Source organism: Anopheles coluzzii, chromosome 3 (genome assembly GCF_943734685.1).
Source record: "Anopheles coluzzii chromosome 3, AcolN3, whole genome shotgun sequence".
Lineage (NCBI taxonomy): Eukaryota > Metazoa > Arthropoda > Insecta > Diptera > Culicidae > Anopheles > Anopheles coluzzii.
In genome coordinates, this window is record NC_064671.1 from 56,463,947 (window position 1) to 56,570,608 (window position 106,662).

At 39.8% G+C, this 106,662-nt stretch overlaps 4 protein-coding genes and 2 long non-coding RNA genes across 9 annotated transcripts; 4 read left to right on the forward strand and 2 right to left on the reverse strand.

Moving 5' to 3' along the window:
* Nucleotides 1-6,749: 6,749 nt before the first annotated feature.
* On the forward strand, nucleotides 6,750-30,790 carry LOC120959428 (uncharacterized). 4 transcript variants are annotated; one of them, XM_040382804.2, is made up of 7 exons: nucleotides 6,750-7,909; nucleotides 19,706-20,505; nucleotides 20,616-20,742; nucleotides 24,020-24,140; nucleotides 24,609-24,685; nucleotides 25,670-26,051; nucleotides 26,328-30,790. In XM_040382804.2, exons 2-7 carry the CDS (start codon nucleotides 19,927-19,929, stop codon nucleotides 27,817-27,819), a joined length of 2,778 nt encoding a protein of 925 aa, XP_040238738.2. In that variant the 5' UTR covers nucleotides 6,750-7,909; nucleotides 19,706-19,926; the 3' UTR covers nucleotides 27,820-30,790. The 4 variants fall into 4 exon arrangements, with proteins under 4 accessions (XP_040238738.2, XP_040238742.2, XP_040238741.2 ...); XM_040382808.2 differs by having other exon boundaries at nucleotides 6,750-7,107; XM_040382807.2 differs by lacking the exon at nucleotides 6,750-7,909 and adding an exon at nucleotides 18,044-18,879.
* LOC120959429 (sodium- and chloride-dependent glycine transporter 1-like) lies at nucleotides 30,731-34,377 on the reverse strand. The gene is made up of 7 exons (XM_040382810.2): nucleotides 33,468-34,377; nucleotides 33,093-33,327; nucleotides 32,594-33,017; nucleotides 31,611-32,349; nucleotides 31,315-31,524; nucleotides 31,067-31,237; nucleotides 30,731-30,984 (listed from the first exon to the last, which is right to left on the reverse strand). Exons 1-7 carry the CDS (start codon nucleotides 33,495-33,497, stop codon nucleotides 30,883-30,885), a joined length of 1,911 nt encoding a protein of 636 aa, XP_040238744.2. The 5' UTR covers nucleotides 33,498-34,377; the 3' UTR covers nucleotides 30,731-30,882.
* Nucleotides 34,378-36,578: 2,201 nt separating this feature from the next.
* Nucleotides 36,579-39,760, forward strand: LOC125907264 (uncharacterized). The gene is made up of 2 exons (XR_007452537.1): nucleotides 36,579-37,062; nucleotides 37,127-39,760. It is a non-coding gene; the product is annotated as an uncharacterized LOC125907264 (long non-coding RNA).
* A 10,160-nt stretch (nucleotides 39,761-49,920) lies between these two features.
* Nucleotides 49,921-54,045, forward strand: LOC125907262 (uncharacterized). The gene is made up of 3 exons (XR_007452535.1): nucleotides 49,921-52,923; nucleotides 52,989-53,079; nucleotides 53,169-54,045. It is a non-coding gene; the product is annotated as an uncharacterized LOC125907262 (long non-coding RNA).
* Nucleotides 54,046-58,251: 4,206 nt separating this feature from the next.
* LOC120959430 (ankyrin repeat, SAM and basic leucine zipper domain-containing protein 1) lies at nucleotides 58,252-60,169 on the forward strand. Its single transcript, XM_040382811.2, has 4 exons — nucleotides 58,252-58,563; nucleotides 58,625-59,092; nucleotides 59,171-59,658; nucleotides 59,733-60,169. Exons 1-4 carry the CDS (start codon nucleotides 58,477-58,479, stop codon nucleotides 60,070-60,072), a joined length of 1,383 nt encoding a protein of 460 aa, XP_040238745.2. The 5' UTR covers nucleotides 58,252-58,476; the 3' UTR covers nucleotides 60,073-60,169.
* A 29-nt stretch (nucleotides 60,170-60,198) lies between these two features.
* Nucleotides 60,199-61,421, reverse strand: LOC120959431 (exosome complex component RRP42). Its single transcript, XM_040382812.2, has 2 exons — nucleotides 61,160-61,421; nucleotides 60,199-61,090 (listed from the first exon to the last, which is right to left on the reverse strand). The coding sequence occupies exons 1-2, from the start codon at nucleotides 61,214-61,216 to the stop codon at nucleotides 60,236-60,238; spliced, it is 912 nt and encodes a 303-aa protein (XP_040238746.2). The 5' UTR covers nucleotides 61,217-61,421; the 3' UTR covers nucleotides 60,199-60,235.
* Between the last annotated feature and the right edge of the window lie 45,241 nt (nucleotides 61,422-106,662).

Genomic DNA, 106,662 nt, shown 5'->3' on the forward strand with positions numbered 1-106,662 from the left:
AGGATAATTTGCGATAGAGGATCTGCTTTTACCTCTAGTTTATTTACAAAATTTTGCGAAGAAGCCAATATAGAATTGCATCACATTGTTACAGGAGTCCCACGAGGGAATGGCCAAGTAGAGCGTGTACACCGCATAATTATCCCTACATTAGCGAAGTTGTCGTATGAAAATCCCGAAAATTGGTTTAAGTTTGTAAATAATGTTCAAAAGGCGATAAATAATAGTTGGCAGCGATCGATTAGGATGACACCTTTTGAATTGATGATCGGAGTGAAAATGAAAGAGAAGGAAGATATTCGAATTAACGATATTTTGCAAGAAGAAATCCAAAAGATGTTTACAGATGATCGTAATGAAATAAGGAAAATAGCATGCAAAGGAATTGCCAGAATCCAAGATGAAAATCGTAGGACGTACAATTTGCGGCGTAAATCGATTCAAAAGTATAAGATAGGAGATATCGTAGCGATTCCAGTAACTCAGTTCGGAATAGGACGAAAAATTAAGAGGAAATTCTTTGGGCCGTATAAGATTGTCAAAACATTTTCAAATGAGCGTTGTGAGGTACTGAAGCTAGATGAGCAAACTGAGGGACCAATGAGAACGACAACTGCATTCGATCAAATAAAAATATGGGCAGATTCAGGAGAATCATGATGTCAGGAAAGGCCGTGTAGGAAATAGGAGACAGTTGACAGTTGTCAGACAAGGGATGTAAGGCGAATGTCAAGGAATGAATTTAGGATCACCCTGTGCTGGTGTCAATCGAACTGACGACGCAGTAGGTTTAGCTAGAGCGAAACATTCACGCGGGAGAAGCCAAGCGAACCAGACGAAAGTGAATAAAGTGGATTGTAAAACCATCGCTTTCCGCGTATCCTCTTTTCTTCATCGTTCTACATATATATATATATATATATATATATATATATATATATATATATATATATATATATATATATATATATATATATATATATATATAACCCTCTCTTATTTGAACATTTTGCACAGTCCCTTGATTTCCAGTACATTTTTGTTCCTTTAATTTGGAAAACTGTGTCCCTCTTATTTGTGTATGGTGTTGCCATGGTTATTGAAAGATGTGTGCTCAAATTGGCGATTCTGTTCGCAGTTTCCTATAGCAACAGTTAAGGCTGCATACTAAATGTTCTGTCTCTTTCTTGTTTGGATGGACCTTTCATTCACTTTTCACCTCTGTAATTTGAAAACCCCTCTTATTCGACAGTCCCATCGCCTCTCAAATAAGAGAGGGTTCACTGTATATATATATATATATATATAGTGTTTCCAGATATGAGCGTGAGATTCGATAGCACGATTTACGTGTTATGTTCTCTTGTGTTAAGCTCTGAGCTATTTCACTTAATAAAAGATGGTCTGCATTATTCGGTTGTTAAAGACCAACTCATTGAAAGGTGTTAATATATCAAACTCATTTCGATAACTCTAATAAAAGGAAAAATGAGATACATATTTCTCGCTCATATATAACACAAGAGAACATAACACGTAAATCGTGCTATCGAATCTCACGCTCATATCTGGGAACACTACAACAGTGCAGTGCTGAAGACGCTTGTAAGGTTTTCTTTTGACAGTTGCAATTTAAAATTTCAAATTGAAGTCGAAATTTTTCATTGACATATTTCAAAGGCATTTAATTACTGCTAAATGCAATGCTGATCGCCTTCAATTCGCCGGCGATTACAAGGCGATGAGAAGGCATTTAACGGAAATTTACGGGTAGGGGTGTATTATACACAAATATATTCTACGTACTTTTGATAACCTTTAATTTCCATATATTAAGCTTTGTATCTTAGTTTTAGTTCATGTCCCAAGCGCCACATTTTAAGCTTAAACGACTGGAAAATCAAATATCCATAAAAAAACAAAGCTCCACAGCTTCATTACTTTGCTCAATAGATGGCATTTTATAACTCATCATCATATAGCTAGCTATCCTTTTCTTACAATGTGCTTCGTCTAGCTTCATCTAATCATGATCTATATAGCCTTCTAACTTTCTAAGTAAAAATCTATATGATTCATCGTGTGGTCAGATACGTGGGTATCCACACCAACGTCCATTATTCAAATATCACTTGCTTCAGTGCTTGTGGTATATATTGGAGTTTAGTATTTAAAAAATCGTATCGCCGTTCTAGGTCTAGCGATGCATAACTTTAATGCGAAACCATACAACAGTACAGAGGGAATGGAAAAGCTCCGCCTCCAAGCGAGGTAAGCGTTCCACTGGTATCCCGCAAACAGATCGAGCCACCAGCTTTTTGCTATTTTTAGAATGCATGAGTCGTTTGCCGTCTACAAGCGAAAGGCCATGGGAGTGACAAAATGCTAACAAATTTTTCAAAATGTGAGCTTTTCTCACTTTTTTGAGCTTTTGTCAAAATTTTGTGACCTGGAGCAGCCAGGAAAAAAAGTTGACAAAAGTTGACAAAGTTTGACGTTCGTGAAAAAGCGTAAACAAACAGCTATTTGGCGCAGTTGTGACCCATTGTTATGATAATAATGCTAAAATGCATGATTCTAATTGATGTATGTACCTATTTAGTACTTCTTAAACAAAATATCGATGATATTCAGATGTTGGAGCTTTTTTTCGCTCTTGTGTATGTTTTTGGTGCGGCCATGAGAAAATCTCTATTTTGCAGTTGACAAGCAATTTTGACGAAGTTGAAAAATTTTTCAACATTTTTTCAGCTCCGTGGCCACGCGCTATACTAAACGACTGTGACGCTTGGGATCACTCCCTTTCTTTACTTCACAACCCTACCAGCATTAAACGGCTTTGAAGGCATTCTGAAGGCATTTAAGGCCTTAATCACCTTAGAAGGCGAATAAAGATTTCAACCGAAACTTTCACGGCTATAACGTTCTCTTCGAAATCTTTCAACTTTTTGTTCCAACGAGAACAGATAGCTTGCCGCCATCTTAGCTTGTTTATATACTGGTTTTGCACCCTTACTAATGTAACTGCCAAATAGAGCAGTGACAATGCTTTTGGTTCCGAACAGAGAAAGCGTGTGTTCAAATCCTGATTTTTATGATATTTTTTCTGTGTTTCTTTCTTTTTAAATTAATATTTTCTTGCTATAATAAATATAAAAAAAATATGTGAAGCAAAATTCAAATAATACCTTTAAAAAAAACATAATAGTTACACTATGTTCACTCTTCATTATCAGGTTGGGTGAAATATGTAGCTCATTTCTGCTTTTATTAGAGTTATCGAAATGAGTTTGATATACAGTGGAGCGCCGTTTATCCGGGTACCTTTTATCCGGCTATCCGTTAATCCGTGCTGTTGAGAAATGACAGTTCAATACAAAGGTGACATTGCGTTATGAGGAGGGTATTTGAAAAAGCGGTTATAAGAACACATTGTCATCACAAAAAACGCTATAATTCATGGTAAATTTCAAATTTTCTCATTGGAAAAACATGAAGTTAATGAAAACTGGGTTATTTGTATTAAAAAATAAGATAATTTTCCAAAGATTAATCAGGAATTGGTGATAAAATATATCATTTGACTCATTATCCGTGTTATACGCATAACCGGGCCAGGTCACGTCCCGAGGAGCCCGGATAAACGGCGCTCCACTGTATTAACACCTTTCAACGGGTTGGTCTTTAACAACCGAATAATAATGCAAACCATCTTTAATAAAGTGATATAGCTCAGAGCTTAACGCAAGAGAACATAACACGTAAATCGTGCTATCGCATCTCACGCTCATATCTGGGAAGACTACAACAGTGCAGTGCTGAAGACGCTTGTGAGGTTTTCTTTTGACAGTTGCAATTTCAAAATTCAAATTAAAAGCAAAATTTTTCATTGACATATTTCAAAAGCATTTAATTACTGTTAAATGCACTGCTGATCGCATTCAATTCGCCGGCGATTACAAGGCGATTAGAAGGCATTTAACGGAAATTTACAGGTAGGGAATCCAAGCCTCTCTCGATTCCTTTCCTTAAGACCGATCAATAATGTAAGGCAGTGGTATGTAAGTTAACCTCAATGTTTGTTTAACCCAAATTAACCCACTAAACAAATAAACAAAAAACAAACAAATTTCATAAATGTAATATAAAGATTATCGAAAATTTTAACAATATTCGCCCGCTGTGCAAAGCGACGGAAGGCGTTATGGCGTTCTGAGAATTTTATCATGCCTTCCTTTTCTCTCCAACGGCAAATTTGTCGAGCAGCGTTTCGAGCTACCCGTCCCTGGCTCCGCCTCATACCAAGGATAATGTATTTAGAAGGTTGATTTTTATCGCTTTTGCTGGGCGACATTGTGGGGGACATCTGTCACTCTCTGCATACAAATTTCAATACCCCACACCAGCCCTCCCCGATTTTTATACCAGAGCCCCCGGAAGAGAAATGTCAAGTCGAGAAATGTCATTTTGCTCTGAACAACTTCACCTTGTCATTTATAACACCTTGATCCATTCATCCAAATTGCCGGCGGGGGGGAGGGGGGGTTGGCGATGGAATCCCTACGATCATCGGTCACAGGTCCTAAGATTGTTGCCGGCGGGGGGGGGGGGGGGGAGTGCAGAAGGTTCTCCAGCGACGGGGCCCCAACGACCATCTTTCCGGCGGCCCTTGTCGCTAATACTCTGTCCACTTGTGGACATACGGCATACTACAGCGTATGCATCGGGAAGGAGACAATGTGGCAGTATGCAAGTTACCCGCTGGATAGGAGCGGTACCGCGGCACCGCCGTCATTCCTCACATCTGCATGCCCGTCGTGGGTTCTAACCGCGTATGAACCGTCCGCCGTAGCAAGACCGGCATGATCGCGTAGGCCATTACGCCAATAATAAGATAATAATAAGAAGAAGAAGAACTTAGCATAGCAGTCCACACTCGGGGAATGTTTTTGTTTTGACTTTGGTGCTGCCGGGCTACCGCTGTGACGAGACAAATACACGGAATGCACTCGACCAAAACATGAACCTACCGATCCGAACCCATTCCAAGGCATTGCCGGTCAATCGACGTCATGATAACTACTCCAAACCAACAAGCCACCAGATTCTGGACGGACAGGTGCAGCACCATACGCTCACCGTAATAAACAAATTCAGAATCCTCTTTTCTATGGATTCAATTCATAATGTTGTTTCCACTTGCGTCCGCTAGCTGAATTGGAAATAAATGTGCAATATATCACACAGCGCAAGCAAACGTGCGCTTCGATCGTGTGTCTTTTTGATACCCCCAACAGCAGAGCCGATCGCAAAGCTACCAATGCCAATGGTGGTGTTGTCTCTCAGGTAGCGAGATCGAAAATGCGTGGTATTTTGTAGACGCAGTGGATGAAAATGTACGCATCAGAATCAAATAGTTTTGGGGTTTCCAAACGCACGTACATACACAAACACACAAACACGCGCGCGCAAACTCACACACAAACACGCACGCGCAAACTCTCTCTCACACACACACACACACACACACACACACACACACACACACACATGCATGAACGCGCGCACGCCAGCACGCACGCACGCACACACAGACGCACGTACGCGCGCCCGCGAGCATGAAAGCGCGCACGCCAGCACGCACCCACGAAAGCGCGCTCGCGAGCACGCACCCCCGAAGTCACGCAAGCACGCATTACCCCCCCCCCCACTAGACCCCCCCGCCCACACCACGCATGATCGATTACGGCTACCTTATCGGTAGAACGGTTGGTGCAGCTTTCTTGTAGCATCCTCATCCTTAGCGCCGGGTGGGGTGGGGGATCGCGACATGATAGAGTGAACGGCCACTTTCCCCGCGCTGTGTGTGTGTGTGTGACGAGACCCAAAAACTCGAGACAGATTTCGGCACATTAAAAAAAAAAATTTATAGCCACTATACATTGTGCTACATGATGCTTAGAAGGTCGTTGAAGCATCAAACATGTTCAAATAAAAAAATATTAGATTAGTGTTAGACGTTCTCCTACGCTTGTTTTAAATAGGCTTCTTCACCCTTAACTGGCAGGGGCATCGAATGGTCTCATCAGCAGCGGCACGAAATAAAATAAACCATCACTACACCGATAACACTTTGAATCCCAATCCAGCTTCTCCCACAGCGTCTCAAGGTCACACACAAATTAATAAATGCTAACACCCACCAATAACAATACACAACCGCAATGCACATATATGAATCAACGCATACACCGCAACAGCCAATCAGCTGGCGGCGGAAGGCACGGGTAGAAGCGCAAGTAAGGCAAGGCAGGGTGAGGGAGGGAGAAGAAGCGGACGAAAAAATGGGCGCCAATATTTTTAAATTTTTTTGACCGTTTTTTTTGCTCCGCCGCCATAAATAGTTCGTCCATTTCGCCAACAGATGGCGCTAAACTTGCTCGACCCAGCGCAGGAATCGCTGTAGTCCAGCGCGGGGAACGGGCCAAAATCTGCGCTGGCCAGCGCAGATTTTGGTGCATTTTCTGCGCTGGAAACTGCTCGAATTTGCGCAGCGGGCGATTACAAGATACTACTCGAAACATCGCAATGTTTAGCGGGGAGCTCGCAGACTGCTCGAATTTATTTTTGCTAAATGGGCTGTTAATCCGTGCCACTGGGCATTATAAACCAAATGACAATGTAACACGGATTTGATAAGTAATGTCAAAAAGTGCTAAATGGAGTTGCCTTGCATTTTATCCATCTGGATGACATACCTCAATTTTTTTCTAGAAGCCTTGGCAGACGGATGTGTGCCGAACTTTCTTCACAAATTACAAAAGAAATCTATAAATTACACCAGCAAAACTGTTCCCCGAATTACTGTAAACCTTTCATAGTGCGTTCGAAACCCTTCGAAATTGTTATCCTGAGTGGCACCATCCGCACGGACAGGGTCCGATTTGCATTGATCCATTTTTCACAGACAGCCATTGTGAAAAAGTGAAGCTGGAAGGCTGGTGACGACGAGCAGCATCGATTAGCAGGGCACATAACACACCAGCTGCGATCGGGCTGTGTGGACTGCGGCCGAGTGAGATACAATCAACTGATGTGTGGATTTAGGTAATAATAATTTCGCTTGCTAAGTGTTTAAACTACCCCGACAAGGCTCGTAATCAATCGTCGTGTGGACTGAAAAGTGCAAAAGTGTAAGTGTGTGCGTGTGTGCATGTGTGAATCGCATTTGGCTGGTATAGTGGTAGTGGTGTAAAGAAGGGCCGTGCTGCCAGTATTCTACTATGTGACGTTTGAGCGATCGATTAGCGTTTCCAGCAGTGTGATTTTTGTTTTCATTTTTGCTATCATCCTCAACCAAAAATAACAACTAGTTTCCCCCAACACGGGCATACATTTAACAGTGGAAAGTGTGAGAATTGTGTGCACCATTTGTCGTATGCAAATATATATATTTATATATATATTATGTTGAATACATTCACACAGTTTGGCTTTGAGCTCTGATATTCCCATGTACCAATTTGGTAAAATGTTTGCCGTACAATGTTTAGTTCGCTAACGGAGTGAGCGAGAAAAAATATGGTTCGTCCAGTAGCTGCTAGTTGTGGTTTAAGTTTAACTTCGACGATACTATCGGCAACTGTTACCCGAGCCTGAAGAGAGGGTTATAGGCGTGTGAAAGAGTTACAGTGCTAGTGTGGTGGAGTAAATCTAGCACGAAGGTGCAAAGAAGCAATACACTGACGCGAGACAAGAAACGTTTATTTATATATTTATAAATGAGATAGAAGTGCTTGGGAAGCAACCAGCTGATCGGCACTTAAGTTGCGCTTGGAGTTACAGTTCGGCGGTTTTCGTTACGTGCACCGTCAGAGTCAAAACCGGATGTTGATTGCATCTATAGAAGGTTAGTTCGATCATCTTGCTTTTTGAACTTCTTTCGACAGCATTTTCGTTTTATATTAAAATCGTTCTATTATACTTTGCTCTTTCCAATTTAATCAGCATGGAAAGAAATCCATGTTAATTGTCAAAAAAAAATGTAGCAAAAAAAAAGTTTAATCGAAAGTAAAACATTGGCCTGTTCAAATGAGAGTGTTGAACTTAGGTCATGATTTTGACCGCAGCTTCAAAACATTCCGTCACAGCAGTACAACTCAAATATTTTCATCGATCACTCTATTCCGTGTTGGTATTGGTACTACAATTGGCATTGGTAATACATGCTAGTGCAATATCTATGGGCATGCGCAGCAGCAGTATTGTAAAGAGTTTCCATTCTTTGATATTGCTGCAGAACATAGCTGAACGGCTCGGTAGCAATGATAATCTATGAAACAGCCACAACGTATGCACAAAAGAGACTACTTCTCCTTACCTTCACTGTTCGTCCACACTGACCAAAACTTCCCAATCCCCAGACACAGTAGAGTTTTCACTTTCGCACTGCAAAGCATAAGGTCGCCTAGCATTATGTGATTGGCACTGGGGGAAAACCGACATTTAATAGCGGGGATCTCCTCGTGTCTGTATTATTTGCCATATTGTTTTCCCACCATTTGCGCGATATAGTGATTCTAGTCTACCAACAAACGATGATTCATGATCCGGAAGTGAGAAATTGTGTGACAGAGTCATTTTGATAAGTGAAAAAGTGAATTATCCTTTATTCTTTCTAGAATCGTATCGAATGATTAAGTATGTACATACAAACAGATTGTCCAGTTTTTCTACATTTCGGTACAGTTTCTACGATGAACAACGTTATTTTTGTGCATTAAAAAGCAAACTGAAATGTTCTGTAATTCTCAAGGAAATGTAAATTCTCAAGGAACAAATATCACATAATTTTCATTGTAACCCCTCAAACATGTTATCTATTACTATTTGCAATTATCATTGACGTTAAAGAGATAGAAAATATGTTTTAATTTTTTTAGTCCATCTTTGGCGTATAAAAAAAACCCACCATTTTACAAAATTACTTCCCGCATAAGGATTTGGTTGCTCGAATGAACTGAATAAATGTGTTGCATATTATTTCTGGCGTAAAATAAACTCAATCAACAACATCAAATGTGTTTCAAAGAAAACGGCCAATAGGGCCACCTTCTGAGAAAATAAATAAATAAAAGGTCTATTGTCATATCATATTGTCTTTCGGTCCTTTGATAGTATGCATGTTCGAGAAGTCAGATCGTATGCCTTAAATTCCAGCCGAATCAAGAAATCGGTGGTGTACGCCGGCCGAGTGATAAGCTCCTCCGCCGAGTGTCCGAAGCGACCGAATCACATTATAAGGCATGCGTTATCTTTTGCTATGTGTCGCTTCGTCTTGTTGGGCGCACAATAATATTAGCTTTTTTATACCAACCAACGGTGACGTCACTACGACTACTGCCTTTGTCTGTTTTTGCCCGGTGCGCTGAATTATCAGTGCATGGTAACAGATCTTGCCTTGATATCGTTTCAAATGATAGTTGTTTGGAGCAATAGCAGCAGCACCAAGAGATTGGAATGTATTTTTCATTGAGGAAAGATATTCGACTTGAATTTACTTCCTACAAAAAACTATTCATGTTTTTAGACCTCATGATGCTAGCTTTCAATTCTCGCCAGAAATGATAGCATATTATGCAAAATTATAATGAATAAAGCAATTTATGTAGCAATGGATTAGAAGCATACATAAAGTTAAAGAGCATTAGCCAGCGGCACGATGCATATTCTAATCATGTATGCGGAACTATACCGACTTTCACACGCAACGCACATGTGGCCAACCAATATTGTTGCATAACTGTTGTTTTGCATCGTGTGTATAAATAAAGGTCGTATGTTTTCTTCCCAAGTTTGAACTATGACGAAAGCGTCAAACAGTTACACCCTCCCATAAACAGAGCTAGTATGTGTGTTTAGGAATCGACCCGTGAAGTTTTTTTAGTTTGTTTTGGTTTCGCTTTTAAAGACGCCAGATTTTAAATTTTGCGTCCGAAGTCTAAGACGAAGTGAATTTACTTTCGTCATACACACAGACGAAGTTATATGTATGCGTGAGCTTTGTTCTATATAAATGCTGGTAATTTGGACGAATGGTATTGAAGGAGTAAAAATAAATTACCTCCTATTTTTAAAATACATACGCAAAGGTGGCAACATATACTGTGCCATCTTTTAAAAAATGAGCACCAATCAATCCAGAATTTTAATAGTAGTGTGGTTAACATAAAAATCTTGATGTTAGTTTCATTTGTTGCAGCACATCTCATTGTATAAATCAAAACAATAATGTAATATTTGAGATTCCTTTTTAGATACATCTATAAATAGATTATCTTTTTTCACTCTCCGAAATATCAAAACCATATAATTCTTGATGTGTAATGATAAAAAATCAAGGATTTTAAACTAGCTAGTCTCATAAATTAGCAGAAGATCCCTTTATTTATTTTACACTAATATTGATGTTTGTTTATATGGCACGAGAATAACGTATCTTTAAGTGACCTTTACCCTCCGCACCTATTTGTGTAACGGTTATTCTTTTTTATGATATAGCTCGTTCATTGCAGGACACCATGTAGCATGAAGCCATACATTCATGTCTTTGCTATGACATAAACACATTGCCATTATAAAAGTATATAAATCAGTATTTAAATAAGTATATCAACGATGGAAGATAAACAGAGAAATTTTGTACATAATGTATTTATATAGTATTAAAAGTAATTTGCAATTAATTTGAATTACCTTGTTCAAGTACAGAATATTAAATATGTGACCGCTGACTAATTCTCAATGATATTAACGTGTTTTCACTTTATTTGAATTGGAATAACAAAAAAAGAGAAATTGGGAATGTGTTCTCAATAAACAAATAATGCCGCAACATATCCACGGACACAAGCATAAGCGAGGCCTAAACTGATTACAGTTGTTGCAAAAACTAAGAACTAAATGAAGTTCGTGATTGTCTAAGTGATAAGACAACATGCCAAACAGTAGAAATAGCTTGTTTTTTGTTTTGGTGATAGCAAGAGTAGATAAAAGGACCAGCCCATTCCTACTGTTAATATGTATGTGAACTGATATGTATGTGTTTTGATGAGTTTGTGTTTGTGGACTTTTTTACCGTATGGTGTGTTAATAAAACACGATTGTTTGTTGTGTAATTGTTAAATAGAATGTTAATAGAATGTGTCTTTCAATTGTTAAAATAGAATGCATTATCCAGAAAAATACTGCTTGCTTAATTAGTTAGCCAGCGCTACAACCGCTATACGAATATAATTAGCCATAATTATGCCCCGATACAGGGTTTTACGAGTCGGAATATAATGTCAGCAAAACAATTTCAGAAGCTCAAGATTCACTTTAGCTGTCAAACGTTGTTGTTTCACCGCACCGATGCTATTTTCAATAGCGCAATTTGATTTTTAAATCGCTCAAGTTGTTTTTTTAGAGGCCTTTCGCATCGTTTTGCAAATTCAAACACGAATTTTTAGATTATATGATTGAGATCAATGCTTTTATTCATTTAAGCATTATATTTATGAAATATTACGTATTTATGGTAAAAATGGCGATTTTCTGTGCAAAAAGCTACATAAACATTGTACATGTTTACATACGCAAGTGCTCGTAGCTTTTTGCACAGAAACACTCATTTTTTACAATAAATACGTAATGTTTCATAAATATAACGCTAGAAATGCACTAAATAATTGATTTGTATACAAATAATCTCAAAATTCGTGTTTGAATTTGCAAAACGATGCGAAAGGCCTAAAAAAAAAAACAACTTGAGCGATTTAAAAATCAAATTGCGCTATTGAAAATAGCATCGGTGCGGTGAAACAACAACGTTTGACAGCTAAAGTGAATCTTGAGCTTCTGAAATTGTTTTGCTGACATTCTATTCTGACTTGTAAAACCCTGTAATCGACATTCTATTCAACTTGAAAATAAATATTACACAGTGTCTGGAGTTGCTTTATATAAAAAAGATATAAATGGTATAATTAAAATACTCATTTTTACTATTTACATAACTTACATATACAACTACATACTTAGTTTTATAATGATAATGAAATGAATTAAAGGCTTTTTTCGTCTACTTAAGAAATGCAAGACCACCTAGTTTAGACCTTGATGAAGCATAGATTACAAGACACGATTCTATTGTCTAAAATAAAAATATCAGTTCAATATTCATTTATTGCCATTCGATTTATTGTAAGAACATGCTGTTATATTGAACACTACCTCATAATCCCAAATCTACCAAAACCACTTACAGAACATACAGCATTTTAATGTCGTAGTAGGATTTTTTTTATGTAGACCTGTATTCTGTGTGTATGTGTTTAGGCCAAGTCATTCAGCATATCAGCTGATTATTGTCCTACTTTCATGGTTCCATTCATATATCTTCCGTGTGCTAATCTTTTCCGAAGGTTTTTTTTTATTTGCTGCTAGATAAGCATAAAAAAAGGTTATTATTGCATAAACGCCTTGTATAGTACAGACAACGAGACCGAAAAAGATCGTAAACTTAATAAGAAAGTTTTTTTTTGTGTTTTGGTCAACCTTGTTCCAATAACATCATAAGAATTAAAATATCTATTAGGAGGATTTTTACCACAAACAATTGTTATGAATAAAGTGTGCCTTTTTAATTCAAAGACTACCACAATTATTGTTCAGAAACGTTGCCGTACCGTTTTTTGAACTGTTTGTTTAGCTTGGCAAACAGCTGTAAACAGTATGTGCGATGAATGTTTGTGGCATTGCGTCAAATGGATCAATTTATATCCTATATCACACTAAGTGTTGATAATTTGATTTGATTTTGATTTAGTTATGATTTAGAAATTTCCACCAGCGTGGAAATTTTATTGCAAGATTAGTATTCCACAAACATTGATTGTACAGGTAGAGGATAAAGCTGGTTCTCTAGATATGTTCGACAAACTATGCCGTAATAAAATCCGGTGCGCAATTGGGCCGAAATCGTGCGTAAATCAGCATGAATCACATAAATGTTGAACGGTACATCGATCAAAAAATAGCGAAATTGTCATGAATATCACATGCTTTGTACAAATATTGTTATGCCTTTCAGTCGAAGTCGAGTCCACCCAAATCAGTTCGATTGAAGTGTCACTTATGAAGGCATACATACTTCAAGGTGAAGAGAAGTATTTTTGAGCATGTGGAAGAATATAGAATTTTTATTTGTATGAATCAGTTGTGTGTACTTCATACCACGTTAAATTACATGCAAAGAAACAATCAGCTACAGTTATTCTAATACTAATGCTCCGAAGTGATACTACTGATGAATAATTTAGATATTCGGTAATTATATAACCGAAAGTCAATACAAACTTTGCGCGATCTCGCAAAATGTCCATTGCGGATTCAAATTTCCAATGAACTGAATCACCCAATGAAAGGACATACTCCCCCAATGATTGACTACAACACCAATATTCTTCTTTTTCTTTGGCACAACAACCGTCGTGGGTTGAGGCCTGTCTGTACCACCAGTAGGCTTGGCTTTGGTCAGTCCTACGTATGGGGGTACGGTCCATTTTAGGCTTGAACCCACCACGGGCATGTTGTTAAGTCGTGTGAGTTGACGACTGTACCAATATATGAAGGCAAAAATAAGAAAACAGAACAAGATAAAAATAACTCAGAAACCAGCGATGAATGACTTCGAAATAAAAGGGTAATCTGATCTAAGGCGATTTTGACACGCACTAACACAGTTGTTGTTTGTTATCTTCCAACTCAGCAATAATAACATCATCACTAAACCTCACTAAACATGCCGAGTTCTGTTTACTGTAACCCCTAGGTACTTTAAACAATAAGATGACTAGGTCCACAGAAACGATTACGTTGGTGGCCGGTTGTTGTTTTCCGCGTGTTTCTAAGTAAGTCTCTAAACTAATGTTGACAGTAATATGTATCCTGTTTTCCCGGTCATTGCCCATAATCTAATTACGCTTAGTTTGCACGGAAGGCCATATTTCCGCAAAGAACTTGACATTGAACGGGTTCAAGAACTCACAATAGACGCGAAGAGGTTTACGACACTAAATACGCAACAAATGGGAATAACAATGTAAATTTAGTAATTTTAGCAAGTTACTATAAGCGTAGTACAAAAACATTACGTCATGAAATATACATGACATATACAATGATCGTAATTTTATACCCACCCCATAGAACAGTGCTGTCCAACCCTTTTAGGATCGCGGATCATTTGGCTTTGAAAATACATTTGCCGCGGCCTATATCTATTGAGGGATTACATTTTACAGACTCAGTTTAATGTTTTTAATCAAAAATATATTTAAATCTTGTTCTATACGTGCCTGTTGAAAATGTAATCTTGATTGTGGGGAGAAATTGCATGATAGTATAATAAGATTTTTATTTTTTAAAGTAAATTCTTTTGCGGGCCACATCTGTTAGAGCCAGGGACCACAGGTTGGAGACCACTGCCCTAGAACACCGAATAGACGATCTGAATCCATAACGATCCGAATAGGAATCGGCTCACTTACCCGGCTTATCGAATATACAGTAATGTATATCTTATAAATTCAGCGTTCTTATTCTTCTTCTTCTTTACAAAACAACCGTTGTCGGTCAAGGCCTGCCTGTACCCAGTACTGGTGAAGTGAGCTTGACTTTCTTTGACTTATTGTTACCATAGCAGGTTAGTCAGTCCATTTCATTGCGGTAATACAAAAGACCTTATGTAAAAATGTTTTTTTTACATTTCACCTTATTCCGCAATAACATTTTGGTAAGATGATCGTGGCTATTTTATATTAAAATAGTTTCTGATCCTGAATCAGCTGTTCATGTCGCACCATTTTTAAAGTTTTTATCCAAGGGAAGGCAGCCTGCAGTAGACCTGTTTTGGATATGTACCAAAATTAAAATCTACGGTTAGTATTTTAATAAAATTACATGCAGTTAGTCCCGGGCCGGGTAGATATCATCCAATGAATAAAAAAGATCTTGGCTGTTTGAAATGCCTATAAATGAATGGTTGGATAGCTGCCAAGTGCAATTATGTCGCCAAAATTTCTGATAGGTATTCATTCGTATCTTTTTTGTTTGTCCCTCCCTTGATTCGTGTGGGTGTGACGTCAAGCTCGAAGGAAAAGAACAAGTTTGATTAAGCATCCTAAATAAAACAATTTTAGTTAACACAATTTTAAAAACACTTTAATCATATACATTAGTAACTAAAACTCCGTATGTGAGCAGTTTTGTTCTATAAGTATATATAACTAATATAAGGATAAAATGTTAGGAGTGTAAATGATTATTCGATTTATGAGTTCATGGAATTGCATGCATTTTTCGCATGTGATTTTTTTTTGTTTTGTTTTTATATAGCCCTTCAAATCAACCTTTTCAAATAAAAAAAGAAAAATGTTAAGCTCACTTTAAACACCTCGTATCAATTCTCAAGTTTTAGTTTAAACTGGGTGTTCATGGTGGCTTAAAAAGGTCTTAAGGTTTATTATTCCGTGGATCTTTATCGTTATGGTATTGCTGAAGTTGTTACAAATGATCATTTTATAGCCGTACTTAATCCTGACTCCTATACACTCTTACATGATACACTCTTCCAACTATGCTTGAAACTATGTTTGCTACTATGAACTCATGAAAATGTATTTAAAATTCGTTCTATTAATGAATGGACGCGGCACCATCTGCAATGCTTGGCATAAACGTGAAACTTTAAAGTTAAACGCAGTATGAGGATCTCAATGAACGGTTTCCTGAATTTATTGTGGTAATTATGAATATACGACAAAAATGCAATAAAAATGTAGCAAGGTTAAAAAAGACTGATCACAAAAACGATTTGAGAAGAGCGACTAAGTACAATATTCTTTTCAATTTAATAATTAAGAAAAATTTAATAAGGATACAAATAAAATCCTTAAATCGGAAACAAAAAGAATAATGTTGGTAAAATAACTTTGCAAACTTAGATAGAGTATGTAAAGTTTTATTCACTTTAGATTTAGGCATTCACAATAAACGTTATATGTAGTACTCAAATTTCTGTTATTGTGTGAAATATAAACAATTTTAGTGTATTCTTAAAAAGGATTGTGTAGCTAGACAGACACATTTACTGTATTCTCCAACAATACAGGATGCTAACAAAGTGTCACATTCGATCGAAGAATAACGTCCTGGGATTTCCTTGGTAACTAAGAACAACAGTGTGTGTCATTTGAAAACCGTGGGGACTGCTTTGTCAGAAGCGTTCTATTTTAATTTATTTTTCTTCTTATGTTTAGTGCACGAACACGAATTGTGCTCGAACAATATGCGTGCTCGAGAAACCTTTAATCGGTTCAATCCGACCAAGCTCGCTGCCACATCGAGAGGATTTAATATTGCTTTAATGAATCACACTTCTTGATGACCGGGTTTAACTATTGTTGAATAGTTTAAAAATAAATCGCCAAGTATTAAATTATCTGATACGTCATAATAGTGATTACGTGACTAATAACTCAATATTCCAAATTTCACTAACAATATTATTGTTGTTTTTATAATTTCGATTTTAATCATTGTGTAAAACTTGTGATGCGTCTATTTCTACATTCATGTGATGTTCAATTTAGTTGTCAATTTCAGACAATTTTTCCGAATTCCAATTAAACTTTACTTACTTAAACTTTAGTGTTATGTTTAGTAATATGTTTTACTAATTGTATCATTTATTGTATGTATACATTTGTTCAGACTCGAATGTAAAAGAGGAAAAAACCATTGCCTCTTGAAACAGCACTCTAACGGTTGTTAGTTTTACAAGTTCTTTTCTGCATCAGCACTCCTGCCTCAGAATCCCCACTTCATCTTTGAATTATTATCAGTGCTAACCACCTAATAACGTCGCATTATAAGGAAGCTAGCCGCTTACATGCAAGTGTTCGCGCACGATTGAGTTGTGCGGTGTGATTCGCACGCGGTACCTCGTGCGCACATTTACTACCTTTCCGGTCGCGCCAATCATGATGACGATTAGCTGGCGGGTCGTACTGTGTGCCCGATCCGGTTCTCCCACCCAATTCCCACCACCTTGTCGTGTCATGCAAACGTCTCGTGTTCGTACTGTTGGTCTGACGGGTCTTCTGGGCAGTGGCGCATTGCTGTCTATGTTTGTTTTGATCGCTTACCTTCGTTGTAATGATGAACATAGACTGACTAGCTGATGGTGTGTTTTTACTGTGAACGCAACCGTAGGTGGCTCGACCGATCAGCTGATTTAAGTCGAACGGTGGGCATATGGTGCGATACAATGAGAACTTTTGTACGCTTATGGCTGTGTATGTATGGGTGCCGCACAGTGGTAGTGGAATTGAGACACGCATATGCGGTGGAAGATAATTCAACAAAGGAGAGTGGAGAATGAAGTTTCAAAACATAGCATGTAGCTATGGCATGGCGGACCTTCTTATCGGTAAAAACCAATACAGTGTACTGTCTAGATGTAGTTTTGGACACAGCTTTTACTGTATTGAGACTCGGTAATTGAATTTCTGGTGGGACCAGACGGTGGTAACGTCTTCGTTTTACATTTATATGCCATCTAACGGTTCAAAGCGACACCCCGAATCATCCTTGAACCTCCCGCGAGTGAGTAACAATCAACTTCCGCAACCAACGTCTAGGAGCCGGTTTCTTTGTTAATCTAGCGATTGAAACCGTCTCGCGACACGTGTTGCTGTCTCGAACGACTTGAACATTAAATTTGTAACCCAAACTGTTGGCTTTGCTCCGTGTGCTCTGGACTCTACCGTGCTGTGCTCAGTCCTCTGTATTTGCAACGTATTCAACCTCGTGCTGTTTGACATTAGTCTCCCACAGATCTGATTCGTCAAATGAGAGTCTTCGACGCTATTTCACTTTCGTACAGTCCCGAGACGCGCTGTCGTTGACATCGATGACACTTTCGTTGACTTGGTGTTGATGTTGATGAAGGTGGCGGCTGCTGTTGAAACGCGGCGTGTGTGTCCTCAGGTCTCTAAAAGGACGTGCGCGTGCATTGAGAGTCTTGTGGCGGTGGCAAATGTTTGATCACCGGCCTCTCTTGCTCAGCCCATTGGCGGCGTGTCGTGGAGAAATCCCAAAATAGTACCGTGTACGATGCTAGGGATTCACTACGTTGTGCACAGCTGTGACACAAATGTGTATATGTGTGTGTGTGTTTTGTGATCCAATTTTAATCATCAACCACCAAACCTAAACCAAATCACAACCCTCACGGTGGTGATCTACTCCCGCTCTCAGTGCCCTGGCGGTGAGATAGATTTCATGTCGGATAAAGAAAACTGTACCAGCATGGCAGGAGCGAGTAGAGAGATTTAACAAAGCCACGCTCCCTCAGATCGAGACGGCGCATGTGATCGACCCTAGGGTGCAGCAAGTCGAGTCTCCCGACCAGTCCGTATCAGCATGTTAGTATGATGAGTTCGGTGATGTTGTCTGAGGTTAAGTTGCAAAGCGCTTAACGCTACCCGATCCTGAATTAAAACGATCGTGTTTGGAGCAAAACTTCTTACTGTGGATTCTTGAACAAAGGTGTAACGAAGCGGTGGACATTTAGAACACGGGTCATCGGCATCTTGGAAGCGCTCCCAGCTAAACGAATTTAGTGTCGTCCGCGTGTGGTGCATTGCGTTTTCGATAGTGTCGGCTGTGTGCGTGCCAGTGAGTGTAATGTCAAAGGGTAGGGTCGTTCGTCGCCATCGCTGTAGTTTGAACGGGTTCGGATTACGAATCGAATGCAACATACGACAAACTTACGTAAGTGTTGACTGATGTACGTAAATGCATTGGGGGATGCTTTTATCACGCCGTTTGCAAGTGTGTCGTGTTGGTTTAAAATTCGTTGCTGCCGGGTCCGGGTTCATCGAAAGCTAAATAGTGGCCAAAAGTTGCTCGCAGCCATCTAATTCCTGGTGGTAGCTAAATGTGCTGTGCAGGCACATAAGCGAGGCTTATGTTTCAAGTGTCGATTGTACCATTTGCCTTGCCTGCCACCTGCACCGTATTTATAGGACGTTCTGTGATGATTCAAACGTCCTCAAAGTTTATATTGTTGTGACAGTGAGACATTCTTCGTTTTGTTTTCATTGTCAAAAGCGATCGTCATTAATTACCCAGCCGCTTGTTCTTATCTATCTATTTATTGTTTGGATCATCCACGTGTGAAACGTTGGGGATGAAAGAGGTTGTTGCATTCTGTTTTGTCCTCGGTGTCAGTAATAAGGGAATAGTTGTGGAGCGTGGATAGATTGCAATAGGAGATAGTTAGCTGTTTATTGGCCAAAGGCCAGACAATCGATCAGAGACGGTACACAGAATTTGTTAAACATCGTGGCGGTGTGCCATAAAGGTGAAGATAATTATATAAACCGTTATTCCAGAGCGTTTATTACAATCAATTTAAGATTATGCTACGTGCTGCAGAAACTTTGCTGAAACATTCGCAAATAATGCTAGTACTATAATTTGAGTTAAAAATTCAAAGGATCAAAGGATTTATTTTGCACAATAATTCGTATGTTTTGACACATTAAATTTAATGTGAAAAATAGCTAATTGTTTGTCCATTTGTTTTCTTTCGCAGCTTTTGGTCCAAACAGTATCAATAACAATAACAAACACACAACATAGTAATCCTTTATAGCTGAAATAAAATTGATCAAGTTGGCTGTTCAAGTAAACTATCTAGTTGATAGTAGGCTGAGCGTTGTTACTTGCATCCCTCGCAAAATCGATCCACCTGTTAGAAATACGGCGGCGGTAATAGCATCCACCGACCAAGAATACGATTTGCGATATAGGGGTATGGTATATTTTCTGGGTGATTGGGGCATGGGAGATATTGAACGTACTACGGCGCAACATGTCCCTACAAATTTGCAGCAACTCAATTTCCACAACCATACCAGTAGCCAGCAGCATCAGCAGCAGCAGCAGCAGCAGCAGCAGCAGCAGCAGCAACAGCAAACACAGCAGCAACATGAACAACATCTTCAGCAGTCGCGATCTGTACAGTACAACAATGTTACCCAACATCTTCAACAGCAGCATTTGCAGTCGCCGCAGCACCAGTCCCATCGCTATGAACGATCGAGTGCTGGCGGTAGTTTCAATGTAACGAAGAGTGAGAATATCTCTACCTACTTGAAAGAAGTCCAGCAGCAGCAACGCGCTCAGCAGGTTGATGTTCGACAAAACAACGTCAAGGTCGCCAACGGTGGCTTCCAACAACAACTACTGCGCACCGGATCTGGACATCATCATGAGCAGGAACAGCTGCCGAAACAGCATACCTTGCACTTTCATCACCAGCAGCAACAACACACGCACCACGATGTCGAAAGCGATGAGGACGAAATCGCATTATATCCTCTCAATAATCAGGTAAGTAAAAGATTAGTAAAAGACGGAGATCATGTTAAATGGAAAGCGACATATTTCGACCTATTTGGGTGCAAACATCTCACAATGCATTTATCATTCATTTTTTGCAGGTTGGCGGTCACACGAGGCTTTTGTTGCTAAACCAGAGCACTGTGATTAAACCCCTTAACCTTCGCGAACTTGAGTTCTATCAAAACATTCCCAGCGATATACAGCAGTTCGTTCCAAAGTACAGAGGTGAGTGTATGATTCATTTTTGATTGGTGATCAGGATCATCTTTCTGATTTTTCTTTGCTTCGTGGAATGCTCGCTTGTTGAGGAGCGACGTGCTATTTTTATAATCGTTAATATTCACTTGTGTCCACTGGCTGGCGCCGTCCCGGAATGTGAAAGTCGACATCGCGTGTCTTTCATAACAAAAATAAAGTAAAGTGAAGAAGGCTACCAGCAGAAAATGTAAAGAATTGATCAGTTTTTCACTCTGCTCGTAGATCCTTGCTTTAGCTTGAAATTTGAAACGTGTTTTCATTCCTTGTGAGAGATTGTTTTCCTTACATGTATGTGGCCTCTATGGAGTACAGCGTTCAGCGCTAGACCAGCTTGTGCAGTGCACCTGAAAGGTTAATGGAAAAGAAAAAGAGTGATCATTTTTACATCTTTTGTTTTGTTGTTGTTTAATTTTCAATAACATTCAAAGAATTGATTTGGACATGATAGCCTTTTTTAGGATAGTGACGATGAACATGCTACAACACACTGTATCCCCTATTTTTATAATCATTATTATCTTCACTAATTTTTATGTGAGTTTAATTTTGTATGTGTGTAAGTGTGAGTTAATATTTGACTTGCATTCATAGGTTCTTCGATGATACTTTTATGATCCTATGGGAAGCAAAATAGTTGACTATAAGATAACTTTGGTGAAATAAACTTCTTATCGGTCTTATTTGATTTTCTTCTACACTTAATATTTACCTAACGAATGCGAAGCTCTTGAGATGCGATGGAAGGTATAGATACAGAATGAATCTTTTCCATTTCGTTTGCCGTTCAGTGGAATTTTCCTACAATGTACGATCGGTTGACAACAGAAACATATTGACCGTGCATCTCGAACACTCAGAAGTGTGCCCTCACTGGTGTGCTTCATTAGTGTGGCTATTAGTAATGGTTAAGGCGTCACAGTCGCCGACAAATGAGCAGTCCGTTACTTTCGAAGCAGTCTCTCACTCTCCAGCCATCCAGCACCAGCTCTCGTGTCGTTAATTTTTGGTGGGATAGAAAATTATTGCTTTTCTCCTGGTAACAGCCGACGTGCAATAGCATTGGTCATTCTACCAAATTCTTTTCGTTTTATAGTTTTAAATCATCGGATTAAAACTTAATTGACATATCTTGTCAGCGATGTACATGTTTTTGTTTGAATATACACATAACATTCATGCATCCTGTTTACATGATGTCGTTCTTCTAAATATAATAACACCACAAACATCTTGTTTCTTGCTTAATTACTTTGGTAGTATTTTTATTATTTTTAATTATTTTATTAAACATATCTGGTAATAAATTGGCCCTATTGCTGAAAAAAAAAACAGATGGGATAGAGCACGCTCGAAGAAGATCAGATTCGATAAAAATACTTTAAATTCCATAGCTAAACCAACTCAAATCGTTAGCACTGGGGTACGCATCGCCTCTGAATGGAAGAGAATTTCATTGGCACAGTTTTTATCCGAGTCCATCCATCAGTTTGGACCCGACATAGCTAAGAGCTGTGGAGGACGTAGCGTGCTGTGGCAAAAAATATTCTTATTATAGCGTCGATAGTTGATTTTTTGTGAGTGTGTGTTTGCGCATTAGCAAGTCTTCTGCACTTGACAAGGTTTAGGGAACGTTGGAGTGTTTTCTCTTTAGCGCAGCGTAGGGTTTGTAAATCGATAGAGCATCTTAAACGTCTACGCATACTGACAGCAAACGAAACACACAATCTTTTTGCCCATGTGTCACTGGACCTTAAAACATGACTATGTTCGTGAATTATAATACAGCAGGCATGGCTTATGGATATTATATTATTATTGCAAATCAAGTCATTTTTGATCGACTTGGAACACTATCTGTTTCCTGCTTTATTTTAAGGCGGATGTAAATTGATGTTGCTCTTAAGGCTGGACAAAAATGCTTTTACCATTCTGATGGTTCGTCACTTATCGTTCGTGCTCTATAGCATATGTTATTATTTCGATAACCGGATCGTTTTATTACCAGATATGTTCAATTAAAATAACCCAAAATACTATCAAAGTAAGCAACAAGCGTGTTTTCGAAGTTAATATAAGTATAAGAACAACTTATAATTAATTAAATTCGACTTTAAAAGACGAAAAACATTAGAAATAACTTAAAATTATTTTAAATAAAAAATCACCAAAAACGCGTTAAACGCGCAACTAAGTATTAGAAAATAATGTGTGCGAGTAAATGGCGTTGTAGCGAAACTCCTTCCGCTGTCCACAACAACAGTATAGATACAGAATGAGGTCATAAGAATGGTAATACGCATCAACCCTCACACGCAGATCTCATTGCTACTGTTGTGCTTCTTACGATTTCATGTTGCAACATCATAAAATATTGCGTTTCCAGTAAAGAAAACTCATGCGCATACGTAACTTTATTTGTACTACGTAACTATTTATTTTATCATGTCACTAGTGTTGTCCTTGCTATTGGATAGGATGGGAATCGAACGCCAGACGAGTTCTTGCAAAAGGTAGCGCGACTGTACAATAGAGCTCTGGTCCATCAACTGCTATTATTGATTACTGTCTTAATTAATCTTAAATCCGTGAAGAGATGGAGGGAAAATAACCATTCATTTTATAGTTTTATTTAAATTACATTTCATAGCGATGGTATTTTGTTTGTTTTTTTTACAAAAGTAAGTTACACAAAATTACATGTTTCGGTCGATACCCTCAGTATTGTATACAGTACATAATACGTATGTATGTATTACATACAAAAATACCTTTATCGTACAATTCAATTACAATTACATTTACACTTATAATATACTTGTTCTACATGCAAAAAGCTACATTGTTTTAGTGTTATCTAGTGTCAAAACTCACTTGCATAAAAAATGTACCGGAAACGCATTTGTTGTTGCTCACTATTTAAATTTTTTGGCAAATGGTTAAAAATGGTTCTCGTTATGAGGGGTGCAATGTATAGTTTTCAATATTTGTAATACATCACCGGGCGTCTCCATGTCATGCTTTGGTTGAAATTTTAAATGCAGTCAGATATCATTGATATTTTTAATTGTGTTACTTTAAAAAAACGTCTCAATTGTTACGAAACATATAAAACAATAAATACAATGTTTTTTTTTGTTCCAAACATAAACGTTTCGATCTGCTGCAAACAATTTAAATTTTCCATTGCTTTTTTTCAATGGTAAGCTTAATGAATGATTATTTTGTGTTTTATTTGTCTTTACAGGTGTGATGCAAGCAACTACTATGGGTGGTTCTAAACTGGAGAAACGTTATTCACCCAGCTTCCGTGACGACCCTATTCGAAAGACTGCAGCATCAAAAAGGAAGCGCGAAGAAGTGTTACGGTTAGTAGAGAAAGGAATTAATTTAGTCAAACTCTCCTCATTTGAATGCTTTTTAGCTAGAGCCTTGCTTTCAGATAGCGAATTCTGCGTATGATGCTGTCATATTGAAAGCGGCAATTACGGCTATGTTATGGTTCTACCTCGCATTTACACTCTAATGGGTACGAAAAAGGTCTGTGCGATCCAATAGATCCGAGGTTTTTACCTATCTTTATAGTTCATTTGCTGCCAATTAGTTGATTGGTGTGCTTCAGAACATGTTTTCTATCCAGCCTTGTTTGGGGGTTTTGGATATCCGAAGAGTCAAACCTTCCATGCGACGGCCGTTGGTAAAAGTGTAGTAATGCGTCTGTACGATTGCTTAAGAACATGAAAAGCAGAGGTTCATTCGCCAATCATACCCTAATTGTACGTCTCAAGTAATGTCCAGTTCTAATCACGGTTTTTTCTCTACTTCTCTACTTGCAGGATGAAAATACATAAAAATGGAATACCTTCCGAAGTGTTAAAAAGTATTGCACAGATAGACAACTCTAATAAACAATGTTAGTATAGCATTCGCCCAAAAGTGCATCAAAATCAAGCATAGAAGATTTTTAATCGCGTAAAGCGATGTGGGGAAGATGCAGTGCATCTTACCATGTACTTGGTTTTTATTGCTTTTTGCCCTTTTACATTAAAACGCAAATCATCATTTTACGTCGAAATCATTGCGACATTTTGTGTTTTCTTTATGATGAATTGCCATACGTATTAGAAACAAGGCATCAATACAAAGGTCATCCATTCATTTAGATTTTATACATATGGTTTTGCATAGTAATTCCTCATAACCGTATATCAAAACCTTTTCTGGAGCTTTTTAAGTTAAACATTATGCAGATAAGATCATGTCAATCTATTTGATGTGAAACTGATAATGTTATTTACTTCAGTTGTGCTTTTTGTTTAATCATGTCTGCGGTGTGCAGAAATACAGATCATTGCAACAGCACATTAAAACACGGTAGAGAATTTAACGTCTACGTTCAAGCGAGAACTATCAAACCCATCTCATGATTTTATTTCCATGGTAAAATATGTTTATTACAAAACGTTATTTTACTTAGGTTGTCACCAATCCACGTTGTAACAATCCACAAAACCATTAGAGAATTGTGTGTTTGCGATAAGGAATTCAAAGACGTGTTTTTGTTTGTTTCGTCGACCATCAATTGTTTCGTAGAGATATGGTGCATTTCCTTTGAATAAAATTCGATCAAACAACGGAGAGAATCGTCCCATTGTTCAAATTTTTCAGGAAGCACGAGTCATCAACAAGAACACTGTCATCATCACCGTCAACGTCATGAAAATCTCACTTCGATTTTATTTAGCTTTGCTGTCATCGTTGCCTGCCATCGTTGCCTTCTACGACCGGCTCTGTGTGCCCTGTGGCGCTGTTTTGCAGCAATAAATCGGTCTAATCGCAACGTTATGCTTTTTTCTCTTTTTCTTTTCATTTGCTATCATGATTCCAATGGGAACAGATTTTCTAATGCTGGAAAACATAACTTCCGCTTACCGGAACCCATGTATACTGGATCTCAAAATGGGCACACGACAACATGGTGATGACGCATCGGCGGAAAAACGAAGCAAGCAGATGGCCAAATGTGCGGCTAGCACATCCGCCTCACTTGGCGTCAGGCTGTGCGGTATGCAGGTTTACCAGGCAAATCTTGATCATTACATGAAACGAGACAAGTACTGGGGCCGTGAACTTACTGAAGACGGTTTCAAAGGAGCGCTTCATAACTTTTTCCACAACGGATACCGGTTACGGACGAAGGTCATTGCAAAGGTGCTTGGCAAGTTGGAGCAGTTGCGTCGTGTTATCGAGAAACAATCGAGCTATCGCTTCTACTCGTGGTAAGTATATACGCGTGCGTTCTTTTGTTCAGAATAGGAATAAAAAAAGTTGAATTTATTTATTGTACACTATAGACATAAACCCAAAAATGTTCAAAAAAATTGGATAAGAATTTTGATTCATCATTAGCTAAAAGAGTGTTAACATTTTAAATTGTAGTACTTTTAATAACAACTTGTTAAATTGTGATTGTAGTTGAACGTCAACAACAATTTTAAATACGCAGACGAATAATACAAGTAAAAATGTGTATTTTTTCGACTTTTTCTTCGCAGCTCCCTTCTAATCGTTTACGAAGGATACGAAGAGGTTCCGGTGCCAAATGCCGGTGACTATCATTTGCTTGAAACGGAATCAAACTCATGCTGCTATGATGCGGACGCTTCAAACAGCTCGATTGAGCAGTACCTGTTGTCCTCTTCTAACGAGGAATCTCCGATACCGTCAAACATCACCTCATCTGTAAATACACGCCGTACATCAACGTCCATGGCCACCGCAATAGCAGCAATGGCCGCGGCAACCAAGGCTACCACACTCACCACTGCAGCAACCTCCAACCCGATGCGGCCACCACCGGCGATAGCTGCTCGTGATGATGATAGCACACAAAGGAGCATTTTCACCGAGCATCATTTCCGCAGCGTTGTAACGGACGATGATAACAACCGGGAAAGGCGAATCGATAGTACCGCCTGTTCGCGAGAAGCTCATGCATCCGAAACTAAAATCGTGCCCTTTGTTCCGATATCGGAAGAAACGATCTATCCCGGTGGACCAACGGACGATGGTTCGACCTCGCCAAGCGATGCCATTCCAATGCCGTCAGGGGTTGCGGGCGCGGCACAAACTCTCACCAGTTCCAGTCCACACTCTATGGATTCGTGGATGAACTACAGCAGCAATAGTAATAGCAGCAGCGATGATTATGCTTCGTCGTTTGTGGTACCGAACCATCTGCAAAGTTCCTCTGCAGTTCAACCAGAAGCTGGGTCCGAATTTGAAGATAGCTTCGGTGGCGATGGTGTATGCGACCGAATTGAGGGAAGGCACCACAGTACGGCAAGTTCCGGAGTTGTGGACTTTAGTACCAGTATTAAGTTCGGCCACAGCAAACTCGTTGAGCAGAGCAGCAATATTAGCAATAATAACAGCGCACCGATTGGAAACAAGACGAGAGAAAACAACGGTGCAAGGATCGATAGGACTGATGATGGGAGCAGCGTTGTAGATATTGGAAGCAATTTCGAGGAAGGACAGCATGACAACTCTGACGCCGGATATCACGAAGATGAAGAGGTGGACGATGACGATGAGGAGGAGGGCGAAGTGGACGATGAGGAGGAACGTCAACTGATGAGACAGAAACTGCTGGCAGGGAACAGTTCCAAACGATTGCGTGGTAAGGATAGTTGCTGCTCCGCCGGATCTGTTGGTGCCGTTGGTGCTAATAGCATTATCGCTAGCAGTAGGCCCAGCGACGGCCCAAGTTTAGTTCCATTGCGCCGGAAACTAAGCTCTAAATCTAAGTCTGGTTCATTGGGAGGAGTTGCAGGCAGCAGTACGGGTCCGGGTTCCTCAGGAGGAACGTTGGCGGATGTACGAATGATTGATTTCGCGCACACGACGTTCGAAATTAAGAACGGCGGTGCATCGTTATGTAGCAGTGCAAATGTTAAGGTGCACCACGGTCCGGACAGTGGGTTCCTCCGTGGGCTCGACAGCCTCAAACGTATACTATCGGAAATATGTGAGGAATACTATTGAAGCGAAGCAACTCGGAGAGACGTGAAGTGGAAGGCACATAGTGCTGGAATGACTGTGTATAGATAGTGTAGTGAAAGAAGGCGGTGAGACGCACGAGCTGCGACTCAATGTTATGTACGTGCAATTTGCAATTGAAAATCGCCAGGATCGTGCGTCGTCGGTCGCGAATTCCGGACTCACAATAGTGTGATGTTTTAGCTTACTTAGCTTATTTTCGATTTGTTTTACATTTGAATTTCTTAAAGTCCTCAATGCCCGGGTTCGAGTGTTATTTGCTCCTTCCTATCTATTGTTTACGATTCGTTCTTGGGTATTCTTTCATTTAGGTGAAGAATTAAATCTCATTGTCCTTGTTTCACACCTCACAGTGTAGTGCAGGATGAAAAATTAGCTGTTTCGTCGAATTCACCCGAACGAAATCGGTTGGTTAGGTTAGGGCTAGGGCGATTTTCATAGTTTCAGCCCCAAAGCTCGGACGAAGTGAACAGAACAGAATTTACAACAAGCAATTATAGCTAGAAGGAACGATTGATGACACCGGCAAGCTATACGATAACGTCACGGTTTGACGAACCTACATATTCGTTGCGATTACAGTAGAAAGGAACAAAACAATGGTGATTTTGAAAAGGGATAATTGTGATACTAAAAGCATTTGTCGGTCCCACTCAACAAAGCCATCCCCTTTTTAGTTAACGTTCGTTCCAAAACGCTCAACATCTTTCGTATGTTTTAAATGTTATGTATCGTACGTCTCGTAGGCATAGTCGTGTGTGTATTTAAGTGAAGATAAAGGTGGTTCAAAAATATGAAAGTACAATTTTTTTATTTTTTTTTTATTTCTCACTTTCCTTACTTTTGTTTACCGCTTTGCATCGCACGCTCGTTTCATTTGCTTTAGATCTGACTTTTTAACTTTTTAAACAATTTACCACGCGATTGGGTTACCAACAATCGAGCCCATGCTTGCTAGCGCATTCAGTTTCATTTTGTTGTATTAACACTTATGTAGATGGACGTAAACATAACGTATGTTAATAATTGACTTCAGTTTGAATTGAATAACTCCTGGACCACATGCATAACCTGTAGTTGAACGTTAGACTGTTTTATATTGAAAGAACGTGCTTTTTTATTACACAATATATAACATCTGTGGTACAATCACCAATGATTGATTTTGATTCTCCGGCATCAATTCATTCATCCAACGGTCGACGATGGGTTATGTTAATGTCCGACGGGAAAAGTAATGATCCCTTAAATTGTAGAAAGAGTTTGATCAACGTACAACAACAAAAGGAAAAGAATAGTTGTATAAAACGCAACATAAATTGTTGTTTAATTTGTCCCGATGCTGAGGACTGTCCGACATAACAACTCGTCACGCTATCTATGTCACAATTAGCCATCCTTTTGCCCATTAGTCAGTATTACAATATCTGCTGAGCATATGGTAGGCCGCAATGAACAAATATCGTACACGACACGCTCTAACATGGAATTTGATAAAACTGTCTTTGTTATGAAGCAGCATAACAATAGATTTGCACAAATTAAATTGCGCACTTGCAATAACGGAGCGAGAAGAAACGGGTAGACGTTTGAAGAAAATAATACAAATATTAGCTATTCTTATATTCGCTATACCTGTACCAATACACTTCCATTGTACGGTTTAATGTGCGTATGAAGAATGCAATGGGTAATTTTTAATTTACATCTTTTGCTCTCGCATACCAGATACTTAAAAAAAACAGTGATGCAAATCTTCGCCTCAGTCATTCTTAGGATGCTGACAGTTGTACACAACCTAAAATGCATTTGTTGCCACTAGTTGGTATCTACTTTGTATCATTGGTATTTGTCTCTTCACCCGTCGATACTCTTCTCCGCCCTTCGTAATTTGGAAAGAATGTGTAATTAGATGTCTCATAGCCAAGAATAATTAAATAATCGGTCATTTTAATCACACTTGTACATTAAAAGGAAAAGAAAAAAAACAAACAAACAAACGCAGAACGTTACAACAGAAGGAAAGCTATCAACAGTTGCTGCACAACCAGAAAACAGGAACAAAAACGCCTAAATGAAAAAGTTTGTAAGGATGGAATATTAGGCGCCGAGAAGAGCCGTTTTAGAGTATCCATGTTGCTGCTGTTCTTGTATTTGGATAATTGTTACCATCTCGACAAAATATTAGCAATTGGTACTAGATCTTAGCTGGAACCGATCTCTTAGAATTCCATTGCGCAGAGTTATTGCTGCTTTCGGTTATGGCGTAGATTGAGAACGTTTCCGAAAAGATTTGTAAAACAAATAAATCAAAACAATTTAATCAAATCGAACATTTTACAGTTGAAAAGAATTGGAATATCAGAAAGTGTACATGACACTTATGGCTCTTCAACGGACAATTTTAATCTTTGCCGTTTTTCACCCATTGGTATAATATAACTCCTTTGAGTTTATGTAGCGTATTACTTTTGCCACGAGCGTTAAATAGCCAGCATTTTAGCAGTTTGAAGTGTTGTTTCCTCCATAGCATACGATAAAAGCTTTGAAAATTAGTGAAGAAACAAAAAAGCAACACGTCTGCACATATTTATTGAAAAAAATAACGACGAAAACAAAAACAACTGCAACAAGTGTGTGATCATTTAATGTTAATTTACTGCTAAAAGTGGAGTATTGCTGAGAATGAAGCGAAGACGTAAGTAACGTATTTATTTCTAACAAAAATGAACGACGATAAGCAAAAAGAAAACAAAAAAAAGAAGCGAAACAAGAATCAGTGGAGAAGGAAGAGTGTGTTGTGTAAACGAATTAGAAAAGAATACCCGTGTCCCAGGGTAGCAGGGAAATGAAATTGAGAGCATAAAATAAAAAAATAATAAAAAAACAAAACAAATATGTAGCGTGTACCATATATTAATTTGAAAGACCTGAATAAAGATTTAAATTTTTGAAATTCTTCTGTCGTGTACATCTACGAACATGATGATGTGACCACAAACACTATAAAAAATCAACTGCAATGTGTTGTTTGAAACAGTTACGTTTTTACAACTCTATTCCATTACTATTTTCATACGCCATTTCCGAGGCTAACCGGGGCTGTGAAGGTTTCCATTCGGAAGAGGGTTGTAGCAGCTTTCGAATAGTCTGAAACGATATGCAACAACTTCAATGCTCTGGGGCTACATAGAACATACGGTGCAAACGGGTGCAGAGGTGTCAAGTTTACCTGCCATGCAAACGGTGACGAACTGGTGGACATATTTTTAACAGCTACAATAACTGCAATTCCAAAAGGAGCCAGTGCAATGATCCATCCAAACACGTCAGCCCAGTTCGGGTAGATGTACCGGCCGTACGCTACGGGTTTGTATTGTAGCCAGTTAAAGCAAAGAATGAACTGAATGAAGAAAAAAACACCATCGTTTATACAATATTTTGCGATTGATGCAAAGTGACAGTAATGCGTATTATTACCAGCAACATTGCTGGTGTGATGTACTTCCAAACCGTCACCCAAAACCGGTGGAACCATTTTGATCGTTTCCCCAGCATTTCTTCGATGTTGGAGATGAACCGTTCACAGCCGTAAACCCATCCGACCAAAATGCATTCAGCGATGGCTATTAGCAACACGGACCAGTTTGCCGCGTACTTGTCGAACAGCTGGAACCAGTACATTCCACTCTAGTGCGAAAAAGAATAAAATCAAACGTGAGTAGATCGTTCACGGTGCATCTCACAGCGCCCAACCGTTGGCGCTTGGGTATTACATTTGTCACAAATATTAATCCTCCAAGATACCCAACGATGCTGACTCCGGCCACTACGGCTATTTTTCTTCGGCGCAGGGCAGGAAAGGTGTCCAACACGGCCGTCACCACCGTTTCCATCAGCGTGAACTGTGAGTCAAGTCCTAGCGTTAGCAGCATGAAAAAGAATAACACGGACCACAGTCTAGGCATCTGCAGCTTTCCGACGAGCTCCGGAAACACAACAAACGCCAAACCGGCACCCTGATCGATGACACTGTCCACGCTAGTGTCCAGCTCGTGCGCTAGGAAGCCTATTATGGCGAATATGACAAAGCCGGCAAAGAATGAGGTGAGTATGTTGGAAATGGCTACTACGATCGCGTCCCGATAGCAATTGTTGTCGAAGCGGTTGTACGACGCCAACGTCAGCAGTCCGCCCCAGGCTGGGCTGAGGGCGAAGAAAATCTGCACCGCAGCGTCTCCCCAGATCTGGGCGGTGCGTAGCTTGTCCCAGTCCGGGCGAACGTAATACAGGATGCCATCGTACGCACCGGGCAGGGTAAGGCCGCGAATGAAAAGTGCCGCCAGCACGACGTACGGGAAGAGGGCCGTGAAATATACTACCTTTCCGGAACTTTTGACACCTCGCGATAAGCAAAGGAACACTATGGCCCAGGCTACTAGCAGGCAGATGGCTAACCGTTGGTTGATCTTCCCAGTCTCCTCGATGCCGGCAGATATTTGAAGAAAGTAATTCCTTGAATCAGTGAGTAGAGAATCAATTATTGTCCACGGTTAGCACCTGGTTGTCCAACAATGTCCATCAGGTGTGAAATGAAAGATAAGCCATTGACTAACAACAGCGGTAATAACGTATTAAATACATCTACATACCATATACCTTATAGACGGCAGTTAAAAAGGCGATTGAAAGGCGAATGACAGTGTTAAGTCGGCTTAATGAAGCAGATGTAATAAAAACACTGTATCGAATCACTTACTTGAAAAATTCTTCCGCCGGAGGTTTGCGTGGCGTCCGAAGCGTTACATTAAGCAACCGATACTGTTCTCTCGACATACAGTTGGCCATATAGTACGATCGATTCGTAGCTAAGCAGTTGTCCTCCTCCTCGTACGAGAAGCAATTCACCGTGGCCCACTCGTGCTGGCATCCTCGCCACGGTAGTGGATCTTCGAACGACACCACCATGTAGAAAACGGTCCAGGCGATAATTACATTGTAGTACAGCATCACCATTCCCGATACCAGTATCATGCCATACCCAATGCCTTCCGAAATAGGGGCGAGTCGCTTGAAAAGTATGGCCGGACCCAAACCCACGTACTGTGCTAGCGATAACTCCATGAACATAAGCGGCAGCCCAGCAATCACTAGCATCACGGTGAACGGTATCAGAAAGGCCCCTGGAAGCAGCAGCAGTAAGCAGAGCGTAAGTATCAACGAACACACGTTACAACGAAACTACACGTAACACTTACCTCCTCCATTGCTGTAGCAAAGGTATGGAAATCGCCATACATTTCCCAAACCGACTGAGTAGCCCAGTAGGGACAGGAGGAAATCGTACCGCCCTGTCCAGGAGCCACGTTTTGCGAGCGCCTCATCATTCATCGGTTGATCGCTGCAGAAATCGTATTCGGATGCGTACGCGAGCTGTCTACGACGTTCAACGCGCTTTAACCACACGTCCACGGTGAGCTTTGTACTACAGTCCTTGGACACAGATAAGCGACGCAACGGAGTAACAGTATCATTAATTATGGTAATTAAGAATTGCTCTCATATCAGCCACCTGTCTGCACCTAGTTACAGTGTGACCATAAACAAGATATTCATCTGATAAATGTTCTTACTTCAATATCATCTGGGCTGCTAGTATCCATTGGACCGTAGTACCGTAGCACCGATTTCAACGACACTGCAATTTCCTCACTGAAGCTCAACTGGGAAATGGTTCTTGGCTATGGAAGTAATATCTAACCCACCGGTCAGTAGTCAACATTGTTACCATACGTCGCGAAGTCATGAGAATTTTTGCAAATTAACTTACTGCGAAGGTCGAACAGTGCGACACGGTGCAATGTCGGACGATTTGCTTTACGATCGAGGTTGATCACACGTAATAACTGTGTAGTGAATATTTAGTTTACCTTTTTAAAACTTCGAATCAAGCCTCTGTCCAATACTAAGTAAGACAGTATTTATTTTTTACTTCGTATGTGACAATGGCAACTTTTAAAAATGTAAACTCAAAACTCACTATATAGTTATTACGAATCATCAAGCTCGATCAGTTTGATAAAAAGCGTTTATTGAAATTTCCAACGACATGAAAAGATAATTTAACACGATTAAATATTCAGCAAACACAATACGGCCTTTTTGGACCGTTACTTCAGAATAAAAAAAAATTCAGCAACAATTTGTACGATCAAATAAATTTTCACGATAGTCTCCACTATGTATGGATCCATTTTTTTTAATTTGTAAGAGGCGGTCTATTCGATAGTCGAATTTTATAAGACTGGATTCGATCGATTCTCTTTGACTTGATCTTTCTGTTCTTTTCAAGGTGAGGGATTGTCTTGAATGTTGTCTTAACTCTCTACAGGCCGACATAACTGCGTTGTTTGTTACGCCAAAAGAAAGCAAAACATGTGTAATACTAGGTAATTTCCCGTGCTATAGGGCTACCCAATATGATATGAATGTAGTAAAATGACTATGATTATGTTTGGAGCTGAGAGAAAACACACGTCTTATTCGTTTGAATGCAGTAACGGAAGAGAGATTTTCTTTATTCCTAATTTGACAATATAATTTTATTTCCATTCATTCCATTATAAAATTCGTTCTACGTTTTCATCATTAAGTCTAGTTCTCATGATGATCATCTTGCCAACAACACAAGTTCCCTTGCCTATCTTTCTATATCTTTCATAGTGAAGCACTTAATCCTATTAACATTATTAGCTTATTTATTCTAATTCTAGGCGACGGTCCCGTGGTACAGACGTCAACTTGAACGACTCAATAGCATGTCCGTCATGGGTTCAAGCCTAGAATGGTCCGTCCCCCCGTGGCAAGGATTTAACTATCCGGCTGCGTGGTAATGAACTCAGTCTCGAAAGCCTGTATAGACCGGCATGTCCGCGTAGGACGTTACGCCAAATAGAAGAATATTCTAATTCTAGCTAATGGTGTTTTGTTAATAGATCCACGATCATTTCCTCTGTTGAACAATAGACGCAGCTTATTTTTCCTTTCTTAATTTGATCCTTTGTGAAATGATAGCGCGTTGCAATATGCTTTAGGCTAAGAGTACATAGTTTGTTCATCAATACGCACTTTTCGCGGCTGTATTACTTCGCCTTTTACCCAATCTCACGTCTCAATGGATTTTGGAATTGTGTAAAACCTGCACATATTTTTTAATTTGATTGGTTTTAATCATTAACCACTGAAAAAATCAAATTACTTCTACTTCTTAATGTACCAATTATGGCACACTAGTTCCTAATCTGGTTATAAGATGGTTCCTATTATGGCCATATATATTAAACCATATATTATGTATGAAAAAAAATCATTTCATGTTATTGAATTAAAACAAATCAAATAAAACTACGTGTATAACAAAATCCGTTTTAAAAATTAGCATCTATATTAAATTATGTAAAGGGAACGTCTTATTTTGTAATATAATTAATGTCGTTTAAACGCTGTTTCATTGTTCTAGTTTCTTGAGATATTGTGATACATTGTACACCAGTTATTTATTTTATTCAGTCCATGTATTGCATTTAATTCACCTATACATTAGTTCATAACATCCTTCATAACTTGTACATTTTAATACAAGGAACTGTTGATGAATTTGTTAGCTTATAAATGAGTATAGGATCATAGGATAAATAGGATCAATAGGATCAAATTGTTTAGCCCTAGAAGCCATTTAAATTGCGCATTCTGGTGTTTTTGTCCGCTAATTTAGCCTTTGGTGTAGATGTCTTCGATTTTCCTTTAATTTTATTTTTTTTAATTTTATTACGCTCTCCCTTCCTAGCACGTTTTTCATTTTCCCGATTTGCTTTGGCCTCTTGGCGTTGTAGGCTCCATCATTTCGGGTAGTTCTGAAGAATCCGTACTAGTAGTTTGTGGTTCAGTGGAAGATTTCGAAGACAATACATTGCATAATACACTAGAGCCTCCAGCTCCAACTTCTTCGTAATCTGTCATATCTATTGATATATAAGTATCCAGAGGTGCTACGATATCCATCGATTTTGATGAAGAAGCCGATGTAAAATCGTATTTTGTTTCGTTAATTCCATCGAGTCCGTCTGAGCATTTCACTCCATTGGCTTCTACTGAAGATTTTAAGGCACAGAAGCCAATATGCGGACGAACAAATTCACGATAAAAATAACGAATCACATGTTTTTCATGGGACAACTTCAACTATTCTATCCATACTATTGGTAACGCTATACACTACCGTGTTGTGTGGTATCTGATGTGCGTTGTATTTGAATACAAGCAGATTAGTATAATGCCAAGAGATTGGCATAGATTTGCCACATTCAATGCAATGTGCGATGCATGTCCATCAACGAACAAAATTACTGGAAATGTTGCGTCTTTCCTCACAAGAAAGGGGTGAAATATTTTCTCAATATATCCCAAAAAGTTTGGAGTATCCTTCAAACCACGTTCACTTTGACCGATACCCCATTCTTCCGGAAAGATTTGCACCAAATCCTGCCGAAGACGTTTACCAGGGAGGATAACGTGTGGATTTAACAGGTTGGCTGATAAGTCCCCGGTGATTGGGCTTCGAACTGCTTCCCCACCCACCGTATTCTCCAGATCTGGCCCCCAGCGACTTTTTCTTGTTCTCAGACCTCAAAAGGATGCCCAATTCATGAATTTTTACCATCGTTCTCAATGACTTGTGGCACCCCGCAGTGCAAGTGACAGCGATTTGCGAGGGCGCGCGAGGGCTCGCACGCCATACAAGTTCACTGCTCCAGAGCCCTCGCATTAAAGAGCTTGCGAGCCAAGGTGGATTTAAGAAGATCAGGTGGTGGATTGGCGGTTTTAGGGGGTCGCCATCTTGGAGAGACCTTATGTCATTTTACACATGAATGTAAACAACGCTCGTGCCGGCTGCAAAAATCATCGTCCATAAACAGTGATAGATACACGAGCTGCGTTCATATTATTTTACGTATATATATACATATATATATTATGTATTTGTCTTTATGTGTGTTATTTAAAAGCATTAACATTTGTTCTGTTGTGGCACAGTGCTCATTTTCGGCCAGAATCAAAATGGATTCTTGTTTATTATGTAGGATATATGACCTTCAGTTGCCGGCTGCAATCAAAATGGACATCCCCATTGTTCAACAAAACACCATTGAAGCGCTGTATTTCCTAACCGTATTTCATTTCATAGATGAGCACATTATTATCATCTAATAATCTTTTTGCATTTCTCCTCTAGATTTCTGTATTTTTTAGGATAGTTCATACGTATACAGGCTGTGTTTTCGTCATGCATACTGTAGTGAAAACGACGGATACTTCCGTAACCTGATTCTACTCCTGCACTTCAACATTATTTCCCATCCGGGAAAGCAATGAACTTCGCACACAGATGAAAAGAAAAATGAATCTTTTACTGATAGATTTGCGATCGGCTACAAGCTTTTTTTTGTATTTTTAGGTTAGAACAGTGTATTGTAGCCCTGAGAAATGTTCGCGAACTATGTTCATACATTACGTATTTGGAATTGTAATGGGTTGCCAGAATTGCATTCACGGCCGCTTCCAAACATTCCTACTCTGACTTCGATTCCAGCTATATAAAACCAACGATAGCCGGTGCCGACTCTGGACGGCTGGAACTTTTCGACGATTCCGACGGCTCCCCTCGGCCCCAGAAGATTTCGAGCAAGTAGTTGTGCAACTACCCTCGATATGAAAAAATGACCAAAAGAGAGATATGAAATGACGAATGAAGTTGCTAATAGCGTGTTGGATCGTATACTTGCGCTGATGTAATGCAAAAAAACAGATGAGAATAGCGGTAGTATCATAATAGAACATACAATCAAAGTGCCAAGGATAAGAGCATTAAGGGCATCAATGAGGATAGCGGAGCCAATGGAGTATTGTGCACAGTAGTGATGGGTAAAACGGCTCCGAAGTCGGAGACGGCTCAGGTCGGCTCCAAACAATTTCTGAGCAGGCTCTGCACCAACGGCCCCGCTTCAACGGCTCCGGAGCTGGCTCGTCACCAATAGCTCCGGAACCGGCTCCTCACCTAAGGCTCAGGCCTTGAAGCGAAGCCGTGGATGTGGAGCCGGCTCCGGAGCCGTTAGTGCGCTCCGAAACACCCATCACTAGGGCACAGGGTCGTCTAAAAGCCAATCCAAGACATACCAAGCATACAAAATAATAAGATAAATCCGCAGACCTATTGCTAGAAAGACTAGTTAGAAAGAAACGACAGGCGGAACCGGACATTATATAACCATTTCTACGAACCTGAGGTGGAGGCCATCTTAACCGGGTGAACGAGGCTTGGATGATATTCAAGCCAGCTCAGTATGATTGATTTAATATTGGTAAATTGATTGCTAACAATTAACAATTACATTTGGGCAGTATGTTTTGCCATTAATTGTTGAACATGTTTGGTATAATTTTATTAATTAGAATATTCAATAACAATAGAGAGCATTATGTTTATGTTTAGGAACATGTAGCATCGAACGTATTGTTTTACTTTCGGACATAATATGTTCATTGAGGGTCGCTTGTCGCTTGGTCCAGCCGTTTTCGCTTGTGTTTACTCTAGGTTGATTTATTTTAAAATGTTTTTTTTTTTTTAATATCCTACTATGATCGTTTAAGTCGTTTGTCCAAGAACATATGTTATAATCAGTGCAGTTGCATTTCACTTGATTGAATTTGACAATGTAGTGAACAAAATTAGTGGAAAAGAGTGTTAAATCTCAACATAGATTGGCGATATCTTTGATTATAATTATTGATATTCCATATTGCAAACTTTTTGACCCGCATACTGGGATTTTTTTCGTTTATATTAAGTTTTAGGGATTTTTATTACGTTTGAAAAACATGTTTAATTGGCAATAGATATAATTAAATTTGATTTAAAAATTCGGTCGAACGCCAGGCTTATTTACAAATTGCACTATATGATTAACATAAATACCCTAATTTACAATTTTCCTCATTTTTTTAGCTCCCTTTCTATTCTCATCGTGTGCTTTCCTTTTCAATGCCTGCCTTTTGTTTAACTCCTCTTTATTTTTTAAATTAATGTAGCGCATACGTATAATAATTCGCTGTTTTGAGAAGGCTTTTACAATTTCTAATGGCAGTTCAGGCAATTTCCTACTTATCTTATTGGTTAATATTCTTACTATACTTTTTTTGTTTGAAAACTGTCCATTCTTATGCGTTTTTAAAAAAATGGTTTCCATTTCACGGCATACATCCAAAAATGTTATAGATGGTTGGAATAAACCTCCAACAGACAGATGCTGAACAAAAGAAGGAGGATTAGAATAACTATGCTCGGTATCGTTTTCAAATGTATAACATCCTAAGTATAGATCTGGAAAATTATCTTTAAATTTTCTACCAAGGAATCCAACAACATACTCAAATCCATCTTCCTCTTGTTCATTAAACTCTGTTATTGTGCTGCTATCGGTACTACTATTATCATTCATATCATAAAACAAATTTGTATCCTTTTCTACAACGTTCATGTCTGGCAAAGATGGTTCAATATTTGCTCTTGAATACATGATAGCAGACACGAAGTGTTCATTGCGGTGGTCATTTCTGTGAGTATGTGAGTCTGTTTCAGGTATCTGTTGCTCATCGTCATTGTCTTTGGTTGCTATGTGAGTTTGGTTTAATAGGACGGATGGAGACTTGCCTAATATAATATTTCTTATTCTATATAGGCAAGCCAATGGTGAAGGATGGTCATAGACACCCCCACGTTGTCTTAATTGAGAAAAAAAGTTTTCTAATACATCTTGGTTTAGCTGAAAGAGAAAAATAAATATAACAGTAAAACATTGATACCATTTAACATTTTTGACGATAATATTACCTTGTTCGTTGAAATGTACTTGATTGAATGCTTCTGTACCATATCTCCGAATATTTTTTTCATTGAAGTTATTTGCATGAGGATTGATTTTTGAAATGTTTGATGGTTATTTTTACCTATCACTCTCATGTTATCGACCATTTCAAACATATCATCTAATGCTTTCACCTGATCTTCAGAACAAATAAAGGATTTCTTATAATCCAAACTAGCTTTTGGCGAATATGAGTTTGAAACACTAAACCAAAGGTCTACTTTTTCTATAAACTCAGCTAAATGTTTCGCATCATCGTTAATTGAATAACGCCTTAAAGTTGTTGCTGTAGTCCTCGATAATAATTGCGCTGCTAAGCTTACATTCTGCCGTTCGTGACTAGACATATTCAAGTGTTTAGAACTTAGTTTAAATAATGGAGTATATTCTGATCCTAGCCTAGAATCTACTAAGAGGCGCAATGGTTCAATCGTAATATTTTTATCTTTATATCTGAAACCATGATCAATCAACCAGTTTCTTATTAATTTTAAGAGATGTGGAGCATCAGGTATTATATAAACATTTTTTTTCGTTATTGGATGCTCGAAATGGGGATTGAAATAGTCATGGGCGCCCAGCTGTTTCCAACAACCAATATTCGCAGAACAGTTATCACTAACAATCGCTGCGACATTTACTCCTTTCTCGTTAAGTTTTTGAATTAAATCTACCATTATTTCTTTAGTCATTTTCGTGTCGAATCCGATGAAAACAGGCTGTTTCCACTGTCTAAATAAGCCTCTGGCCATTACCACTTGTATATAATCATGTGGTCCTAAAATTTCATCCGTTGATTGATCATATTCTAAAACCCTTTGCACCTTCATTTCATCAAAACTTAGAATACATTCACGATCTTGTCTGGGCAATCCACTTGAAAAATTGCCAATAAAAACAAGAACATCGACCAATACGCCTTGCTTGAGGTTTATTTTTCTGGCATATTTTTGAAGTGTGGATAAAGCTGGCAAGGGATAGTGTAAGTCTATTGCTATGTACCGATAGGCTCGTTTTCCGAAATAACGCAACGTCAGTGCAGAGCTTATTTCTTCAATTGTCCATTGCACACGCTTCTTTTCCTTCATGATCAGGTCTATTTGATTGCTGGAAAGAGTCCCTTTGAAAATATTTTTTATTTTGGCAACGAACTCTACCGGTTCTATACTCCTTCTTTTGTTTTTTTCAAGCTCCTTCTTTAATGTTTTGTTTTCGATTTTCAACGCATTGAGTTCTTTATAACAATCGTTCAGTTTTTCTTTCAGTACATGGTTTGCCTTACGCAACTCCTGTAATGATTCCTGCGATTTTCCTGCATCTACTAAATCGCTCGATCTAACAACTATCATGGGACTTTCTACATTATTCACTGGTTCTATTTGGGTAACATTTTCATTCCTACTTTCTTCAACACAAACATCTGTATTTTGTTCATTTTCCCCTAATTCTCTTTCAGTAGTTGAAATGCCTGTTTTGGACGGAACCACTGAAATATAAGTTTAAATAAATCAAACATGTTTTTGTTATTTTAGCGGTATCACAATTAATGAAAAAATTGTTTAGAACAATCAACGTCCTTTTTTCATTGCGGTATCCTCCGACGCCTTCGTGCCGTCCAGATTCGTTAAAGTTGATTACATTTTAGACTACAAATAAAACATTTACTATTTTGAACAGGCCAAACCATATGTTTCGTTTTGTTCAGTTCTTTTTCCCCAAAACATACATTTATTACCGACAAAGAACATATTTTAACTCAGCTCTACAACAGTAATACAATCGATTACACAGGAAACACATTGCGAATCGAATGTTATGTCAATTATAATATGTGTAGTACATTTATTGTTTAATCAAACTAAACCTACTACTATTACTACTCTGAACCTACCATGTGGATAAAGTCTATAAGGGTTTGTTTCTGTAGAATTGCGAGGTAACATTTGGTAATCTTCCTCATTAAAATGAAGCGAACAAATCACAGCTCGGTTACAAGGTTCCCAATCCGATTCGCGTCCGCAAAACTGTATCCACTTTGTTCTTAAATCTCCGCCGGGAGGAAATTTATGAAATTTGATATTCAATCCAAGCTTTTTGGCCTTAGATGGGCCATTATTGCAATAAATCACTGAACAGCTACAAGGCATGACGAAAACACTTTTAACTTCCTGCTTCCTGCGATGAAAACTGGAACAACTGCAAAATCAAATGTAAACAAACCCCAACGTAAACAAACCCCAAATCTGGGGACCTTACGTCAACTCGCAAAACGTCAAAATGCTCTATATTCCACCACCTGATCTTCTTAAATCCACCTTGCTTGCGAGCCTTGGAAATGTCATATGAGCGAGACAGCTGTATGTCAAGTGTATGGCTATCTCTTTCTGGCAAGAAAAAAGCTCCGAAATGCAAGGGTGTTGGTGGACAAAATTTAAATGGCCAAAAATTTTGACCACACACACTCTCTCTCCCGGTGCCTTCCCCTGTCCTCTCTTCCTTCAGGCCCCTTCCTCTTATTTGCGCGCGCCGCTCGCTTGTGTGCGATCCCGCAGTGCAAGTGACAGCGATTTGCGAGGGCGCGCGAGGGCTCGCACGCCATACAAGTTCACTGCTCCAGAGCCCTCGCATTAAAGAGCTTGCGAGCCTTGGAAATGTCATATGAGCGAGACAGCTGTATGTCAAGTGTATGGCTATCTCTTTCTGGCAAGAAAAAAGCTCCGAAATGCAAGGGTGTTGGTGGACAAAATTTAAATGGCCAAAAATTTTGACCACACACACTCTCTCTCCCGGTGCCTTCCCCTGTCCTCTCTTCCTTCAGGCCCCTTCCTCTTATTTGCGCGCGCCGCTCGCTTGTGTGCGATAGCTCATCAGCTGGTACTGGTATATGGTAGGGTTGTAGTTGTATCTTGAATTGGCGATTGGTACATATATATGTAGTGTATTTGGTTTTACCTGTGACCTTGACGATGCGAAAGCCGGTCAATTCTGGTGTTGAAGCAATATTTGTGCTATGCTGGTGGTTGCCGTTCCGTGCCGTTTCTGATGTGGCCATGTGATCGCCATGAGGATCAACGGTTATGAAGCCAATTTCAAACGAGCGAAAGTGAAGGAATAATTCCGTACCGGAAATTTGATTTTTTATCAAGTGTTGATCTCCAATGTTGATCTCAACCCGATGTAAGCTGGTTTTAACGGCCATATGAGATAATGTACTCATGTGTTAAAAAATGTCGCATTTTTTTTCTTTCCTGATTTTCCTGAAAATTGACCCACAATTCAATACGATTTGACTATTTTCATTGATTCCTCATACAACGCATGGAAAGAGGTAAACTGGCTTCGCCAATTCTTTTATCTCCGCTCCCAACCATTCATCACCCGAACCACCCACAACCTCATCATTCCATCCACATGCAACGACATTTCCCTCTTCTTTAACAGCAAAGGTCCCAACCGAAGCTTCTACAGACTGCTGCTTTCCATTTTTCTGTTTCTTCTTCTTCTATTTGTCGTATACCTGGTCAAGCCAGCCAATGCAAGCTTTAGCGTCTTTTTAGTACCACACACCCGGCTGGCCAGTCCTTACTACGAGGGGACGGTCTATATGAGGCTTGAACCAATGACGGGCATCATATTATCATCCTTTATGTATCCACATTAATACAAAATGTGCGACAAAACAACACATAAACGTCGTTCAACAGCTCTTTGGTTTATTTCTTTAACACATGATTATAAAGCCACATACATAAGGAAGAAGAAGAAGAAAGCCACATACAAAAACACATGCGGAGGGGGGGGGGGGGGGGGGCGGGGGGTGGAGGGGGGAGAATGGCCACTCTCGGTTCCGTGTCAAGATCCTCATTGAGGACATCACACGCTGACAGCGCCCTTTTCAACGGTGAGCCCCCAGGATCGGGCCGTGATCTGCGCACATCCATTTGAACGTGTCACCAACTGATAATAAAACGTTAGAAACGGACTCTCTCACCCGCAGGTACCCATCTTACAGGGTTTTCGAGGATTATATAGACATGTTCAGCGAGTTGTAGATTCGTTCAGGCATATAATAGACTCTTTCAGCGAGATATAGAATTGTTCGGAAGTATGCGTAGACATGTTCAGCGATTCTGTAGAGCTGTCATTTGTTTTGTTTACACACTGTGCCGCAGGGTTCAATTTTTCATTCTTAAAAGTCCTAAAAGTAGCTAATAAACATTCCCCAAGCTGTTTAATACATAAATTAGTTGAAAAAAGCTTATTTTTTCGAAAACTGTTTGTTTACCTTCTGATGAGAATGATCCAACTTGCAGTCCAAGGGGTACGAAAGTGACAGCTCTACAGTATAACCGAACATGTCTACACCTACATCCGAACAATTCTATATCTCGCTGAAAGAGTCTATTATATGCCTGAACGAATCTACAACTCGCTGAACATGTCTATATAATCCTCGAAAACCCTGTATACCATCTGCTACACATTATTTGACACACCATGCACAGCTTCCTTTTGTCTGTCCTTGCGAACGACTAAGGGCTGGATCGTTCAGTACCAGGGGTATGACATGGCCTACCCATCGCGGACAGGCGAGTATGGTGCGCTACAAGCTACCAGATCCACCAGGTTAAACCAATGTAATCGAAATGCAGTCCGTAAATATCCAAACAAAATCCTCTAGTGAACGTGCATAGAAACCTTCTAACAAACTAACTATATGTCATCATGTTTATTCCCCCTTTAAAAATGCGTAGTGTTTTATGAGAATATAAACTAGATTTATTTATCTTAAATGTTGTATAAAACCCGCACATACGAGTGGAGGCAGTCTCATAAATGTAGGTTTACAAGCACAAATGTAAATTTTACTAGCGAGCGAGGGGTGGGTTCCATTTTTGGGGCCCCTCAAGACCACGGGGCCCTACGCGGCCGCTTAGTTTGCTTAGCGCTCATTTCGACCCTTCGCACACACGCGCATTTCAAAACACTTAACCTAAAATTAAGCATATCAATGTATGCCTTAAAGCGCACTTAAGATTAATCTTAACTCATTAACGTAATTTTTTTTTACAATTAACACAATAACACTATTAACGCGATGTCGTGTAGATGGGCGGAAGTGGGTTCACGTTAACAATTTGCCGCTGGATGAGTGCTTGTCGTCTTTCCGGGGTTATTCAGTGGCATGTTGGTGCCGTCAGCGAGCGGCCGTCGATGAAATCGATACACCTGAGGGAATATAAAACATTTGCTTTAGAGGGAAGATAAAACAACAGATCTAGATGTAGCGATAGTGCATCTAGAAGGAACTCACTCGTGGGGTTTTTCTCCTGCCAGGAAATTTGACCGCAATCAGTAGTGCGGTCGGTCCTGTTGCTGCTGCAGCTATTGTGGGGCAGAGGATAATGAGGTTCCGAAGGGTTGAATTCCTGCCCCGAACGTTGTGAACGAGCACGCTCGACAACGTCTGACGGCGCAATCGGGGCACCCGGTGCCGGCTGGGCCTCTAGCGTGTGGTGCTGGTAGAGTCCGACTCGTCGCCGTACAGCTTCCGAAGGATCCTCTTGAACGGTTCCTCGTCACCCCACGTTACAGGATAGAGGAAAATTGGCTGCAAAAAAAGGAATAAACACAACGATTAGCATCCTAGTCGCTAGCTTCACCAAACAATCTTCTTCTTCTTTCGTGGCCCACTTACAACTTACCGAATCATACACAACGCACTGTCGCAAACACCTGCGGCAGGCCCATATCGTTTCTGCATTATATCTGCAAGTTAAAAGAGGCCATAGTCTATTAAAAAAGTGTTTCTTCATCATGATAATCGCTGGATAACACTTACCCGCTGTCTTGTGCTGTGTTGTTCATTACGCCACTTTTCTACGCCGGTAAATACACGTACCGCTTCCGACGGAGCCAGCATGCATTGGGCAGGACTTCTACCACTTACTTTAGCTAAAATGGCACTAACTTACGTAAAATTAAGAACTTAATTATTAAAAAACTTACCAAAATTGATCAGCCAACAACACTGTTTACGTTTTTTTACACACACACAACCTGACTTCTACAGTGACAGCAGCCGCATAGCACCAACACAACGAAAGGTGTCAGGCGAGACGTCAGACGATCTTAGGCGGCGCTCTGGGACCAATCGAACGAGACAAACAAACACGACTCTGTTCGATAGGTGCTCTGTCAGCTGTTCGATGTCTTATAGACCTGTCATGATGCACTGCAATACGCCTATCTTATCATCTCGAAAATGAAGCATTTTCATAGTTTAAATGAACATCCATCTGCAGGGGGAAGATTCAACAAATAATATACTAGTTATTCATATCAAAAATAACATAAAAATCTTTCAAATTTTTTATTGAAAAATGTAAACAAACGTCCATGCCAAAACACATACAGTGCATACACATTCATTGTGTACACGTAATAGTTTTATACGTTTCAAACCTGTATATTTGATGTTATTATTGATTGTGAAGCATTGCAAATATTATTGATAGCTATTCTAAATATTTTGTACACATTTTTAAGAAGAAAAAGAGACAAACTACGTAAAAAAATTTGAAAATGTCCCGCATTGAATTCTATCTACTGTAGCTGTGAAGCGTTTGACAGCCAAGGTACTCACAGCACAGGTGGGTATCGAACATCACAGACAGAATCAACTGACATGTTCGATTCGAGGTTTGTGTTGTTTGTTTGTTTGTGTCTGACAGTGCACCTCCATATGATTATATGGGTTTGTTCGTGTCTTATGTCGTGTTCGATTGCTGCTAGAGCGCCGCCTTAGGCGAGGGGTAGGAAGGAGATCGGTGGTGAGGGACGTGAAAGCTCAGCTCGACAGAATCGCTATAGGAGGAAGCGAGGCAACTAGACTAGACTAGAGAAATTAGAGCGAGAGGTACCTCACCAACCCTCGCATTGTTTGCCGGGACGGTGCGTTGTCTTGGTGGAACAACACAACACAAAAGTTGCTTGACAAAAGACGCTCTGTCTCACAAACTAATTGACATACAGACGTCAAATTTTGACACGAATCATTTGAAGGTTGGTACTATATAAAAAAATATGCATTTAATACTAGCGGCGCCATCTATGTGTCAGACCGGGGACTTATCAGCCAACCTGTTACTATATTACCATTTGCCCCTAATGCAAACATTGCAGTTATATTTTGCTTAGCAGCCGCTTGCTCTGCTTCATACACATTGCGTGATCCAATTCGGGCGATAACCTTCTTTGATTTGGGTGTAGAAAGCAAGAGGTTTCGTCAGCGTTAAATACTCTTGAAGGATCGTCTAATATTTCGTGCAGTCCTTTTTTTTTTTTGTTATCCAGCTTGTTATCATTTGAAACCATCTACGGATATCATTTTCGCTCATTCGGCTATTAGCCGAAGATAATGTTTCTGACGTACGAAAAGAAAACACTCGATTACGTTTCATATAGTTGCGCAGCCATTTGCTTCCTAAAGTAAGTAAAGAATAAAAATTATTAAAGATTTAAAGCCCATAGTAAATGGTACTTTCCTGGTTGATTGTTTCGGAGTGGTGTTACTCGATTTGCTCCGGATTTGCTTCAAACAATTATTTCATCTTCAACAACAAAGCTCTACGCGTAACAGGAAAATCGCGATCTTGTTTATTACTTAACCAATCTGCAAGTTTCTGTTCTTCTTGAGAAAATACCCAAGCGCCACAGATTGAGCTTAAACGACTGGAAAATTGAATATCCATAGAAAAAAATGAAAGCTCCACAACTTCATTGGTTTGATCAAGAGATGGCGTATTACAACTCATCATTATATTGCTATCCTTTTCTTGCAATGTGTTTCGACAAGTTTCATCTTATCATGACCTATATAGCCTTCTAACTTTCTGAGCAAAAATCTATTTGAATGGTCGTGTGGTCAGATTCGTGGGTATCAACACCAACGACCATTACTCAAATTTCATTCGCCTCAGAGCTGGTGGTTTCCGTTGGAGTTTAGTATTTAAACAATCGTATCGCCGTTCTAGTTCTAGCGATGCATAACTTCAATGCGAAACCATACAACAGTACAGAGGAAATGAGAAAGCTCTCCTTCAAGCGATGAAGCTCTCAACTGGTTGGTATCCCACCCACAGATAGCGCCACCAGCTTTTTTGCTATTTTTAGAATGCATGAGTCGTTTGCCGCCTGCTAAACGAAGTCTTTCTATATTCCGTTTAGGTAGAGAGCTTGAGTCGTTTAGAAGCCGTTTAGTGGTCGTTTACTGGATTTGTGGCACTTGGGTAGCACATATTCTGGACCCGGCATTGCATTTTTTTTTTCGTTCAAATATTTTTTCCGCTCACTCGTGGGTCTCATTCTGGAAAGCTTATTTATTATTGAGTTAAAGACGTATTTAAATGTGTTTAAAAGACTTCTTCTTCTACTTCTTTTTTGCGAGCGGAAATGTATCCTCCTATGTCGATCAAACGTTTGTTTGATACCACATACTCAGAGGCTTACTCTCTCTCTCTCTTTTAGACCTCGACTACCTAGAGTCATATGTCTTCTGATTTGGGAACGTATTTTCTTATCTCAGCGTACCCGTCTGATCTCAGCGTTGAGTTTTTCGCTTGTTTTTAGGATGTCATGTATTATTTCGTCAATGTACCATTTTTCCTGTGCTTCTTTTAAGATATAGCATGCTGCCAGGCTATCTGTATATATTGTCGGGGTTTTTAGGTTATTTTCATTTGCAATTTGTAGGGCTTTTTCAATTGCTGTTATCTCGACAGAAGTTATTGGTACCGTGTTTTTTAGTTTGAAGTGGGATGCTATATACTGATTTGGTTAGTTGTGTGGTTTTATGTAGATGCCAATTCCACATTTATCGTCTATTTTGCTGCCGTCTGTGTATATGATCGGTTTCATTTTTTCTAATTCTCTGATTTGTTGTTCAAATTTTTGTATCAAGATTATTTCCCTATGAGGAGTATCTTCTGTAATTTCTTCATCAAGTTTATGATGAATAGGAATTTTCGCTCCTATGATATATATCTTTATTTTTGCCATTTTTTTTTAAGTAGTTCCCTGTTTTCGGTAGCAATTTTGTCTACTTATGTTTTATTTTTTTCTGTGATGTTGTTTATGTTGGATGTTATTTGGTTCTGGTGGATTTCTTTTGTTGTTATGTATTTGCTTTTTATGTGAAGTGGTACTTCAGCTGCTGTTACCATTAAGGAGTTAATTGGTATGGTTTTAGTGCAGCCTGTTATTTTTCGTTATGATTGATTTTATATTGTTTGCAATGATTTTTTTTTATGTTTTTACGCATTTTCAATGATTTATGCATTTTGCTCCAGTATTCCTCGCATTATGGATCTGTGTATTGTAATTGTTTTCTTTGGACTCAATTTATTGTTTTTATTGCAAATGTATCTTATTATATTTAATCTTTTCTTGGCCTTGCTTTTTAATTACTCAATTTGCTTATTAAATTTTAGGTTTCGGTCTATCTTTGTTCCCAAGTATTTAAAACTGGTTACTCTTTGTATACAGTAAAGCGTCGATTATCCGGGCAGCTCGGGACCGGACGGTTGCCGGTTAATCGATTTGCACGGACAATGGTCCAAGAAATGTCAAACGCATATAAAACATGTTAAATTCACTACCCAACTGACATTTTATAGCACGAATAATCGGGAATTCGAGCAAATTCCCTTTAACTGGAGCCTTAAACTTACCTTAAACTGAACTAGTTTAAGGGAATTTAGAAAAAGTCCTTTAAAATCAACTGTGATGCGGCTTTTTCGTTACTTTCTTCTAGATTCGCTCGGAAATGGTGTTTCTTATCGTGATAGTTGGTCATGTACCCATTTTATATTTTAAAAATACACATTTTTTATAGAATAACGTCACACAAAATTAGTTTTTGTTTTTCATCAAAAAACCATAGCTATGAAGAAAAATGAGCTTGACGGCATTGTCCATTGATAGAGAAACGTCTAATTTACCAACACAACAAGTCTTGGCGCTTGCAACACACTTGATCACACACAAATTCACAATTTTAAGCGTATCGAGCAGATATGGGAAAACAATTTTGAGCAAATGTCACTTGGGTAGTTTTATTATTAATTCACCTAGAATCAATCGATTAATCGTTAGTAGAATATTATTTTAATCAATAACTGTAGGTTTAACAACTGTTCTTGAACAAAAATGAATTTCGAAAATACCCCTAGACACTGCAGAGCTGTACAAGAAACTGGTTACCCAATTGATTATCGCTGCAAACTTTCGCCGTATGTATGAACAGCTGTCAGATTTAAGCGCACGGTTAAGCCGCCCGCCGGTTAATCCGTCCCCGGATAATCGACGTTCTACTGTATTTGTGTTTTCTATCTTGATATTTATGGTTTATGATCTTTTTCCGAACATCATAAATGTTGTGTTCTCGTACTTTTGTACTTTAAATACTTTATTACATACAAAATAAATAATACGACACAATTAACAAACAATTAACACTTTAAAATAACAAGTGCGGTGGCCGCGCACCAGCCGCACCGAGCGCCCCTGCCGAGAGCTCCTACTCGATCGGCTCGCAAACACACTCTGCTTGTGCGCTCGGCACACACTAAGCCTTGCGCTGCTTAGTGTGTGCGACAGTGTGCGTGTACACTGTCGTCCTCCTGGACGTTGACCGGTGGCAGCGCAACTGCCACGGCAAGTCCAGGGGTCGGCACGGCTGCCCACAACAATAAATTTGGCTTTTTCAGTGTTTATTGGGAGTTTCAGTTTGTTTGCTTCATGTATTAATTTGTTTAATGTTATTTGAAGTTTGTTCTGCAATTCTTGTGTAGTTTTGCTTGTTGTATTATTACAAAGTCATCCGCATATTGTATTATGTTTGGTTTTCCATTACAGGCGTTCCCCCAGTTACGCCTCCCTCGAGTTACGACGATTCGCAGATACGACGATTTTGATTTTGACATTTGAATAATGTCATTGAGACGAAATTGATATATTTTTTTGAATTTCTATGCAGATATCCGTTACAAACATATTTACTCAGATTCCACAATTCTCCGATCTTGAATATCTATGTCGTGTAAACGGCTTTTGGAGGAATATTAATACATTATCGTACATTATTTTTAATAAAATATACGATTTCATGGATTCCGACTCTTCACTTTCGGTTATAAACTTTATATTCAAAGATATTCGACATACGCCTATTTCAACTTACGCCTTACGGTCCCAAATACAGTCGTACCTCGGGGGACACCTGTATTGGTCTTTTGATGTATTTGTTCGGTGTAAATATTGAATAGGGTAGGTGATAGTACGTCTCCTTGTGGTAGTCCATCAGAGACAAGTTTTTTTATTGTCTTGTTTTCGGATGTTATTTCTACAGTGCGGTTATTTAAAAAGGATGCAATCCATCTTATGATATCTAATGATATGTTTTTTTCTCTTAGTGTTTTAATCAATGTTTCTGTTTGTACATTATTGTATGTGTTAGTTAGATCCACAAATATAACACCAGTTATAGTTTTATTTCTCTTGTTGTTGTATATCTCGTTAATTAAATAGTATATACACTGATTGATTGAGTTGTTTGGCCTGAATCCTAGAGATAATGCTCGTATTATTTCTTTTATTGCGAAAAGTTTTTAAAGTTTTTTTTTTTAATACGGCCATGTTTAGTATTTTTGTTCTTGTAGGCAGTAGTGCAATAGGTCTATAGATTTGGATGTCATTTGGGTCGCTACCTGGTTTTGGAATTGCTATAATTTTGAGTTTTTTGTACTGTTTCTTTTTGTTTTCCTTTTTTCACATTTTGTTGGCTTCTTGTATCAAAACATTTTTGTCGTTTCTCTATTTAGGGTTTTTAGGATTTCGTAAGATATGTTATCTTTTCCAGGTGCAGTGTTTTTTTTTATGATTTAGTATATGTTTCCCATTTTCTTCGTTTAATATATCTTCTGGTGTTGGGCTGCTTTTATGCATGTTTTTGTCGCTTTTTGATTTTGTTGAAATTGTTTTTTAGAAATTCTTTAGCAGCTTCTGTTGTGGGCAGCCGTGCGTGCCGTCCCCTGGACTTGCCGTGGCATTTGCGCTGCCACCGGTCAACGTCCAGGGGGACGACAGCCCAACCAGCAAAACCGAAGCTATTGGAAAACTTTCCTGTGTGCCAAAGCGAGAGAGCATGTCTTCTTTCTCTAGATTTTGGACGGCACAACGCCGATCGTGTGGCCTATGAACGAAAAACGGGAGAAGGGGAAACCGATATCCTTCGAGTGACACACACGCATGCATCTGCATGCGTATTCCGCTGAACCGAGACTACACATCTCTCTCGATCTCCCATGATTTTTCTGCTATCGCGCTCATCCGGGTATTAGGGCTTGGTACTTGTTTCGACGCAGCGTATCGCAACGCATTGCGTGACGCACGCTGTTATCTGTTCGCTGCGTTCTGCATGGATATGTCAACACATTTTACAAAGAAAAACATCAACAAACAGCAATAATACCTCTTATTTATAGGTTCTGATGTGGTTATAATGTTAAATTACAACTGTAAAATCATTTCCAGTTCTGCTCAAAACAGTGCAAAGCATGTTTTCGCTTTATTATTGCACATTGCATACTGACCCGCACACACCTGTTTTGCAGCAATTACGAAATTACTTTCTCTACATTTATTTTGTTTTGTTAATAAAATTATTTAGTAGTCCAATTACACGTCCAATTGCGCTCGAAACAATTTAACGTGAAAAAATGTCGATTTTCACCCGATATGATTGAACCATATTGACAGACGCATCACGACGTGCGTCGAAATAGAAATTTTTCTACTTTGACGCTGCGTCGTGCGTCGTTAACGCATGCGTCTGTCAAATCCCATACATTTTGGCAAAATCGCAACGCATTGCGTCGGAACAAGTACCGCTCTCTTAGGCATCCTCAGTCTGTCCAGAACTTTCACTGTGGAAGGATGTGTTGGAGTGATGTGTGATTTCTTGTGCCCCGTACTTTGCTCGTTTACGTTTTGTGCCGTGTTCCTTCTTCTTTAATAATGGAATGATTTATCCTTGTAAATTTCTAAGGTAAGTTTCTTATCCTCGTGTGTGCTTCAATGGATACATTCAACTAACGCTTGTCGTCTAAAAAGTTACAGTGCCCGCGCATGTTAATCGACGGTTGCCAACATCCCGCAAAACGATCGACAGAAGGAAAACGGTGTCCGGTTTTAAAATATAAAGGTAAGCGTTTCTATAATCCTATGTGCAAAATATTGTTTAGTTTGTTATAAAAAAACATGGATTAATTATTGGTTAATTTTCATCAACAGATTTCATTACAGCTCTTTCGTAGAAGAGCGCACTTCAAGGACGACTAGGATACGGCTAAACATGCGCAGCACCAGTCCGTGACGTCATTTCCAGACAGGCGCCGGCTGAACACGCGCAGCACCAGTCGAGGATATCCTAGCGCAGAGGGTAGAAGGAAGAACGAGAGGAAGGGTAATAGAAAGCAACCGCAGCATTTGGAAGGGGTGAAGCATCCTGCCGTATACAGAGTGTGAGTGTGCCAAAACGCATGTGGAAAGAGGAATTTCAATAAATAGCATACGAAAGTGTACATAAAGCAAAAAGAAAAAGCGTCACTACTACAACCAGCAATCCGAAAATATAAGGGGAGGGATTAATACAAATGTATGCGTAAGCAGGACCAGCAATCCAAGCATTTGAATGTGTGCGTCGGTTTGTGCCGTGCTGAATGTTTTTACTTTAGCTGCTGCTAGTGTAAAAACTTAAGGAAAGCTTAAAGTAAAAATTTTTTACACGGGGCGCCTTCGGAAATTGTTGGCTGGGAGTGTGTACATGCACACCGTCGCACACACTAAGCGCGCAAGGCTTAGTGTGTGCCGAGCGCCGAGCAGAGTGTGCACGAAGGCCGATTGAGCAAGAGCTCGCGGCTGGGGCGCTCGGTGCGGCTGGCGCGCGGCCTACGTTGTAAAGTGTTGTACGTTATATCATTATGTATTATTTAAAGTGTTTAAATAAAGTGCAAATATAAGTAAACATAATAGCTTCTATGTTTGTTTCGATGATGTTTTAAGATTTTTAGTTATTTCCATTTCCTTCTATTTGTCTTATAAATTGCCAAAGTTTGGTGGTTTTTGTGTTTTTTTTTCTATTTTGTCCAATTTGTATATTTTTATTTTTTTCATTGTTGTGCTTCCCTGCCTTTTTAGTTGCAATATTTCATCAGATACGCGATGTACAAGTTGTATATTTTGTATTTTTTTTAAATTATTGTTTTTATATTTTGCATACCTCTGTTGATGTTGAATCATGGGATATTTTGAGGTATTCAATCTCTTTTATGATTTTTTATCTGTTGATTCTTTTCATTTTTCTATTATGGTTTTTTTCTTGTATTTTTTTATGATCGTTTTGTGGTTTGTTGCTCCCAGGTGGTGTTTTCAAACTTCTTTCACATTTGTTAATCGTGTTATCTGATATTATGGGTAACATACAGGGTTTCGAATCATATAAGGGAATAGTTCAATCACTTAGGGGAATGTTGCAAATCGGTAGGGGAATATTGCATGCAAGCTGTGGATGTTTGCAATCACTTAGGGGAGTTTTGCAATCGATTAGGGGAATGTTGCAAGCGTACTGTGGAGCTGTCATCAGACTGTGGGTGCCGGTGTAAAAAGCTACGAATTGATACCGATGATGTTTTTTAAAAACATCGTTTGGAGTTGTTTTCGTGTGGAATTCTGCTGTACGCATGATAAACTAAATAAATCCTGCTGCGGAGTCATAATTAAACATGATAAGTTAGTAAGATTGACGAAAATATTTTAAGGTATTTACAGCGGCACCCACAGTCTGATGACAGCTCCACAGTACGCTTGCAACATTCCCCTAATCGATTGCAAAACTCCCCTAAGTGATTGCAAACATCCACAGCTTGCTTGCAACATTCCCCTACCGATTTGCAACATTCCCCTAAGTGGTTGAACTATTCCCTTATATGATTCGAAACCCTGTATTGCAGTACATCTTTTTGAAAGGTCTGTTGGCATAAAAGTGTTTTCGTTTCTATGCAGTAGAATGAATTTTGTTTCTTCTATTTCTTCTATGAGGAATTTTCTTTTAAAATCATAGTACGGGTTTCCCCATGCCATGTTATGACAATTTAAATCTGTCGCAATGAATGTTTTTGTAGGCGTATTTGGACCGTTCAATATTTGTTCAATCACTGTTTTGAGTTTGGTTATAGATGTGGTAGGAGCTGAATACATGGCTATTATTGTTAGCTTATTTTCTATTAGAAAGATTTCTGTAATTTATATGTAGTCATCATATGTGAATCTGTTTTTAGTTCTGTACTTTATATCTTTTCGTATGTAGATTGCGATTCCTCCATTCCCCCCCCCCCCCCCCCGCTCTATTGCTCGCTATAGGGTTGTAATTTGTTATTTTTGTTTTTTTTTTGTGTTTCACTGCCTAACCATGTTTCCATTATACAGGCTGCTGTTATATTTTGGGCATTTAGGATTATTTCCAGTTCGTCTATATTTTTAATGCTATTTACCCAAGCGATAGCATTTACTAATGCTATTTACTCCGATTAAGCTTTAACGACTAGAAAATCAAATATCCATAGAAAAAAAAAGAAAGCTGCCTAGGTGTTACGTTCGGTGTTGGGGTGATATAGGACGGAGGCCGATTAAAACTCCGGACACAACGTTTAAACTTTACAAACATATATTACAAAACTGCTTAAAGCTAACACGCTAAAAAGAACTGTCCGTGGCACGTCTGTGTTCCCTCGCTGCTGAACCCCGAAGAAGGCACGATCGGCTTTCGCGCACGATCGCTGACACCGAAACGTCTGATACCCAGCCAACAATTTCCGAAGGCGCCCCGTGTAAAAAAAAATTACTTTAAGCTTTCCTTAAGTTTTTACACTAGCAGCAGCTAAAGTAAAAACTTTCAGCACGGTACAAACCGACGCACACATTCAAATGCTTGGATTGCTGGTCCTGCTTACGCATACATTTGTATTAATCCCTCTCCTTATATTTTCGGATTGCTGGTTGTAGTAGTGACGCTTTTTCTTTTTGCTTTATGCACACTTTCACATGCTATTTATTGGTGTTACTCTTTCCACATGCGTTTTGGCACACTCACACTCTGTATACGGCAAGATGCTTCACCCCTTTCAAATGCTGCGGTTGCATTCTGTTACCCTTCCTCTCGTTCTTCCTTCTACCCTCTGCGCTAGGATATCCTCGACTGGTGCTGCGCGTGTTCAGCCGGCGCCTGTCTGGAAATGACGTCACGGACTGGTGCTGCGCATGTTTAGCCGTATCCTAGGCGTCCTTGAAGTGCGCTCTTCTACGAAAGAGCTGTATTGAAATCTGTTGATGAAAACTAATCAATAATTAATCCATGTTTTTTATAACAAACTAAACAATATTTTGCACATAGGACTATAGAAACGCTTACCTTTATATTATAAAACCGCAACACTAGGTTCATTGGTTTGCACAATAGATGGCGAACTACAACTCATCATTATATTGCCCAAACAGCCAGCTCGTACTTTATAGCTGATTTAGGGCTGTTTAACGAAAAATCGTTCCTATGTCGTACTTTGTGGCTGATTAAGAGATAGACGGTACTTTACGGAACTATGGAGCTTTTTAACAGGCACATGGTACTCTTTGGAACTTTGCGGCTAATTAGCACTATGCGTAGGGTTCATGATGGAACTTGAAGGCTTGTTAAGAAAGGGTACTGAACTTGGTGGAACTTTATAGCTTTTTAATGCATGACATCGGTACAAGGTGGCTCTTGTCAAAGTGTCAAAGACGGACGCCGGCAATAATCTCATTGCTGCTGCACAAGTTAGATTCGTTAATTGAAGAATGAATATTGAGTTAAGTGATTGTGAATTATCATTAAATTGTGTAAAATTTTGTGTAATCATCAATACAAAAGATTTAAAAATATACATATGTGTTTAAACGAAACAAATCTTGTTGTTTATTTCATCGATGACGCTTGCTTGAAAATAAAACACAAAGAAAAATTATCCCTGGCATCGTGGCATAAGGAAGCTGCTTAGGCGCTGTTTGAAAGACCCACATAGAACTTTGATGCTGTTTATCTACTGCAAAAGGCGAATTAGAGCAGCGATCTTTAGCGTGCCAAAATGAGCTGCTTAAGCAATTCTGGCTATTTGGGTTGCTGTCCTTTTCTTGCAATGTGTTTCGATAAGTTTCTGCTAATCATGACCTATATAGCCTTTTCTGAGCAAAAATCTAGTTGAATGGTCGTGTGGTCAGATACGTGGGTATCAACACCAACGACCATTACTCAAATCTCATTTGCTTTAGTTCTGTTCCAGTTCGGTTTCAATTGGAGTTTAGTATTTAAAAAATCGTATCGCCGTTCTAGTTCTAGCGATGCATAACTTCAATGCGAAACCATACAACAGTACAGAGGAAATGAGAAAGCTCTCCTCCAAGCGATGAAGCTCAACTGGTTGGGGTATCCCACCAACAGATAGCGCCATCAGCTTTTTTGCTATTTTTAGAATGCATGAGTCGTTTGTCGTCTGCTAAACGAAGTCTTTCTATATTCCGTTTAGGCTCAAAGCTTCAGTCGTTTAGAACCCGTTTAGTGGTCGTTTGGTGGATTTGTGGCACTTGGGAATACACTTAAAGGCCAAAATTATCAGAGTGTTCTGCACTAATCGTAACAAATAAATCTTCGGACTAATCGACTCCGAGTCCGGATCAATTCGGATCAATTCGGATCAGTCCGGATCAGTTCGTGTAAATTGTTAAACCTTTTCGAACATATTCTATGCCTTACTTGAAAGTCAGTGAACTCATCAAGAATTGTCTAAACGATAATGGACAGTCATGTTGGGAATTAGCAATTGCAACGTCAACCTAAACTACTCGCCCGGACTCTACCGGACTCGTTCCGACTCAGCCGAACTCACCCGGACTGATCCGGACTCATTCGGACTCCTTCGGACTCATCCAGACTGATCCGGACTGATCCGGACTGATCCGGACTGATCTGGACTGATCCGGACTGATCCCGACTGATCTGGACTGATCCGAATTGATCCGAATTGAACCGGACTGATTCGGACTGATCCGGATTGATCCGGACTGATCCGGACTGATCCGGACTGATCTGGACTGATCCGGACTGATCCCGACTGATCTGGACTGATCCGGACTAATCCGGAGTCAAATCCGTTTATGATCCGGAGTCGGAGTCATAGTTTGCGCACCGGAGTCGGAGTTGATCCATGACTCCGCTTCGAATTACCCATCACTAGCCACCTGGATTGACAAAAAAAGTGACAAAAGCTCACATTTCGAAAAAAATGTCAACGTTTTGTCACTCCCGTGGCCTTGCACCTACATGTTCAAAGTTTGTAAACAAACTTCAGAACACGCTTCTTTAAATGATTAAACGGTGCTGCGCGGTGCAGAAGATATAAGAAAGTAACGCATAATTTGCTGCTCGCATGCATGTGATACACTTCGTTTTCTGTTTAAACTCCGAAATATAAATTCACCTCGCTTGATTCAATAATTCGCTGAAAGCTTCATCATGTATCGTCCGGCCGGTTATGATGATTCCGATGAGGATGATTTCGATGATTTTGGATACATGAGTAGCTCATATCCGAAGCAAAAAGTAAGCACACACAAATCATAATCTTTCTGTCGTATACATTTTAATGGTTTTTTTTTTATAGCAAAATACAGCGTTTATGCAGGAGGTCAAACCACCAGAGGAAGACTATGATACCCTCCTGTATTACGCCATCCTCGATGGGCAACTAGATGAAACGAAACGTATTATCAGGCAGGATGCATATTTGCGTGGCGGTGGAATGCTACGGCAAGGATGGCCAGCTATGTTTTATGCGTGTTTCGAAGCGCAGCTACCTATAGTGGAGTATTTCCTGCGAGATGAAAAGATGGATGTGAATCGCCAGTACAACCTGCAGACGGCACTCATGATCGCATGCAGCTCGTCGCAATCGTCCGAGCGTGTGTATCAAGTTGTGCGGTTGCTGCTGGATTACGGTGCCATTATCGGAATGTTGGATCAATACGGTTGTTCGCCACTCATGCTTGCCTGCAAGGCAGGCCACCTGGACGTGGTGAAAGAAATCGTTGGCGAGTCATCATTGCTTTCGACCGATAATGAAGGTAACACGGTACGTGTGGCACATACGCTTGTCCAACGTTAAAAAGTAACTAAACACCATCTTTTTGACATCTGATCGTTCATGCAGGCGTTATTTTATGCGGTGAACAATAATCACTTGGAGATAGTGAAAATTCTGCTCCGTGCCGGCGCTCAAACACACACCGTCAACAGGCAGGGCTTTACTCCGAGACAGTGTGCAATCAACCAGAACTATTTGGACATTGCCGAGCTGTTTCCGTCCGAGGAGAAACCGTACGTGATGCCGGCAAAGTACCTGTGCTACAGCGACTATCATAACTTCATGCGTGGCGAACGGGCTGACGATCCACCCGGTTATTTCCCCGACCTGGGACTGATGCTGTTCGGTATGAATAGTGAAGGTTCGCTTCGGCTTTTCGCTGATGCGAACATGAATTTGTTCGAGTTTCTTACCGTAACCGATGAACGGCTGCTCGAGCTTGGCATGAAATATCCGATTGAGCGAAAGCGCGTACTGCTTGGGCTTTACGACTTTCATCTGCATAAATGGTCTCGGAATAGTTTATGGACGATGGAAAAACAGCGTATTCTGGAGTGAGTATTGTGTTTCGCTACCATTCGTTGACAAGCTTGCTAGTAATGAGTGTACTTATGCCTTCTGTTTTCAGCTTCTACGATATCATGGAAGTACTGGCCAACATTCTTAAACATCTTACTGTCATGCAAGCATCCTTGTTGTTTACAAAGAGGCTCACAGAAGCGTACGACTCACAAGCATTCAGCAGCGCCGAGCAAAGTTCCAATCTCAAGCAACAGCTTGTTGAGCTACATGCAACGGTTAAGGATTTTGCAGCTTATATTAACACCATCCATGAAATAACCGCCCCAAAACCTGTGCTTTACATTATGCCTTCCAGTAAGGGTCGGCAACGTAATGGTAAATTGTTAAAAATGTGTAGCTGTCTAGTTGTTGGTGGAATGTTGGTCTACCTGAAATTGAGGTGGTGAAGAAGCACAGCATGGAAAGTATGTTTAGAACTAGCGATAATATCAAAGATCTTTTTGGCACTTTGTGAAATGAATTAAACCATCTATAAAAACATGATTATATGTTAATGTGCATTATTCGTATGATTAATTAATTATTTCTTGTTTTCTTCGTTGCAAAGATTTATTTCAAAAACCCGTAAATTTCACGCTTGCCCAATCCCTTCGAATTTCTAGTTTCATCCTCATGCAGTGCTTTCATCAATGCTTTGTTGAGGGAGGCGCCTACGGTGGTTGCCGTGTCGAAGCACTTTTTCAGCGTTTCCAAGCGTATTGATCCTTCCCCGGAGGTACGCACCGTAGTTATGGACTGTTTGGTGGTTGTATTCCCATCAGGGCGGCAGGAAACCCCCACCGCTACGCTTGCTACGCTACATTCTTCCTCTTCGGCCGACGGATCCACGACGCACTGGTCTCCGATCTTGCACACCGTTACTAGGATGGGCGCAGTCGTAACGTCTAATCGCTCACAGTCGTACGGATCGTCGGTCAGAATCAAGTCCATCGAGCCGCCATCATGCATTGCTGTTGAAACACGCGGTATCCTAGTATTGAACAATGCGCCCTTCACGGCTAGCGAGACGGCGTCGAATAAATTTCCACCACACTCTAGAATCAACACATCGACGTACAGTTTCCAGCATTGGTGGCCCGCCATAATGCACAGGCCAGCCAAATCGAACCCCTTTTGAGATTCGTATGCTTTGGACAGGGTATTCGAAATTTCCGTCGCTAGTTGTTCACCACCTCGGCCTTCGAATTCAGGAGTAGCGTTTGCCGAGCAATCGATGAAAAAGTCCACCTTTCCCTCGTTGGGTCGATCAGGAATAGGCGTATCAATTTCTGCCTTTACTCCTACCAGTATGTCCGTGTTAGCCAGACGCAGTCTCGCGGATCCGGCTGCATGGACGACTATCTCTGATTCGAGTTCCATCGGCCGATAGTCGCGATTCGTTCGCCCATCGTTCCTCATGTTTTTCTATGAACGACACGAACTTGGTGATTAATCCACATTACTTCGGATATACATTATTGAGAAATAGTTTACCTGTATACCATGCAGAATATATGTTTTTTCCGCTTCACTTAAAAGGACATTTGCCATAATGGATGTTTTATAACTGATTTCAAATCAAATTATCTTTCAACAAACTCAGCACAAACAACAATCGATTGTTTACGAATTCCAGCGGCATGTGGTTGTCAAATAAAGAAAAACATTCGATGTGACATGCGGTATGGTACGAGACCAGAGTGACCAGAAATACCGATTTATCTGTATTCCTACCGATTTTTTATATGCCTACCACTGCTTCTAAACGACCAACTTTTGTATCGCGACAAATTTTCTGCGAGCTCTTTGTTCTAAAACAACATCTCAGTTTTAGAACAAAATCAGAGGTAACCGTGATTGTCGCGGGTTTGTGAAATTTTCACAGAAAGGCAACGCTCGCGTTTCGCGACATTACGATCAAAGTAAGCCATGCATTCGTGCTAAAACAAGGACGGTTTGACAGATAGAAAGTGTCGCCAAAAATTGTCGCGGAAGATTTTTTGGGTCGTCTAGAAGCAGTGTACCGATTCACAGATGACCGCCCTAAAACTACCGATTTTCCATTTATCCTACCGAAAATCACAGATATTTGATTTTTCAGTCGTTTAAGCTTAATCTGTGGCGCTTGGGATGCTATTTCAAGGATTGTTAACCACATTTGTTACTTAACGCGCTGATGCACGTTTGTTTGCCTGGCACTTTTTATCCGTTAAAATTTAATGTTCATAAGTAGAAAATGTCAGTTGCGTGGATTCCGAAAATTTCTCGTCAAAGAAAGTCATTTAAATTTGAATTTGAATCTCGCTGTCGGCGGTTAAAGCTTACCCGACAGACAAAGAGAATAAAATTTTCAGGCGAGGGGAAGGTAGAAACACACGGTGGGGGTCCGGTCCAAGATCGATCCGAAGTCCGTTGTTTTGGGCTGATAATTAATGAATGGCGGATGGAGCGCTACCACAGGGAGAATGCGCTCTCTTGCTCATTCTTCTTCTTCATTTGGTACAACAGTCGCTGCCGGTCAAGGCCTGCCTGTACCCACTAGTGAAGTGGGCTTGGCTTTCAGTGACTTATTGGTACCATAGCAGGATAGTCAGTCCTACCTATGGGGGGTCGGTCTATTCGGGGCTTGAACCCACGACGGGTATGTTATTAAGTCGTTCGAGTTGACGACTGTACCACCAGACCGGCGCTCTCTTGCATGCCTTTAAAATACACGAGGCGCTCTCACTGAAAAGAACGCTCGCTCGCGCTGTTTCATTGTATTTTCCTCATACCCCTTCCTTTCCGTTTCTTCCCGAACAAGCTGCACTAGTGCGAGCGAGACACCGATACCACCATGCCGCTGCGAGAAAACCAAACTGAGCGCGCAGGCTGAAAGTAACGCACACATTCACACATGTGTAATTGTGTGAGTGCAAAAACTGTGTGGAAACCAAAACACGCTCGCGGCTCTGCGTAATTCCGTGTATTTCCAACCGTCTCCCCCTGCTTCTACATGCCCCTCGTCTGAAAGTCGCACACTTTTTCATTCTCTTTGCTAGCAGGATAATCATTAAAATAATTGATTACAGCCGTTGCCGTCAAATTTTGGCCGTAAGTCATGTATTTTTGTCTCGTAGGCGTCAATTTTTGACAGTGTGCATCAATTTTTGTCTCGAAGGCGTCAATTTTTGTCAGTGCGCATCAATTTTTGTCTCGAAGGCACCATTTTTTGTCCAATGGTCACAAATTTTTGTCTCTTGGTATTTTTTCGTTATTTTAATATTTTAATAATTCCAGAATGCAAAACAAAATTAAAGAGGTTATACAATGCAAAGGAATAAATTCAGGAATTCTATATTTCACATAGTTTTACGTCTTATTTATAATAATATCAAAACAATTTAGAGAAGATTAATCCACGATTATTTCTTCATTTTGGCATCGTGGCAAATCTTCTTCTTCTTTTGGCTCAACGACCATTTTCGATCACAGCCTGCCTGTACCACAACTTGTGGGCTTGGCTTTCAGTGACTTATTGATCCCCCCATAGCAGGATAGTCAGTCCTACGTATGGCGGCACGGTCCATTTGGGGCTTGAACCCATTACGAACATGTTATTAAGTCGTACGAGTTGACGATTGTATTACGACACCGGCAATCGTGGCAAATAGTTAGATAAATTCCTAAAATAGTTCTCGCAATCCGTACCTAAATGGCAGATAAACCTTTGTACTGCCATTTTCGATTGAGGAGTACAAAGTATATTCGTTGTTCAAAAGCAATCAGCTGTGTTGATCTACGTACCTGAAATTTAGTCAAAAATTTTGAAGCATTTTCTTTAAAATCCCAATAAAATATTCATAAACCACAGATTTTTATTGAAATTAAATTTTACTTCAATAAAATAACCCTAACTACGCGTCAAATCAGGTAAACTCATGTTGATATATAAAGAGGCAAAATTTCATGAACAAGTGACAAAAAATGTTGACCATGAGACAAAAATTGGTGCCTTCGAGACAAAAATTGATGCGCACTGACAAAAATTGACGCATTCGAGACAAAAATTGATGCACACTGTCAAAAATTGATGCTTTCGAGACAAAAATTGATGCACACTGTCAAAAATTGGTGACTTCGAGCCAAAATTTGACGGCAACGCCTGTAAATTTAAATTGTTGCGTTCTGAACAGTGCTCCTGCCGAAATCTGCCAATATGATCTGGCCACACTGGTCCGCAGGTCAGGCGAGCTTTTTGGCGGCCACCGTCGCAAAACCGTCACAAAACGTTAAAACCGGCGTCGCATGTACTGCAAACCGACGTCGCCAGCGAGCGAAACTCGCAACGATTTCGAGGCGCTATCGACGGTCGTTTTTGACGTTTTGCGACGGTTATTCAAGGTGTATGGATATTAGGAGGTGAAGTGCTTCAGAGCAAATTGACATTTCACGACTTGACATAACAATACTGGGGGCTCCGGTATTAAAATCGGGGAGGGCTGGAGGGGGGTATAGAAAATTGTATGCGATTTGACATAACAATACTCAATGATGGCGCCCGGAAAACGCGCTAACAATTCACCTCCTTAATAAACACACCTTGCGGTTATTGACCTTTCGAGCGAGCTTTTGCCCTGCGGTCCAGTGTGGCCAGATTATATTGGCAGATTTCGGCAGGAGCACTGTTGAGAACGCAACCATTTAACCGTCTTGTGTGCGACCAAAAAACTTTACGTAATCGTACAACCGCCTACCCGTGTAGGCCATACAATTTGTATGGAAGAATGATGTTTTTTGTGATTAAAAGAGTATATCTTTTGAATTAGTTGTAAGATTTGAATGAAAACTGTCTTATAGGTTCATAATAATTTTTTATAACATATCGTTGTAAAATTAGAATTTTAAAAATCCTATCAATATTTTTTTTTATCAAAAATGTGCAGTAAGGCACGTGTCTGTGCTCCATCGCATGCGATTTTATCGTGCGTGCTGTCAAACGCTTTTTCGTATAATATTGCGATTATTGGGATGATTTTAATAATAAAACGATTATGAAAATTAAATTTGAGATTGTTCCTACAAAACAACACACATTTAGTTTGACAGATAAAATCGGATGCGGCGTCCGATGAAATCAAAAATTTTTGATTCCATCGTACGACGAAATCGCTCGTCCGACGTTATCTGTCAAATCTCATATAAAATTTTGACAGGCCTTCCGATAAAATCGCATCCGATGGAGCACAGACACGAGCCTAACTCCAACACTCCAACCGGCCTTGCCGCATGTTTTAAGTGGATGAATAGTCTTTTTCTAAGTGTGTAGGATTGCGCCCCACACTAGATAGTTAAAACTCGCGACTCGAGTTTTCCAAGGGAGCAAAAATCAGCATAGTTACCATATTCACCGGAGAGCGCTAACAAGTGTCAAGCAAGAGCTACCCGCCAAGGACTCTATGCAAGATTTGCTAGCAAGGTGATATGAAGATGTAGAAATAAATTCTAGCTCCAAAATCTGTGCTGTTAACTGAATTCTGAATGTATTTCTTGGGGTACTCATTACAAATTGCTGTGTTCCGTTAGCGATGTATACATTTTGGGGTTTGTACGCTGGCTTAATTTCCCCTCTTTCCGTGGACATACAAATGTTTCCTAATTATTAGTCAAGACACCATCCTTTAACCCCATAACTTGCATAACTAACTACGTAGATGGCGCTATTGTGAAAAAAGGGGAGTAGTTGTGTCATTGCCTCGAGATGGCGCTGCTATTGATTTATGGCTTGACTATGGTGTAAATCAAATTGCCTATAGTTTGGCGCATTTCAATCCTAAACACTAAGTTTTACTTGCGTTTCTTTCAAAAGTTATATACATTTTTCAATTGTTTTGCTTGTTGTATAAACATATATGTTGACGATCTATAAATTTATACTCATCTGTGTTGTGTACAGAAACAGTGCAGTGTAACCGCAACTCGATGCTGTCGTGGAACTGACAGCATCCGACGTCCGAATGGCCGTTAAGGGCTTCGGGAGCGATCGGGCTACCGAGGGTTCGCACTCGATCATAGGCTGCGACCCGACACACACAACAGTCTTGTAGCATATACAGTGGAACGTCGATTATCCGGGCAGCTCGGGACCGGGCGTTTGCCGGTTAATCGATTTGCGCGGATAATGGTCTAAGAAATGTCAAATTCATATAAAAATTAAATAATCCACTAGTTTTAGTATTAATTCTCCTTGAATCAATCGATAAATCGTTAGTACAATATTATTTTAATCAATAACTATAGGTTGTTGTTCATGAACAACTGTTCATGAACAAAAATAAATTTCGAAAACACCACTAGACACTACAGAGCTGCACAAAAAACTGGTTGCTCACTTGACTATCGCAGCAAATGTTCACTGTACGTTTGAACAGCTGTCACATTTATGCGCACGGTTAAGGCGGCGCTCTAGCAGCAATCGAACACGACATCCGACACGAACAAACCCATATACAGGTGTCCCCCGAGATACGACTGTATTTGGGACCGAAAAAATGTCCCAAAACAAGGCGTAAGTCGAAAAAGTCGTATGTCGAATATCTATGAATATAAAGTTTATAACCGAAATTGAAGAGTTGGAATTTATAATATCGTGTGTTATATTTAAAATAATGTTCGATAATGTAATGATTATATTTTTAAAACCGTACACAATATAGATATTCAAGATAGGGCAGTTGTGGAATCTTTGGAAATGTGTGTATAACGGTTATCAGCGCAGATATTCTAAAAAATACATCAATTCTTGTCAATGACAACTTTTAACTGTCAAAATCAAAATCGTCGTATCTGCGAATCGTCGTAACTCGAGGAGGTCGTAACTCGGGGAACGCCTGTAATCATATGGAGGTGCACTGTCAGACACAAACAAACAAACAAGACAGACATGTCAAATCCCATACATTTTTCATGTTCGATGTCGTGTTCGATTGGTGCTAGAGCGCCGGGTCACCCGGCGCTCTAGCAGCAATCGAACACGACATCGAACATGAAAAATATATGGGATTTGACATGTTCGATTTGATAACCAACAAATCGAACATGTCAAATCCCATACATTTTTCATGTTCGATGTCGTGTTCGATTGCTGCTAGAGCGCCGGGTCAGGCGGCGCTCTGGCACTAATCGAACATGACCGTTCAAATAGACATAGAGCGACAACGTCTCGCGCGATAAAAACCCAGTCATTTGACCAAGTCAACCTACATGCTTTTTTTTTGTTAAAACTAAGTTAAAATGTCTGTAAAATTATTTTCTGCGTTTTGAACGGATCAGGCTCGTATGTCTATGGATATTCTTGGAGTGGGGGTTGGGGTATCCCACAAACAGATGGCGCCACCAGCTTTTTTTTGCTATTTTTAGAATGCATGAGTCGTTTGCCGTCTGCTAAACGAATTCTTTCTATATTCCGTTTAGGTAGAGTGCTTGAGTCGTTTAGATGCCGTTTAGTGGTCGTTTAGTGAATTTGTGGCTCTTTGGTTAGGTCCGATCTGTTTGAGTGAGTAGAACGACAACGTCTCGCGCGCAAAAAGTAGATTAATTTTGCAAACAGAGCTACTTGTCTCGCGCAACATTACGACATACCGCGCGACATAGGCCGAAAAAAATAAAAACAAAATAGAGGAAAGAATAGAATTTGTCAAAACTGCTCGAATGGGTAAATTAACTACTGCTAATTTACCACTAAATTACTCTTAAATTACTGGTAATTTAGCGGTAAGATAAGGGTAAATTCCCAAGCGCCACAGATTAAGCTTAAACGACTGGAAAATTGAATATCCATAGAAAAAAAATGAAAGCTCCACAGCTTCATTGGTTTGATCAATAGATGGCGTATTACAAACTCATCATTATATTGCCATCCTTTTCTTACAATGTGTTTCGACAAGTTTCATCTTATCATGACCTATATAGCCTTCTAACTTTCTGAGCAAAAATCTATATGAATGGTCGTTTGGTCAGATACGTGGGTATCAACACCAACGACCATTACTCAAATCTCACTTGCTTCAGTGCTGGTGGTTTCCTTTGGAGTTTAGTATTTAAACAATTGTATCGCCGTTCTAGTTCTAGCGATGCATAACTTCAATGCGAAACCATACAACAGTGCAGAGGAAATGAGAAAGCTCTCCTCCAAGCGATGAAGCTCAACTGGTTGGGTATCCCACCAACAGAGAGCGCCATCAGCTTTTTCGCTATTTTTAGAATGCATGAGTCGTTTGCCGTCTGCTAAACGAAGTCTTTCTTAAGAACTTGAGTCGTTTAGAAGCCGTTTAGTGGTCGTTTAGTGGATTTGTGGCAATTGGGTTGTGGATTTAAAAAAAAATATGACAAAATTCAGGAGTTAGGTATGTTACAATTTGCACTGTTATACCTTCTCTCGGGTTGCTATAATTATAACTGATAAAACTAGCGGCTAAAAAACTACCAAGGCTCGCAAACTCTTTAATGCGAGGGCTCTGGGGTGGTGAAGTTGTATGGCGTGCGAGCCCTCGCGCGCCCTCGCAAATTGCTGTCAGTTGCATGGCGGGATATGTGCAATCTGAGATTGCGCATCGTGTATTAGGCCCGTGTCTGTGCTTCATCGCATGCGATTTTATCGCACGTGCTGTCAAACGCTTTTTCGTATAATATTGCGATTATTTGGATGATTTTAATAATATAACGATTGTAAAAAATTAATTTGAGATTGTTCCTACAAAACACCACACATTTAGTTTGACAGATAAAATCGGATGCGGCGTCCGACGAAATCAAAAAAAATTGATTCCGTCGTACGAAGAAATCGCACGTCCGACGTAATCTGTCAAATCCCATATAAAATTTTGACAGGCCTTCCGATAAAATCGCATCCGATGAAGCACAGACACGGGCCTTAATACGGTGAAGGTGTTTTAATATGACAAGGTGAAGTTGTTCAGAGCAAAATGAAAATGAACCGAGATCGTCGCGATACCGCGAAATTCGCGCCTTGTTTATAACAGTTGTAGAACAGTAGAGCTGTCAAATCTTCCGCGCCTCCAATCGCGCCTGCTGTTTCGCAGAGATACCCAACTTCGGTATTGCTGAGATTTTCGCGGTAGCGCGAACCGATTATTTTTACTTTTTCTGGCGGATTTGTGTGAAAACTCGTGTCGAGAAATGAGTTTTGTATGTTATTTTGCATAAACTATGTGAAATTAATAATTTGATTCGCAAATTGATAGAAAAATATTTCTTCTTGGCACATCCCATATAACCAAGATACCGAAAACGCCACCAATTTCTTGTACTAAAAATCCAGTTCCATCAAACAAAGCTAAAAAACTATCAGTTTGGTGGGTTAAGCCACACGGCCACAGACGCAGCCACTTCAATGTTGTTAAAGTCAGTTATTATGCTCGGGCAATTTATTTGCTCAACATGTTTCACCTGTGTTAAAATGTGATTGAATTGTGCAAAGGAAACAATTAAACGTGTGTGTTTAAGTTGATTTGTTGTAAAACATTCATGTGTAATATGTGTATATGTGTGTTTGTTTACTTGTGAATGATCTCTCCATTTCGCTGGTCAGTGCATAGTTTATAGACTAATAATATTGCTGAAGTTGAAGTGCAGTGATGTAAGTGAATGAATGTAATCAATCGAAGAGTTAAAATCCTGTTCAGCATATTGACCTTAGCCAACCCTTGACCAAACTTTTCCTCAAAGCATTTTTGGAAAAGGTGGGTTAAGGGTGGGCAAGATAAATACATCGGATCGGAACTGGCAGCTCCGATTGTTTTTTAAATTTGGTGGGTTAACGACTGAATCGACCACCCCAAACCCACGTGGGTTTGAAGTGGTTTTACAGTGGGTTAAGGACGATTTGGTTATTTGGGATTCAATCGTCACCAGACCTCGGATGGTTCCATACACGAACCGCGATTATCTCGCCTATCTGTCAGATTTTATAACATAATTGACAGCTCAAGTCATAAAGCAAAAGGCCACGGGAGGACAAAATGCTGACAAATTTTCAAAATGTGAGCTTTTGTCACTTTTTTGAGCTTTTGTCAAAATTTTGTGACCTGGAGCAGCCAGGAAAAAAAGTTGACAAAAGTTGACAAAATTTGACGTTCGTGAAAAAGCGTAAACAAACAGCTATTTGGCGCAGTTGTGACCCATTGTTATGATAATAAAGCTAAAATGATTCTAATTGATTTATGTACCTAGTTAGTGATTCTTAAACAAAATATCGATGATATTCAGATGTTGGATCTTTTTGTCGCTCTTGTGTATGTTTTTGGTGCGGCCACGAGAAAAGCTCTTTTTTGCAGTTGACAACCAATTTTGACAAAGTTGAAAAAATTTTCATCATTTTTTCAGCTCCGTGGCCACGCGCTAATACGCGATTTTCGCGGTACCGCGAAAATCGCGTATGACTTGAGCTGTCAATTATGTTATAAAATCTGACAGAGCGTTTCTACATACACCGAGACTGAAGGTGAGAGATGGCTGTGAGAAAATTGACAATCGGTTTCTCACGCCGGTGTGTGTAGAAGCTCTGAAAAGCGCTGAGATGAGACTTTTAAAATGATGTTGATAAAATTCATTTAAATCGCTAAAATGAAGTAAAAATAGTTCCTTTTACTTTTTAATAATATTTCTACGATTATTGGACAGCAAAAATGCAAACTATAATTGATCGATCGCTATAAACTGCCAATTCAATTTTTTCTCAGCTCCATCGTTCTTTGCATGCCGAGGAGAATTCTCTCACCGAAAATGCTGTCAGTCGCTGTCAAAGCATGCTGTCAGTTATTTTCTCAGCTGCATTCTCGGTGTATGTAGAAACGCTCACAGATAGGCGAGATAATCGCGGTTCGTGTATGGAACCATCCGAGGTCTAGTGACGATTGAATGTGCCAAGAAGAAATATTTTACTATCAATTTGCGAATCAAATTATCTATTTCACGTAGTTTGTGCAAAATAACATACAAAACTCATTTCTCGACACGAGTTTTCACACAAATCCGCCAGAAAAAGTAAAAATAATCGGTTCGCGCTACCGCGAAAATCTCAGCAATACCGAAGTTGGGTATCTCTGCGAAACAGCAGGCGCGATTGGAGGCGCGGAAGTTTTTGACAGCTCTACTGTTCTACAACTGTTATAAACAAAGCGCGAATTTCGCGGTACCGCGACGATCTCGGTTCGTCTATTTCCAGCCTAACTGTTCCGCGGGTTCCGGTACAAGGTGTATGTATTTAGAAGGTTGATTTTTATCGATTTTGCTGGGTGACATTGTGGGAGACATCTGTCACTCTCTGCATAAAAATTTCATTACTCCTCACCAGCCCTCATTACTCCTCACTAGTCATTTTGCTCTGAACAACTTCACCTTGTCATTTTATAACACCTTGCTCCGGTATAAAAATCGGGGAGGGCTGGCGCAGGGCATTGAAATTTATATTTGCAGGGATTGACAGATGTTTCCCACAATGTCGCCCAGCAAAAGCGATAAAAATCAACCTTCTAAATACATAAACCTTGGTGTGTCTTGCATCAACCTTACACATACCTTGGCTTTAATTTGCTGCTTGGGTTGATTAAATGGTTATGACATGTCTTTGTTTAAATGTTTCCGGTAAGAGATGACATTGTAAAGTGTCCGGCTTATTTCTAAACAAGTGAAGTGCTTGCGTATGTAACGAAAATAGTTTACGAGTTTGCGTCTGTTTGCTTCATAGATCATATAGGAGTATTTTGATTGTTTGCAGGTAAGTGAGTTTTGTTTTTTTTTTTATTTAGCGAATAATAAAGGTCAGTGAATCCTAAATTTTCAGTTGCTAGCACTCAATTTTCATTTATCACATCATGTATGTTAGCGGCCATTCACACTAGTGTCAATGACCGCCTAACCGAGTAATTTTTGCACTTTTATTTCTTAATGTCTTTTGATAGAAAAGTCTTAACGACTTCAAATTCATAGAATGCATGGAAAAATATGTTTTACGCTACTTCGTCGATTCTTAAAAATATATTTTTTAATAGCGTAAACAAAATCAAACAAAATGTGCAGAGTTGAAAAAATTTCGGCAGATCTGCTGTCTGGCAATAGTTCGGCAGGTTTCGTTATTAAGAGAACCAGAACAGTAAACCAATGAATATGTGGTTTTTTATGATAATGATGATGATGATGATGAAGTTCCACCTTTTATCCCAACACAGGTTTGAGAAGGACGGAAGTATCTTTACGATAATATTACTCTAAGGTAGTTTTTGGATAGCCGGTCTCGTAGTACAGTCGTCAACTCGTACGACTTAACAACATGCCCGTCATGGGTTCAGTCCCCAAATAGACCGCGCCGCCATACGTAGGACTGACTAACCTGCTATGATGCTAAGTGGTGTCATCGGACGTCATTCGAAAGAATCCACTAAGTCATACACACACCCAAGACGACTGACGTAGTTTCATAAAAAAACGGATCAACTCCATCGAACACATAACTGCGACATGCATATGGCCAGTTCCACTAGTGCCAACACCGGCTCCAGGGCACTACCTTCCGAAGCAGCAGAACCTAATGTATTGGAAATTATTAGGACACACTGCAACATGCATATGGCCAGTTCCGCTGGTTCCAACGATGGCACCAGGGCACTACCTTCCGAAGCAGGAGAACCTAATGTATCTGGAATTGGCCACTTACAATCATCAATGAGTGAATCTAGCTGTGAGCTCCCAGACATGCCCAGACAACAATCTCCTAAAGCAAACTCTCCTAAACTAAATCCGATTGTCCACTTGTACGCGCGCGTGTCTCAAACTTATGTTGTCTCTTTCTTATATATTTTTTCTAATTTGTTTTCATATATCAAGAAAAATCTTATCATCATCATCAAGCTCATGATGACAAGAGCAGTTGTACATAACATAGTGACATAGGACTTCTACACAAATATGACATTACACAGTTTGTTGTACATATACCGCACACCTGCGTTTAAAGTCCGGCAAGTTACTCGCATTCTTGATTTCTCCGGGTAATCTGTTGTACAATTGAATCCTCTTGAAAAACAAAAAGTTTCTGGCACCATGTGAAATTAAGATGGGAACCCTCATCTCATTTGCTCTGCGTGTACAGTGGCGATGAACATCAGTTCGAACAATGCGTTTCCCCAAATACTCTGGTAAAGTTTAAAATATGTAAAATATATGCTCCCCAAAAGTTTAAATATGAAGGTCATGGTTTGATACACAATCCTCTGCTCTACAGATATCCATTGAAGAATATCTAGCATAACAACAGACGGCGTACGTCGGCCACACCCCAAAGCTGATCGCAAAATACGATTTTGAAATCTCTGAAGCCTTTTAATTTGTCCTTTATTGCCAAGAAATAGAATCGACGAGCAAAAATCTAAGTATTGTGAAATCAGTGACTTGTAGAGGTTAACTATCCCAAAAAAAAAAATCTAAATTAATCAGAGACTCTGCTTGCTTGATGTCTTAGTGCGAGATAAACAAAACATTATCTTCGGCAAAAAGATTGATCTCACAAGACTTCAAAACCTGTTTCATGTCATTGATATACATTATAAACAAAATTGGCCCAAGAACACTTCCTTGCGGAACTCCAAGGGTATTTTCTATAGGCTCTGATATAGAGTTTCCAAAAACTGTTCTCTGAGTTCTGTCTTTTAAATAATTTTCAAACCAATTGAGCTCTTTCCCCACAATACCAAAACGCCTTAAGGTCTACTGCAATAACGGTCTTGATATAGTCTCAAATGCTCGTTTTAGATCCAAGAAAACGGCAACTATCGATTCCTTTCGATCCATCAACATCTTCCACCTCGCCAGTACAAGATTCAAAGCAGATTCACCTGTCCCTGTCGATATCCTGATTGTTCACTAATCAACAGGTCATTTCGAGTTAGAAACTGGACCAATTGCTCCTTAACCACCAACTCTAGCACCTTTTCGAGTACATGCAACATATTGATGGGACGAAACTCCTCCGCACTGGCAGCTCCGCTCACTTTAGTAATAGGTATTACCAATGATTCCTTCCATGTCTCCGGAAAAATACCCTCCTCCAGCGACTGATTGATCACTATAAAAAGAGACTCTGCTATCACATGGAAGCAATCTTGAATAGCATTAGAATTAATTAGAGGACAGGCTGAAACAAACAGTTTTTAATTTTTCTTTTGTAATTTTCTGAAATTTGAATTGGTTTCCTGGAGCATCATTACAAAACAAAGAATCGGGCGCTCTGGCATCAGCAATGTTTTAATTTATATCTAAAACACTGTTTGCAAAAAACTTTTTGAATTTCTGGCATATTTTTGGATCTTCCGATTCTACCAACCCATTAAATTTTACAACAGAAACGCGTGATTCCTCTGGCCTTAGTAAATTTTTAAGAACTTTCCACAACTCCTTGCTATTTCCTTTATGCTTAGATATCTCACCACTAAAGTAATTACTACGAGTAGTTTTGAGATTCCTGCTGTATGTATTCCTTAGTCTAGTGTATTCAGTCCAATCGTAGCCTGAGTTTTATCTGACAAAATGTTGGTATGCTTCGTTTCTTTTCCGTTTGGCACGGCTAAGTTTCAAAGTATACCACCTACTTGTCACTCTTGACAAGATTGTCTTCTCTTCAACCAAGGTGCCCATAGCTTTATTCAAAGTGTTCCATAACAAGTCTGCAGCTTCGTTGAAGCTCGGTGCTTCTTGCCTTAAACCTTGTGACACATTATTATTATTATTGTTATTATTATTATTATTATTATTATTATTATTATTATTATTATTATTATTATTATTATTATTATTATTATTATTATTATTATTATTATTATTATTATTATTATTATTATTATTATTATTATTATTATTATTATTATTATTATTATTATTATTATTATTATTATTATTATTATTATTATTATTATTATTATTATTATTATTATTATTATTATTATTATTATTATTATTATTATTATTATTATTATTATTATTATTATTATTATTATTATTATTATTATTATTATTATTATTATTATTATTATTATTATTATTATTATTATTATTATTATTATTATTATTATTATTATTATTATTATTATTATTATTATTATTATTATTATTATTATTATTATTATTATTATTATTATTATTATTATTATTATTATTATTATTATTATTATTATTATTATTATTATTATTATTATTATTATTATTATTATTATTATTATTATTATTATTATTATTATTATTATTATTATTATTATTATTATTATTATTATTATTATTATTATTATTATTATTATTATTATTATTATTATTATTATTATTATTATTATTATTATTATTATTATTATTATTATTATTATTATTATTATTATTATTATTGTTATTGTTATTGTTATTGTTATTGTTATTGTTATTGTTATTGTTATTGTTATTGTTATTGTTATTGTTATTGTTATTGTTATTGTTATTGTTATTGTTATTGTTATTGTTATTGTTATTGTTATTGTTATTGTTATTGTTATTGTTATTGTTATTGTTATTGTTATTGTTATTGTTATTGTTATTGTTATTGTTATTGTTATTGTTATTGTTATTGTTATTGTTATTGTTATTGTTATTGTTATTGTTATTGTTATTGTTATTGTTATTGTTATTGTTATTGTTATTGTTATTGTTATTGTTATTGTTATTGTTATTGTTATTGTTATTGTTATTGTTATTGTTATTGTTATTGTTATTGTTATTGTTATTGTTATTGTTATTGTTATTGTTATTGTTATTGTTATTGTTATTGTTATTGTTATTGTTATTGTTATTGTTATTGTTATTGTTATTGTTATTGTTATTGTTATTGTTATTGTTATTGTTATTGTTATTGTTATTGTTATTGTTATTGTTATTGTTATTGTTATTGTTATTGTTATTGTTATTGTTATTGTTATTGTTATTGTTATTGTTATTGTTATTGTTATTGTTATTGTTATTGTTATTGTTATTGTTATTGTTATTGTTATTGTTATTGTTATTGTTATTGTTATTGTTATTGTTATTGTTATTGTTATTGTTATTGTTATTGTTATTGTTATTGTTATTGTTATTGTTATTGTTATTGTTATTGTTATTGTTATTGTTATTTATTTAATAATTTGTTGGCCTCTATGGTTTTACAAATGTGTTCTTATAATCTAGGGAAACATATGGGATGAGGAGTCACAAAGACGGGAGCGGAATTGGGAAACTGGGACGTTGAAGTCGAATAGGTGATACGAGTCGTTAAATGCAGAAAGAGCGTGCAAGAAAGGGTCATTCTTGACGAGTCATGACGAGTTTGGTGGGAAGGAATAAGGAGCGGGGGTCGGTCACGAAGACGACGTGAGGGGGCATAGATAGGAATCGAGGATAGGAGGGCGGGAACATCCAAGTCGTTGGAAAGGAGGCAGGCAATGAAATATGACTGGATGTGATAGTTGCGCGTTCTCGACTCTAGCCCGAGCAAACGGCATTGGATAGGATACGATTCGATCCGATCGTCCAAGAAAACGACGGATAGCGACACGAGTGAATTTCCGCTGAATTCGTTCGATCCTATCGATCAGTGTTAGGCCAGCAGGCCACCAAACTACCGACGCATTCTCAAGTATCGGGTGGACCCAACAGCAGTACAGGGACTTTAAACACATAGGATCAGTAATTTCAGAGAAATGAGACACAAATAATAAGACCGTGCATTTTATTGGCCTTGTGGTAATCTTGGGTTTGACATCTCTGATTTGCGCGACGAAACGCTCAATCGAGTTCGACACCTCAGCGCGAATAGTATAAATATAAGCGAATTTTGGTTTGTAAGATTACTCTGGAAAATACACTTGATGAACGCAAAACGCTCGGACACATCACATCACTTGTTCCACCACTCAAAGAAACAAAAGACGCTGAGTTCGGCGAACTTTCAGTGCGCAAGTGATAAAATGGTCGAGTATAACGGAGCACATACATTACGGTTTTGTTTGACTCCAGTGACATTCAAGTGCACTAGTGCGAAACGCCGAAAGATATCAAACTAGAATGGTTTGACTATCACGTCAGTTCGGCAAGCTACTTAAGCCGATGAGGATGGTAGGATAAGCGTTTGTGAACGATTCGATTTTAATGCCTTTCAGGAATGGGTAAAGAGCAAGCAATCTGTTGGTGTCTATTGTTTGTTGTGGTAGTTGTAGATTTTTAACGGTTCGCACCTCTTTCAATAGAAACTCTTTTCCTTGATCATTCGCAATCGTAAGTTGCACTCGACGGCTGGTGTCTTGTTCTACCGTTAGAGTTTGGGTCCACGTCATTGTTAGTGGATCTTTGCCAAATCTTCCTCGATGAGTGGTAGTGACGATCCAGCGTCCAAAAAAGCAAACGTTTTCATAGCCACTGACCCATTACGTACGGTTATCGGAACGATCTGGTAGTAGATACGTACGTCGTTATAGTGATAGTATATTGGCTGAGGCACTTCGTGTAACAGAGGATGATGCCGCTGAATACATCCCTGTACACTACATACTTTAGACCCTGGGCATTTTCTTTTGACATGCTCGCTGGAGAGGAGACATGTGAAACACAGATGATGTTGTATTGTGAATGTAATTCGGTCACTAATGTTTTTCTGTTGAAAATTGTCATACTCTGGCAACGTATGATGTCGTTTGCACAAGCGAGAAACTGTGAGCAAGTTTTGAGCAATGTTCAATTGCTGGGCATTTCCTGGTGGTTTGCGATTGGAATACTTGTGAACATTTACCTTGTTCTGTGATCACTCTGTTCTTTTTGGCAGACATTGCAATGCCTTAGATATTTGGCACATCCAATCGATGAACTGGTCAAGCGTTATTTCGGAATTATCTGCCTCTAGATTGGCTTTGATTTTTTTCTCCTAAAATCTTTATATTCGTAACTAGGTTGTCGAGAGCATCAGAAAGCTCCATTATCTTCATTTGACCTTCGACTTTTATTTTAACCACATCTTTCAACAACTCTTTGTATGCTTGATCCGCTCTTCTAAATTGTTCTCCTTAAAGAGCCATGATGGCGGGAACGTTCTGTATTGTGCTGAAATACCATAGCGAGCTCTAGTATGGCTTGATCTGGTGTGCTTTTCTTTTCTTCTTGTTGGAATTGGATCTTCATATCTTGGCATTTTATGCACAACCATTCTTCTTCTGCGGTTGGTACCGCCGATAGTTTGGCGCAGGCCAGGTGAAAGTATCGATCACATTCTTCACATTTAACAAACGGATCACTATCACTATCATCGTTTGGTTCGGTACAGAGGCGACATGCGCCGTTTTTGTTCTCAACAAAATAATAATTCTTTTTGGTAGCCATTTTCACGCTTATTTACTACTCAAAGCGACGATTCTTCGGCAGACGGTTGTAATACAAAACAACACAAATGTTAGGCCGCGGGGCCACGGGGCTTTCTCAAGCTGAGAAAACGTTCTCAAGAACTCATTTAAGTTTCTCAAGCACTCAAAACTTGTTCTCAGACTCAAGCCCGTGGCCAAGCTTTATTTAGAGCTTTAAGAAAAACTGTTTTTAATCGCATATTTTTTTAACGTTTTCAATTATAAACATTGAATACATTTTCCAAAGTGATTTCCGATAAACAAATAGCGCAATTCTCCATATTTCAGTTAGCCGATCGCTGCATCGTCAACTTTCTCAAAGATTCTCAAAGATTCTCATAACCGATTTTGTTCCGATTCGACAAACGCTGAGAACGAGGTTTTCTCAAAAGCACTCATGAGTGCTTGAGAAAATGAGCGTTGAGAATCCCCATGGCCCCGCGGCCTTACTGATGCGGCTGGACACTCGAGTCCACGGCGCACTTTGATGACACGGATGGCTGGACACTCTGGCCAGAAGCAAGGACTTAGCTTTTTTCCAATACGGTCCAATGATGATGATGTGACGACGTCACAGATGGGCTGGACGCTTCGGTTCCCTGGGCACACCCTGGGCTCGATCCTTCCGGTGCGGCTGGACACTCGGGACCACGGCGCACTTGATAACACGGAGCACGGTAGCTACTCGGCTCGTCCACTCCGGTCTAACAACGACGCGACGACACTATCTTACTGTGAGGCTCTCCTCTCTGGAGCCACCAATGTTCTGCCCGATACTAAACCAAAAATTCTTTACCTTTCCTCCCACTCCCATACCCGTTTGTCCCCAACTCCCATTGCTCTCTCGGTTTCCATTGTTACTCCCGGGGACACCTGTTGGCACCGGCGATTCCAGGAATTCCTTATCGATCACGCTTGGTGTGGGCGGTACCGGTGCTGCGCGTGCAGGTGTGTAGCGACGTACATCGGGGGGTGTGGCTGGCGTTTTGTGGGAAGGCACCGATCTTCTTTCTTTTATTTTTTATTTATTGCTTTGCATGCACTTCGCACGCAACACCATGGTAGAGCTATCACTAGCCCTTCTCTCCAGCAAAAACTCAGCACCAGGTCTGGACCTGATTAGGACGCAACTACTCCAAAACCTGCCGAACATAGGTAGGAAAAGTTTATAGAATATTTTCAATAATGTGATTGAATTCAATAGCGTCCGAGCGGAGTGGAGGAAGGTGAAAGTAGTCACCATCTTGAAACCGGGTAAACCGGCATCAAACCATGAGTCGTATAGATATCATAACTATCAAGTCTATGAAAACTATTAGAAACAATGATTCTTATGCGTTTAGAGAAATGGTAAGAATCAAACGGCTTGCTCCCAGGTACCCAATTTGGTTTTCGTAAAAGCAAGGATACTAATGACTGCTAATTATTGAAATCGAATTAGCACATGCTCGGAAACAGAATATGGAATCCGTATTCTTAGATATACAGGGGGCTTTTGACTCAGTTTCTCTTCACATAGCTGAAAGCCAAAAGCTGAAAACAGCTGGACCTAGCTGATTATTTATAAAACTAAATAATTTTCTATACAACTTGATTTCAGAAAAGGCAATGAATTTTGATAATTACCACCTTCAATTGAAGCGGACCAGCTACCATGGACTAGTACAAGGGTCCTGCTTGAGTCCCTTGTTATACAACTTTTACGTAAATGATATAATGAATGCCTGTCTAGCTCCAAACTGCAGCCTAAGGCATCTAGCTGATGACGCCGTTTTATCAGTCGCTAACAGAGACGCAGATGTAATTCAGAGAAGCTTACAAACCACATTGAACATCTTATCAGTGTGGTCTGAAAACCTAGGTATAAAGTTTTTCGCTGAGAAAACTAAGATGGTTATCTTTTCCTATTTTGGTGATACCGTAAAAACAGAGATGAAAGACTATACAAACCTGATATCGATATATCTTTGGATGGACAAATGATCGAAATTGCCAACGATTTCGAAAACCTAGGCGTTTGGTTCAACTCCAGACTAAACTGGAGTAAACACATACAGCATACTTACTTATGCGGTGCTATAACCGCTTTGCCGTCTTGACCTGCCTCAAGAGTCTCCGTAACCGCTCACGGTCTCGCGCCTTCGTCTGCCAGTCCGCTATCCCGGCCTTGATGGCGGATGCCTCCACGCCATCTTGCCACCTAAATTTGGGTCTACCACACTTCCTCTGTCCTTGTGGACGGCCTAAAAAGACTTTCCGGCTGCCTGGCCAGCCCACCGGAGCCTGGCGAGCTTTATACGCTGTACGACAGTGAGGTCGCCGTACATCTCGTATAGCTCGTCATTATAGCGGCTCCTACATTGTCCTTCCACACATACGAGGCCAAGTATCCTTCTGAGCATCTTCCTCTCGAACGCGGCTAAGAGGGTTTCGTCAGATTTGGACAGTGTCCATGTCTCAGAGGCGTATATGAGTATTGGTACTATATAGGTACTATATAGTCCCAGCTTCGTCCGTCGCGACAGGTTCTTTGAGGTGAACTGATTTTTCAGGCTGTAGAATGACCGGTTGGCAACCAGCATCCTAGCGCGCAACTCAGCTTCCATGCTATTGTCGTTGCTGACCTTTGACGCAAGATAGGTTAATTGTGAGACGACTTCAAACGTGCGTTCACCTATCTGTACATCACGCCTACGTAGATTCTGATTATTTATTGGTAGGGCCGCTGATGTTGCCACCATCAGTTTGGTCTTTGCCTCGTTTATCTGCAATCCGAGGTTCTCTGCCGCCTGCTCGATCCCTTGGTAGGCTTCTGCTACATAGGAGAGCCGCAGACCAATGATGTCTATATCATCAGTGTATGCCAGGATCTGGGTTGACTTATAAAAGATGGCTCCCGTAGTCTCCACCCTCGAGTCGCGGATGGCCCTCTCTAGCGCCAGGTTGAATAGGAGACCGGCAAGCCCGTTCCCCTGGCACAGATCCTTGGTGATAGCAAAAGGTCCTGAGAGTTTTCCATCTACCTTCACTTGGCAAGTAACGTTGGTCATAGACATTCTAACTAGCCTCATCAGTTTGGCCGGGATTCCAAAAGAGCTCATAGCGTCATACAGTTTTACCTTGGCTATGCTATCATATGCGGCTTTGAAGTCAATGAAGAGAGGGTATGTGTCATTTCTTTATTCAGCCATCCTCTCCAAGATCTGCCGCATGGTGAAGATCTGATCAGTGGTAGATTTTCCGTTTCGGAATCCTCTTTGATAGTTTCCTACTATCTCTTCGACGTGCGGGACAAGGCGATCCTGAAGGATCAGGGAGAATATTTTATAGGCGGTATTCAACACCGTATTACCCCTGTAGTTGTTGCAGTCTAACCTATCTCCCTTCTTGTATATGGGGTAGATGATGCCGAGATTCCAATCACAAGGTATCGATTCGTTAACCCATACTTCAGTAATAATTGACGAATCTCGTTTTCTAGTGGTGCACCTCCATTCTTGACCAGTTCAGCTGCGATTCCGTCGTTTCCGGGTGCCTTGTTATTTTTCAGCCGACGGATAGCCTTTGATGTTTCTTCTATGCTAAGTTTCAGTAGCATGATGATACAGATACATCTACTTTTATATCTGTCACTAATGCCACGCTCCTGATCCAAAATGTCAGCAACAACTTGTTGGCGTTCTCCTGTATCACAGGAACAGTCATGGACAAATTATTAAGGAATTTACCACCGTCGTTAGAGGCGGATCCATCAAACAGATCGTACCTTTGTACTGGTACTGGACGCCTTGATTGCCGGATGATGCGGTAAGAAAAGATGACGATGAGCTTCCTCATAATCAAGGTTCGCAACCACTTTGATAACATCCCTTTGTCGATGTAATTGTTGATAACCGTTGTATACAACCATGGGTCTCGATTGAAACGTTGTTCTAACTGCAAGAACCGTTTTCTCGTTATTGCACCGGACTATTCCAATTGGTTCTGTAAATCACACATAAGTGATAACTTCACCACATATTTTCCTTCACTATACTGCTGATGAGTTTGCACAAAATGTGCTTCGAAATCTTTTTCTTCCTGACTATACTGAAGCGGCCACATATTTCCTCGTTAACTCAAAAACGCTCAATTAAATCGTCCAACCCAGTACATTTGCCACCAGTAACAGCTACCTTCAATGGCCACTGGAATTTTTCCAGTTGCAACCCATCCAAAAATAGTGCTAATAAATGTTGGGAGCGCTGATAACTCGAGCCTAATTTTAGTAGTTGCTGTTGTAGCACAGTTGCTCGGTTCTAAGTCGCGTAAAAGTCGGAACCCAACAATAAATCCACTTCAGCATCACTATCTAAATTAGTATCCGCAAGCACAAAATTTATCGGGAGATTTTAGAATTAATATAGATTTATCTAGAAGAAACTCCATACATTCTTCATAGTTATATCTTCTGGAACGTATGAGAGTTGTTATTCTCATCGTTGTTTACACTTTTGAATGCCCTACTTTCGATAATGCCGTGTTGCTTTCGTGCTGTAGCAGCTTAAGCAGTGCAGCTAAGCCTTTTGTCATCAGGTTCACCTGAGACCTACTATCAATCAATGCTCTTGTCGCCAGTCATTTGTTACCACACGCACGCACACCCACGATCGCCGTTGACAATAACACAGAAGTGCACTTTCTGTTCGATGACGCGTTCATCATCACATTTTGCATGCCACTGGAGGATGGAATTTCTTCACGAACCGACGGGCCGATCCTTACACTTCCATTCACCGTGCAGAAGGGAATGATGCTTACGATTGTAAATCTAGCATCGCACACGTGACCTACACTTGAAAATTCCTTTGCCTCAAACAATTAAGACAAAGCTTCTTAGCTTCAACCATTTCACGGCGACGCGGCAACGTTTTACTACGGAAGTCACAATTGACCACCATATGTGATCCATCACATTTCGCGCACTGTGCTTCTGCAGCCACGTTCTACGCAATACGCCCTTCACTTGCAGATTTGCCAACCGTCATTGGCCTATCCACTTTAAACGCGTCCATTATTCGTGTCTGTGTGCGTAACAAGTTCCGTCACTGTTTATTGCTCACTTTTTTCAACTTCACTTATGTTGAGTGCTTTCGTCCAGCGTTGAAATGATTATCTGAATAATCAAACATCCCAACTGTTCGGTCGCTTTACCTAGCGGCTTTAGAATTTTTAAGTTTCTTTCGAAACAATCGATAAGTCCATGAATACCCGCCGTGTTCATGACTTTCATCCGTAGCCATCATGTTGCATATCTGCTATACATAACTTATTATAATACACACTATCAGCTATAGACTCATAGTAACACACGTAGGAAAGCCAAATCACACAATTGCAACACATTCATTATAACACACTCAGCAAGTCAGATAACATAACATTTAAGATCATACCATAACAAAGCAACCGGAAGTATTCAGGCCACACAATTCATTTAAAAACAATTGTGACACACTTCTTGAACTAAGCAATCACGAACAACAAATAGTACAAAACTAGGCATGGGCAAAACGATTCTTTTCACCGAACGCGAACGAACTAGTTCGCTCACCAAAAAGAACCGAACGTGAACGACGATTCTTTCGTTTTTTTTTCATGGGGTTTTTTTCACAAAGAAAGCTCGTTATCTTTTTCATTTACCCACCATAGACGTATACTGTAGCCAAAGAAGTACTCATTCTGCGGTTGACACCAATAATTTAAAAACATTAAACACTCGGCCCATCTGCTGTCTTATCAACACAATCTTTCGCATAACCGACCAAAAACTTGCATGTAAAAAAACTAATACGAGCAAAAATGTCTCCAGCATATATTGTACCCTATGCCTTATACACACTCAAGGATTCTATAAAAAAAAACTACTTAAATATGGATCAACATGATGAGCGCAATCAAATCCAGTTCAGTTCATTCGCGAATAATGAACGGGATTGGAACGGGATCGATCTATTTAATTGTATAGGTATAATTTCTACACCAACAGAACACAGATCGAACACAAATGAGCCAGTTCGAACGCGTTCGATGAATTCAGTTGTGTAGGTACGATTTACACACCAACAGAACACAAATCGAACACTAACAGAACAGATCGAACGCGTTCGATGAATTGAGTTGTGTAGGTACGATTTACACGCCAATAGAACACAGGTCGAACACTGCTGGACCAATTCGAACGCGTTCGATGAATTGAGTTGCGTAGGTACGATTTACATACCAACAGAACACAGATCGAACACTAACGGATCAGATCGAACGTGTTCGATGAATTCAGTTGTGTAGGTACGATTTACACACCAACAGAACACAGATCGAACACAAATGAGCCAGTTCGAACGCGTTCGATGAATTGAGTTGTGTAGGTACGATTTCCACACCAACAGCACACGTATCGAACACTGTTGGACAAATTCGACGGCGTTCGAGGAAATGAGTTGTATGGGTACGATTTCAACACCAACAGGGTACATTTTGATCTCTGACGACCCGTTCGCACGGTGCGAGAAAGAGCGAGAAAGCAATATGATTTTGCACGTTTCATTACCACATTTATGTGAGCCGTCGAACAATGAACGGAACGTTCGAACGCGTTTGGTGTAGCCAGTTTCTTCCAAAAGTCCTGGTCGTTTTTTTTGTTAAGAATCTCGTTCGTTCGTGCACTTTACCGAACTGTTCGAACGGTGCGATTCTCGTTCATTTTACACATGCCTATACAAAACTATCAAATGCTCATCGCCAACAAATATAAAATATATAATAATATTTATGTAGAATTGTGTGTAGAGTTGAAAGTTAGTATTGCCTGATGCCATCGGAATAATGTTATAAAGAAGAGAACTTGGGCTGAGCGGTCAGTCGTTGATCAGAACTCAATAAAACAACACCGTCAGAAAAGATAAAAGTCTGTGTCAACGGTCTCCCTCATTCGGTCCACCTCCTCCACCCCTCTGTCGGTTTTCGGTCGTCGTGATACGGTTGTGTTGGATCATGGTTCTCCAGTGATGAAGTATTCGTCGCCTTCCTTCCATCCATTCCTCTCTATTTCTCTTTTTTACATTTGGTGTCAGAAGTGGGATCACGACGAACGCGCTTTGGGACAAGTGTGAATTTCCCGGAAATACGGTTGCGATCGACGTTGTGTGGGGTGAGACGGTGAGGCATCAAAGCGCTGGGTGGGTTGGACGGTGCACAAAAGAACAGTGTAGCGGCGTTTCGTACGGGTGTTCGGTGCGATCAGGCACTGGGTGCGCAAGTTCTGGCGGTGTGAAAGAAGAAATGCGCTGTGTGCGCGAGTAGCTGTGTGCGGTAGTGCGCTGTGTGCGCGAGTTTGCTGTGTGCAAAAGGTTCAGAGCTGTGTGTGCGAGTTGCTGTGTGAAAAAAGAAATGCGCTGTGTGCGCGAGTTGCTGTGTGCAAAAAGAAATGCGCTGTGTGCGCGAGTAGCTGTGTGCGTTAGCGCGCTGTGTGCGCGAGTTGCTGTGTGCAAAAAGAAATGCGCTGTGTGCGCGAGTAGCTGTGTGCGTTAGTGCGCTGTGTGCGCGGGTTTGCTGTGTGCAAAAGGTTTAGCGCTGTGTACGCGAGAGTGCCGCAAACCGTGCCGCATCTGCCGTGTGTTTTCGAAGACAACAATTGTGAAATTGAAATGGACAGTGTACCAAAAACGGCTTGACTTGTTTGTAAGTGGTAGACAATCGTGTTTTTCAAATCGAAGATTACTAGTAGGGTAACTGTACCAGTTTTCGGCAGTGTACCTATTTTCGGCAGGGTAGCTAAAAACGCGAAATTCTGCACAAATGCGGTAAAAAATTTCACAAAATACAATGTTGTAGTGAAGGTGTACTTATTTGATATTCACATACGAAGTTTCACACCATTTCATTACGTATTTTCCAAAATATCAAATAAATTGTGATTTTTTTCGGCAGCTTTGCTGTCAGCCAATCGTTCGGCAGGTTTTGTGATTAAGAGAATCAGAACAGTAAAACAATGAAAAAGTGGTGTATATTAAAGATTTTATGCTTATTTAATTTATTCTAACTTGTTCGGAATTTTAAAATCACGATAAACAGGTTATTTTTCACTTTAAATGCTGCCGAAAATAGGTACACAGTAAATGTTCATTTTTGACAGCTCAAAGTTGTGGGCTCCTGCCGAAACTCGGAACAATAACACACTTTGAATTTGGCTGAATATTCCTTTTAAAATTGATCAGAACGCTACAATGCGTATGTCGACACATAATACAACCTTTCTTGTACCAAATATCACCAATTTTACGACAAACAATGCACTAACTTAAGAGAAAAATAAATATTTGTAAGCCAGTTCGGACCGTACGCTATAACCATCAAACTGTCAATGGCTGCTCTGTTTAAACGTCGCATCAAATGGCTGTCAAAACGGGCCAAAATAAGCAACATAAAATTAATAATTAACGTGCTTTTTAACACCAATCTTAGGAAAGTAAGAGTGTTAAACTGCTTTAAACATTTTTTTGTACATATTCACGTTGATACAAACATTTTCTGACCCGTATTCGCGCTGCCGAAAATAGGAACACAGCCTGCCGAAAATAGGAACAAACTGCCGAAAATAGGAGCAAAATCAATGTTTGCATTTTCACGAATATTTATGAAAAAGGGCTTTGAACCGGCAAATAAAAAATATTGTAACATACTATGATAGTTTATCAACCAGAATAACAACACTTTCAAGAAAAATAATGAAAAATATTGATGTGTGAGCAATTTTTGTGAAACTGCTGCACTAGCCTGCCGAAAACTGGTACAGTTACCCTAGACTGTGGACAGTTGTTAATTGGAATGGAAAACCCCGTATGATAGCAGCTGAAGAAGCGACCGTAAATGACAGACCTAACGTTATTTTCACAGATAGCGCTAGTGTTCTGAAAGCATTAGAGAAAGGATCCTTACATACAAAACAAACCCTTACATATAAACTATCGAATCACTATCAAAAGACAGGTCAATCGAATTCTGTTGGATACCAGGACATAAAGGAATCGCAGGAAACGAAGTAGTTGACCGTCTTGCGAATGAAGGTAGGATGATCAAAGATCATGTAGATGGAACTATCTCTAGAAGTGATGCATCCTTGTGGTGGAAAGTAACAGGTTGGCTGATAAGTCCCCGGTCTTACAAAGAAAAACACATTTTTTTGTCAAAATTCGTTTTTATTATTCAACATAGTTCCCTTCAAGAGCGATACAACGATTATAACGACCTTCCAATTTTTTGATACCATTTTGGTAGTACTCCTTCGGTTTTGCCTCAAAATAGGTCTCAGTTTCGGCGACCAACTCTTCATTGCAGCCAAATTTTTTTCCCTGCGAGCATCCTTTTGAGGTCTGAGAACAAGAAAAAGTCGCTGGGGGCCAGATCTCGAGAATACGGTGGATGGGGAAGCAATTCAAAGCCCAATTCATGAATTTTTGCCATCGTTCTCAATGACTTCTGGCACGGTGCGTTGTCTTGGTGGAACAACAAAATAACAAAAGTTGCTTGACAAAAGACGCTCTGTCTCACAAACTAATTGACATACAGACGTCAAATTTTGACACGAATCATTTGAAGGTTGGTACTATATAAAAATAATATGCATTTAATACTAGCGGCGCCATCTATGTGTCAGACCGGGGACTTATCAGCCAACCTGTTATTGATAAATCAAAGCTGACAAATCATTTGAAACAAATCACCCATTACCAACATAAAAAAATAAAACAAACTACGGCATCTTGGAACGATCCACTAGATCACAACGATCAAAGAGTGTTAACAAGGTTGAGAATTGGACACACCAGACTTACACATAGGAAGAAACTTAAAAAGGAATCATCAATAATCTGCCTATTTTGTGGATGTGATACAACGGTGGAACACATTTTAATGAATTGTTTTGGATATTCCGCAGAAAGGAAGAGACACAGACTTGGAGATCATTTGGACTTTGTACTTTCCAACAATTACAAGGAAATTGAAAAACTATTGAATTTTTTAAAGGAACCTTAAATCTCTACAAACAAGTGTAGCAAATATGGATAAAAATATTTATAAAAACATAACTGAAATGAAAAAAGGATTAGAATTTAAAAAAAAAAACATTTTCACCTTTCACCATTACCATAAGAACTGTTCTTATTTTTTCTTCTTCATCTTGAACTTTTTTTCATTTTTTTATCTCAAATAGTATTAGTAGTTTCTGAATTTTAAATTAAGAGATTCTAATGCTAAAAAGCCTCGTAAAAAATAAAACAACAACAACACACTTCTTGAAAACACCCGAAAGACGCATAATACAGGGTTTCCATTCCAATTAACAACTGTCCACAGTCTACTAGCTATCCTCGATTTGAAAAACACGATTGTCTACCACTTGCATTGTCCACGATTGTCTACCAAGCCGTTTTTGGTACACTGTCCATTTCAATTTCACAATTTTCGTCTTCGAAAACAAACGTCAGATGCGGCACGGGTTGTTTTGGTTTTGGCTGGAACGTGTATCACTTGAAGTTGGGAAAGCTGAGCAATATGGACAAGTTAGACAGTTTTATCTGTACTTTAATTTTTCAATATAATGCAGACATTTGTAAATCAATCGGTGCTTTTACTGGTAGCAAATGTAAAAAAAAATATTCCAAGAATAACTAAAACCAAATGATAAAACTGCTTAGCATGTCCATATTGCTCAACTTTCCCATATTCTCATATTCAATCAAGACCTGTTCCAGCCAAAACCAAAACAACCCGTGCCGCATCTGACGTGTGTTTTCGAAGACGACAATTGTGAAATTGAAATGGAGAGTGTACCAAAAACGGCTTGACTTGTTTGTAAGTGGTAGACAATCGTGTTTTTCAAATCGAGGATAGCTAGTAGACTGTGGACAGTTGTTAATTGGAATGGAAAACCCTGTAATTTGTTCATTTGGGAAAACCACTATTTCGAGACACCTTTTTCAACCATTTCTCGCGTTTGTTTAATTGTGGTAAATATTCTCTAATCCACCGTGTCCAGTAATGTTGCGCTATTCATTGAATCCTTTTCCAGCTCCTTCTGGTAGCTGCCCAGCAAGCAGGTAAGACGGCCATTTGGGGAACTTGAGGTTTAGCTAGTTTATTTTTGCAACTCTGACAGGTCGCTTATACCCTTTTAAGTACTGCTCTACTATCTATTACCCAGAAACGTTGCCTCAAGGCGGCCGGTGCTGTTTCGAACTTCTTGTGGTATAATCGTTCATGGTAGAGCCGTACAATCACATAGGTGATTTCATTTTTCTTTGGTAATATGATGGGATTTTTGCCTTTTCTTCGATAAATGATAAACCAGTTAGCCTTCCTTTCATTCGCAACAAACCATCTGCAACTAGCACAGGATTCAAATTTCTTATGGGGCTTTTCATTGATATTTCCTTTCCAATCTTTAATAACATTATATCTTCATAGAACGTTTCCATTTGTTTCCATTTTCCATTTTTTATGAGAAAATTTTCTGCCCTATCTAATAGTTTTTTAGTTATTTCCAACAACATTTTATGTTTCTGAGCCTTCGATTTAAACCACTCCATGTATAATAGCCCAATGGCTAATGCTCGTTTCAATTCAACCAAACTTCTAGTCCAATGTGAATTAATGACTGTAAAATCTATAAGGTCAGTAGAGTGCGTTAAAAACATCGGTCTGATATCTACTAGAGTAGTAAAATCGTAATCGGTTGCTGTGAAATTGCTTTGCATTAAAAATAAAGGACCAGATATCCATATGGAATCCCCTTTTATTCTTTTAGTTGCTTCATCTGCAGGATTGTCTTTGGACGCAATCCAATGCCATTCGCTCGCGTGAGTTTTGCAGAGGATTTCGCTAACTCTAAAGACTACAAACTGCTTGTACCTCATTGGTTCCAAACATATCCAGCTTAGCACGGTTCTTGAGTCGGACCAAAAATAAATTTTATCAATATTGAGTATTAACTCCGATCGGATAGTATCGGCTAGTCTTGCCCCCATTACCGCTACCTGCAGCTCAAGTCGAGGTATTGTTAAAATTTTAAGTGGCACTACCCTCGATTTTCCCGCAACCAATTGCATATCTACTCTTTCCTTATGGACTGTGCGAATATCCATTTATGTGGCAAATGCTTGTTCAGACGCATCGACAAATGGATGAAGCTCTCTTGTGATTGGCTTTCCTGCTTGAATAACATCTGTAGTTCCCATGTTTCTAATTTCTTCAACCTGTGCAACCAGTTTTGCCATTTTTTATTTAGAACAGGAGGAATATTTTGATCCCAATCTATCTTCAACTTCCATACTTCTTGCATTAGTATTTTGGGCTCTATAGTATAATTGGTAAGGAGCCCCATTGGATCCTATATTTTCATTGTTTTTGCAAGCATTTCTCGTTTGCTGACTGAATGGGCAGGAATGATCAGATCATTCAATATAAACTTGAATACATCCTTTTCTTTCTCCCAGTACTGCCCTAGAATTTTATCAAAATTTGAGGTGCCTTCGCTTATCTTTAAAACAGGTTGGGTTGAAACACGTTCACAAGGAATCTGGTTGGTTAAGTGACTAGAATTGTATATGAAATTTCGAATAAAAACATCTGTCATCGGCTCGAATTCTAATGCGGTGAAACATTTCTTGAATATCGCCAGAGACTCCAATGCTGCCTTCTCTAAATCTTAACAGGTCACCAATGAGTTGAGGGACTGCATCAGGTCCTGTCAGCAGCTGAGAATTTAGAGAGATCCCCATGTTCCGAGCCGCGGCGTCAAAGACCAACCTTGGCTTTGGGTTTAATTTGTTTAAGTTCATTACTGCGAAATGTGGTATATAGTTCAGATTCCTGTTGTGTATTCGTATTTCCGTGTTAACTTCTTTAGCGTATCCCTTTTGGCAGTATAACGAAATTTCGTTGTGGTACCACCAGTTTTTTAGATTTACATCTTTTTCAAGTATTTCAAGGGGGAATATTTTTCATCAAGTTCAATGCCCTTTCTCCATGTTTTGAGGTTATTATATTTGGGCTAAGTTGAACACCCGGAACACATAAGGTTGAAGACATTAGGCGCAGCCTAATTACGGCTGTTTGCGACAGTGTGTGTGGTATTGTTTCGGGATTAAAAGTATGATCGGTGTGTTGATGGTTTGTTTAATGTTTAGGAGAACGTCTAACAATAATCTATTTTTTTTAATTAGAACATGGTTGACGCTTCAATGACCTTCTAAGCATCATGTACGATAGTTTATAATGATGATAAAAGAAATTTTTTGAATGTGCTAAAATTTTTCTCGAATTTTTGGGTCTCCACACTCACACACACACACACACACACACACACACACACACACACACACACACACACACACACACACACACACACACATTTACAGCGCGAGGAATGTGACCTTTATCATGCCGTGATCCCCCAAACAGCCCAGTGCTGTGGATGAGGATGTGCTACAAGATAGTCAAGCCAGCAATTCTTCAAACCCCAAAACTGTTTCATTCTGATGCGATTTTCACCCGCTGTGGCTGTAAAGTCCATGCATGTTTGATTACCGCTACCTGAGAGACAACAAAACCCAATTGCATTTTCGAGCACGAATATCCGGGAATTCGAGTAAAGTCTCATAAATTGGAGCCTTAAACTTCCCTTAAACTGCATCAGTTTAAGGGAATTTAGAAAAAAGTCCTTTAAAATAAACTGTGGTGCGGTGTTTCAGTTTCTTTCTTCTAGAATCGCTCGGGAATTATTTTTCCTATCGTTATAGTGGGTCATGTAGCCATTTTATACTTAAATAATACCGATTTAAAAAAAAATAAAATACCGTCAAACTAAATTAGCTTTCGTTTTTCATCCAAAACCAAAGCTATGAATGTAAAATGAGTTCAACGGCCTTGGAATGCGTTCAGTTCGATAAGTTCATGGTCTTTGATCGAGTGCATTCGCGCCAGTACGGTAGATCCGGCAGCAACAAAGTCCAGACAAAATTTTACCCGGTACGGATGGCAATCCAAGCCCTTGCTACGGAGGACGGTTCATACGCGGTTAGAACCCACGACGGGCATTACGACGGGGCGGAATGATGGCGGTGACATTCGCGAGGTCGCGCGAGGTTTCACAATATTTACAATTTAATAGTCGCAGCGATCTCACATGAAAGAGCTCGGGAGCTTTTTTGACATTGGACTTTTGACCAGCCACGCACATGGCAATAAAAAAAAATTGGCCAACAATTTTACCACACACTTATACTCGTTGTGCCTTCCCCTTTTTCACCTCTTTCAGCTTATTTCGCATCCCTTCCTTTAACTTGCGCGCACCGTTCCGTCGCTCCTGTATTGTCCGGGGGGCTCTTTTTTGGTGGTTATGCATATATGCTCTGTGTGTATTGATTTACCTGTGATGAATGTGCAGTTGATATTTCACAATACTCGTCAGTTTGGATACATTGCGATAGTGGCGTCACCGCTATCGGTGCACTCGCTGATACAGCTGAAATGGCTCTGCATTCACACGTTAGCGAAATTCTCCGGCAGCACCGAAGAAAGAACGTACGTTAGTACGTATTCAGGGTACGCTACACACACGCTGACATAAAAAGGTACATCCTGCGCATGAATTCTGCACAGCATCGCAGATTCCTTCGGTAACGGTATTTACCAGGTAAGGTACGTAATTAGTGCTACGCACACTTACACACCTCGCATCCTCATGCGCACGGATACGGTACCTCTGTTATGGCATTACAGGGTTTACCAGCATAATAAACAACTGTCCACTTGTTTATAACAATAGTCGTTTTGAATAGACACCGCTGTCTACCACTTGCTCACACGTCAGATGGTGTAAGCTACTCTGTCCAATTTAATAACACAATAGTTATTTTCAATCGCACAGCTGTCAGAATCGGAATCTAGGCTATATCTTTATTATGTACATGTACATGTACCCTTATCTTTCTATATTGCGTAGTTTATAATACGCAGGTTAGTTCTTCGAATGAAGCTTTAACACTGCAGGGCCATTAATTAAAGCAATTTGAGCACTCGATCGTGGGCGGTAAACAAAAATTGCAAGTTCGTATAAATATTGCCTAATGTTTACGCTTGCAAATCAAATCAAAAACAAACTGCTACCTTAAAACCACGGCAGTCATTCAACATAGTTAAAAATACTGAAAGCATTACATCAAAAGAACGTGATTATCTTCGGAAATCGAAAGGTAAGTTAGTATTAAATGCGGGAATCGTGATTATCCTTTGGTAACGATTTGAATATGTGTTTTAGGCATGTTAGAACAAGCGATAGTTCCGTGGAGTAATGACGAAGAAGAGCAGCCAACAATTTCCAAACGTAGAGCTACATCGCTGGAAGACCGAAAAAGGGTTGTTGCTGCTTATGAACGGGGCCAAACGGTGCCAAACATATGCGAGATGTTTGGATTGAACCGTTTTACGGTATACAGCATCTTGCGCAAAGTGAGATTAACCGGTGTAGTGGAAGCTAGAAAACGTGGTGGGACTATACCCAAGAAGCTGTCGAACGATGTAATTGACAGCATTAAACGTTGGATTGACCAGGATTGCACGATATCACTACGGAAAATGCAGCAAAAATTGGAGCAGGAACATAACATACAGGCCAGCATAACCACCATAACACGAGCGATAGAAGGATTTCATTATTCTTTCAAACGTGTGAATAGACACCCAGAGAGAAGAAATGCTCCTTCTAACATTGAAGAAAGGCGAAAATATGCCGTGGAGTTTATGTCGCTTCCTCGTGAATATAGCGAGAGAAATATCATCTACATAGATGAAGTAGGCATGAACGTAAGCATGCGTGCAACAATGGGGCGTTCGGCAGTCGGCAAACCTGCAGTGGTAGTAGTACCACAGCTTCGGAGCCGCAATATTTCCATCGTTTGTGCTATGGCTAGACATGGTATTGTGCATTATGTAGCCAAAACAACTGCGATTGAGCGGGTTTCCTTTAAGGATTTTATTTTACAACTGAAAGGCAAATTGGAAGAAGTTGGAATTTTTGAACCGGTATTGGTAATGGATAATGTGGCATTTCATAAATGCAATGAAGTCAAGGAATGCATTACCCAACACATTAACGCTAGATTGCTGTATCTTCCGCCTTACTCTCCATTTCTCAACCCAATTGAGAATATGTTTAGTAAGTGGAAGAACATTGTGCGATCCGGAAAACGAGAATGATCTGATGACAGCCATTGAAAATGGTGCTTCTCTAATAACATTCCAAGATTGCGAGGGCTACGTCCGCAACATGTGGGAATATATCAACAGAAGTTTAAGTGGAGAACAAATATTAGATTAATTTTAGATTTGTTATGCACATGTTTTTTATGTAACCTCCTACACACCAATATGATTGGGTTATCTGTGAACTACGAAACAATCTGTGAAACTTTTACGTTAACAATTATTATGAATTACTAATGCTACACTATTGTTATGTTCCTATTCGTATTTTGTTATTCTAATTGCGTTACCATTATGTTACCATGAATTTATTTTGAATAAAAAGATGCACAGCATTGCATTAAAAAAAACATGTACCTTAAGCTCATTGACTAGTACACCTCTGCAGCCCTTTCGTTGAAGCAAGTAGCCTAATGAGAAAAGGCAAAGGCAAAGCGCCAGATGACGGCATGGGGCTGATCATTCAGCAGAGAACCGATCGACTGCATGGTGTTAGTGTGTTACTGGTGCACATCAGGATCTTCCAGCACGAACCTACAACGAAAGACGCTTGGGTGAATAGCCCGGCAAACAGGTACTTCGTAATCGATGCATTGATTAAGACCCGCAGAAGGTGTGATGGAAATTTCTCTCCTCTCTCGGTGGCACGCTAGTTTTCCCATACTCACTAATGGCTTTCCGATCGAGTAGCGTCGCTTGTAACTCACACACACACACACCTGAATTGGTTTGCCTGAAGCTTCTCCGGCCCGGTGAGAAACAATAGATTTTCCTCACGCACATGAGCGTGAACATGACGCGCATAACTATACACGCGTGAAATGGTGAACCCCGATCAACAACCAGCATTCCAGCAAGCCAGCTAAATGCACACTTCTCCGCGAAGCAGCAATAATTAGAATAAATTGAGACTCAATGCATCGATTACGAAGTACCTGTTTGCCGGGTTATTCACCCAAGCGTCTTTCGTTGTAGGTTCGTGCTGGAAGATCCTGATGTGCACCAGTAACACACTAACACCATGCAGTCGATCGGTTCTCTGCTGAATGATCAGCCCCATGCCGTCATCTGGCGCTTTGCCTTTGCCTTTTCTCATTAGGCTACTTGCTTCAACGAAAGGGCTGCAGAGGTGTACTAGTCAATGAGCTTAAGGTACATGTTTTTTTTAATGCAATGCTGTGCATCTTTTTATTCAAAATAAATTCATGGTAACATAATGGTAACGCAATTAGAATAACAAAATACGAATAGGAACATAACAATAGTGTAGCATTAGTAATTCATAATAATTGTTAACGTAAAAGTTTCACAGATTGTTTCGTAGTTCACAGATAACCCAATCATATTGGTGTGTAGGAGGTTACATAAAAAACATGTGCATAACAAATCTAAAATTAATCTAATATTTGTTCTCCACTTAAACTTCTGTTGATATATTCCCACATGTTGCGGACGTAGCCCTCGCAATCTTGGAATGTTATTAGAGAAGCACCATTTTCAATGGCTGTCATCAGATCATTCTCGTTTTCCGGATTAGCACGTCGCACAATGTTCTTCCACTTACTAAACATATTCTCAATTGGGTTGAGAAATGGAGAGTAAGGCGGAAGATACAGCAATCTAGCGTTAATGTGTTGGGTAATGCATTCCTTGACTTCATTGCATTTATGAAATGCCACATTATCCATTACCAATACCGGTTCAAAAATTCCAACTTCTTCCAATTTGCCTTTCAGTTGTAAAATAAAATCCTTAAAGGAAACCCGCTCAATCGCAGTTGTTTTGGCTACATAATGCACAATACCATGTCTAGCCATAGCACAAACGATGGAAATATTGCGGCTCCGAAGCTGTGGTACTACTACCACTGCAGGTTTGCCGACTGCCGAACGCCCCATTGTTGCACGCATGCTTACGTTCATGCCTACTTCATCTATGTAGATGATATTTCTCTCGCTATATTCACGAGGAAGCGACATAAACTCCACGGCATATTTTCGCCTTTCTTCAATGTTAGAAGGAGCATTTCTTCTCTCTGGGTGTCTATTCACACGTTTGAAAGAATAATGAAATCCTTCTATCGCTCGTGTTATGGTGGTTATGCTGGCCTGTATGTTATGTTCCTGCTCCAATTTTTGCTGCATTTTCCGTAGTGATATCGTGCAATCCTGGTCAATCCAACGTTTAATGCTGTCAATTACATCGTTCGACAGCTTCTTGGGTATAGTCCCACCACGTTTTCTAGCTTCCACTACACCGGTTAATCTCACTTTGCGCAAGATGCTGTATACCGTAAAACGGTTCAATCCAAACATCTCGCATATGTTTGGCACCGTTTGGCCCCGTTCATAAGCAGCAACAACCCTTTTTCGGTCTTCCAGCGATGTAGCTCTACGTTTGGAAGTTGTTGGCTGCTCTTCTTCGTCATTACTCCACGGAACTATCGCTTGTTCTAACATGCCTAAAACACATATTCAAATCGTTACCAAAGGATAATCACGATTCCCGCATTTAATACTAACTTACCTTTCGATTTCCGAAGATAATCACGTTCTTTTGATGTAATGCTTTCAGTATTTTTAACTATGTTGAATGACTGCCGTGGTTTTAAGGTAGCAGTTTGTTTTTGATTTGATTTGCAAGCGTAAACATTAGGCAATATTTATACGAACTTGCAATTTTTGTTTACCGCCCACGATCGAGTGCTCAAATTGCTTTAATTAATGGCCCTGCAGTGTTAAAGCTTCATTCGAAGAACTAACCTGCGTATTATAAACTACGCAATATAGAAAGATAAGGGTACATGTACATGTACATAATAAAGATATAGCCTAGATTCCGATTCTGACAGCTGTGCGATTGAAAATAACTATTGTGTTATTAAATTGGACAGAGTAGCTTACACCATCTGACGTGTGAGCAAGTGGTAGACAGCGGTGTCTATTCAAAACGACTATTGTTATAAACAAGTGGACAGTTGTTTATTATGCTGGTAAACCCTGTATGACCAATATTGCCATTGTGCACGGTTTAAGCGATAACGGTCAGTCTTGACTTGCTGTCAGATTCAAATAAAAGGAATGCGCAGCTTACGCTACGCATAATTCAGCGTCCAAATTCCAACCAAACACAACGTGTTTCACTCTGATAGCTGGAAAGAACATATGGTGATCCTGTAATATGTTTAATGATTGTTACGGTCGCCATGTGGTATGTTTTGAGATAGTCACGGTATGTTAGATTTTGGGACGGTTGCCATGTAGTAACTTTGAACTTGCGTTGGTCAGGGTGGCCTTCGTCATCGTTTGCCGAATTAAGTAGAACTGAGGTGGATACTGTTTCGAAGCGGACGTTCCTTACCTTACCTTGGGTAGGGGGACATAACTAAACTCTTTAAATGAGAAGTCGATAGATGTTGGATGGGCATAGTCCTATCCTGACAGTCCGAACGAATCGGACCTGCCATGATCGGAGTTGGTTTTATTTATACTCAAAAGAAGTTAAGGGTTTCTCACAATTGGTTCCGGGTTGTATGTTGGAAAGTTATTGTTTTCACTAAGCTAGTTACGTTTGTCTTTTGTTGACAAGAACGATGGTTTTTGTCACTAAGTTCCTGTTTTGGGTTTCATGATTTTACTGTTCCTGCTTTGGGTTATAATGCATAAACTGTTCCTGCTTATGTTGTACGTTTCGGTTGGTTCTGTTAAGTGTGTCACAATTGTTTTTATATGAACGGTGTGGCCTGAGCTCTTCCGGGTGTGTATGGTACGATCTGATTTACTGAATGTGTTATAATGAATGTGTTACAATGGTGTGACTTGGCTTTCCAAAGTGTGTTACTATGTGTCTATGGCTGATAGTGTGTATTACAATATGTTCTGTATAGCAGATATGCTACAATCCTGCCAGGAGCAACAGCAACATATCGGGAAAACGCTAAACATGGCATACGGATAAAATTGCCATACGTGCAGTAGTGAGATAAATAAAAAATCAAAATAACTGTGTGTGTCATCGCGCCACTGTACTGAGTGTGTGGTCAAAAAAAAAGTTTAACATGTGAAAAGAGCAGCAACCGTTCCGGCCTGTCTTGTGATACTAGTTCACTGTCTTTGGTGTGCATGTGGCTAAAATTTTGGTGACAATCGTGTTTATTGTCTATTGTGCCAGGCAGAAATTTTGGGTGACAATACAAGCGACACCCTACCGTGGATAATCGAGTTCGTCGCTTTTGTATGTATCAGGCTAACATTTTGGTGACAATCGTGTTTGTTCTCTATTGTGTGTGACAGGCAGACATTTTGGGCGACAATACAAGCAACACCGTGGATCATCGAGTTCGTCGCTTTTGTGTGCATCGGCTAAAATTTTGGACTCAAAACAAGCAACACCCCTCAACGTCGATCATTGAGTCATTACTTTTTGTGTGTGTGCAGTTCCGCGAAATTCCTACACGAGCAGTCTCTCCCGCCTTTGTCTACCGACAGCCTAATGTAGAAAGCAACCCACAGCGCTGTGGATGAGCGGAAAAGTGCGATCAGAAACCAAACCACAAAAACAAATGTGATTACAGAATTGGTGTTGGCTGTGGGTTCGGTAGTGTTCAGACAAAAAACGTCCAACAAACAAACAAACAAAAACGCAACAATGACAACCAAACTTGACTTAAATTTAGGATTAAAACTAATCAAACCATAGGATGATAATTCAAAAGACTTTCGAGAATACCCAGAAGGTGTACTCGAGCGTCACTTTAAAAAAAAAATGAGAACGACATTAACAGGCGTTGCGCATGGAGTTATCACTCCTGCTAATACAATTGAAGAGGCGATTAAACTCATAAAAGAAAAATTCGAGGTAAAAATGACACCTTTTGGCGGTGGAACACGGAATGGATACTAAAAGCCAAGGGAAGCGTGAAATTTCCGAGTATGGGTCAGAAATTAAAGCTTTGTCTGCAAAACTAGCAGCGGCCTATGTCTCAGCTGGAAATTTTGTTTTTCTGCGAAACACATAGTGGAAACAACAGCTATACGTGCGTTTATAGAGGGACTATCTAATTCAACAATATTTTTTTTAAAGCAAGAAGTCCTCTCACACTTAGCAATTCCATTTATGATGCTTTGGAATGTTCGTCTGAATTTGAAAACAATGATGGAAACCATGATGCATTGTGGAACCATCGACAAAATAACTGGTACAATCGACCACTCGTTCCAGGCCGAGGTGGTTATCGCCGAACATCTGGTTTTCGATACCTAAGAGGAAATCAAAGGGGAAACAGTAACGCTTTTCGTGGAAGTTCATCATTTTTGTCAAATCGGTTAAATCCGAACATCACACATCAACACGAAAACTTTTCGGCCAATTATGCACGTACGCAGGAAGAGGAAGACGTAAATTTGTTGGAATTATTTCGTTGATTTCGATATAATCAAAACCGTTAAAATATTTGGTCATCTTTTTTTCTAAAAAAAATCAATTTATTATCGATAGCGGAGCATCTTGTTGCATTAATGCACAACGATGTATCCCCAACCATCCAGGGAGCTGGTGTATGACACCCATGACGGCCCGGTGTCACGTCGGGTAACGGCAGGCGTTCCACAGGGGTCAATCCTTGGCCCGACTCTGTGGAACGTCATGTACGACGGCGTGCTGCGGATCCAGCTCCCCGAAATGGCCAGTGTAGTCGGTTTCGCGGATGACATCGCCGTCCTGGCCGAGGACCGCACACCGGAGGAGGCGGCGACGGTTGTCGAGACAGCGATTGAGGCGGTGATGGGGTGGCTCGAGGCACGTCATCTCAGTCTCGCCCCCCACAAGACCGAGGCGGTCTTAATCTCTAGCCTGCGACGAGGACGACTGGAGGTTCCGGTACGCGTCGGCGAGGTGACCTGCACTACTAGGAGATCGATTCGCTATCTGGGGGTTCAGCTTCAAGAGAAGCTATCGTGGAGACTGCACGTGGAAACGGCCGCGGACAAGGCCCTCCGTGCGGTGGCGGCTGCCACCTCGGTGATGAGAAATCACAGCGGCCCCCAGGTGGCCAAGCGGCGATTACTGGCTGGAGTGGCTGAGTCCGTCATCCGCTACGCCTCGCCCATCTGGGCCAAGGCAACGGACCTGCAGTGGTGTCGGAGGAAACTCGCCCAAGTCCAGAGACCGTTGGCACGTGGAGTGACGAGTTCGTTTCGCTCGGTATCTTACGAGGTGGCAGTGGTGATGGCCGGTCTTGTACCCTACCGTCTAGTCATCCAAGAGGACGCAAGGTGCCATAGTAGGTTGTTGGCCGAACCTGACACCAGCAGGAAGGAAGTACGAGCGATGGAGCGAGCGGCCACGATGATCGAGTGGCAGGACGAGTGGGACCGTGCGGCGGCAACACCATCGGCCAGCCGCTACTTGACGTGGCGCATGGGATGATTCCCGACGTGCATCGGTGGATGGGACGTAGGCATGGTGAGGTGGATTTCCATCTTTCGCAGGTGCTTAGCGGACATGGGTTCTTTCGCGAGCACTAGTGCGTCTGGCGGCAGACGTCGCAGCAGCGTTGGAAGCCCGCGATGACGAAATACTGCGGGCGGCAGTAGAGGCGGAGCGCGAGGGCCTAGCTCCCCCTCCAATTCCTCGACGAAGTAGGGGAGGACAACCTTTCCCGGAGACAGTGAGGGTTCGGCACGAACGGCGTCTCTTCATGCAGCGAGCGTGGAGAGCTCGTGTTCAACAAGAGGGTCCTTCGACAACGCGCCGTCGTCGGTTCATTCCAACGGAGGTGGAGTTGATTCGGTCACGACGGAACAGACGCGAGAACGAAAGACGCCGTCGAGCTTCGGCTGCAGGTCGGCGATGGACACCTGCGGAGGAGGCTTCCGCTAGCGAGGCGGAATGGTCGGACCGTTAAGCAGAGAGACAATTTCAATGACCGAGATTAAGCACGAGTCATGCGGACTCGGGAAGCGTCCCTTATAACAAGAGGGAAGTAGATATAAGCGAAAATAAAGAAATGGGATAGCGACATCCGAAAGGGTCGATTTACGTACTGCAAATTCCTGGCGGGCGACGCCGTACGTTAAGAGTGTAGGTTTGACGTGGTTATGTAATCAAATAAAACCTGCAATGTCCTAAAAAAAATGTATCCCCAACCATGTATGTATTAATCCTCATAATAAGTTTATGATCAGAGGTCTTAACGGCAATACTCAAACTATGGGATGTATCGACACGACAATTCCTCTTCTTTTTGGCACAACATCCGCTGCCGGTCAAGGCCTGCCCTGTACCCACTAGTGAAGTGGGCTTGGCTTTCAGTGACTTTTTGTTACCATAGCAGGATAGTCAGTCCTACGTATGGGGACACGGTCTATTTGGGGCTTGAACCCATGACGGGCATGTTGTTAAGACGTTCGAGTTGACGACTGTACCACCAGACCGGCCATCGACATGACAATTACTGATTTACTTGCATATGTTGACAAAGACACAATTGAAATGTCTGTAATAATGAGTGAACAATTATCACCACATGTTATTGTTGCCAACAGTTTAGCAACACATATAAATGGGAAACTTCCTGTTAAGCTAATTAATTTTTCAAATAAACAAACTTCCACTAAACATTTCAAACCAACAATTCAACCTGCTGAAACTTATAATATAAATGATTTTAAACGAAACGATGAAAATACTGAGCGTGTTTAAAATTTAACGATATTTTTTGTCTCAATAATGACATTCTCAAAACTTCAAGCTGTCTTCAATCTAATATTAATACCAATGGGACACCAAGCTATTCAAAGCAATGTCGATTTGCATATTTTTAGAAAAGTGAACAGAAAAACAGATTAATAAAATGTTGAATGAGAACATAATTGAACCCGCTTAATACCGCCATACGACTGGAATAGCCCTTTTTTATTGGTACCTATACAATCATCAAATGAAACAAAAAAATGGCGGCTAGTATTAGATTATCGGAAAGTAAATTCAGTTATACAAGATGATAAATTTCCACTTTCTAATATAGAGGAAGTGATTGATTCATTGGCTGGTGCCAAATATTTCTCGCACCTTCATTTGTCACAAGGATACTACCAAGTTCAACTTGAAAAAGAAGACCGTCCGTCCAAACAGCATTTACCACAGCAACGGGTCAATACCAAATGACAAGACTACATACTTACTTACTTACTTACTTATCCGGCGCTACAACCGCTTTGCGGTTATGGCTTGCCTCAGGAGTGTCCGAAACGGCTCACGGTCTCGCGCCTTCGTCTGCCAGTCCGTTATCCCGGCCTTAATGGTCAAGACAAGACAAGACTACATATGGGTCTTAAAATCAGCCCATCGACTTTCTCGAGGCTTATGACGATTGCTTTGTCAGGATTAAACCAAGAAAAATGTTTGGCTTATCTTGATGACATTATTGTTTTCGTAAAAAAAAACTTACAGGAGCATAATACAAATTTTATTGCTACCTTTACTAGATAACAAAAAGTTATTTTAAAGTTAAATCCTGAAAAGTGTCATTTTTTTCAAAAAAGAATTGATTTATCTTGGACATTACATTTCTAATGAAGGGATAAAACCTGATCCAGCAAAAATTGAGTGTATTAAGAATTGGTCTGTACCAACCAACGTAGATCAAGTTAACACTTAAACGAAAATTTATAAATCCACCACTTTTAGACTTTCCGGATTTCAGCGAAAATAATAAATTCGTTTTACATACGGATGCATCGGGAACAGCCATCAGTGCAGTCTTACAAAATAAAAATGGGAAACCCATAGCTAATGCTAGCAGAGCTTTGAACAAAGCCGATTTAAACTATCGTACAATGGAAAAAGAATTGCTAGCAGAAGTGTGGGCTACAAAACATTTTCGTCCCTATTTGTTTGGAAAAACGTTCGATTTTTTCACTGATCGTAGACCGGTGGCTGACCCATCAAGCATACTCACTAAATTTAGCCTTGCATTAGAGGAGTTCGATTTCATGGAAAATTCCGGACAATCCATAGCCTTCATCCAAAACTGTATTCGTAGAGCTCGTAGTTTGCCCTGAGATGGAAAATGTTGTAGCAACAAATAAAAAGATCAAAATCCCCGATACACAAACCATAATTCATCCACGGATAATATTGTTCGATGTTTTGAAAATAAAAAAAAGGAAAAGGGGAAAGAGGTGATACTAGTAATGAGGAGATAAGATGATAAGACCAAAAAACTCCTTGAAAACATCAAAATGATAAATATAAAAAAACCTTCCGAAAATAGTAGCAATGCAAAGGAATATAAACATAATCAAAGATTGTGAAAAAGAATTAAAAGTGCTCATTATGAACGATCATCATATTCTGCCTACAGCATGATGTGCAGGAGTAAATAGAATGTTGAAAACCATTAAACAGCGATATGCTTTGGCGATTTAGGGGCATAGATACAGATGTACGGAACATGGTTAAAAGATGTAAGGAGTGTCAGGTTAACAAAAAGATAAGTGAACCAATAATACCATTAACAATAATATCTACTGCTGGCGAGCCAATAGAAAAAATATATTTAGATTTGGTAGGATTTCTTGTGAAAGTAGAAGGTTGTGAATGTATTTTAACAACACAATGTGATCATACCAAATTCATCACAGCAACACCTATTACAGACAAAAGAACAGAAACGGTAGCAAAAGCATACGTAGAGAAAGTAATTCTCAAATATGGAATACCAAAAATCATTTGCACGGATAGAGAAGCAGAGTTAATGTCAAAACTATTCATCGATCTTTGCAAACAATTTAACATTTAAAAAATAAATTCTACGGCATATCACCATGAAACTATAGGAGCCTTGGAAAACTCGCATAAAATGTTAGGGAATTTTAAAAGAATCCATTGCAAGGACAACCCACTAGCCTGGAAGAATTGGATTCAATTTTATGAGTTTTTGTGCAACAACATTGTACACACTGCAACAGGTTATTCCCCCTTCTTTTTATTATACGGCTGACTGCCTAATATTCCTTCAAACCCCTAAAAGGGAAATGCGTCATGATTTAGACAACTATATAAAAACATTACAAGCTAAAATGGTAATTTCACATCGAGAAGTCAGAGATAGGCTCATAAATAACAAACATAAGATACAATTAAAATATGATCAAACAAGTAAAATCAAGGCTTTAGAGCCAGGAGATCAATGGGGCCCTTTCCGTTTGAAGCTCGTAGGCTGAAATTTCAGCCTGTCAGCTGTTTGCATTGTATAGCAGTTTCGAGCAGCTATCTAAGTGAGTATAATATACTGGTGGGCTTATCCCAAGGTGTATGAACTTAGAAGAGTGATTTTTATCGCTTCTGCTTCTTAATGAGGATTTTAAGAGTGTTTTGAGTATTCGTCAAGCCTCCAGAAAGCTCGTTGGACTCGTTCTGTCAAAAAGTGATATTCAAATTTGATTATAAAAAAATGCTATGAGACCTCCTGAACTACATACACTTTGATTCCAGATTCGATCACCTGATTTCTTTAATGCACCTTGGGATAAATGTAAACAAAACCGTGTTTTCGAGCAGGTACTCGAATCTAATTCTAGCTTTGTGGCTAGAATAATCTAGACTGAAAATTGCAGGTTAGTTTTTTGTGTGGTTTTGTATGGAGTGTTTACATGATTTCAGCCTCCAACTGTCAAACTCCATACAAAAAACTAACTAGAATCGTGAAGGCCCCCAATGTTAGTTGAGAAATGAAACGGCTAGTAAGTTATAACAATCATTTTTAGGACCTTATACTATTACAGGCGGTCCCCGAGATACACGGTTAATGGAGACCAAAAACTGCCAGAACACCTTTTGAAATGGTATTTCCCAATGGATGTGTCAAATCAGTACAATTTGCTCAAAGAATTGTCATATTTGGAAAACCGCGTATCTCCGCATCCGCGTATAAGAGGTACCGTGTATCTCGGGGACCGCCTGTATTAAAGAAACTGATCCAACCGTTGAACTAAAGATAGGTGATAGAACAGAAATCGTCCATAAAAATAGGTTTAAGAAATATCAGCCGGCATCGCGAATAAATGAACACATTTTAACAGTTGTTTAAAGTTCATCTTGGTTTAACCGAGTTCATTTGCTGTTCATTCCTGTTAAAATAAACGATCGTCAAAACAGTTAACGACTGCTCGATATCGCATATAGGCAAACACGGGAAAAAAATCGAGCAGTTTAATTAAACGACTCTTAATTTGTATCGCATACGCTCTTGACAGTCGTTTGTTTAACGGCGGCATAAGACCTGTCGTTAAAATTAACAAATGAACTCAATGCGTTCGCGATGTCAAATTCTAGCAATTTTTAACGACTCTGGTTAATTTTTAACCGCAGGACTCCACACAGCATAACACGGAACATAACAACTGACAGCTGCCAAACGCTTGAGAAAACGCCAAAATTGACATTTTCGAGCACGAATAATCGGGAATTCGAGCAAATTCCCTTAAACTGGAGCCTTAAACTTCCCTTAAACTGCACCAGTTTAAGGGAATTTAGAAAAAGGCCTTTAAAATCAACTGTGATGCGGCTTTTTCAAAAATTCCAATTCCATCGGAAAAAAATTCGGCAAAATTCCATTGGAAATGATGTTACCTATCGTTATGGTTGGTCATATAGCCATTTTATACTTAAATAATATCAATTTTTTTTATAAAATAACGTCACACAAAATTCGCTTTTGTTTTTCATAAAAAATCAAAGCTACGAATGTAAAATGAGCTCGACGGCATAGTCCATCGATAGAAGAAAGTCTAATTTACTAACAAACCAAATTTTGGCGCTTTCAACGCACTTGATCACACACAAATTCACAATTTCAGGCGTATCGAGTACTATTCGAGCAGATATGGGAAAACAATTTCGAGCAAATGTCACTTGGGGCTTTATTACCGGTACCATGTTTTGAATATCCTTAGTAGGCCGCTCATTTCTCATTGAAAAGCTACCAACCTACTGCGATGACCGACAGTAAATGAAACCCTAAGGGTTACAGCCCTAAGGGCTTGGTACTTGTTCCGACGCAGCGTATCGCAACGCATTGCGTGACGCAAGCTGGTACAGTATCGGATATTAAGATAGGACCCTGGTTTTTTCAACGCACCGTGCACTTGTTTTGCCACGTTACTTGTGTTTGTGTGTGTGTGTGTGTTTGTGTGTGTGTGTGTGTGTGTGTGTGTGTGTGTGTGTGTGTGTGTGTGTGTGTGTGTGTGTGTGTGT

What these genes read in the sequence shown, in the direction of transcription:
- LOC120959428 (XM_040382804.2), top strand. Translation starts at nt 19,927, where the DNA reads ATGGTATATTTTCTGGGTGATTGGGGCATGGGAGATATTGAACGTACT. An exon ending in GTTCGTTCCAAAGTACAGAG is followed by an intron (nt 20,743 to 24,019) that starts GTGAGTGTATGA and finishes TTGTCTTTACAG; the next exon opens with GTGTGATGCAAGCAACTACT. An exon ending in AAGCGCGAAGAAGTGTTACG is followed by an intron (nt 24,141 to 24,608) that starts GTTAGTAGAGAA and finishes CTCTACTTGCAG; the next exon opens with GATGAAAATACATAAAAATG.
- LOC120959429 (XM_040382810.2), bottom strand. Translation starts at nt 33,497, where the DNA reads ATGGATACTAGCAGCCCAGATGATATTGAA. An exon ending in CCGGCGGAAGAATTTTTCAA is followed by an intron (nt 32,350 to 32,593) that starts GTAAGTGATTCG and finishes CACTGATTCAAG; the next exon opens with GAATTACTTTCTTCAAATAT. An exon ending in GATTAATATTTGTGACAAAT is followed by an intron (nt 31,525 to 31,610) that starts GTAATACCCAAG and finishes TTTTCGCACTAG; the next exon opens with AGTGGAATGTACTGGTTCCA.
- LOC120959430 (XM_040382811.2), top strand. Translation starts at nt 58,477, where the DNA reads ATGTATCGTCCGGCCGGTTATGATGATTCCGATGAGGATGATTTCGAT. An exon ending in CCGATAATGAAGGTAACACG is followed by an intron (nt 59,093 to 59,170) that starts GTACGTGTGGCA and finishes TCGTTCATGCAG; the next exon opens with GCGTTATTTTATGCGGTGAA. An exon ending in GAAAAACAGCGTATTCTGGA is followed by an intron (nt 59,659 to 59,732) that starts GTGAGTATTGTG and finishes TTCTGTTTTCAG; the next exon opens with CTTCTACGATATCATGGAAG.
- LOC120959431 (XM_040382812.2), bottom strand. Translation starts at nt 61,216, where the DNA reads ATGGCAAATGTCCTTTTAAGTGAAGCGGAAAAAACATATATTCTGCAT. An exon ending in ATATTCTGCATGGTATACAG is followed by an intron (nt 61,091 to 61,159) that starts GTAAACTATTTC and finishes TGTCGTTCATAG; the next exon opens with AAAAACATGAGGAACGATGG.